The 144,179-nt window shown below is 37.9% G+C and overlaps 2 protein-coding genes across 4 annotated transcripts; one reads left to right on the forward strand and one right to left on the reverse strand.

The window, feature by feature from the left end:
• Nucleotides 1-1,499: 1,499 nt before the first annotated feature.
• TMEM144 (transmembrane protein 144) lies at nt 1,500-64,672 on the reverse strand. 2 transcript variants are annotated; one of them, XM_087816534.1, is made up of 14 exons: nt 64,006-64,672; nt 58,588-58,656; nt 38,544-39,049; nt 27,274-27,445; nt 25,049-25,171; nt 22,776-22,875; nt 20,900-20,980; nt 16,737-16,818; nt 14,625-14,701; nt 12,455-12,573; nt 9,473-9,592; nt 8,184-8,281; nt 6,815-6,868; nt 1,500-2,243 (listed from the first exon to the last, which is right to left on the reverse strand). In XM_087816534.1, exons 4-14 carry the CDS (start codon nt 27,380-27,382, stop codon nt 2,160-2,162), a joined length of 1,047 nt encoding a protein of 348 aa, XP_087672660.1. In that variant the 5' UTR covers nt 27,383-27,445; nt 38,544-39,049; nt 58,588-58,656; nt 64,006-64,672; the 3' UTR covers nt 1,500-2,159. The 2 variants fall into 2 exon arrangements, with proteins under 2 accessions (XP_087672660.1, XP_087672661.1); XM_087816535.1 differs by lacking the exons at nt 38,544-39,049; nt 58,588-58,656; nt 64,006-64,672 and having other exon boundaries at nt 27,274-27,513.
• Nucleotides 62,075-105,268, forward strand: GASK1B (golgi associated kinase 1B). 2 transcript variants are annotated; one of them, XM_016200329.2, is made up of 5 exons: nt 62,075-62,207; nt 63,438-64,586; nt 79,582-79,796; nt 98,745-98,971; nt 101,849-105,268. In XM_016200329.2, the coding sequence occupies exons 2-5, from the start codon at nt 63,677-63,679 to the stop codon at nt 102,054-102,056; spliced, it is 1,560 nt and encodes a 519-aa protein (XP_016055815.2). In that variant the 5' UTR covers nt 62,075-62,207; nt 63,438-63,676; the 3' UTR covers nt 102,057-105,268. The 2 variants fall into 2 exon arrangements, with proteins under 2 accessions (XP_016055815.2, XP_016055816.2); XM_016200330.2 differs by lacking the exon at nt 62,075-62,207 and adding an exon at nt 62,492-62,753.
• The last annotated feature ends 38,911 nt before the right edge of the window (nt 105,269-144,179 follow it).

Below are 144,179 nucleotides of genomic sequence, written 5' to 3' on the forward strand. Positions count from 1 at the left end.
TAACTCAGTACGGCAAAAATAAAAGGAGATATAATGGCTCAAGGAAAATGCTATACGACTAATTTCTTAAAACTCGTGAGGAATGAGAGATTCTGTTCTGGTGGAAAATCCTCGTCGTCGGACGCGGGCCTGGCCGGGCTGCTGCTCCCTCCCCTGAGGCGTTGCCGTCTGCGCCCGGAGGCAGAAAGCCAGGCCCCAGCAGTGAAGGCAGCCCCGAGAGCCTGACCACATTAAACAAGAAGAAAGAAGGCCGAGAACCTTCCAGAGAGAGGCATCGACTTCCTCAGGCGAGCAGAAAGGAGAGATCTGGCAACTGCCTGGTTAGGCAAACTATAGACAGTAAGTTGTGTATTTGGTAACCATCCTGAGAAAGCTCGCTTTCCCCACATCACTCTTATTACCGCCGTATCATTGTGTGGTAGCAGAATCTGTACAACGGTAATTAGATTTTTTTTCTTCATTATTCTTCTGCAGTCGCTTTACTTCACATTTAGAATTTTGGATATAATTTGGCAATCTCAACTAAATAATTAAATCCTATTGATACAAATTTTAAAATATAATTAAATTTAAAACGCCCTTGTATCATATCAATTTATTCAGTGATCAACATAATTAATAACATTTTAGGTTAAAATTAAAATGAGCTTTTGTAAGATGTTACAATTAAATATTTATATTAGGAATTTGACAATTAAAGGGGGACTCCAATATCATTTTTAAATTACACTCATACAGAGGAATGGTAAGTAGTTGTTTGGATGGGGTGGTGGTGAGGGCAGTCAATCTTCAAAAAATATTCTTCAATCTACATACATGTTTTTCTTTATCAAACAACACATACTAAGAGCTAAGAATTATAAAATATTTGCCAAGTGCCAGATGCCAATGAACATACTTTATAGATTTCCGTTAATTTGAACATCACAGCCACCGTGTGGGATGGACACTAGCATCATCCCCAGCTTACAGATGGGGAGTCTCATACAGGGGCTCAGACACTTAGCCGAGTGCATACAGTACAATGAAGCAGAGGGGGGACTTCAGCCCAGACAGGTGAGCCCCAGGTTCATGCACGGAAGCAGAATGCTCTTCCGTCTCTTCCGCAGAGCAGAGGGACGCACTGCAAGGAGGGATGGGTGAGACTTACGCTTCACAAGGGGTTGGATTATTTTGAGAGTTTGGGAACCATTGTGATGAACATTGTACTAACATTTCCATTTCAGTTTTCTTAGAGAAATAAAACCAGTATGTCTCTGATTTCCTGTTGCCTAATGGACACCACCAGTGAAAACCAGAAGGTTTCAGAAAAGTATATTTCAGAAAAAAAATACATATATATATACATATATATACACACACACATGTGTGTGTGTGTGTGTGTGTGTGTGTGTATGTCCAAAAGAGTGTTTGGTCTCTTTAAACTCTGATAAGCTAGAACCTCACTTCAGCAACTCTAGAATTACCCTCAAATTTGGAATAGTACATTCATATATTTATGTATTTATATGTGCTTGTATATTATGTGTAGGTATCATACACATACTTAATGATGGGAAATTTCTGTTCTCTGAAGATATATTTCATCTGGAGTAATGAAAAGCATTTTGAGCTAAGTAAGATGGGTGGGTAATGTAGAACTGGGCAATATTAATTTGAAGTAAAAATAAATTTCGGCTAAAAATAATGAAATGGCCTTTTTAACATTCAGCTACCAACTCTGACATTTACTTTTTGTAGCAAAGGGCCCAGGTCTGCCTCTCCTCATTAACGAGTATAATATACTGGAAATTTGGACATACACAAAATTCTTTGTATACGATCTCCACACTGTTTTCTAGATTATGCAACACGAAGGACATATTGTGGTAAAAGGAGCACCCTTAGACATAATGCTGTAACAATGTAGACATTTTAGTGACCCCCCCCCCCCAAAGTCCTACCTTCATAAATAGTTCATAAGAAGAATTTTTCATTTTTATACTTGACTGAAAATCAGTTTTCCTTCATTCTCACATTTGTGAAACAAATCATTTACTGACCCCGAGATGAGTTGGGATCCATTTGCTACATGAAAATGCTGTTCTCAGCAAAAGCTGTCTAGTGTCCGGTAGAGGCGTTCTCTTGACCACTGCTGCCACCTGCTGGTCGTGTGGTTGTTAGATTTTAGAAAAAGCCGTGCATAGAGCTCCAGTCAAGATGATGCAAAATGCAAGTATCATTAATAGGTAGTTTTGTTGACCCTGAATAATAAAAAATAATAACTGTAATTAAGAACACATGAATCAAACATTAGGAAAAGCACAGACTCTCAAGATTACTAGGGACCTTACTAACCATCTTCCTTAGCCACCCATATGCTTTTTTGCTATTTCTCTAAGTGGTCATTCAGATTCCCTTGAAAACCCACAAGATCTTTACTAATTCACCTGTTCAGTAAATATGGTGGGCTCCTACTGTGCATCACATGTGCTGGGGTTAAAATATGCAATAAATAAATAAAGTACAAGGGCAAAACATGCCCTTATTCAGACAAACATATAACATGGGAGACAGGAACTGATTAATCACAGGAAAGGATGTTACGAAGTGAGAGGGGTGTGAATAAGCAGGTAACCATGGTCGTTCCTGAGTGTGTTGTAAAAGAATCTTAACAAAGTGGTTTGGAGGGTGGGAAGTTGAGCTTCTAACTGTAAGAGTCAATGGATGGGGTTGGGAAAGAGGGCAGCAGGTAGGAATTCCAGGTAGAAAGAACGTTATGTGCAAAACTCTGTTGTAAGAGAAAGCATGGTACTTGCCAAGGGCTGAAAGGTCAGTGTGACTAGAGCAACGCGAGTTAGGTAGAGAAAGGTAAGGTCAGAAGGCTGTGGGCCCGAGCATACAGGGATCTAATAGGTCATGGTAAGCTTTTGAGTTTTATTTTTTGAAGCAATGGAAAGACATTAAAGGGATGGACACAGCTAGATGTGGTGAAAGATGGGATTTGCATTTGATAAAGCCTACACTTTTTTACAATGGGGAACAGACTGGAGGGGGCCAGATGGATGGAAGGAGGCCAAAAAGAAGACCAAAAGAAGGCAACTACAGCCCTCTCTGTCAGATAAGTAGACAGAGATCAATCTAAAAGGTGAGGAAGAGAGACTAAGTTTGGCTTGTCCAGCTATTTGTGGCCGCAAAGATGGGAAACACTGAGAATCACCTTCCAATGTAGACAGTCCATGTTTAGATTAACAAAGAAATACCTTCCTGTGTTAACTAGAAATATTTTATTTCCTGCAAGTTCTATCTCTAAGGATACAGATAGATTGATTTTAATCTCTTTCCCACAAGAAAACCCCTCAAACACTGAAAAATAACTGTCTAATATCCCTGAAGCATCTTATTTCCTAGTCAGTATTTTAGCTCCATTTACCATTTTCTCATATGGAATTGTTTCAAGCTCCCTCACTGTTCTGGCTGTTTCCCTCTGAATGATTGATCGCCAGGTTGTCTATATCCCTCTTTAAATATAGCCCTCAATACTCTAAGGGAAGGTTTGAACATCACAAAGTAAAACCGGATTAGCGCCTCTCTAATTTTAGATCTATGGTCTAAAATTACACTGAGATCTCCTGACAGTCAAATCTCATATAATACTATTAGGTCTTATCAATATTAATGCCAATTAATGCATAGCCCCAAAACAATACAGTGCATGTTCCCTTTTTCAGCTTAATAGAATATTAGGTGACAGTGAATTAATTTGTCTGATGACCAGGAGCGGTCTTTGTAAACTGGGTTGGAGCCAGCTGTATTGTCTGATTTACTGTGATCAGCACTCTCAGAAGTCACTGTAATACAAGTACTACAGGTGCAAGACAGTGCCCAAAACCTTGCCAAGTACAGATCAGTGCGCGCGCACACACACACACACACCCACTCTCTCTCTCTCTCTCTCTCCCTCTCATCCTGCATTAAGGCATTAAGGTTCCCTGACATCTTTTTCTTAGTTTTAAAGACAGTAACCAGTTCTGGTGCAGAATAGGCACTGAATAAATATTTGTTCAAAGAAGGAATACACTCAGGTGATTGCTAAATGTACTTTAAATTAGACAATGTGATTACTTAAATAAGAAAAAAACAATATATGGGGCTCAGTTGTCCAATTGTCAGCATTTTACAACCTAATTATATGAATATTTTGGTAAGCTCTCTATTTTATTGTCTGTGTAGACAGAAGGATAATGTTCTTAGGGAATAAAATATTTTTCCCCTTTAAGGTTAAGAATCTGTCTAAACTGCCTAGTCTCCTAGAGAGAGAAAAAAACTGATTATATTTGGGTGATAGTTCTCCTTGGTCAAAGGTAAATGTTAGCTCTTAGAAAGATCACACTAACATTCTCCCCAAAGCAAAACATTTTTAATTTGGACTTTTTGAAACAGCTATTAAGATAAAAAATCATCTCATTCTTTATCTGGGGGAGCTACTGACCTATAAATTGTTTTGGTAACAATCCCCTGCATTGGTATTACTGTAGACATACTGGCTAAAAAAGTGTGTTGCTAAAAACAATAGTGAATATCTATCTAGCTTAAAATAGCTAAATATAAAATTCTAAAACAAACTTTCCCCCAAAGGAACAGACATCAGATATAAAAGAACATCAGAATTGTGCAGCCTCCAACTGGAGCACTGATGGCATTAAAACTAAATAAAATCATTAAGTTCTTTCACACAAAAAGTGTTTGGGTCTCTTAAGTCCTTAGTGCTGTAGATTATATATAGGCTTTTAAGTGTGTGTCTTCAAGGACCGCCTTAAGACATATTGATAGAACCTAAAAGTCATAAAGATGAATGTTTTGCTTTTGTTTTACTCTAGGGTTTTGTGTTGTTTCTAAGAAAAATAATTTTAAAAAATTCTGGTAGGATTTGGGGTTCAGTGTTTTGTTGATAACTTTTCCTTATACTCATGGGCATGTAAAGTGTTTAAAACTTTCCTTTGACTTCACTGTCAACAGGCAGTTAGGCATCTGCATTGAATAAGTATCACTGGATGCCCTTTAAACTTTGTTTGTAGGCTGATTCGTAAGTTTTTTTAACTCTAAGAAGGTCAACAAAACTCCTTGCTTTCAGCTTGGCCCTCACTCTATTTTTATATACACACTTGGCTAAATTTTAACACTTACTCTCAAATTCCAGAAAGAATTCCGTTGGGATTTTATAGGAATCTCAATGAATGTAACTGGAGAGAATCGACTAGTAACCATAGTGAGCTGTTCTATCAGGAATATGGTGAGTCTCCCCATTTGTTCTGATTTTCTTTTATGTCCTTTTGTAGTAAAAGGAAAAGATTTTATAAATTTAGCATACTTCTTGTTCATTATTTTTGTATATTTTTATAATCTTTGTAGGTATTAATAGCATTTATTTCTACTTTTTAATTGATAATTAGTGGCACATTGGTGCCACTGATTTTATATTTATATATCAGTGGCATACTGATTTTATATTTATGCTATATTTCAGCACTTTACTAACTGATCTTATTGGATCAGAAGACTTCCAGCTGATATTTTTTAAAAACCCTCTTTGAATGTCTTTTAGTATCTTTTTAGAGGACTCTGAGGAATTAACACTAGGCTTCATGGTGAGAGATTCTCTCAAGGGAGTTCTTATGTAGGAAAAAAAGATTTTTAATTCAGTGTCATATCATTATTACTGTAGTAGTGAGCCAAATAATTTTCAAAAGCTTAGAATAAATCTATTCTTAGTTTGTGCTTCTTTCTACCTTAACTGCAAACAAGCTCTGGTCACTAACTTGTGATTTGCTAAGGCTTCAGCATGTTGTACTGAATAATAATCTTACATGGAAATCATCATCCTTTGTGAGGCAGATGAAATATTTGCAAAGCGATTTACAGAGTGTTACGGTCATAGAATTATTTTTGTGGAAAGCAACCCTAACTAAAATAAATGAGAAACATGTGCCTAGAAGTAACTTATGAGTCTACAAATGTTTTAAGATGTCCTGTGTATTTAAAAAAAATTAAGATCATGGTCCAAATATCTTCTAAACATGTTTATTTCATCTCAGAATCTTACTCGTATTATCAAATTATGGCTTTCTAAATCAAAACATTTCATTTCAAATGAATGAAATGATTTCTTAAATCTAAAATCGGATACTCGTTTTAAGGATCAGCCAGGGACACAGTTCACGTCATGGTTCCCAGAGATGAGCAACATCACACCCTAGAACCGGGAATTCCTTGCTACCCCAGCGGCACACAGAGACAGGAACTGCCAGGCCTCTGTCGCCTCGCGAGGGAGTGGCAGTGGGCACCTGTCGCCGCACTGTTTCCCAGGAAAGTTGCTGTTTTGATATGGGGACCTTTGGGAGGCCGGCGAGCCCACAGCAATACCTATTCCCAAATTCCATTTGCCTCAGGGATATTTTAATCTTTGGGCTAAAAAAATCTTTTATTTGTTAATCTACCATATTTTATACAAAATAAAATTTCCCTTTATCACATTTTATTGGATTATCTAACCAAACCTCTTATGGAAATATAAAGTCAACGAGAGCATTTTTCCACTAGGGATTGGGGTGGAAACACATTTTATAATAATTATCATATTTATTTATTTATTTTTTCCCTAGTTAGGGGTGAAAACACATTTTGAACATCTGACCTGTCAACTTGATTCATGTGTTTTCTGCACTGGGTTTAGTAGTTACATGCAGTTTTCAGAAAATAACACAAATGTAGTATTAAATACCCTTTGTACATGGATCTACACCTGTTTTAAAACTCTGTCCTTTCTTGTACATACCTGTATTTCTTTAAACATGAAGACACCCCACATTGCAGCTACAAATCCTGGACCCTTAAACAAAGAAGAGCTTTAATTATATCAGTTATTTTTCTGTCATTGTACTCTATATAAATATAATAAATTGGACAGCTGACCTGACACTTTAATCAAATAACTTTCTATTGTAAAAGCAATATAACAATATTGTCAGGGAAATAATCTCAAACCTAACTCAACATTAAGCTAAACTAAGTAACATTAGGTAAAAAACGAAGAACTTTTTGTGTTTTTGGATTTAGTTGTTTATTTTATGAACAATATAGAAATGTCAAAAACATACTGTTTGAAACCCAGGCTTTATATTAAAATTTAAGGATGTTTCTAACTTTAATGCAATGTGTTTTAGCCTAGAAAATATGTTTTTTAAAAATCAGTTTTCTAGGTTTGCACAGATGTGCTGATAAAATGTTTCAGGCAAATTTTGTTTATGATGATGATTTAAAAGCAGGGCATGCAGGTGAACAACTGGTCAGCAGACTCAAATATCTAGTGTAGCCCAACATGAAAGCAATTAATTCCTGTGTGTATATATGTCAGTCCTCTTACCATAATGAACCTGAAACAAACTCTGAATTGGACTCTCTACTGATGGCAAAAAGTAACACTGTGTACTGGAAACTGCACTTAGAAGCCTTGAGATTTCTACTTGCTTTCTCACTCCCACAATACTCGTAGCAATTGCCTCAATATTCTCATCTTCAAAATGGGGACAATCCTATTAATACTTGTCTGGTCTATGCCAAAGGAAGTATTCTGTTTTTTTGATACCTAACTATGTGCTACATAATTAGCACCTAAAAAACATCAGATGAGACAAATTGTATTATGTATGCCATCGTGGATGGCATTATCCAGAGACAATGCTTTGCTTTCTAAAGCACATTCTGAAAGCCTTCTCTAAAAATACTGAAGTTTCATATAAAGAGGAGTAGGAAATACTTTGTCTCACAAGGTTGTCATGTGATTCAAGCATGATAATATACAAAAAAGCATTTCTATGTTTATAAACTGTTATATAAAGATGAATGTTGTTATAAATAGCAAGTTATAATGTATCCAAAAAGACAGTAGGTAAAATGACCCAACAAACACTTTCAAGGATATCAAAGATTAACAAACCTGCTAAAATGAAGCTAGCAATGTTCCATTAGCTATGGGGGACATGAGATTAGAGGGTATCAGTTTATCTCCATGAATCTATTATACTAATTGTCCTCTTAAAAAATCAAATTCCATAGCAATCTTCAGTGATTCACTAAGAATGCTTCAGAGAAATTAGATTTACATTTGAGAAACAAAAATTTGGAGAAACACTTCAGGTACTCACAGCAGTGATTATTGGAAAACTGACCACAGCACTCAGAGAGTGGTTAGCGATGAACCAACAGCAGGTGCCCATTGACCAAAGTATCCCCGACAGAAATCCTGAAACACACACAAACATCTCACATGTACAAGCCACGCTCCCCTCCTGAAAAATTCACACTCTAGATGTAGCAGGAATATTAAACTACATATATCAAGGCATTCCTATCAACATTATTGGCCAATGTGGATTTTTGAGTATGCTAAATGATTGTTTTGGAAACCAACCGATTGCTCTTGACTGCCGTGGGTATCATTATCAATCCTTTCACTTTATCGACTTTAAATAAAGTACCCAAAGTAGTAACTGAGTAAAGACTGGGTAGTGGAGCGGGGCCTAGGGAAGACACTAGATCAGAACAAGCTCTGCAAACACCATTTACTCTAAACCATGGGCATAAAAATATGTGAAATTTCAGAATGATGCTTGTAGCTAAGGAAAAAAAACACCTCCTAGAATTTATATGAAAATACCAGCTAAAAATTTCATGATACTTTAACTAAGCCTTCAATAAATATTCTACCATTTTCTATAACATTATAGTGGTAGAGTTGCACATGTTGGCTTAAGTCAATTAGGCTCTTAAAAATGAGTCCCTGACATATGCTTTATTTTGTACTATAAAAATTTTACTTGTGGACTTTTATTCCAAATTGAATTGTAGCAAAACCAAAAATGAGAAATTTTATATATACATATATACATATATACATATACATATATGTATACACACACGTATAACATTTACCATCAATGCCTAATTGATTAAGTCCAAAAGTATGTGCATTTATCATATAGCTTTTTGAGCTCTAAAATAATTTCTACTTACATTTTAGAAAAAATTTTTGCTTTCCCACATGGCTACAGATTCCTATTTGTTGATACTTAAAAAAACCCCACAAAATCACAGGACTCTGACTTTTAATAGGAATCCTTAGATAGTAAAAAAGAAATGATAAAGTCTAATGGTCAATACATAAGATGTTTTGGCGTAGGAAATGATCTTAGATTTATTGTTCAAGTTTGAAGTTCTGTAATAATGACTAACATTTTATATTCAGTTTCATGGTTTTTAAATCCTTCATAGTTGGTGGTGAACTTGGCGAAAGCAATTAAGGGAATGAAAATACACACGCGCGCACACACACACACACACAGGATGGCTTGATTTCCAGGAGATGATTAAATTAAATGAGTAGAGAATGATAGTTTTATAGAGTAAGAAGATTTTCTATAGTAAATGTTCTTACCTGGCAAGACTGCTTCAGGATATAGTTTAGGATTATTTTTCATGGCTATACAGTAAGCCAGAAAGTAGATGGTACTTGTAAGAAAAATGCCACTGGCATGTGCAAAAGCATAGTCCAAATCTGAAAACAGATTATAAAGCTCTCAAGTGTATCATTTTAGTCATTTCAAATATAGAGTTCTAAAACAAACTCACTGAAATTAGCCTTAAACATAAAGGAACCATTAATTATATTTTATCACCCTCGTTTTCTACATGCTCCCTATATAGAATTGTAATTAACATATTAAAAGCCAAAAAATATGAAGTAGTAAATTAGTTATTATAATCAAAAGGCTTGTTTTTATGATCATCTTGGAAAACTAAACAAGAAACAAGCAGCACCATTTGAATACAATGTTAATATCATCCTTTTTAAGAATAGGTAATCAGCCCGGCCAGGCGTGGCTCAGCGGTTGAGTACCGGCCTTGGATCCAGAAGATCGCAGTTCGTTTCCCAGTCAGGGCACTTGCCGGGGTTGTGGGCTCCATCCCCAGTCGGGGGCATGCAGGAGGCAGCCGATCAATGACTCTCTCATCACTGATATTTCTCTCTCTCTCCCTCTTCCTTCCTCTCTCTGAAATCAATAAAAATATATTAAAAAAAAAAAAAGAACAGGTAATCAGGCCTAATTTCTCTAATGGTTAACAGCAATTGTAGCAAATTTCCAGTATGCTGTAGTGGGAGGGGGTATAAAAAATTGGGGGGACCACTAATTTTATATTGTCTGTTGATCAATCTGGAGTCCAGTACCTCTGTTGTAGATATGACATCTATATAGAAAAATATTTAGGAAGTTACCCCAAAGAGACATTTATTCGATTGCTTGCTATACCTAATTACAAGAGGGATTTAACACATGATGGTGACCCAAGGTCTGAGAAACCCCCTCTCTACTGACTGTTTAGGCAGATGGTACTTTGGCCATAAAGATGGGTACACTACAGGTTCCAGCTGGGAAGGCCATGTTGGACTCAGTGATTCTCTCAACTAAACTTCTGACTAAGATAAATGGCTATATTTAGGGAGGGAAGTTGGAAGATCAAAGTATTTATCTATTCTTCAGAAATATTAAGTCCTACTTCTGGATCATATAAGAACAACACCCCCATCCGTGCAATGCCACAAAAGGCAGCGTAACAGCAATGAAAAGCACAGACCAGCTGAGGGCTAATCCTGAACCCACGACTTGCTAACTTTGAGACTTGGGCAGATTATCTAATCTCTTCCTGTCTTAATTTTTTCGATTATAAAACAATAATCATAATGGTATTCAGCCAATAATGTTGTTATAATGGAGTTTGACCCATAATGTGGTTACACATGAATTATTATTGTAATGTGCTTAGAACAGTGCCTAAGAGAGCATGTACTACTCCTGTGTTTGTTAAATAAATGAAATAAAAAATTATGCCCCTCTAGAATTTTTACATAAACTGTGTTTCTTTCAGGCTATATTTGAGTTGTCATAAGAAAGATTCCCAAGAACTGATTGTACTATTTGTGTACAGAAATTGTCAAGGACATTGTTTATTAGGACAACTGTACTCCTAAATAATTAGTCGTTTTTATCTTGTGTTCGATAAATTGTGGGACTGATCTGATTTCTCTTGTGGCTATAAGACATCTTAGAGCCAGATTTATGGTTCATTTCTATCAAGTGTACGAGTGTGGTACATTTTTTAGACTCATTTCTGGATCCATTTTATTTTTTCACTCTTGATTTTCTTTCTCTTTTAATTTATCCCATGTGTTATTCTATTTTTATTAGTTTTTATCTTTTAAAAAATGAAAAGAATAAAAATATGAGAAGTATTTGTATAAAATCTAAAAGAAAAGAGAGACATTAATAACAGGTTTGAAAACTGTTCATGGAGCGGAATATAAAAAGGAAGAGAGCAGCTATGGTATCTAGTCAAAGCCTAGCTACTATTTAAAGTTGAGTTAAAATCCCAGCCTTTCCATCGATCTTTCTCCCATGACTTTGGCCCCCTAAACTTCTCCCTTACCTGAGCATAGATCACATTAATTTTCTGTACCATCCAATTTAGAACTTCATTATCCATGGTCTCATTCTTTTATCATGTCATGGGTGTAAACCATGTTTCAACATAATTGTAGGACCTCTGAAGTAGACACTTCTTCATCCCCTTTTGAATCTCTACAAGGCTATCGAACATCGTGTTGAATTTCCACCTAAGAAATTAATTCTATCACTAGAAACAGATTATAAGGGAGCATTACGTTGGGCCTTTCAATGTACCACCCTGTGTTTAAAAAGTAATATTTTCTGACTAAATAGGCTCTACTTCGCCCTTTAGGAAGCTTATACTTTAACCTTTACTTGATTTTAAAGTACTATGTCCTGAACTTTAGCTTTTTTTTTAAAGAGCAGAAGAATACATATTTTCCCACAAAATAATCTCCAAATCTTAGTGTAAAGCTGGAAGCCACGTGTTAAGATCCAAGGAGCTGAAGTGAATGCTGATAGAGTAAAGTTGGTTATATTTGTATGTTAAAGATCGCATGAAAATACACGAACAGTCCTTTATTACTGTTAGTCTTCAGTGCCTTTCTAATTCACCACTTCAATAAAAAGTAAGATCAAATCTATGTCCACTATATACTATGATCACATTATTTAATTGAATTAATTGGGGTGACACTGGTTAAAAAATTATGTAGGTTTCAGGTGTACAATTCTATAACACAGCATCTCAATATTGTCTTGTGTTCACTACTGTAAGTCAAGTCTCCTTGCATCACTGTTTAACCCCCTTTACCTTCCTTCACCTCCCCCACTCCCCTTTCCCCTCTGGTAACCACCATATTGTTGTCTGTGTCTATGAGTTTTTTGTGTTTTTTTTTTTCTTAATCCCTTCACCTTTCTTAAATAGAAAAACAGGCGTTCAGTTTATCAACAAAGTAACTTTTCACTCTTACCATACTGGCTTGCCCCTGCATATATACTATCATTTCTTTTGCTGTGGTCCTTGATGTAAATGATTGGCACAAATGTGGATCCATAGAGTATTCCAGATATCACTGCAAGACTGCAGCCCCTTAAGAAACAAATAAGTCACTATTAATCTTGGTTGAAAGAAATATTTCTGACAAACACACAAATGGAATCATAACGAAGGCATGCTTCAAAATGTAAATCACAAGCAGGCATGTAGAAGTCACCCATCTATCTCAAGCTCTAGGACTGAGAGGAAGTCAAAGGACCCTGCAGTGTCCAAGCCATTGGGACTAAGAGTGCAGCTTAGGTCCTCCACTGTCTAATTCTGGAAATACATGACTTATAAAAGTTATATACCGATTATCATTATAAACTGTCATTACATAGTTGGGAATATTGCTATCACATTATACAGTCTCCGTAGATAAATGTGGCTCTCTAATGAAATTATGAAGTATTTGTGGCCTGGCACTATGCCATAGGCTTTTTTTTTGAAACACAGGTTTGTTCAAAACAACTACGGAGATCCACTGATTTGCCTGTGTCTTACTGACTACGGCATGGTCAACAGGCAGTGATGATTTAATAAAATGATCTAGATGGTTAAGGTAAAACATCACCCTTTGTAGGAAGGAAATGTTTCATGTTAAGCACTGGAGTCATGCTGACTCCTCAGACTTGATATCTGCATGAAGCAAGCGTTTCCAATGATTTTCGGGGAAGGTGATTAGTATTTTTTAACAGTCCCTTTAACTTAATACAAAAGGAATATGGCATGAAACAGGAAAGAGTGTTAGGAAAAAACTGTTCCTTTTCAAACTTAAAAACAAATTCTTAATGTCTATTTTCATAGAGCTTTAAGGAATATAAAATTGTAGAAACTCACAGAGCCAACTCAGCAATGAGCTCTATTCACGCAGGAAATCCTACGTGGTGGTGAAGGCTGGACTTCACAGTCCAGGAGGAGGGCCCCCAACACAGACCAGGCTAATAAACCAGGTCTGGCTAATTGTGAGGCAACTAAAAATATTCTTCTGAACAAATATTTCCTTAACAAAAGAGATGCTTTGTGGAAAAAACCCCACAAAAACATTTTGTTTGGGAGATGTTTTATTCTGAAACACAAAGAGCAACATATTTGTTTCTTCAAAAGCTTGTTTACTAGTCTTTCATTTGTTCTATGTATTCAAATGTTTATCGAGCATTTATTATGCACCAGGCACTACCTCTTTCCCATTGTGAGGATATTGTATATGCGCACAGAAGAAATGCTTTATATTCTTGAGGCAAAAGAAGGTGTCATTGCATAAAGTCCAAAAGAGCCATCAGTTGTAAAATGCAAGCTGTATACTATTATATAGTTTCACAATTCTTTGCCAGCCCCTAAAACCCTAAAATATAGGGGCTTCTATTGAGCCTAATTCTTTCAGTCTTTATGAAGTCATTTGGGGGAGGGGGTAGTATCTACATAAAAACAAAATACTGTATCTGACAAAGAATATCTTGGGCCCAGCCGGGCGTGGCTCAGCGGTTGAGCGTTGACCTAGGATCCAGGCGATCAGGGTTCGATTCCCGGTCAGGGCACATGCCTGGGTTGCGGCTGCAGCCGATCAATGACTCTCTCATCATTGATGTTTCTATCTCTCTCTCTCCCTCTCCTTTCCTCTCTCTGAAATCAATAAAGAAATATTAAAAAAAGAAAGAAAAAAAAAGAACATCTTGGGATTATAAGGCTGTCTAACACAACAGTGGAGAGATTTCTCTTGGAAGGTGGACATCCTGGGGAGTGCAGCACTAGGAAGTGTATTGCCTAATTCAACTGGGATTTCTGAGAGCACGCTGGTCATTGTCTTCTGTGGCCTATACCACCTCTTTTACTTTAGGTGCAAAAGTCTTGCAAAATGAGATTGCTTTTGTCGGCTACTGATTAGCCAGGGATACCGCAGTGGCTTAGGATTTCCTTGAATCACTGAGACAAAGGACCTCTGCATCTAAAAATTCAGTGGCAGACAAGAAACTCTCTCCACCATGGAGCTAAAAAAGTCAGAGCTCATGTTGCCATTTTCTTCTTGAACTCAGATGAGTATCACTTAGCTCCAGTAATCTTTGCTTTTACCAAATACAAAAGAAAAGAACAGAACCTCTTCTTACACTATGCGGGACTGCACTGCAGAAAGCCTATCCACCCAGGAGGAACCAGGACAGGGATCTTGAGTTTTGTTGGTCACCTATTGAAAACATTGGCACAACCAAGACAAAAACAGCATTCAATTGATAATCACGTTGGCAACAAAGAGATTTTCAGTGTTTTTCTCTTCTCTCTCAAATGTACTTTAAAATGTGAAGTGTTATTCTGTGTTATTCTGTGGATATCTCTAGACTCAAATGCTTCTGATTCTGACCCTCTTTTAATTCACAGTGAGTCGGTACTTGGTAAGTTGTCTGTGTAAATTTTTTTACAGTTTTAACATATGGCTATTTTGATACACCTATCAAAATTAACAAAAGTGCCTGGCCAGGATGGCTCAGCAGTTGAGCATCAAACTACAATCCAGGAGGTTGAGGTTCGATTCCCGATCAGGGCACATGCCTGGGTTGGGGGGTCCATGCCCAGTAGGGGGCGTGCAGGAGGCAGCCGATCAATGACTCATCATTGATGTTTCTATTTCTCTCTCTCTGAAATCAATAAAGACATATTAAAAAAATTTAACAAAAGTTATTAATGCTTGTGTTTCATTTACATATTTTAATAATCTGTAAAGAAATGACAACCAAGGAAAACTCAAAGACTCCTTTACTATGGACTGCCTTAGGTCAATAGGCATATTTTTATTCAGAATTTTTTTTTTAACTGAAATTAGTTAATAAAACAATTCCAGCCATGTTTCAAGATTAGGCTAATATTCTAAATCAGGAAAAATTATGAGCAAATTCATAGTATTTCTATTATTGTATATAATGATCTTTGCCTCTTAGCTAGAGTTTCTTGATGTTATACTCCTACTGCTTTCATAAGAGATAAGAAACTAGATTTGAGTTCATTGCTAAATCAAATTTTCCTTTGGCAATAACTGAAGAGCTCGTGCTGTATGGTTGCATACTAACCAATCGCGCTGTTTATGCACCTTTAAACTTGGTTTACTTGTATCCTTCCATTTTGCCTAGAAAAATCTAGCCTACCATGTATATCTGTGTGTTACCAAGTTGCACTTCTGTGATTTCATTTTCTGTTCTTTTCTTTGAAGGGCGGTTGGTTAGGAGGTATATCTGGATCCCTAAAGTAGGCAAGGAACACCTGACACCTCCTCTCAACCCCCAAACATTTCCCTGATTAAGAGATGCTTCTGGATTAATAAATCACTTTTCTCTTACATGTAAGCTAAGTTTATTCAACTTTAGCGTCGATTTAACTGAGGTTTCAGTCACCTTAGCTGATAAGAGTTTTGACGGGAGAAGAAAGAAGGGAGAAGAAAGGATTGATTCTGAAGTAGAGGCGGCACCTCCCGGGAAGGCAATAGCTCCGTGCGGGTGTGAACCGCCAGACTCGGGGGGCCGGAGAGCACCACACGGGCCCTCTGCGGCAGAGGAGGTTCTGGAAATAGGAAGGACTAGAGTCTGGGCTCACGGCAATGGGGGTTTACCCTGAAATCACTTTTGCATGAATAGTCTTGGCACTGCTGTGTCAGGTCTCTTTTAAATGTTCCTATTTAATCTAGATTTGCTATTCCAGATTAATTTAGGTTCATCAAAGTCAAAACATAGTTCCTGTCTTCACCTTTGAGCAGAACAAGATATGACAGAAAAGAGAAACAGGATGCAAATAAAGTCCAAATCCTACTTTTGTATGACTTGACCTACATTTTCATTAGCTTCCTCTGACCTATTCCCCTTGCCCTCCCTGGGCCTCCTTTAAAACCTCCTTCCTCCCCCTTTTTAAATTACCTTTCATATTTCTCTACAATATTCAGGGCTCTCCTGTTGTAGAAATCCTTAAATCATTCTAAAATATAGGCTTGTATATACCTCTTCTAGTAGGAATCTACTGTTAATAAAAATAAACAGACGTCTGTGTTTGCTGAGAAGCTTTCCTTGGGAAATACTGATTGCTACATAGCCCTAGTTGTAACAAATATTTTTGAAAACCCTGACTAGAAAAAAACAAAACATAAAACACCACCTTCTCATCTTTGTTCCAAATCTATGCATTTTCCTTTTATCTTAATTTTATGTTTCACATCAAGTTGTCTCCCACACTATACTCACGTGGTCTGTCATTAATGGGGTGGTGTCCAGAAAACACGTGTTATTTGGTAATTCACTTTTGATGAACAAAAATATGAAAGTACTGTAAAGAAAATAAATATTAGTGGTATTTACCATGAATCCTGGTTCATATCAAGTTGCTTGAATTTTAAGAAAAAACACAGTTTAAGTGAAGTTCTACTGACATGATGATTACTTCCAAACTGCATCTTCAGTGGTTCTGCCATTTCTTGAGAACTGTTATTCTCTTTGGCGTCTCTCGTTGTCCTTAATTACAACAGGTTAAAAGCTAAGCTCTAAGGCCTTCCCCCTAAATCAGATCTTTCTCCTATTTTTTTTGTTTTGGTCAATGGCTCTTTCTTTTCATTCCTGCTTAAGCCTAGAATTACATGGTAAAATAATGCAAATAAAAACTACCTTGAAATAATATTTTTTTACCTATTATACCGGGGAAAAAACAAAACAACCTACCCAAATTTTAATAACATCTCAGTTGGAAACAGGTACTCCTGATGGGAGTGTAGAACTATGCAACTCCCATGGAGGAGACTCTAGGGTCATCTACCAAAGCCACAGACGTGTCCACTCCTGACTTTATGAACACATTGTATGCGGGAAACGTATTTATATGTTTTACGTTGACTGGTAGTAGAGCGCGCGATAAAAACTACCTGCAAACAATGTGTGAATATTGTTCCAGGACCTAAAATACAGGTATATCACACTCAGACAAGGTGACCTTCACAGACAACGCTGGAATACTATGCAGCCATGAAAAAGAAGTGAGAATGCCTTTTATGCTTTGATAAGCAAAGATCTCTAGAGTATATTTTAAGAGATAGAAGCACGTGCATAGCCTAATGACTTTTCTCCCTTTAACATTCCATAATGCACTGTCTCTTCATGTCCAATATCTTTGTAAAGAATGACTCACTTACTCTTGACTTTTGAACCATGCAATTGTGTTAAAATATTAAATCAATGTAAGAAAACTCACAACTTTGATATACTTTTGACATTCCTTTTTAATATGTTTGCATGGTTCAAAAGTTACAACAATATAAGTTTTCAAAGTACATATGTGGCTAAAATAGTATAACTAGCTAAGTGTTAAACAGTGCATATGATGTGCTATCTTTCATATAAAAATTAAATATTTCTTAGTTTCCTTAGTTCACTCTTCTACTTGCTTTAAAAACTTGAATGACTCCATAATCCCTTCCATTGGAAACTTAACTTTTCAATTTTTATTGCTGTCTGCATTGTGTTCCACCCAACCCATCTCAACACAATTCCCCACATGGACTTCTTTCTCTGACCATCCCTGCTCCAAAATCTCCTCCATTCCCAATCTTTCACAACTATCTGCTCTGGCTTATGTTTCTCACTTAGCTGAATACACTAGGCACTCTCTTATCAGACTTTTTATAACATTAGATATAAGGTGGTGTATAAAATTAAATAAAAATGGTGACTAAGGTTTTGATTTTGAAGGGTTGTGACTAATACCTTTTATGAAAAGAAGGAATGCGGGAAGAGGAACCAGCTTGGAGGGAAGGGTAAAATAAGAAAAGTAATTCTGGTTGGAAAATGTTGACAGCAAAGAGAAAGGAACTAGCAGTCTAGTATTTGTAGAGTGCTGACCATGTTTCTGAATTAGCAGGGTCCCCAGACATGAATTATTTTACTTCAGACTGAGGAGGAGAAGCTTGGGAGGCATCTATGTAGAGACGTGAAGCCTTGTCTGTAGTTAGATGTTAAGGACTGTGGCTCTGAATAAAAGTAATTGCTAGAAACAAAGATTTGGGTTTCCTCACAACACAATTCTCCTGAGAAGAACAGTTAAGTGAGAAAAGAATAAAGAGTAGACCCTGGAATAATCCAGAGCATTTCTTTTTTAATTGAAAAGAAAATCTGCCTTTTTATGAACTCCGACTCATAGATCTTTATTAAGGCATGTTTAAGAGAGTGCCCTGGACATTGTTTCTTCATGTTAGCTCCACTTCCACCCTTATCTATTCTCTCCTGAATATAATGCTTAGAAGACTCAAAACTACATTTTCTCAAACTATATTGGCGGCTAGGATTTGCCAACGGGAGGCATAGGCATGAGATTAAAAGGTAGGAGACACAATTTTGCTTTGGTGATGGCTCCAGAAATTTCAGCAGCAGCTGTCACCCAGGGCAGAGGCAACTGCTCAGCAGTGCTGGCCAGAGTGTGGGCTCCGGGGCTTCCAGGCTGCACCGCTTCCTCCCCTCACTCCACTGGGCCTTATAACACTCTTGTAAACAACCCCCTGTGTTATATCCTCTGCTGTTTAAAGTGCCTAAAGTGGTTTTGGGTGCAGAGACTGACTGATACTTACCTTAGGTATCATATTGGGAAAATACAAGGCTAGAAATAATCTACCCAATCCTTTAAAAACTGGACTGTACAGACAGGAGCAATAATTTCAATTTTAAAAAGAAAAGCAACATCCTAAACCAATGTAGCCATATTCCAAGTTTCCTTATACTGACCATGAAACCCCAAGCTTATTTTAAAAATGTCCTTCAGAACAAACTGATTTATCTGAGTTAAAACAATGAAATGAGAGGTTCTAGAAATTCTTCTCAGTAAAGAAGCATAGATGGGAGCCAGGATGCACCACAGAAAGGGATCATTGCATTTCCCTGCCAGAGATCAAGCTCCAAACCAAGCTGCATGGGTCCCTGGGTGCACTGATTACCTTACCGTAGACTTGGACAACACATGTCCAAAGGGAAACAGTAAATGAACATGACATAGTTATTAATAAAAATAAGGACTATTATGATAAAAATTACCCAACATATAGAGCAATAGCAATGTGTCTAGCACTATATAAAGCACCTAACATATTTTATTTCATTTAATCCTCAAAATATCTTATGAGGCTGGTGCAATTATTATCCTAAATCTATCCCCAGAGGAAGAAACCAAAGCTTCGAGAAAATAAGTGATTTGGCCAAGGTCGTACAGGTAGAGGTGGTAGAACATGAATAATTTGTAATTTTGGAGAATGTACACTTTCTATAGAAAGATAAATATGGAGAAAAACAATGCCTGATGGACTGGCTAAATTGGCCTTAAGTTACCATTAGGTGAAAACTAAAGCATGCTAACTTTACAACATTCGGGTGTAAAGAAATTGTTTCTGAGAGAGCTATTCAAAGCTAGAATGCTGCATGAATTGTACAAAATACATAAAATTGCCTCTAACCAAAAAATGTCAGGAATCCGCTATTTCAGAATAATCTATGTTATTTCTTCTCCAATTGGCCTGGAACCACTCTCTAAAGCAACATTTCAATGACAAAGAGATTGTTCCTGAGTGTGGCTGGCAAAGAGCTATCATTGCTGGAGGAGGGGAAATACAGTTTTCTTTCCCTGAAGAATAAAAAAGTACGAAAATCTTCCCAGGCAGCTCTATCCGTTATGTGAAGCACTGACAGGGAATATAGATGGAGCCGAGAGAGGAAAGGGGACTGACTTTAAGGTGACCTAATTTCTGTTTGAGTTTTATTGACTGAACACTGCCATATAGAGGTTCAAAGTCATTTTCACCCTCATTCATACAGAGTATGCAAAGAGACACAACACAGATACATCTAAAAATATTTAAATGGGTGTGTGTTTGCATAGGTGATAGAGTTGGTTATCTAACTGGGTTAAGAAGAGTCGAGTGAAGTGACAGGGACGTGGAAACTGGGGGGTACAGAGTAAGTGAGTAAGAGAATCAATGGCTATTTCTCGGGCCTCAGAAATCCAGCATATTTAGCTTCCATGGCATTTCTGAGTTTGCAAAACACTTTAATATGCTCTTTAATTCTAATTTTTAATCCATGTGTTATAATTTTCTAAATATTATAGAAAATGAGAGTGAGCTTAAAAGGAGCTAACTGAGTTTCCCAGGGTCTCGGAAACTCAGGGTCTTTGGAGAGCTAAAGCTTGACTCCTGGCCCCAGAGCTCTCGGCACTCTCAGTCTTCTCAAGCCAAGTCTGTCAGCGCAAATGAAGAACGCGAGGAAGATCATGCCAATTTATGAAATGTGGGTTTAAAACAATGGAAGCGCATCCGGATCTTTAACAAATACTCTAAATGTTTAGAAGAGCAGCCGAGTCATTAGAAACAGCGGGGTACCTTACTGCTGAGAGTCCAGCTCCAAAGGAATTTAGCAGCGGTTTGGCGACTTCTTCTGCGTCCATCCCAAACCAGCCGAACCTGGCAGGTGAGAAGGTGACACAGAAACCGCTGCTGTTGAAAATGTGTTCATGACCGCGCTGAGGGCAGGGGCTCAGGGCCAGTGTCCCGGGTTCAAACCACAGGTTCCTCACTTACGGTGGCCAGGGTAAGTGATCTTCGCCGTGCCTCAGTTTCCCAATTTAAACGGGGATAATTATACCTACCTTATAGGTTTCTCGGGAAGATTAAGTGCGTTAGTATACGTAAAAGGACCTGTGAGTGTCCCTTTCTTACTAAGACTAAGGCAGAAGGAAGACAAAACATAGGCGAAGTGGGTAACTGAACGCTAATTGGTTGGCTGCAATCTTGTATAGTATTTGACATGGACTCGTAAATAACGCTTGGTTACAGACTCCCACTCCTCGCCATCACCTTAAACTCCTTTTAGTTTCACGCCTTGACACTGTGGTGACCGTTACCAGCCATCACTGTGAAACGACCAGGGGCGAGAGAAAAAGAGGCAAGGAGAAAAAGGGAAAATCGTACATGTGAAAAGCAGGGTGGGCAACGGGGAAAGGACAGGAGAGAAGGCTTCGGAGGTTAGTTTGTTATTGTTGAAACTGCAGTGCTTAAGTGGGATGACAAAATCAGAAAGCAAGGTAAGAGTAATAGCCTCCCTTTTATTCATTTTCCCAAGCTCTGCTTGAACGTTAATCTCAGTGCTGACCCAGAGCAGGGCAGTGCAGGCCGCTGGGACTGTCTGTGCTTGGGGCTGCTCCACAGCCGCGGTGCACCACAGCGTGCTTTCTAGGCCGGTATGGCCGTTGAGCACTTGCAATGTGGCTAGTACAGCTGAGGAACTGAATGTTTAATTTGACCAAATTTGAATTAATTTAAATGTATATTTTTTGGCTTTTTATTTTTTTACTTATTTTTTAAATTTTGGGGGTGGCATCTGTGACGCATCATCTGTATATTGCATCGTGTTTACCACCCAAAGTCAAATCTTCTTCTGTCACCATATATTTAACTCTCTTTACCCTTTACTACCTCCTAACCCCTTCCCTTTGGTAACCACAGTACTGTTGTAAATTTAAATATAAATGGCCACATGTGGCAACTATATGGGGTAGCCTAGCCCTAGAACTGGTGCTGGCAAACTCTTCTTGAAAGGAGCAGAGAGTAAATATTTCAGGCTTTGTGGGCCAGACGATGTCTTGCGACTACTCAACTCTGTCATTGTAGCCTAATGGCAGCCACAGACAACACTTAAATGGACCAGTTTGGCTGTGTTCCAGTAACACTTTCTTTACAAAAACGTCTGGGAAGCTGGACCCTGGTTTGCTGTCCCTGGACCAGACTCTAGAGGGAAGAATATATGCTTTACAATGGGAAGATGTGGGCTTGAATCTGGCTTATTAGCTCTGTGACCTTCAGCAAGTTACTCAACCTCTTTGTGTATCAGCTCTCTTATAAGATAGTGCTTCCCTCATATATTTGTAAAAATTAGCTAAGAATGAATGGTGCATACAACATGCCCAACAAACTGTCACACAATAGAAAGGGAAGATAAATATCAATTCCATTTCTCTCTCCCTACATTTTTTCCCCTAGAGATAATTCTTTACAATATCTTGATCAAATATCTAGATAACTTCTTTAGAACTTAGGGTAAATAATAATTAAAGGCAGCATATTTTATGCATGTATTTTAGCAGTAATTTCTAAAAGGATAAGAACCGTATGCTATTCCTCTCAGGTAGACCAATCCTTAGCTGTAGCCTTACATATATTATGAGCTCAGAGAATCTTACTTGAAATAGCTTTGTGTTACCTTGAGCTTGCCCAACCAGTTAACGTATTAAATGATCCCCAGATTAAGAGTCCAAGACCTAAACCAATGGTTTTCATAATTGGAACAACAGCAATATTCCCTGTAGATGTAACATACAGAAGAAAGGTATTATTTTCAATGCAAAAAATACATTTATAAATTGATTAACTTTTATTTTAACTTCAATAAAAACTTATGGGATTTGGACAAATTTAGTATAGCACAATTCCTCATTTTTAAAATAAAATAACCATATTTTTGGCATTATACTCATGATTATGATTGCTAAAAGAACTATGCTTAGAGAAAAATCATACAAAAAAATGCAGAGTAACTCTGCGTAACTGCACCAATACTCTTCAACCTTAACGCAGGTCCCTGTTCCCTGACTTTTTGCAGTAACCATCATCAATTAACTTAGTAGTGACCATCCTCTTAGACTTGAACTAAAGCCAACAACTGGTAGAAGTCTTTGGCCTACTATGACCCCAGACTTTGCTCTCCCATCCTCACTGACTTATGTTCTGTATTCCTGCATTCATTGCTTTGTCCTCTTGAGGGTCACACAGGGCCAACACCATGATGTTTTTTAATAGTTCTTAGCCCTTCAGCAGTCTGGCTTCAGACTAGCAATCTTTTCTTAATAGCTTTCCTCTCTTGATTTTCAAGATGCCCTCATTTCCTGATTTCCTCCTGTTCTTCTCTTTAGCTCTTTCTCTCCAGATTTAGGTACCTACTAAATATTTTCCCTAAAACACATTCCTTCTCTTGCCATATTCTACTTTGGGTACTTGGCTAATTTTGTGATTTTAGCTATCAACTAGGGAGACATACTCCCAGCCATATAGATCTAGCTTCGATCTTGTGCCCGGTTTTATGCTTCAAACTGTCAATAAGAGATCTCCAACCAGATGTTCCCCACTGTGGAAACTTCAGGGACTTCAAACTCAAGTGGTACCAAGTTGAACTCATTATTTTCTCTTTCAAACATGTTTTTTCCCTATTATCCTCATTCTTGTCACTGATACCACCACCCTCTTAATCACCAACAATAAAATCCCCACGTCATCACAGACTCTTCCGTTTTGCCTACTATCCACATCAAATCAGTTACTATGACCTATAGCATCCACATCTTCAACACATCTAAAGTTAGACCCTTCCCCTATGGACTCCCAGCTGGGTGAATATAAATACTATGGGGTGGATATCAAGATTTGCAGGATGGCCCGGCCAGGCGTGGCTCAGTGGTTGAGCATTGACCTAGGATCCAGGAGATTGGGGTTCGATTCCCAGTCAGGGCACATGCCCGGGTTGCAGGCTAGGCAGCCAATCAATGATTCTCTCATCACTGATGTTTCTACCTCTCTCTCTCCCCCTCCTTTCCTCTCTCTGAAATCAATAAAGATATATTAAAAAAAAAAAAAAAAAAAGAAAAAAGATCTGCAGGATGAATGGATGTTTTCTCTGTTCCCCTGCCCCAATTATACCTGATAAACATAATCACACTAAGGTGTGAGAGATAATAATTTAAATTCTAGAGGAAATTTAAAAGTTAACTCTTTTGTCTTCCAACTCATGAACTTCATCAAATCACTTATTATGCAGATATTCAAACTGAGCACCCAATAAATTTTTAACATTTTAAAATTTATTTACTTTTAATAAAATTACCTCTAAAGACCCTTGATACTTGAAATTCTCCTTGCTAAAAAGAAGAAAGCTCTCCAGGGCTGTACTTATACATTGTTGATTGGCCAAGTGAAGGCATAAATTCTAGTTATAGAATTTCAGGTATTGATAAGGCAACAGAGGGAAGCTTTTGTTTGCTTCTATTTATTTTCTTCTGCCAGTGCTTTTGAAACGATAATGTATCTGTGCTCGTCCAATTTAAAATACAAGTCCTAAAAATGATACTGGTAGAGACTACTATTTAATAAATATTTTCTGGTAAACATGCTAGACACAGAAAGGCCAGAGCACTTAAATTCATATGTGAGTTATGCTTGAACAGATAGAGAACAATTGTAATATTTTTGCTATAATTTTCTTTCAGGGACTAAGAAAGAAATCATTAAGAGGATTCATGAAGTACACCAAAAATATTTATAGAGAATCTGAATGAAAGAAACTTTATTGTCAATTTCTAGTATCTATGACTAAGAATTAGTCAGACTTACTATTTGTGCTATTTCCTTCTATTATGAACCAGTTATCCTGAGCATAGTATAAATTGATTAAAGTATTAAATGATAAATTATATCATACTTTACCTGTTGCCCAAATGCAACCCCCAACCATTGCAAAAGGCCAAAACTTAGGGCAATGTAATATCAGATTGGCCACCAAGGCAACCAACCATATGGCAGTGCAAAGTACCCACTGGAGGAACATTCCTGGAAATAAAAGAAATTGGTGTCAGTGGTTCAAACTGATTTGAGTAAATTAATGCTTAGGAATATCAATGAGGTATTATTATAGGAATGGCCACAATTTACTGAACGCCTATATGCCAGGAACTTTGCACATTTAATATAATGCTTACAATTACTGTCCATAATAATTAACCTTAGTTCGAAGACAGAGAAAATTAATCTGAAATGAAGCAACTTGTACAAACAGCTAGAAGTTTGTAGAACTAGAATTTAAACCTAGGTGGTTTGACTCTAAAGCTTACTAAGCTGTGCATTTCTGCATAACACCTTTTTGCATCTATTAGACAAATAAAATATTTTCTACCAAAGAGTACTGGCAAGAGTTGAATCTCTGTTTTTATTCAGATGCCAGACCTAGTGCTGTCCATCACCAAAAACACGGCATTAAGAACTTCACAACAGCACAGCAGTGATTTAAACCTTTGGGGATCATTTATGTCACCTTTGGGATTAAAATAAAGTCATTTATGGTCACAGGTAGACCTTGTACAGTTAGAGTTCAATGCCTATGATGAGCCAGACATCACAAACCCAAGAATTAGCCTTCTAGGTCAGGGCTACTCTCCTTTCTATGCTCTGGTTGCCATTTGCCAGTTATCTGAACATCACATAGTGATATGAGGTAAATCTGTACCTTTCTGAGGCTTCTGCACCATCAAGGGTGGAGGGATTAAACGGATAAAGAAAAAGTCAACATTGGAAGAAATACTAAGGCAGTGATAATTCAGTGTAGCACTTCTGACTCTAACTTTGGAAGATTTTTGCCTATTTCTGTAGAGGAAAGAAAAAAATAGCTGTTAACCTCTAAGACAAAAAAAAAAAAGCAGGATCATAAAGATGAAAGGGAACATCATTTTACAAGTTCTTCATTTTATAAGTGAGAAACTGAGAACAAAAGAGCTGATGGGACTTGCCCAGGATCACACAGTTGGGAAACACCTAAAAGCTAGGTCCTCTACCCCTTAGTCTGCATTTTGTTCCTCTTTTAGTAGTTTCCATTCCTGTCTTAACTCCCAAGGAAAAGAAAGGCTCTGGAGGAAAACGATTTGTAATTTTATGGTCTAAGTTGTATCAAGACATAAGGAATTGGGGAGATAACACATCTGCTTCTTAACATGCGTTCACCATAACATCTCCAATTCCTTCTCCTGGCTTTAATATAAAGGGCAGGTAGATAAAAACAACTATTGTGTCTTCCCTAAAATTCACATTACAGTCAGTTCTACTGTAGTGTGAACTATAGTTACAGTCCTAAAAATCACTGCACTATGCAAAATCATGCAATAAAAACCACAGAGCTAATGGGAAAACTGGGGCTAGGGTCCAACACAAAAACATCAACAAGAGGTTAGAAAAAAAGACAGAAACCTAATAAATATGACAGTACAGTTTTACACTGGTTAAGTGGTTAAGATATTCACAAATGCTACAATAAATAGGGCCTTTTAACTTGAAAAAGATCTGAAGTTTGCTTATAGAAGTGGGCATTGAAGGTGTTGCAGCTCGTAAGTTAGTGGGAAGTTGGTGGATGAAGTGTTCTAACGCCAGATGGCGTGGCTGTGGTGCTGCAGGAACGGGTGGATGGTTGGCGGGGGGAGGGTGAGTGCATTTTGTGTATTACTGTGCATCTCTATCCATCTGGATTCAGTTTTCTGTATTCACCCAATGTTTTGTCAGTCAGATCTGCACGTAAGCAAACACAAAATTCGTGTTATGCTCAAATTGTTCTCTATCAATTGTTTTGGAAATTTGTGTTTTCAAAACAAGTGTTATTAGTATAATGGACTAACTTCCTTCTTTTGTAAATATAACAGATATGGCTAAAAAGCTTTCCTGAAAGTATCCATCCTAACTTTACCATTAAATACAATCTTAAGGTTGTGTTATACCGACTGACTCTCAGATAAACTGGCTTGCATTATCAAAAGAGTTCTCTTAAGCTCTATTAATTTGACACCAGATTCAAGAAAATTTACTTTTGTAGCCATCTTTTCAAAAGACCCAAATGGGGAACTTTGTATTTGAAAATAATTTAAGGTTAACAATGAAGGAAATATAATTACCATCACCAGTATCATATTTTTTAAGTGGTACATAGTTTGAGCCAAACAAAAGGATGGCTAGAGAGGATGAGATGAAACCAAGGGTTAGGTCTGTTCCATTGTTGCTCATGGTTCCAGTTCTGCCTGAGAGTGAGCTGGTTCACTTTAGACTTGATGCAATTTTCAAGAGCTTCTGAAATAAAAGATATAAAAATGAAACAATGAAAAAGTTGTAACTCTGTGAACAAATTGTGATCAATACATGATATTAATTGAGTTTTTCAAAAGAATGCTAAGATTCCTTTTTCCAGATAAAGAGTTAGGACATTATGAAATTAGGTATTATGTTCATAATCTATGTTCATTTATTCATTTTTTATAAAAAAAATTTTTGATCTCTAGTCTATAATTTAAAAAAACACACTTTATCTTTAAAGCTTGAAAGCTCACTTCTAAGATCTAGATACAGTTTTATTATATGACATAAAAAAATTCTCCTGCCCGGCTGGGCATGGCTCAGGGGTTGAGCATCGACCTAGGATCCAGGAGATCGGGGTTCGATTCCCGGTCAGGGCACATGCCTGGGTTGCGGGCTCGATCAATGACTCTCTCATCATTGATGTTTCTGTCACTGTCTCTCTCTCTCTCCTTTCCTCTCTGAAATCAATAAAGATGTATTTAAAAAAAAAAAAAATTCTCCTGTGTAGGTAGATGGGTATAATAAAAAATTTGTGGACTAGGGCTGTTTACCTCAACTGGTTGTTGTGCTAATCAAATGAGAGAGCATGTGTGAAGACTTTGAGAACTGCCAGTGCCCCCCCCCAGGTGAGCATGTCTCAGCGGTTGAGCATCAGCCTACAGATCTCAGTTCAATTCCCGGTCAGGGCACATGTACCGGTTGCAGACTCAGTCCCCAGCAGGGGCGAGCAGGAGGCAGCCGATCAATGACTCTCTCTCATTGATGTTTCTCTCTCTGTCCTTCCTTTCTCTCTCTGAAATCAATAAAAATATAGTTTTTTAAAAAAGAACTATCAGTGCCTTAACAAGCAAAAGCCTTGGTTATATTTCCAACATGAGCTTCTAGGCATATTTAAGTTGAATTGCTGCTGCATACTCAGGATCCCCCAGAAATAAATGCACTTTTTTTCATTAACAGTACCCTCACAGTGTGTATTAATTTAAATAGTTCAGAAAACCCTATATCTTTATGACTTTTTAAAAAACTGAACAAATAACAGAATCTCCTAAAGATCTCTTCAAGAATATCCTAAATCTCTTCAAGACTTAGAGTCTTGAAGAATCTTTTCAGGAATATCTGAAAGTACAAGTTCAGCAGTGGTGTGTTGCACAATACTACCAGCCAGCCCAGGAAATGCGAGGCAGCTATTCAGCTCTCTATGTAATCTGGTAGCCACTAGCCACATCTGGATAATTAAATTTCATTTAAATGAGTTAAAATTCAGTAAAAGAAAAAAATCAGTTCCTCAGACTTGCTAACCACGTATCCTGTGCTCAATAGACACATATAGTCAGTGGCCACTATACAGGACAGGGCAGGTATGGAACTAGGACTGTCCCTCATGGCAGAAAGTTCTATTGAACAACATTGCTAAGCTTATTAACAAGTTCTGGACCCAACACCACAAATAGCCAAGAAATCAGGCATTTTTCATAAGATAACATTTGGAAAAGGCTACTAAACATAATTCACCTTTTTAGTTGAATAAGCCAAATGAGAAAAACACACACAAAAGTGTCATTTTATCACAGGGGAGAAATCAGAATCTTCCCATAATACCATCTTGAATTTACATTTTGTACACTGACCTTTTGGTTCACTTCACCATGTAAGCTGTTTGAAATGGTATTGAGAATAATCCACTCTTTTATTTTTCCCTCCAAATTTAATATTATAGTGATAACTTCTTGTGGATATGTATTGAATAACTATATCTGGAATCACTTTTCCTTGTTATTTTACAATGATGCACATTCACTTTAAAGGTGTTTCACTTATCCAGATGTTGTTCCTTACATGTTCTTGTAGAGAATATTAAATATACAACTACCTACATATATGTTCTTTGGCATTATTATGAGTAATTTAACTGAAAGCAAGGATAACTTCAAAATTGCTGAATTAATTTTAATAAGAACAATATCTATTTGATATTGTGTGTGCTTTCTTAAAAAACAAAACAACAACAAAACACAGCCGATATGACAGCATCTTCCATGGGGATGAAGCTGAGGAAGATTTAAACACATACACAGTAATACTATTCCAATAAAAATAATAGTTTTAATGTTTGGTAAAAAGAAAGTCTTAGCCAAGCAATGGTTTAGCCCTGCTCAAGGTTCAAGCAGGTAGGTGTAATTTTGCTAAGATAAAACAGTTGGAATAGATCACAGGGATAGGAGGTGCCTGGGAGGAATATCATGGGACTAAAAATACTACATGATTAGGTGTTAGCTGAGAAATAATTTTTTTCCCATTTTAATTAAAATAAGCAAAGTGAAACAAAACCTTTGTAAGCACATTGGTAGAACGTCAAACCTTCAAAAGAGGCAAATCATTTTAGTAAAAAGGTGGCTCTACTAAAGAATATTGACAGCCCCAAACCTCCTAGATCTCACCCCATTGAAAGAGTCATTTGAAATGCTAAGCAGAGTGCAAGAACTGCATTTTGACTGCTGAATGAACATTAATCAATGTTACTTCAGTCAAAGTTGTTTCCTGCAGATAAATGAAGTTTATTGCATGCAGCTCTGGTACATCTCAGAAGCCATGTAATGTAATTTCAGTGTGGGTGGCAATACTCTCTTTAAGGAAGAGCCTACCTCTTTCTAAATCAATGAAATTTTTGTGCAAAAGAAAAGCAGTATCACTTTACCCAGCACATCACTCAGTTCTTTTTAGTGCAAACCCATTGAATTAACAAATCTCAAATTACTTTTAAATAAACTTTAATTTAATATACTTTAGATTAAAATAGTTTTTTAATGTTTACTTTTAAATGTCCACTGGTATTTTATTAAGCTATAATTCATTCATTTTTGTTCTAGTAGTTTTGTCTCATTTATTAATAAATACTTCCCCTCTAAGTTTCTCCTAGCAATTTAAACTTCTTTTTTTGTTGGTGTTTGCTATGTTCTGATCAATACTGCTTGCTGCACTTCAACTAACCTTTCCGTTTTAATTTCATGTTAATTTCCTCTAATCTCTGGGTAACCTCTGCGGGTGTCTTGGCTAAAATCAGCAGTGCTCGAATATACTTATTCTGAGCTTAGATTTATCTTTGTAATCACGAGCACATTTGGAAATAGCAGCAGACACTCCCTTGCAAAGGTCCTTGGGTTTCCTTTGTGCGGCTGTACTCACTGGCGCAGGCCAGCGGCTGAGCCTCCCACCCGCTCAGCACCCAGGGGATCCGCCTGCACAGCTCTGCCGGGGCGGCACCAGCTGGGCCTTGTTCCTCCTGTGCCCAGGCACCTCGCCGGCCTCTGCGTCCTCCCGGGACAATCCCCTTTGCACCGGTGAGAGGAAAGCAGGAGCTCGTGCATTCAGGACCCCGAGGCCTTGCTCCCTAGGCTCGTCCAGGAGGCCTGGCCAGCCTTTGCTTGCTGGGGGGACAATCACCTAGGCACCTGGCTGGAGGAGGGAGGGCTCTGTCAAAGGCGACCCTAAGGCTTGCCCGAGAGCAGCAGGCTGGAGAGCACCTTCCTTCAGCCTCTGTGCAGGAGGGCGTGGTCAGGTGACTCAGGTGACTCTGATGAGGACTCCTCAAGCCCTTTGTCAATGTACCAGCAAATCAGAAAGGCTTTTGTGTATTTGGGGAGGTGATTTTTCAGGAAACGCTGAGCTTGTCACTCTCTGTCAACATCACAGAACTAGGTATTCTTTGGACTATTTATGGATAAAACCAAAGGCCGAGGAATTTCACACAGTTGTGAAAGATTATCCGAAGCTGAATTTTTTTTTACACTGAGTATCAAGAAATTCACCCGATCCACTAATGTCACTGACGTCTCTTGTGACATCATAAGACTTCACTTGTAATCACCAATCCTTTTTATAAATGCACCAGGCCATTTACCCATATATTTATCTAATAATTACTGAGTGCCACAGTAGAATATATTCTAGGCTTCCCAAGCTTGACTGCACATTACAGTCGCTGGGGAGGTTTTTTGTTTTATTTATTTGTTTGTTTTTAAAATATTGATATCTGGACCGCACACCGGACCAACTGAATTAGAGTCTCTAGGTGTTTGTGCCCTAGCAGTTTGGGCTCAGTGGTTAGAGCATCAGCCCGTGGACTGAAGGGTACCAGGTTTGGTTCCGGCCAAGGTCACGTACCTCTGTTACAGGCTCGACGCTTGGCCCCAGTCAGAGCGGGTGCAGGAGGCAACCAGTCAATGTCTCTCCCCCCACCTTCCACTGAAGGGCAATGGGAAAAATATCCTCTAGTGAGGATTAAAAAAAAAAAAATCTCAAGGGGTGTGGCTCAAGAATCATTTTCTTTCAAAACCTCCTCTGTGAGAATCACATTCTAGATCAATAGTTGTCAAATTATATTGATAGTAAGAATCAATATAATTGAGGGGGAATGGGTTAAAAATGCAGATTCCTGATATCTTGGTTTAGACTTTAAGAAACATTGTTCTAGTTTCTCACTACCTGATATGTAGCCACAGACTCCATATGGCTATTTACATTTATATTAGAATTAAAAATTCAGTAGTTCGCTTGTCCTGGACACTTTTCAAGTGCTCAGTAGCACCACTCAGAGTTCTGTTGGACAGCACTGCTCTAGGTTGTTAGCTCTGTGAGTACAGCAGTGACCTACACAGGGTCCTACCCTTCATGCAGGTTCCAGAATAGCAAGAGACACACATATGAGCAAATAAGTTCACAAAAGGGAAGTGCTGGGTTCTGTCCTAGTTCAAGAGTTCAAAGAAGGTATCTCTGAGGAAGTGACATTTAACTGACAATCTGGTGGTTAGTAATGGTTGTGGAGCTACAAGGAGAAAACATAAGGACTGTCCAAAGATGAGGTGTCCTGGAAGGAAGTCCTGCTTTAAACATTATTCACATTTATAAACTACAGTGTATGATAAGCAGATGAAAAGGTATAGTACTATATCCTTTAAAGAAATAAAGAAGCTAAGGTTTTTCATTTAAGGGAAGGGATTAATTAAGCAGTTCAGAAAAAAATTGAAGTTCCCCTTTCCACACATACATACTCAGAGAGACACACATATACAACCTCTCTTCCAAAAACGCATAGGACCTAAATACAACTGTTTCATTCTGTGATTATGAGACCTCAGTGATCATGTTGTTTTGTTATAGTATAGTATGAAGCTAGGAAAATTCCAAGACAAGCAGAATGGGGAAACTGAGATATTGTTAAAAGCAGTTTTGTGGCCACCTAGTAAGTCCTATTTTCCCTAAGCCAAGGACACTTAAGGGTAAACGGTTTGCATTTCTCCTCCCCAGCCAGAGGGTAGACAGCTTAACTCACCCTACTCTGGGAGACAGATAACAGAAAGTCCAATTAGTGCCATTTGCTAGCCACACCCAAGGACAAATGAAGTTAAGAGAATAAACCTCACTTTGGTGCATCAGCAGAAAGCGGATGAATATTCTATTGATTTGCCCCTAAGACCCTTAAACGCCCAGCCTTTAAAACCCCTGACAATGAATGTCTCAGTGAGTTCTCCCCTTCCCCCCACCGCCGGGGGCACTCCAGCACCATCTCCTTCCCCCTTCTCCCCTCCAAGGGGACCCCACCAGACTTGCAACCAGAGGAGCAATGGGCAATGGCAGCTCATCTGGGGCTTACCCCCTAAACCTGTCACCAAGGTCCCCAACCTGTCTCCAAGGCCCCCTTTTCTCTTTCTCTCCTACTGCGTGAACCAAAGAGGCCCAGTCTAGGCTCTCCTGTTATTTCTACTATGCACCTTCCTTGTTTCACCATCCTAAGCATATTTTTGCTGTGGCCAAAAAATGCTTGCTTGCTTTTCTACACTTTGTCTCCTGATCAAAATCTTTCCCTCAAGAAGACAAGAACCTAGGTCTCCTCATTGTCTCCCTGGTAACAGTTTATTCTTGCTTCAGCTTCACATCGAGAAACTGAGACTCCCATTGTTGTGAATTCCAGTACTTTTCACATCACGCAACTTAAACTGAAATTTTTCTTTCATATGCATTAATGCCTAAACAAAAAGGTCTGAACTGGAAGATACTTAGCAGGCACTAGAAGATCAAAGTTAATTTCACCTCAGTTTTCTTATATGTAAAATGTCAATAATAAGACCTCACCCTTTTATGCATTCAAAAGATATAATGTATATAAAATATTATGAGGACTTCTGGGTTCTGATCTAACATCTGAAGATCTTGAAAGCTGTCACTTCTGTCATCACAATAAGAAAAAAATTAAACAAACTGAAAATCAACAATTCTTATTACTTCTACCAGAGAATTAAGGTCACAGGACACATCACTGCCCTGAACTCTGAATAGATAGGTCAATGCAGAGAATCACAGATTACTAGGTGCAGAAGCCCCTGGAGCCAGTAATGGGTGGAGGGCACTTGAACAGTAATTGGTGAATTGCTGGAGTCTGAATGTGGGCTAAATTAAGCATTGGAAACGAGGGGGAGAAGGACCCAGTCCTAGGGGAGCATCCACATTTTAATGGGTCTTACCTTCAGGAGCCACTTGAGGTTCTCCCAGTGAAGATCAGAGAAAAATGGCCTCTTGCTTCTGGCTAGGGCAGGGGAAGAGCAATCATTTTGAAATACATTCAGTGCCTTCAGTTCTCTGAAACAAAGGCTAGCCTTCAAGGGAAACGACTTTATGAAAGTGTTATTTGACCTAGAGGAAGAGCAATTAGACAATGTCTTGCCTTTCTATCTGGCATGGTTAAGAAATTCTTCTGAATATCACAGCCCACTAATTCTAGCTCATTAAAAATGGAGATTTAATCATAAACTTCCACAATACTTTATGACCATAGTAAAGGTGCTCCAGATTACAACTCAGAGATCTGCAAGACACACTATTTAAGGAGTTTCTAAGAAAAAGACATGAAAAGAAACTGAAGCCTGTGATGCCTACAGCTAGAGCAAATATTAGACACAGCCAAACTCCTTGCCAGATAACCACGAAACCTCACAGTAGAGGTCTATTTATCTTAGTTCCTATTATCTAATATATCATGTCTGGCTTTTAACAAAAAAATTACAAGATGCAATAAAAGGCAAGAAGAAAATGCAGTCTGAAAAGATAAAGTAAACATCAGAACAAGACTCAGATATGGTAGTGACTCGAATTATTAAACTGGGAATTTAAAATATCTATAATTAACTTGCTAAGAGCTCTATTGGAAAAAAGTGGATAACATGTAAGAACAGATGTGTAATATTAGCAGAGAGCTGAAAACTCTAAGAATCAAAAGAAAATACTAGAACATAAGAAACACTGCCCCAGAAATGAAAAATCCTTTTCACAGCTGAGAAATAATCAGTGAGCTTGAAGATATGTCAATAAAAACTTTCTAAATTTAAATGTTAGGAGAAAACAGAATTTAAAATAAAAGAAATAGAATATTCAAGAATTAGGGAAAAAATACAAAAAGTGTAACATATAGGTAATGGGAATATCAAGGGAAAAGAAAAGAGAAAGGAGAAGAAATATTTGAAGTAAGAATGGCTGACAATTTTAGAAAATTAATGACATACCAAACCACAGTTACAGGAAGCTCAGAGAACACCAAACAGGATAGAAAAAATCTACATGAAGGCCCATCATATTCAAATTTCAGAAAATCAAACAAAGAAAAAAATAATGAAATAAGCCAAAGGAAAAAAAGACACCTTACCTGTAGAACAGCAGAAAGAAGGAATTATATCAGGCTTCTCTTTGGGAACCATGTAAGCAAGAGAGAATGGAGAGAAATACTTAAAGTATTGAAAGAAAATCCGCCAAGTTAGAATTCTGCATCCAGTGTGATTATTATTCTAAAGGGAAGGGAAATAAAGACTTCTTAGGCAAACAAAACTGAAGAAATTATTCACCAGGAGATCTACCTTGGAAGAAATGTTAAAAGTCCTTCACAGAGAAGGAAAATGGTCAGACTTTGAATTAACTTGAAGGGAAGAAGAACACTAGAAAGGAATAAATGAAGGTAAAACAATTTTTTTATTCTTAATTGATCTAATAGATAACTTTAAAATAATTAGCGGCAGTGTATTAGGTGATTGTAGCTTACGGATAGTGAAATGAGTGACAGCAATGTTATAAAGGACAGGAGGAACGAATTGGGAATAGTCTATTATAAATTACCTGATCTAACTGTGAAAGGTATTGTGTTATTGAAAGTGGGTTTAAATGGATTCTGCAAACGCTAGGGTAATTTCTAAAAATATATAATTTAAAAGAATTATGATTGATATGCTAAGAGAAGAGGGAAAATATAATTATATAAGATATTAACTGAAACCCGAGAAAGCAGAAAAAGAAAAGCACCAAAAAGGGAACAAAGAACAAGGGTAACAAATAGAAATCAGTATGTGGTAGGTATTAATCCAACTCCCTCAATAATCACTTTAAATGTGAATGGTCTAAAGACACTGATTAAAAGAAAAAGACGGACAGAGTGAAAAAAATATAGAACCCAACTATGTGTTGTTTTCAAGAAATGTACTTTAATTTAAAGACAACTGAAAGGGATGAAGAAAGCTAGGCCATGCTAATACTAATCAAAAGAAAGCTGGAATAGCTATTTTAATTTCTGGGAAAGCTGACTCTTTCTCAGTCTCAGAACAGGAAATCCTCAGCATGAAGAGGGGCGTTACGTAATGATAAAGATGTCAACTCTCCAAGAAGACATTATAAGACTCACACAGAGTGTCAAAATACATGAGGGAAAACAGATAAAACTGCAAGGAGAAAGAGACACAAATCCACGATCATAGCTGGAGTCTTCGGTACTCTTCTGTTAGTAATTGGCAGATCCAGCAGACAGAAAATCAGTAGGGATCTAGCTAAACTGACTAGCACCATCATCATCTGGATCTAATTGGCAGTTATATAATATTTCATCCAACCACAGGTGACTAAACATTCTCCCCAAGCTCGCATAGAACATTAGCCAAGATAGACTACATTCTGGGCTATAAAACACATCTTTAAAAATTAAAAAAAATAGACATTATGCAAAGTATGCTCTCAAACTATAAAGAAATTAAACTAGAAATAACACAAAGATAGCTGAAAAATTCCAAAATATTGGAAATTTTAAAAACACACCACTAAATAACTCATGGATCAAAGAGAAGTTCTTAAAACAAAATATATTTCAAAGTGAAAATACTACTTAATCAAATTTATGAGACACAGTGAAATCAGTGCTTAAGAAAATTTATAGCATCCTATCCATATATTAGAAAAGAAAGCTCTAAAATCAGTAACCTAAGTTTCCATATAAGAAACTAGAAACAGAAAAGCAAATTAAATCCAAAGTAAGTAGAAGAACAAAATAACAAAAGTTAAGGTAGAAATCAAGGAAATTAAAAACAGAAAATCAATAGAGAAAATTAATGAAGCAAAAAGCTGCTTATCTGAAAAAATCAATAAAATTGACTAACCTCTAGTCAATCTAAGAAAATAAAAAGCATAACACAAATATTGTTATTAGAATCAAAGAGCTACTGACACCATGGATATTAGAAGAATAATAAAAGAATGTTACAAACAACTCTATGCCCACACATATTATAACCTAGGTAAAATGGACCAATCCCTTGAAAGAAATAGTGAGCCAAAACTCACCCAATGAGAAATAGACAATATGAAAAGTCCTATATCAAAAAAATTGAGTCAATAATTAATAGCTTCTAAAACAGAAAGCAGCAGGCCCAGATAAATTCACTGGTGAATTCTACCAAATATTTAAGGAAGAACTTATCTGTAATCGTTCCCCCCAAATGGAAATAGAAACACTTTCTAACTCATTATATGAGGCCAGCATAACCCTAATATTAAAACCAGATAAAGATATTACAGGAAAAAAGATGCAGACCAATATCTTCTCATGAACATTCATGCTGAAATCCTCAATAAAATATCAGCAAATAGAAACCAACTATATATAAAAAGAATTGTACACATTAACCAAGTGAGATTTATCTCTGGTATGCAAGATTGGTTCAACACTGAAAAAACAGTTATTCAATCCACAACATCAACAGGCTAAAAAAGAAAAACCACACAGTCATATCAATAGATGCAGAAAAAGCATTTGACAAAACACAACATCCATTCATAATAAAAAATATGTTCATCAAACTAGAATAGAGGGGAACTTCCTCAACTTGATAAAGAACATCTACAAAAAATCTACATCTAACGTCCTATCTAATGGCAAGAAACTAAGATCAGGAACATGACAAAGATGGCCCCTCTCACCACTGCTTTTCAAAAACATACTGGAAGTACTAGCTAATACAGTGAAACAATAAAAAGAATGTGTGTGGGGGTGGTTTTAGGTAGGGAAGCTGCATTTTTGGAAGGGTAATCAGGGAAGGCCTCACCAAGAGGGAGACATATGCATGAAGGCCTGAAAGAGGTGGGGGAAGGGAGAAGGAATGGTAAACACAGAGGCCCTGAGGCAGAGTTGAGGAATGGCAGAGGTCACTATAGCTGGAACTGGTGTGGTGAAAGGGAGGTTGGTAGAAGATGAAGCTATAGAAGTGATAGCTAATGAACATGATGTAAGGGGGCTTGTGAGCTAACAAGAGGACTTTGACTTTTCCTCTGAGGAAAATGGGAGGCAACTGAAGTATTTTGATCACACAAAATGTATTAGTTATCTATTGCTGTGTAACAAATGATCCCAAGATCTAGTGGCTTCAACATGATTAAATTTTTTAATATATCTTTACTGATTTCAGAGAGAGGAAAGGAGAGGGAGGGAGAGAGAGAGAGATAGAAACATCAATGATGAGAGAGTCATTGATCGAGCCCACAACCCGGGCATGTGCCCTGAACAGGAATTGAACCCTGATCACCTGGATCCCATGTCGACACTCAACCGCTGAGCCACGCCCGACAGGACTGTAGTGGCTTCAAGAACACTAAACGTTTATTCTCTCACAGTTTCTGTGTGTCAAGAATTTGGGAGCGACTGGGGTAGGGGTTCTCAGAGTCTCACAGAAAGTTGGCTGAGGCTCCAATCACCTGAAGGGAGGATGTGGCTGAGCCTAGGTGACTTACTCACATGGCTGGTGAGTTGGCTGTAGCTGCTGGTAGGAGACCTCAGTTCCTCTTCATAAGGGCCTCACGAGGGAACTACTTGAGTATTCTCAAGACATGGTGTGGCTTTCCCCAACAAGAGAAATCCAAAAAGGTGGAAGTGTTATTATCTTTTATGATGTACCATCTGAGGTCACACACCATCACTTCTGCAATATTCTATTGGTCACACAATTCATCCCTGATTCAGTGTAAGAAGAGATTACATAATGGCATGGATACCAGGAGCTGAGAATCCTTGTGGACTGTCTTGGATGCTGACTACCAGGAAGAAGAAAGAGAATTCCTGGAGTAATGTCCTTGTGTGGACACAAACAGATGGGATCTAGGGTTAGAGCAGAGAGAATAGGCCTTGTCAGATGCAGAGAGGTCATCAGTGGTAACAGTATATTGGTGCAGTTGCAGGAAGGTGGGAAGATGTGGTGATGGGAGCTTGTGCACTTTCTCTTCTGATTTTCTTTTCCTGCTTCTCTGTGAAACAGAAAACAAAGTCATAGGTCAAGAATGAGGTTTTGGAGCTTCATAAATATTTCAACTTTTTCAATATCTCTCAAGTGATGCAGCGGTCATTGTCATATTACTTGCTTGGTCGTATTACCAAGGAGAAATAAAAGCCCTCTTTTTGATCACTGTTGTATTAGAAGAGGTACAGCCTTAAGTCTTAGTAAAGTGAAAAAAACCAACTCTGTGTCATTTTTTCATTTTAAAGAGTGTTTTAGTCCTCTTTGGTCTCAAGAACTTTCTATATTTGTAGCATGGAAACTTTTACACTATAAACATCCTTTGGTTTGTAATTATATTAGTTTGTTACTTCTGCTTATGTAATAGAATATAATGCACATAATTAAGGGTGCTTAAACAGACATTTAAAATACTTTCACCCCGTCTCAGGGCACCCTTGTGTCATACATTATCTGTCTACCAGCTAGTCCCCCTTTCTACCAGGTCTGCCTCCACCTCCACGTCCCCCACTTTCAGTGGGGCCCTCAGTTGGGTTGGTGTTGACTAGATGGTGGAAGGAGGACAGTTGAATGCAGTGACTGAAAGAATACTCTAATCTCCAAATGCCCTCCAGCCAGTCCTCCAAGGGAAGGTGGGGGTGGGGGCATTCGGGTGGAGGAGGTCAATGGGGGAAAAAAGGTGACATCTGTAATACTTTCAACAATAAAGATACATTTTAAAAATAAATAAAAGTAATAATAATTATTTTAAATATATATATATATGATATTATTTTTTTCCTAGCCTAATCAGCCTAAGACCATGAGGGACAAACCTATAGACCAACTAAGTCAGGTTTACAGACTCATTAAACCATACAGAACTGCACATCAAAGGAATTGGGGTATTTCACCAAAAAAAAAGGAAAAGGGAGTTGTTACAGGACTTTGCAAAAGAGTAGAGTTTAGGTGTAATGTAAATAAAGTGGTGTTTTGATGGGCTCAAAGCAAAATAAGGTTGTGTGTAAAGGGGTCAACATTGGTTCCAGACTGTGAAATGGACATGTGGTTCTATTTCTTGGAAACAAAATTAAAATGTCAAATGTTATGTCCAGAAGCCCATTAAGTGAAGGTCTGCACATGGAGTATAAATCAAGGCTGCTTCTCTGTGTCACAAGACTTAACCTCTTCAGACAAGAGTGGGATGTTTTATTCTTACTGAAATAATTTAAAATAGATATTTTGATTGTTTGTAACTTTAGAGAAGATTTCTTAGTAAGAAATAAGTAGTCACTCCACGAAGTGGGCTATTATAGTATTTTACAGCAGCAATGTGTATTTGTGAGAAATAGTTTTCTGATAAATTTGTACCTGGCTTTATTTGAAGTTCTGATTCTGGATTGATGAATGGTAAGGAAGACATTTCTTTTCTTAGCCCAAGCAAATTTTTACTTTTCCAGTCTATATTATTATAACTTACGATATAGCTCAAAATATTGATGCATAAATCACTTTCCCTGAGTAATCTTGGTCAAGACACCTAAATAGTTTGTATCACATATTTTCAATTTGTAATATAAGGAGGTTGGAAGAAGTTCTCACTAGTCTATTTATACAAAACTAGAGCTCTTATATTAGAGCCTGAATTACAGTGACCCCTGCATATGTTTACACGATCTCAGCATCTAAGTATTCTGCAATTATGTCTGCTAGTTTCCAAAGGGAAGGCTTACATTCCCAGTGTGACATCTTCATATGCTTCCTTTCTTGTTGTAGCTTCCCTGGTTAACATCTACTACCATCAAAGTTGTCTGAGGAAGACCTCCTGTTGCTATGACTGGTGGGTATGTGGCATTAGACCCATGTTCCTATAACTGCAACTTCCAAAGTGGAGGCAGAACATTGCTGGGTTCTGTAAGAACCTCAGGGGAAGTCTCTCTTCACTCTGATGTCTTCTGGCCTTGAGTCCTGCTCATGCTAATTCTTTCAGTAAAGCTGCCTGTCTTCTGTGCTTCATCTTCTGCAAGCAACCCTCAAAACTTAAAACAAATAAAACAAAAACAAAGAAACAAATCAACCAATAATAATAAAAATGTCAGTATTCTCAGAGATCTAGCTCTGCTTCTACCTTACGATGATGATTAATCAAACCACAGTACTTCAGCCTATCATAATTTTGTCAAGAACAAAGAGCTTGCCTTAAGTGTGTGTAAAGGGCACCTCTGTTGATTTTCTAAAATCAAGGGAACAGCCTGCCCAGGTATTTTAAAGTCTCCATCATTAGAGACCAAAAAGTTCTCAGGGTGCCACATTTAGCTTAAAGTTTTTACTTGATTTTATTCATAAAAAAATTTAAATCTCTTGAGTCTGATCTTAGCCAGGTATCCTACTGCATAAGTAACCTTTAAAATGCCCTCCAATGATCACACACGGCCTCTCATACTTTACTCGTTGGTATGACCGTGTGATTTTTCTTCAACAGGATTTCTAGTCAATGAACTCACAGAATGAGAGTCAGAATAATAGCTCTGGTGGAGGGACAGAGGAGACAGGTCACATCACTGAGGGTGCTGATGAGAGTATCACTGATGAGATCTAGCTAGGGCTCTAAGTGGGGTGGTGAAATAACAGGAAAGAAAGACACCGATGGGGCTCTAAAGGGAAACCTGGCTGGTGTATGATAACCAGTAATAACTATTGAGATTTTGCTTCGGCAATTGCTGCACAGAGAGCCTTATTTGCATTGTCTTGTTCAATGCCTAGAACAATTTGGTAACTTACACACTATTCTTATCTTCATTTTATGTGTGAGGATACAAAGCAAGGTTCAAAGAGTGCCTGGCTCAGATTCACATGGTTGATAAGTGGTGGTGCTAGTTTTCAAGCCAAAATCTTTCTGGCTTCAGTGCTTGAGTTGTTAATACTTAATATACTTTCCAAAATATTGTGAGATATAAACCTCATTCTGTTCTCTTTAAATAGACTTTAATTGGACATGGAAGCAACTATTTGAAGCAGCTAAATAACTATAACTAAATTCTTAATTTTCTTCACCCACTGCCAATCAACTACATCTTGACTTTCTTATTTCTGACTACTGAGCCCTCCTATTTTGACTCTATTCCCATGATCTTTATGCTTTTGGGGTGGGTGTCTCATTTTCAAACTTAACATCTTGATTTCTCCATTAAGGATCTCACCTGGATGTTACTGAATTTCGTGCACCAAAATCCACGAAATAAGAGACAGCTTTACAGTTGCCAAATAATCACAAGAAAAAGACCATATATGTTTGAGAAAATTGTCGACAGTAGGCTATTGATCTGATATGGGAAGTTTATTAATGAAAATTTGTAATGGGTCCAGCAACCCGATTCCTGGGTATATATTCAAAGGAAATGAAATTAGTGTCTCAAAGAGACATCTGCATTCCCATGTTCATTGTAGAATAGCCAAGATAGGGATACAATCTAAGTATTTGTTGACAGATAAATGAATTAAAAAATGTGATATATAATGGGACATTATTATATATATTTTAATGGAATATTATTCATCCATAAAAAAAGAAGGAAATTCTGCCATTTGAGATAACATGGACAAACCTGAAGGACTTTATGCTAAAATAAGCCAGTCACAGAAAGAAAAAAACTGCATGATCTCACTTACATGTGGAATCTAAAAAAGTCAAACTAATAATAGCAGAGTATAGAACAGTGGTTGCCAAGGGTGAGGAATGGGGAGCACGGGAAGAAGTTGGTCAAAGGGTACAAACTTTCAGTTATAAGATGAGTAAGTTCTGGGGATCTAATAAGTTCTGGTGACTATAGTTAATAATACTGTATTGCATATTTGAATTTGCTGAAAGAGTAGATATTATGTGTTCCCATCACACACACAGACAAAAAGTAATGATGTGAGGTGATGTGTTAACTTGATTGTGGTAATCATTTCACAATGTATATGTACATCAAATCACCACATTGTACACCTTAAATATATACAATTTTTATTTGTCATTTATTCCTCAATAAAACTGAAAAAATTTGTAATTAATATTTGAAGGTAAAAAACTTATCACAGGCAACAACTCCAATATGAAGGTAAGTGTATTCCTTTAGTTTTGCATTTAGTAGATTTGGCCTTTCTCTTTCACCTGCTGGTAAGAAGGAAAAACATTGACTTTGATTTAGTTTAGTCTGATCTGTCCTTTTAAACAGAAGCTTTATTTAATACTCAGTGTCTCAATCCCTCAATCCCCAACCCTTGATTATCTGTCTCATTCAGATGGTGTCCCTGTGAATGGGGCATTGGGTGTCGCTTATGGGACATTATGAAGATGGACGATTTAGAGTCCTATGGTACTATGTTTTATGCATCCTCTAGTTTCTAGGACAGTGTCCCACTTAATTTCTGTCTTTCCTGTTGGCATTTATGGCTAAGGCATAACTCTTGTCTTTTGCTCCCATCACTCCACAGAAACTGTTAAGATTACCAATGGCAGCCACATTGCTAAATTCAATGGTTAATTCTCTCTCATTATTTATGGGACCCTTTAGCAGCATCCCTCTCTGTTGATTTTTCTCTTCTCTTTGGTGTTTTGCATTCAAATGACTTTCAGAATACCACGTTCTCTTCATTTTCCTCCTGTACTCCGAAGGCTCCTTCATCAGTCTGCTTGGATGGTGTTTTGTGCCTGTCTCAGCCTATTGATATCTATTGTTGTGGCTGAGCCAGCTCTTGTGCTTCATATTATGACTGCAAGCTAGCCTCAGCAATAACCATCAGGAAACTTTGGGAAAAAAGGGTTTATTATTTACAGGTTCTGGAAATTACGTGGCACACCTCCACACAATGAGGTCATAGGTAGAGAGAGAGAGAGGACTGAGACTGGGGTTCTGCTTTTATTGGGGTCAAGACTAGGACCTACAGTCTTGAGGCCTCACTCTGCATTGGTGAATTTAAAACATAAGAATGGGAAGTATTATGCTAAGTGAAATAAGCCAGTCAGAGAAAGACAAGTATCACATGATCTCACTCATATGTGGAATCTAATGAACAAATAAACTGATGAACAAAATAGATACAGAGACATAGAAGCATGGGACAGAAGAATCTCAGAGGGAGGATGGGTGGTGGGTGAGTGGGCGGGGAGAGATTAATCAAAGAACTTATACACATATATGCATAACCCAAGGACATAGACAATAATAAGAGGAAGGCCTGGGAGGGGGGCAAGAGGAGGGTGAGAGGAGTCAATGGTAGGGGGGAAGGGGACATCTGTAGTATTTTCAACAATAAAGAGAAAAATAAACAAATAAATAAGAGCGGGAATTTAAAATGCTAGAAGAGAAAAAAAGTGGCCCAAATTGTCAGCTATTGAAATCAAACCACAATCTCTGAAACCAAGAGCCTCAGGGTAGGGTGATAGCCTGGCTCTTTATCTAGTCATGTTTATTTTAGATAGCCATCATAGAAGTAGATGCCTCTTTGAAGTGCATGCCTAGGCAATCAAAGCTTAAGTCAGGCATTTGCTTTACAAAAAAGAAACACCACTATGAGGTCCTACACTACAGATGGTTCCTCCTTTATTCCTGGACCTCTTAATATGGGAATGCCAGATTGGTCTTTTGAGATCCAGTCCCACATTTCTAATAGCTTACTTGACATTTTCACTTAAATGTCTGAGAGAGAACTCAAATTTACACCAAACATGCCCAACTCACAATCTCTCCCTTCTTAGTCAGTGGCAATCCCATTATTTCAGTTGCTGAGACCAAAAATCTCGGCGTCCTTAGGCTGTTAGTTTATGACTTTGTTCCCTGCCCAGTCGGGGAAAAACTGTTGTAGGCGGCGGAAACAGCACTGGGTGTTAGTCCAGTGGGGTCAGATGGGGCCTGGGTTCAGCAACCTCGATACTTGGGTTCTGACTAGGAAAGAATTCAGAGCCAAGACCCAAACTGTAACATTTTTTGGGTACATTTATTTGGTAAAATTACAGAGATGGAAGAAGTAATTTCTAGAAGAAATGGGCTTAGGAGGCAAGTTACAGAGGCAATGGAAGGGCCTAGGACCTTGGGACTGAGGAAGCCAATGGTAACATGTGGCAAGGGTGGGGAGTGGTAGGGGGGTGGAAGGAAAGAAAATGAAAGGCACTGGCATGTTCCTGGGAGGGAGAGTGCTCTGGGTCCTCCCTCCTAATGGTTTTAACAGAGGAGATTTTAAGAGAGGTCCCAGGGGGGAGATCTTAATAGAACATTCAGCAGTTTTTCAGGTGTGTCCTTTAAGGGTTGCAGTCTCCATTGATTGATTGGTTGGCTCCAGGGCAGGGGTCAACATTCAATGCAGTTAGTCCTGAGGTCAGCTGTGGCTGCTTTTGTTGCTTTTCTAGGCCTGGAGCTGAAATACAACTGAGGCCTGAATATTATCTCTAGGGAGGAAAGGTCAGAAAGGCCACCCTGGGGGCAAGGTCCCACCCTACAATTGTCCTTTGCTAGGCATCCAGGGCTTTCCACCTTGATGACCTTCTGTATCTGACCTATCGTCCATGCTCTGCTTGAGTCTAACTGCTTATCACAAAACCAGAGATCAGGATTTTTGGTTCCTAAGGTCCTGCCTCTGTGATTCACAACACTTTCCCTTGTTTTACTTCACAATGTCCACTCTACTACAGAACATAAACATTTTAAAGTGTGCAAAATTGTTTGAAAAACTAGAGTTCTAGGTAATCTTGGGTAAAATTATATACAATTTACAGTTTAAATGTAAAGTTCATTGTCTGAGATGACGTGTTTCATCAGAATCAGTTATGTGCATAAATTGTCTCATACAGACAAGTAATAATTTTAACTGGCCACATTTTCTTGGCTTCTTTTAGGCCTGTCACAGGGTCTGACATTCAATATGCTTAAAACATTACCCTTGCCCAGCCGGGCGTGGCTCAGTGGTTGAGCATTGGCCTCAGATGCAGGAGACTGAGGTTCGATTCCTGGTCAGGGCACATGCCAGGGTTGCCTGCTGGATCCCCAGTTGGGGGCGTGCAGGAGGCAGCCAATCAATGACTCTCTCATCATTGATGTTTCTATCTCTCTCTCCCCCTCTCCCTTCCTCTCTCTGAAATCAATAAAGGTATATTTAAAAAACAAAAAACAAACAAAAAAAACATTACCCTTCCAGTAAGGGACAACTATAGTCACATTTGCCCTTCTTCTGGGAATAGTACTTCTATTCTTCCTGGAAATATTCCTCTCCCTCTCTAACTTTATGGTTTCCTTGAGCATTGCTATTTTCTTACATGAGTCCACCCCACTGGCCTTGTTTGATTGGTTCAGGGATGTCAACTTGGCCCAAGCTCAGTCAATCACAGTATTTCAAAACCCAACTCACAATGGATTGATCTATTATATGACACAAGGTAGGTTGATTAGAAGCCTTCCTTAGAATTTTGAACTTGAAAACACAAGGAGTAAAAAGCAAAGAGTTAATCTAATTGTGCTTCCAAATGAAAAATATAAAACCAAGTTCAAAATTAAAGATAGAACCTACAGAGAAATAAAACAAGGGGGTTGTTGGTAGACACTTTTCCAACTAAGTAAAAGAATGTCTGTGGTAAGTGGAGATAAATTCAGTATCAAGGGAGAGGCACAGATAAAAAGTGGAGGCCAGATTCTGGTGATATTCCAGTCCCTGGATTGAGTTTTTCCTGAGCTTATACTTTATATTACAGAGTCCTATTGCTAACTAGCCTAAGGGGGAAAATGGAACTTATTTTCTTATATGGTTAGGAAAGATATTGAAGAAGATAATATGATCAAAGAAATAGCTGTTTTAACCAGGCCTCTATTAATGTCTAAACTGACACTTCAGAACTGCTAGGTCATTCCTTTTATCTACCTTTCATCTCTGCTTGACTCAACATTTAACTTGGTCTCCATTGAGCTTTCGGTCCCAGCATTAGTTCTGACCTATGTATTTACTTGGCTGCTGTGTTAGCCTTGTCCTGTTCCTTTCAGGCAATACTGCTTTGGCCCTAAACTTTAATCTCATAATTAGGTGTCTTTTATTTGCTCTTGGGGGTCCTGGATATCCTGACTCCTTCTGCCTTTGATATTTACCAGGTACCCAAACCTGGTATCACATGTAAATCACTTATGGAGCTTTTAAGGGGCACATATTTCCTTGACCCAACCCAGGCACACTGAATCAGAAATATTTTTTTGAAATAATTCTGGAGATTCAGAAGCAGATGGTTTGTAGAAGCAGTCATTTAGTGAAATGCTATGCTTGAGCGCCTCTGCTATTGCCGGCTATTGGAGTTCACTGATACCTCTTTTCTGTACTGACTGGATTTCTTCCTCTACCTACTCCTAAGACTTGATTAGCTGACTTGACTTTGAAGTCTTTTCAGGTTTGTATCCTAGTCTTCTCAGCACTGGACCTTTATGCCATCCACCAAGAATCACAATTTCAACCATTTCGCTCTCCTATAGTTATATAGCTCCTTCATTAATCTATATCCTTGGACTTATTGTCTATTTTTGCTTTATCATCTATATTTCAATCTCTAGTTCCAGTCTAAATTATTTTTCCCAACTGATTTGGCTACATCTCCAGCCATAAATTCTCCTTTTTATTTGGGAGCCCTGAAGCACCCTCGTTAGATGCTCACTAGCATTTTAGAATGATTAGAAAGGTCCCAGTTAGTGGTATACTACAACCGAGGGCAGGTTGTGTGCCTCTCCTCCAAACTGCACGTCTAAGAAAATCATATTGTTTGAAACTGGCTATGGTGGGGATATTTGCACCACAGAAATCCTCAAATACTTAGCAAGTACTACTTTGTATTTTTGCCCTAAGGGACTGGTAAACATTTAACAGCATACCACTATTTACAGTAGAACACAAAGCTGAGGGAGTCCTGGTGCCAGCTTAGAGCTCTTGAAGGTAAGAAATTGTAGAGTTTCAGACAAGTCACCCCAAGATGTGCCTCTGTGGTATGCAGATTATTTTGAGCTATAAGCAATTGAGATTCTGCAGGCTCATGAGAAACTTTTACTTCTTCCTTTAAGAATTTCAATTGGGGTCTTGCCCATAATAAGAGTTATCACCAGAAATAACTTTTGATGACCTATATATAGGTCGGGGCAAACTCCCAATTACTAATCACATTCTCTTATTGTCCTGCAAATAACCTTCCTCCCCTCTGAAGCCCCAAGGCATCTTACTTCATCCTTAGCTCAGAATCCCATATATACTTCATTTTAACCTTCTGTCTCAGAACCTCGCATATACGTGGGGTCTCTGACTTTCCCATGTATGTGAGGTTCCCACACATATGTGTGTAATTAAATTTGGTTATGTTGTCTTGTTAATCTGTCTCATGTAGATTTAATTATTAGACCAGCAGAAAGAACCCTGAGGGTAAAGGAAAGTTTCTTCCCTCCTTTGCCCCTACAAAGTGTATACCATAGACTAATACCAGCTGAAAGGAAAGGACTGAGCCTGGACAGGTGGATAGTCAGTAGTTTCTAGACCTTAAAAAGTAGAAATGTAAGCTCCCAATCCTGCTCCAAATCAGTTCCACTCCTACACTGATCCATCTCAGTCAATGGCAACAACACTCACTGGGACCTTGCACGAGTCATTTAAGCAATCTGTGCAAGTGACTCATTTATAAAATGAGGATTCTAATAACATCTATATCATTTCATTGTTATAAGGATTCAATGAGTCATGATTGGTAAAGTACTTAGAATAATGCCTGGCACAATAATGGTTTCCTGAAATAGTATGTGTTTAAATAATTGCTCAGAACAAAACTCTTAGAATCAGCCTTGACTTCATTTTTTCTGTCATACACCATGTCCAATCTGTCAGGAAATCCTTTTTCCTCAGTTTAAAAAATGTATGTCTGAATCTGACCTCATCTTCCCATGTCTACTGCAACCTTCCTGGATGAAACCTCCATCATCTCAGTCTGAATCATTTTGGTGTCCTGCAGAGGGCTTTCCTGCTTTTCACTCTTTAGCCCCCTGTAGTCTGTTTTTAAAATAACAACTAGAGTGATCCTTTTCTATCATTTTTAGGCCATGTTTACTCTTCAGCTGAAAACCACCCAATGACTCTTCATTTTCCCAGAATTAAAAACCAAAGTCTTAACAATGGCTTACAAGGCCTTGGTCCTGCTACGAACATTACTCTGACATTTTCTCCTATGACACTCCCTAAATCCAGTCTAGCATTTCTAGCCATTCTATAATGGAGTGAGAGAGGGGAGTATGGTAGGATTGTGAAAACAAGAATGCGTGAGAAATCAAGAATGGACTCAGTGAATGCAATGGGCATGGAGGGAAGGGTTTAAGTAATACAGAGCAAGACATTAAGAGTCAGGTAGAGTAGGAGTAGGTCATGAATTTTATCCAGAGCAAGTCAAGTAAAAACAAGATCTGTTCCCGGTCATGGAAATGGGCCTAGTATGAAGAAGACAAGAAAACAGCCCCAATCACTACCCTGCAGGGAATCTGGCAACATCGAATGTGCCTGAGTCCTAGGTAGAGATGGTCCAAGTGTGGTCTGGCTTTGTTGCAGAGGTATTCAGTGTTAGGAAGCCTATGCATGTCTTGACAAAAAGTATTTCCAAACTTGCTGGTATGTGGAACAAACTCCATTAATAATAGTCACCTGCTTCTCTCCTAGAAAAATATTAATGGAACTTAATGTTCCCTGGAAACAGCTGGGATGGGGCTAGGATGAGGGCAAGGGTTAACACAGCAAAGAACAAAACTTTGGCGACTAGGGCACTTGGGCGAATCAGTCTTGATGTAGCTCACGGATAATCTTCCTTTTTCTTCAGGGACAGAGAGGGCATAGAACAAGAGCAGAGATACTGAGTGCCATTTTTAAAATATCATCTAGATAGATCCAGGCTTGTAAACCAGACAAGCAGATAGTAAAAAACAAGACAAATCCCAAAGCAAACCTTTTGCTTGTCCAGTTAAAACCATTGCACTAAGAAAAAGATCCCACAACAAAATCAGGGTGTCGTCTTCTAGTCCAGCCTCATCTCCAGGCTCTTCTTTTTTCTGGTACTGATCTTAGTCTACTGACCCTGTTCTAAGTCTGTACATGTACCTTTGGCTTTGTTTCTCCTCCACAAGCTCGTTGTTACCTGCTTGTTTCTAAAATTCAGTTCCTTTATGATTACTTGGCTATGACTTGTCTACTCATTCCAGGCTCTGCTTAGGTCCCTATGCTTTAGGTACCTGTTGATACAGTTGGCTCTAGTATTGTAATCTGTCCCCCACTGCCCCTTTTTCACCTGCACCTATCCCATCCTGGCTTCTTCAGATCATATCTTTGGTTTACCCAGATTACCCTCAGAGATATACCCACAGAGATTGACTCTGTGCAAACAGCTCATGACAAGTTGAAATTACATCACTGCACACTGAGCCACCAAATAAAAGATTCTGGAGTGCTAACAAGGTCAAAGTTTGGTTTTAAGCTATAAAAATTTGTTCCAGCTGAAAGTTTAGGACTTGGTGATGAATCATTTCTACTCATATGTAGTTGACGCCGTTGGTTCCTCACACAGTTCCCCACATAGCCTGTGTATCCTTCCCCCAGCTGCTGAGAGAATAGCAGCTAAGGCTTAGAACAATAACTTTGTACCGAGAATCACCCCTGGCTAATGGGAGCTGTGTCACCCGGAGTACAGGCTTGGGAACGTACTCCTTCCTGCTCCCATCAGTGTACCTGGATTAGATTTCAAATCTCACTCTTTGTGTAGATGGAGCTGGGGGAAAGGATGCTTTCCCCCACCTAATCACCATGCATGGTTCTCTGAAAAAGGCTACAAGGTTGTGTTTTTGTGCTGAATGAGTGGTAGCAATGAAAGCGATTCTTCCTCCCACCTTTAAATAAAATATACCTTGTGACTTGGAATTTTTAGTTAATTCGAGCATTCAGACTTTCTCTAACTCTGATTAGGGAATTATTTCCAGGTGTGAGCTCTGATACATTTTTCTTGGACAAGCTGTCAAACCTATATTTCATCAAGTGCGTCTTACCCCAGTAATGACATGCATCTTTTGAGGTAATAGATCCTCAGACTTATAAAATAGAGGTGGGAGGTAGTATGTTAGTCCCTCTCATCAAATTGCATTGATGTGGGGCTCTAGAGAGAGGTATTGAATTCCGTTTCCATGGCAACTGCTTCACTGCTCAAGGGGAAAACAGGATAGCAATTGAAGTCTGTGTTAATAGCAGCTCTAAAAATAACCATAATGTGTTGAAATCAAGTGAAAGACCCAGGAAGCAATAGGTAAATATTATAACCATGGAGGGTGGGATTGAACAATAAGGTATTGGTTAAATATTATAGTAACCATAGTATGCTTTAAGAATTAGTGACAAATATATTTTTGAGGAAAAGCAATTACTATTTTTGTTCATTTATTCATTCAGGTGACTGTTGACTACTGAGTATGTGTCAGCTTTGAGGTAGGACCTAAGATACAGAGATAAGTCAGTACTCTCTATCTCCCAGGCTTTCCAGGTTTTATGGGAGTAACAGGAAAAAAAAAAAATCTATCATAATTATAACAAATGTTTTGTCTACCTGACACTATTCTGTTTTCCCCTGTGTAGCAGCCAGGAGATTAAGGATTTGTATGGGATTGATTGATATCATATCCAGCTCCAGAGACAATTCAAAATCATTTACTACAGTTATTGTTTCAGCAAGGAGCATGTAACCAAGGAGTAAACCTATGTGACATTCTTTTATCTGCAGTGATTGGCATCTGCATGACGCTCAGAAAACCTGTTTAATGGTTGTGAGATGCTTACAGTTTTTTTAACCCAGACGTGAAAGAGGAATCTCACAGAGCCTGTGGCTTCAGGAAGCCACCTGTGAACAGGAGGAAAGTCAGCCTGAGGATGAAGTCAGCCATTAGAAAAGGTCGCAGCTGGGAGAACAGCAGAGAAACATGGCCTGATGTGACTGACAGGCACTGAAGCCAATGCTACCTCTGATGTTTGGGTGACATAGCCAATAAAATTTATTTTTGTGGAAGCTTGAATTGGGTTTTCAGGTTCTCTGTTGCCTGAAAACAAACAAACAAAAGCATTCAACTAATTAAGAAGAAGAATGCCTCAGAATAAGAGAAATATTGAAAATAAGTTGAAGGAATTATGACTGTACAGAAAAAGAATGAATCAGAGGGAAGGAAAGGAGGTAACAACTAACTCCATCTTGGAGTAAAGAGGGCAGAAAATATCAAGACGTTTCCTACATTGTGAGGCAGAGAATTCAGCTTTACTGTCTGGGCAGCTCTTGTTTATCCAGCTCTCAACATGGGGAAGTCTTAACACAGGCTCGATGCAGAGATGGGTGCATCATGAATCGTAAGAAGCTTAAGCTCAAGTGCCCTTCACTTACGCTGACCCTTTGGGCTGGGATGAAAGTAGCAGCCCCAGTACATTAGGCCTGTGCTGCTGCAGCTCGAAGGTCACTCTCTAAAGCGGGTGGTGTTTGTGGGCTGAGGGCAGGGTGAGGGTGGGCTCTCTCCATGATTTCTCTATTTTCCTGACCCCAGTTAATAACTCCAGTGGGCCCTATGAAGTGCCTGGACCTTATCTTTGACCCCAGTGATAAGGGTATGAACTTCTCCCTGCTCTCAGCTCTGCCTTGGGCACTAAGCACAGGCTTCGTGGTTATCTAGCATCTCACGGCCTCAGACTGAAAGGGTGAAGGAAACAGGTGAACTAGACTAGCTGCCGCAGAAGCTGTGTGTGTGTGGTTTTAATCGTTTCACAATGTATACGCAGATAAAATCATCACATTGTATACTCTCTCTCTCTCTCTCTATATATATATATATAAATTTTATTCTACTTTAATACAGGTGGGGAAAAAAGACACTAAAAAAAGAAATTGTATGAATCACAAAATAATAATTGATAAGAATAAAGGTAAAGGTGAAAGGCCAGGGGTTTTGTGGTCTTAGTTGCAGTGCTCAAGTGGCATTTAAAAAAAACCAAAATACACAATTGGATATGTAAAACAGCCTGCAATTGAAAGTTCAGTGAACTAAATTGTAGACTCTGCTTGACCACGAACGTTAAGCAATACTGGTCACTTGATTGACCTAGCATTACTTTTTTTACACTCTCAACCTGTTTAGCAATATGGAATTCAGCAAGAAAGGTTTAGAAATAGTTTAATTAAGAAACTATATCTTTAAAATGATAGACTGATCCATACCATGTGATAGTGTTGCTGACATATAAAATTAAGTAAGAAAGAAAGTCTTATATAACAAGAAGAGCACTTAACTTGAACTCAAGAATTCTGATTCTGGCTGTGCCTTGTCTGACTTTCCTTAAGTCACTTACTTGTACAGCCCTCAAGCTGCTTCCTCTATAAAATCAGTGTTTTAGTTTATCTCTCAGACCTATTTCAGTTCTAAGATTCCATACTAAAATACAACTTTAATTATCTAAACTTTGTATTGTTTCCTTTATATAAAATGCTTGTATTAGTTCTTCTTGGGTTGTAGCATTTCTTTTTTCTTTTTTTTAATTTGTTTTTATTTATTGATTTTAGGGAGAGAAAGGGAGAGAGGGAGAGAGACAGAGAAACATCAACTTTATTTATGCATTAATTGGTTGCTTCTTGTACGTGCCCTGACCGGAGACTCAACCCGCAATCTTGGCATATCAGGATGACGCTCTAACCAACAGCTACCCAGCTAGGGCCGTTTGTAGCTTTTCTTGAATCTGAGAAATTCTTGGCCATTTTTTTCTTCAAACATTGCTTTTGTCATATTCTCCTTTCTTTCGGCACCTCAAATTATACTTGTTTTAAACCTTTCACTATGTCTGATTAGTCTCTTATGCTCTTTTCTGTATGTTCCATCCTCTTAACTGTCTGTGTTTCTGTTTGGATGTTTTCTTCTAAACTACCTTTTCAGGTTATAAATTCTCTTCACTTGTATCTATTTTGTTTTCTTGTAAATTGGCTCTAAGGTGTTTATTGATAAGGTGTTTATTTTATATATCCTTCCTTAATTTTTGAATCCTTAGATTTATGGTTTTCACCAGTTTGACCTACAACATAGTCTTAGGATAAACATTTGTACTTTTAACAGTCATATGGATACTACAAAGACTATATAAATTTCTTACCCACCTTCAAGATTTCTTTAACCTTTTTTTTTTTTTTACACTGAACCAATAATTTTCTAAAATGTCTGAATCTTATAAGTACAGGCCATCTCCTGGTAAAGCTGGAGAGCCTCATCAGCAGTTAATAACGTGATGGCTAGCCATCTTTCCCCTGCCTACTAATGTACGATCTAAACAAAATTTATGCAAGTCAGAGAGAAAGGCAACGTTTTCAAATCTCATTTTATAGAACTGTGGGAATGCCAGGCAAATTTATTCTGACACAAAGTTTTCAGTTGCCTTTATGGGAAATGACCACTGGCAGCTCACCACATGGTTCATTTTAGTGGGCAGAGGGCAGTGGCTTGTGCTGGTGCCCAGAGAAAAGACTGGCAGAGGCCACTGGGGTGTGGCAACCACGAGATCAGGAGCTGCATCTGCACAGCACCCAGGAGTCGGGCGTGCAGTCACGGTGCATGTGCAGGCCCAGGGAGTGGCCAGGTAGCGTAGGTTGGGGCCTTTCGAGGTGGCGAGGGCCAGCACATTCTTGACTCCTTGATGGCCCTGTGGATAGCTCCTGGGTCTCTTCATTTCTTGCCTTTTCTCTTTATAGTGGTCATTTGCTTTTATTATTTTTAGCATATTTTATCATTTTCAGTTTATGGATGGTAAACTGTAAAGGTTCTATATGATATTCTTCCAAAAAATGTTAAGATTTTTAGTCATAAAGCGTTTCAGTCAATGACCTCGATCCAGTCATAACTTGGTTTTAAGCTTAGTTGTCCCTGGCCTATTTTGGTTCTGACTTTACTCATAGGGGTGACCATCAACCCTAGGGAATGCCCCTTCCCAGGTCTCAGGCCTACGTTTAGCAAGTTTCCTCTGTCTTGAATAATAATCTTTAACACTCCAGTGCTGTTCCTCTGCTGAAATCCAGCTCCACTCTCGCGCTTCCTGACTGCTGCTCACTGCACTGCTTCAGGCTTGCTTTGCACCTTCACAGCTCGAGGGAAATTTAATGCAGATTTTTGGGTATTTCCTCTGAGGTTCCTTTCTCTCCAATTTTTGTTCCTCAAATCCCATCTCCTTTGGCATCACTGAACTCTTTGTCCTTAGAGCTATGAGGCTGCTGCTTTCTTTTTTGGCCTTTATCACCCTCTCCATAATTTGGAAATGCCCTTAGGAAAATTCTGAGGTGAGTAGGGAGTGTATCTCTGTGCTTCCCTTTCTCAAGGGTTCTAGCTGCCCAATGTTACTTGTGTTGGCTCTCCAGTGCCTTCAAAGGATGGTTTATATGTTTTCCCAACTTTTAAAGTTATTTTTGATAGACTTAGTTCAACATAAGATACACTGTTGTGTCCCGGGCCAAAAATTTTATCCCTTGAATTTTAATTTCAACAATTTTAAAAAATCATTTCTGAATGTTGTTTTTTCATTTCTTTTTAATATGTACTCAATCATTGTGAATTGCTTCTTGTTGCATGCTCACTTTGCCTTCTCTTAAACACTTTAAAAAATGTTTTTATTGATTTTAGAGAAAGAGGAAGGGAGAGGGAGAGAGAAACATCAATTGGTTGTCTCCTGCATGTACCCCGACTGGGTCACCTAACCCGCGACCTAGGCATGTGTCCTGACTGGGAATTGAACGGGTGACCTTTCGGTGTGTAGATGACAGTCAACCAACTGAGCCACACCAGCCAGGGCTGAAACACTTTTTTATGTATACTACATTTATATTTGGATTCTGATAATTCTAAAATTTCTCCTCCCTTGGTGTTTGTTTATTTTCTTCTTTGTATGCTTGGTGATTTATTATATTCTCCTCATATAAACTGATGTTAATTTGTGGATGTTTTAAATTTGGAAATCCTTTCTTTTTAGAGAACCTGTAAACAGTGGATGATGCATGTTTTTCTGAATTTATCCTGCATCTAGTTTTAAAGTAAGAAGGCCTTTGAGAGTATCTAGCCTGACATGCTGCTGAAGAAGTTATACATTTTAATATGCAATTATGCTCTCTGTGGAAAACGTAGAAAAGTAATAAGAATGTTTAGTGATAAACTTAGATTCACTAAGCTTCTTAGACATTTAAAACCTTTGGCTGCAGAAGTTCCAAGCCCATCTTATTAAATTTTTTCTCATTTATTTTAAATACTTATATATTTTAGAGGAAATGTTACCCATTAGCTGAAATTGAACTAATTTCCTTTAATCCTTTAGGTTTTTTTCTTACTTCAAAAAAGAAAAATGCCCCCCCCCAAGATTCAATAAGTGAATAGGTAAAAATAAGCTTTGGTTCAGCTTGAAATATATGACAGATTGGTAGGTGAATTATTCACCAAACTAAAGTGAATAACCTATAAAACTAATCAAACCAGTCTGGTACCATCGCTTGGCAGGTGACAAATTTGCCTGATTAGAATCGTTGTATTTGAGGCTGTGTGTAGGTACGATCTACTTAACTATATTGAGGCAAGACAGGATGGGAAGACTTGAAATCTGAAACTAGGCATGTCTGTTAGGTTTGGGCAGGTTCTAAGGGTGGCAGATGAGGAGGAAGGTGGAGGCTGATAGAGCTGAAGGTTTTAGAAGGAAGTCCAGTCTAGAAGGTAGGATCCTATCGCTCTTTGACCGTTAGACCATTCAATGTCTTTTTCACTCCTACATCCAAAGTAACTTGATAGTACGTGGCACATAGTAGTTGCTCCAAAAATATTTTAAATAAAAACTAAAAGAATAATATAGACATCCAAAGATACAGCAATATGCACCTCCATCTCTGATACCATATTACAAGCTTCTCCATAATAGGGAGATGCTTGCTAGAACTGGCTAGCTAAATTGATCCAGTAATTGGGTGACCTCTCCACTGATCAATATGTAAATAGGCATGATCAACACTGAATATCTCTTTGTCCATAAGAAGTGAATATTTCTAAGATCTATTTTTCCCCACCACGGTGTCCTGGTAATGACAAAGTTAACTTTTCTTTTTGGTATGATAAGTGGTTTTATTAATTCATTTAATCCTCACACCAACCCTATGACATGCTTCAGGAATAGTAAAAAAACATTAAACTATTATATTACTATTGTCTTCAGTCATTATTGTTCTGGTACTATTTCCAGAGGCTTGGGGAAAGGGTGTTTAAGGAGCCTGAAGGCATCGAATCACCTAAAGGAAAATTCTTCAATGTGTGATCTACACTTAATTCCTTGTATGACAAATGCTCCCTGACTTTAATCACAGTAAGTACTCACTTAAGGTCATGGATAGGTGCTGGGCCTTTAGTGAAACAAGGAATAAGGAAATTAGTTTATCATAAGCTAACTGATAACAAGAGTTAAGTTCCTATTGTGTCTCATCAATGTTGTGGCAAAAAGTCGTTGAATGAAATGACATTATTCAAGGACCCTTTGATGTACAGAGCCTCACAGTGGTTACTGTAGACTAATTCTAAATATCAAAGAAAAATTTATCAAAGAACAGAATCCAAAGTAGCATGCAGAATATACTCTAGATTATCTTTTAAGTCCTTTGTTAAGTAAAGGAGATAGTGAGCAAACGTTGAATAATTTGCTGTATTTAGTAGCTTAGTACAACTGACAACTATTTCTTGAACTTGGAATTATGTGTTTATCACAGTTTATTCATCAGTGTTTTCTTACGGTCTCTCTAGAGTGCTTAGTCATTAGCATCATCCTTGCAAGAAAAAGAGAGCAAGTGAATGAGCCATTACTTCTTATTGTGTATCAAGCTAGCATTGTGTTAAGTGCTTCCCATATAACATATAATTTAGTTCTTAGAACAACCCTGGGAACTAGATATAACACTGTTTTTTTTCAGATGGGAAAACTCAACTAAATGAAATATCTTGGTGTCTTAGTTTGAGCTGCCACAACAAATTACCATACACTGGGAGGTATACACAACAGAAATTTATTTCTCACAGTCTGAAGGCTGAAAGGTCTGAGAGGGGACGTGGGGGAGTTCTGGTGAGGGCCCTCTCCCTGGCTTGTAGGTGGCTGTCTCCCCACTATGTCCTCATAGGGCAGAGAGCAGAGAGAGAGGAAGCAAGCTCTTTTTGTTTCTTTTTACAAAGCCACTGATTCCATCATGAGGGCTCCAACTCTATGACCTGATTACTTCCCAAAGGCCTCATCTCCAAATAAATATATTGGCCATTAGAGTTTCAACATACGAATTTTGAAGGGACGCAAGCATTCAGTCTGTAGCACTTGCTAAAAGCAGCTAGCTGAGAAATTTATTTACAAATTTCTCAACTCAATGGAATTAAATGCAGATCTATTATCGTAAACTATATTGCCTGGCTATTTCTATATTGTAAGCAATTGCTGCAAAAATAAAACAAAGATTATTGCCTTTGAGCTAGTGATTACCTCAAGGTTGTCTTCATTCTCCAGAGAACTGCAAAACAATGCATTCTTAACCAAAGCATTGGTTATTTCCTGTGGAAAAAAGAATTGAAGTGTGTTATATTTAGAGACACAACACGTTCATTCTTATCAAGCATTTTTTTTTTTTAATGTATAGTTATAGTGCTTTATATCTGCTCATCTTTTAAATTTCAAAACCCATGCCAGGCTTCTCAACACGGCATTCTGGCTTATAATTTTTGCCTGTGATACCCATTATGTGGACATGGGCACCCTCTGACTGCCTTTTACAAAACAGTGCGATTTTCCTGTAAAATGTGTCTTTATGGGTGCAGAACTGGGAATGGCCTGTCGAGGATTTGATTTCTTCCTGCAATTTTCCTTAAACAGTCCCTTCATACCCAGCTACCAGTGTTCCTGTTTTTTGTTCCATGGGTTGTGAATTGTAATCTCTCTCAAAAGTCTCCCTTTCCCAGTATTTACATGCCACGACTTGCTTTGAGAAAGAGACTAGAATCTGCAGGGCTGGGTAGGTGAGGGTGGCTGACTCTGCAGAGCATGGATATTAACATACTCTCTCTTTTCCAGCCAATGAGTGAAATGCTGAGAAGGAAAGAGAATGCTCATAAAGAAGAAAAAGGTACAGAAAAGTCTTATGCAAATGGAAAATGTTGTTTTGAGCCTTCCTACAACTGTTTATTTTATTCTATCCTTCCTGGCCTGCCCCATCCTTCTTGGGATTCCTTACCTAGGGCAATGGTTCTCCCCCTTCAGCATGCATCAGACTACCTGGAGGGCTTGTTGCCAAACAGAACACAATGCGTCTCCTCCAAGAGTTTCTAATCCAGGAGGCCTGGGGTGGGGGTTCATGGATTTGCATTTTAAACAAATTCCCAGGTGAAGCTGGTACTGCTGTTCCAGGACCACACTTTGAGGACCATTGGTCTAGGGATTGCGCTTTATCATCTTCATATGTCATTCGTTTGTTGATTTGTTCATTCATTCATTCATTTATTTAATATTTATTGAGACATTACCGAGCGAAGCAGTGCCTCAGGCGCTGCATACCCCACACAGAACCCAGCTTTAGTGACTGGCATTTAGGGGGTCTTTCATAAATGTTAAGTGGCTATGCAACCTACACTTTTCCTGAGTCTCACCAGCCTATGGGCTCCAAACACTTTTTAGTGGGAGTGACTCATAGTGACTCTTTCTCCTGCATAAAAACAAGACCTCCAGCACCTCTCAAAAGCACTCAGTTGTGTCACAGGGATGCCAGGGCTTGTCATTCATATTCATATGCCACGAGTCTAGTTACCACACACTAGCTTCTCTATGGATATTTTCTGTCTGTGCAGCTACTTAAAGGTAAGTCTCTGCTGAGCCCACCGCGGCTGCTGCTTCCATGGGAACCATGAGATCCACGCCAAGGGTGCTGCCCACCAGTGCTTCCAAAATTGCCAACACTGGGAAGTGATGGGGAGGATGGGATGCTCCCTGGCCCCGCATCACATTTCCTTGTCTGGAAACCAAAGTATGCTGCTGGTGCTTCAGTATCTCACAGAATAATACATGTAAATATGTCCATCGGTGTTTGACTACAGTTATTTCCTGGGGCTTGAATCTATAGGGATGGGGAGGTGAGAATGGGTAGATAGGCAAGGTGTGTGATGTAAACACAGTCTGTTTTTTCTAACCCAGTTTCTCTATCAATTCATAAAACATGCATGTGCAGTTTCTATAACCCAACAACTTGTCAGGTATCCCACCCATGTCTGAATCACAGTGGGGGACAGAACTGAGTCTCAAAACTACTAAATATGAATGAAATACGGCCCCCAAGTTTCTCTCTACCTTCTCTTGGCTTTTGAAGGTGTTTATTTATAACCCCAATGCATTTCTAACGTGCCAGACTTAATCTAGTGTAACCAGGGGCCTTCCTTCCTTTAAATGTACTCTGTAGCCTATTTCTTTTACACAAATTATGCCTTAGGTGAGGAGAGAAGAGAGAATTTGTAGCTCTGCACTAGTTTCCTGCAAGGAGGCTGAGAATCAAGACAGCTTTTTCCAATCTTTACTCCTCTCCACAGGCTGAAAACCACGGATGCCTGGGTTATTCTATCCTAAGCCAAGAAGGGCTTGGGCCAGGTGTCTGTCCTGGCTTCTGTGTGTGTGGTCAGGGAGCGGGGGTGAGAGGTGGAGTACTGAGCCCTTCAGATTCCACAGCTGAAATAGAGAAGTTTTGGTGTCTAGACTGTCCAGAGGCTTTTAGAATAAAAACCCAATGCTTGATTTTCATTCCGTCACCACCAACTCATTTAATCATCAGGAGAAATTGATGGGGTAAGTGGTATTCTTCTTCTGCTCTTGGAGATGGAAATTGAGGATTAGAAAGGTCAGATTACTTGCCACCAGGGACCAGAGTTAGGCAGTGAAGAAGAAAAACTTCAAACCAAGGCTTTTTCCTCTGGAGCCCCTTCTCTAAACATTACAGCCTTTAGTCTGCACTAATCCCTCTCCTGGCCATAAGGGGAGGCCAAGTATTGGTCTTCTGCTAATAGAGGCAAGTTTTGGGTGTGTGTGTGTGTGTGTGTGTGTGTGTGAAGAGGCAGTTAACCAAATTTACTGAGTCATACAATTCTTATCTACTTCCTAAGCATTTCTCCACTTAAAACAATTGCTTTACAAACAGCTAGCAGAGGTCGCTGCTTTTTATAACCTGGTTTCTGCCAAAGACTGACTTTTAATTTTTAAAGAGTCAGGTCATTTATTCTACTCACTATGTGAAAACAATAAGATAGTTATAATCAAACAGCTCTGCCATGGTTTCCTTGCAAGAAGTTAACGTTTACTTTCTAGAAAATAAGTCCGTGCTTAGGAAAGTGTGCCTCAAGAGTTTTGGAGCACAAAGAAAATTGCTTTGATGCTCAAATTCTTAGGAAGTTTATCACAAATCAACAGGTACTTCTAGGCCTCATTCAATATTGGAATTGCTCCCTCTCTTTCCTCCATGTGGCAGAACGTTTACAGAGGAAGAGAGGTCTCAGTTTAAGACTGCTAGAGTAACAGTTTTATTATAATTTTTGACACTTTATCACTTAAACGTTTATTCCTTCCTTCTCTATATATTCCAACTCCTGAATCCCTTTTGCTTTGCAAAACAGATTTTTAGGATTGTACACTGTACTCTGATCTCTTACTCACACTTCACTATCACAAACTTCTTTTCCAGTGGGGAAAACAACCCCGTGCCCTTCCTGCCTTCTGATTCTATTTGCCATAGAAGCCAAAAAAAAAAAAAAAAAAAAAAAATAAGCCTAAGTGAGGCCTGGAGATTCATCAACCCCTGCCTTTGTGCCAGGACAAGCAAACTACCTAAGCCAATTACTAACCAGTTTTTTAAAAAACCTCCAATCAGAGAGAATCCTTGACTTCTTTTTGTGAACTGTTGCTCCATGCAACTGCACACTCCAAAAGTCTTTCCCTATCAATGTGGACCCTTATCTCGCTGTTCTATTTTTTTCCTCATTTGCCTTAACCCTTTCTCACCTTTTTTGAACCTCCAGGACTTCTCAGAAGTGGTGGGAGACAAACGTTCCTCTGTAAAGGGCCGAGCTAGTAAGGTGAGTGGTAGTCCCGGGGAACCCTGGTGCTATAATCCCCAGCTAAGTGGGATGGACTGCGGGGTGGGGTGATAGCATTCCTCATTTTATAAGGTATTTATCCTGCTGTTAAGCAAACACTCTCAATGCTTTTAAACTCCCCGAGACTGACACTTCTGAGTCTGTTTCCAAACAGGACACTAGAGGGCTCCCAGGGGTTAAAAATAAGTAGAAAATAATTTGAATGAATGCTTCTGTACGGCATTTGCTTTTCCGGAATTTAAAATTAGTTTATTTTCTAAACAATTAAAAAATTTTGTTTTTACCTGTCTTAAAATTGGGTTATAAGCAGCCAGTTTACAAGCAACTGGGTTTTTGTTTTGTTTTGTTTTTGCCTTGCAATCAGTAGTTTTTCAGGGGAGCTTTTAAAGCCGAGCTGAAATACTTGAAATGTGGAACACTCTTGACCATGAAATATGTTCTACTTACATGCCTCAGCCTTTCAAAGTTCTTTGCATTAGAGTCAGAGATTGCATTGTTCCTGGAGCCAAGCATGGGGCCAGCTGTGTAAGTAAGGCTGCTCACAGTTTCTTCTCTTTAATAATCTGAACAAATAGATCTAGGAATCCTTTTATTTTCTTTCAGCTGACTTTGGTGGAAAGAAAAGGCATAAAAAGCAGTCAGATTTGTCTGTTGTGTTTCTCTCTGTGTGTGCGACAATAAATGTAACTGCTTTCAAGATATATGGGCATGTATGACTTTATATTATATTAACTGTTAATGTAAGATAATGGAACACATTATGAAGAAAACATTGTACTGTTAGATTAAGAGAATGTATTTTTGAGTGTGAGTGTTAGTTATTTAGTTAACTAATTAGTGCAGGATTTAAAAAATAAATATGGAGTAGCTATAGATTTTTAAAAACCACCTATTATTTATTTTTAATTATTTCTGAATTTCAAAAAGGAAAAGCCGGGATTTATCAAATTTTAATGCTTTTCCTTCAGAATTAAATGACTCCAGCTACATGTTATAAAATATTCTTGGATTTCTGTGGTTTGTTCTCACTAGTTTAAACTGAATACCAAATCTATACATCTATCTTGTTTCTGTTTTTTAAACTTCATTAAAAAACACTCAGGGGGGATAGTAATGAAAGGAAAGAGTTACTTTTTTCGTTCTTCTTGTGGAGGAACTGAACTAGTAAGAGCCTGTGACTCAGTTAACTCTGTGTCCATTCATTCCCAGAAACAAGCCGCACTTCTCCTTGGGGAGGCTGATAGGAGTTTAAGACGCTTGTCGTGGCGAGTGTCACAAACACTGCCAACTCCACTCCCAGCCCTTCGCTTCCATCTCTGCCCTACCCACTGGAGGCCACTTGGACACCTAAGCGGGGGCGACAGCTGAATTCAGGAAACTATGCACCATGTCATCAGGAGACAACCACAGACTTTAAACCCTGTTCAACATGTGGATGCGGCCGAGAAATGACCTGTCCAGGCAAGCCAGGGCAGCTCATGAGCTGGTTCGTCTGCTCCCTGTGCGTCCCGCGGGTGCGTAACCTCTGGAGCAGCCGGCGGCCCAGGACGCGGAGGAACCTGCTGCTGGGCACGGCCTGCGCCATCTACCTGGGCTTCCTGGTGAGCCAGGTGGGGCGCGCGTCGCCCCCGCACCGGCAGGCGCGGGAGAAGGGGGCGCGCCAGAGCCGAGACAGCGCCGAGGGCCCCTACCCTGACTTACCCTTGGACGGTACCCTGGCCCCTCCCGAGCCCCAGGACAATGGAGCCACCCTGCTGCCCAATGTGGTGTACATTACCCTGCGCTCCAAGCGAAGCAAGCCCGCCAATATCCGTGGCACGGTGAGGCCGAAGCGCAGGAAGAAGTTTGCAGGGGCATCCCCGGCCCCGGAGCAGGAGGCCCTGCGCGGACCATCTCTTCAGCCGCGGGGAGCTGCCAGGGCAGCTGATGCCGAAGAGCCTGAGGACATCCAGAGAGGACACCTGGCCAAGGGTGGGGAAAGACCCTGGAGATGGATACCCGGTCCGGGAGCGCAAGTTGGGGGCTCAGATTTCCAGCTGCCCCAGGCGGGGGAGAGCAACATCAGGATCTACAGCGAGCGCGCCCCCTCGTGGCTGAGCAAAGAAGACATCCGCAGGATGCGCCTGCTGGCCGACGGTGCGGTGGCGGGCTTTCAGCCAGTGTCCTCTAAGAACCAAGCGCGCTTGCTGCTGCTGGAGGGGAGCACCGCTGGCCCCGGGCCTGCCTGTGACCGTAGCCCCTGTGGGCTGCTCAAGCAGCCTTTGGACATGAGCGAGGTATTTGCCTTCCACTTGGACAGGATCCTGGGGCTCAACAGGACCCTGCCTTCTGTGAGCAGGCAATCAGAGTTCATCCAAGGTAACAGCTTCACATGCTTCATTTTCTGCAGCTGTTGGGGATTGGGGCTGATTTTCTCTTTTCCCTCACTCTCTTTTTCTAAATGATTTTCTCCACCCACGTTTCACATTTGGACAGCAGCAGCAACAGCAGCAGCGTGTCTTTCCATACGCTTGGCAGTCTTCGTTTTCCCAGCTCTGGGATATGAGCGTTCCAGGGAAATGCTGTACTCAACATGCAGGAGTAAGCCTACACTGTGTCAACTTTGCTCCCCGTTTCCTTTACTGCACTTCCCAGTGGCTTATTAAATCTAATTAAAGCCAATGGCAATTTGCAGGATGAGGAGAGGGAGCCAGGTGGAGGCAAAGAGCTTGCTGTCAGCCATATTATTAGATAGGTTACCATGGAAGTAAGTAAAACTTTGTTCATTTGTTTTTTAAAAGTAAGGGGGAGCCCGGCCGGGCGTGGCTCAGTGGTTGAGCGTCGACCTAGGACCCAGGCGATCGGGGTTCGATTCCCGGTCAGGGCCCATGCCCGGGTTGCGGGCTAGGCAGCCAATCAATGACTCTCTCATCATTGATGTTTCTAGCTCTCTCTCTCTCTCTTCCTCCTTTCCTCTCTCTGAAATCAATAAAGATATGTTTAAAAAAAAAAAGTAAGGGGAAAGTGGGTTATCTTTCTTTAGCAGATAGAATCTTTTTAAGAAGCCCAGAGATAGACCATATTAAATTCAACCCCTTGATTTTTCACAATAGACTTAACCCCTTTGTTTAACAAAGAAAATGAGACAAAAATAGGTGATTTGCTCTATATATATGCTAGTTAGCCGTATAGTTTTTTCAAGTTCATGACTGTGGTTTATTGAGCCTCATTTCCAAGAACCCCTCAGGTGACAAACATTTTGGCAGGTTCTGAGTATGTAGCCAGTCACTTCCATTGCAGGCAAAGGGGCTGCTCTGTGGCCATGCTCTGGCCATATAAAGGATATTCTCTGAGTCCTGAGGCTCTTCCAAGGTTTGAATGCAGAGTTGGATGGTCAGTGGCTTGTGTTTAAAAGTGGAAGAATCCCAGAAGTTGCCACTGTGAATCCATGCTGGCCCAAGAGGCTAAAAAGGACTCTAAAGAGATGGCGATAAACTCAGAGGATTTCCCCTTATTCCCTGTCACCATGAAATTTACTGTTTTAGTGAGATTCCTATGGAGTCTGGACTGGATTGGATTAAAACTCTTGGGAGTGGCAGAGAACTGAACTGATTTCAATGGCTTTAGGATTATAATTTAATTTTAGAACCAGTACTAGTACCAGTGATTTACTTAGAAAGATATGGCATTCCTTACTTATCCTGGTTCATGTCTAAGTGCTTCAGATTCATAGGTATGTTGTAATGTCTCAAGTTCACAAAGCAGTCCACCATGATTATGCTGATGTGAGATAGCCTCTCAAACTTTTAATTGAGTATTGGTAAATGCTAATTCACATTGGGTGTTCACTCTTTAGTAAGCACTATGCTAACTGACCGATATAGCTCATACATGCATTGGCTCATATGGCTCTCACCACAATGCTGTAAGGTGGATACTATTATTATTTCTGTTTAGTCGATGAGAAAATTGAGACTTATTTTGACAAAGTAGTTGACTCCCAAAGCTAATGTTAATTGCTAAGCTAGGTTTCAAGTCTGGGCCCAGCAAACTTTAGAACATAAGCTCTTTTTAAAATATATCTTTATTGATTTCAGAGAGAGGAAAGGAGAGGGAGAGAGAGAGCTAGAAACATCAATGATGAGAGAGTCATTGATCGGCTGCCTAGCCCGCAACCCGGGCATGTGCCCTGACCAGGAATCGAACCCCGATCGCCTGGGTCCTAGGTCGATGCTCAACCGCTGAGCCACGCCCGGCCGGGCTAGAACATAAGCTCTTAATCACTGGGCTTAGGTGACTGTATTACGTATTATTCAAACTGGAACACCTCGGAGTAAGAGAAGGTTTGGGTGGGCACTGAGACAACAGGCGTACACTGAGGCTGTCCTGGGCAAAGCAGGACCTAGGGTCATCCCTGTTATGTTATAATGCCCTTCATTTTTATGTCATCGTAGGAGCCCGAGAAGGTGAACTCTGGAATATATCCTGAGGCACAGCACTCTGATATGTCCTTTGAGCTTCCCTGGGATGTTCCTGGATGGACGTTGAGGGAATAAAGTAGTGGGAGGGACTTGGGCTCTGGAACTGGACTGCTTGTGTTTGAATTTACAAGCCATGTGACCTGGAAATGTTATGGCACCTCAGCCTCCTCAGCTGTAAATGACAATACCTACCTCATGATGTTATTGTTAGCTAATACATAGAAAACACGTGGGACCAGTGCTTGCCACACAGTGAACTTCCAATAAATATTGGCTGTTTCTATTACTACACTAAGTACATGAGGTGCCAGGTTCATCGAGTTACTCACACAGCCTCCAAGCCTCACATAGCACTTCTTTATGTGACAGACTAGGACTAAAACCCAGGTCTCCTGACAACCTAGTTAAACTTTTTGATACCAGAATTTCACTTACATATTTAATTCTCTGTCTGAATATCCAGCATCTTTAGGGATAAAGAAGGCAATTGCATTCAGTTTGAAGGAAGGGTTTATAATCCCAACATAGCCTGGTCCTCTCTCCTTTCAGAAGTAAGTGATGATGGAAAGAAACCAACAAGGTTATATGGATGTGACTCTCGGTGTGATGCATTAAATATCTAAGGTTATATCTCAAACAGGACCCAATCTTTCTTTGTTTTTTCTTTGATACCTTCTCTGATTTAGTTATTTGGAGTTATAAAATAAGGCCAATTTCTTCAAGAGTTTATAAAATTATTTAAATATAGCTATGAGCACTCTGCACAATATAATTCTACTTATGTACACTATTAGACTGATGTAAGTTATATAAATAGATTGGTTCTGGTCATGGTAGGAGATACATAGAGAGTCTTATGTTCTTGTTATCTTTATCCATCCGCCTATTTCTACTCTTTTCCTGACTTGTGTGTTTTTTTTTGTCCTGATTTCCCCAGAAGTGTGTATTTTCCTTCTAGGGACTTCAGTTCTTCTCCTGGTCCAAGCTTTGCCTTATTTTCACCTCCATGTCCACCCAGGGAGGTGGTAGCTCTTATCTAGTTACCCAGCACTTATTTCTGGCTCATTCTATGTCATTGCTTTGTATTATAATTGTTTGATAATCTGTTCCTTTCCACTAGTTTACAGGTTTGTGAAGAGATATTACCTGTCTATCACTGCATTTGTAAATCCTAGTGGAGAGTCTAGCACATAGTAGGTGCTCAATAAATGGTTTTGAATAATGTAGAAATGCATTCTTGGCCTGTTTCACGGACTCTAAACAGTAAATCTATAATTTGCCTTCAGCTTCCAATACACAGGACAAGTGCTACCGATTTTAGTCCTAAGTCCAAGTAGGGATTTCTCCTGGAGGATTTTATTAAGAGCTCATTGTAGAGGTAATAAAAAATGTCTTTGGCAGCCTCTGTATAATGCAAATAACAAGGTTTATAGAGCTTTTTCTTCTAAGGTCCATCAGTATGGTCGGCTGCCCTCACACTATCATGTAATTTGATAATGAGCTTTCTGTGGGCAGAACAATAAGATTTAGTTTAGGTATGTATTTCTCTGGTGATCTAGCTTGGTTGGGAGTAAATCTTTTAATATCTGGGAGAGTGGGTAGCCAGCAAACCCTATAAGTTATCTTCTCTAACTGTTGTTTCTGTACTCTGACTTTTGATTAATGTTTGTGGAAATAAATTCATGCCTAGTACCAAGAACAGAGCTAGTCTGTATTGTTAGTTGAATATAGATATTTGGCTTATCTCAGTTAACCTTTCCAAGAAATCTATGCGGTAGACATTTTTTTTTTTTTTATTATCTGAATTTTAAGATGAAGGAAAATTAATAAGACAGCTGAAGGTCATACAATGAGTTAGTAGTCTAGAAAAAATTCAAACCCTTGTCTGGTAACTTCCAAGGTTTCTTCTTTTCATCAGTCTTCTTTCCTCAACAAATCCTTTAAGGACCTTAAGGTATGTCTTCTTTCGTCATCATCACAAGCTATTACTATATCTAGTTATTTAGTATGCTAGAAACAGATGATTAACTCTCTGTTACACAGATACAGGCATGGGGACCTATTTTTTTCTCAAGAAGACAACAGCCTTGACCATAGCAAGAGTAATATTGATGTTACTATATACCAGGTACTGTTTTAAGTTCTGTGCATTCATTATCTCATAAAAATTTCACAAGGTGGGGCCCTAGCCAGTTTTGCTCGGTGGTTAGAGCGTTGGCCCTCGGATTGAAGGTTCCTGGGTTTGATTTTGGTCTGGGGCACATGCCTCAGTTGTAGGTTTGATCCCTGGCCCTGGTAGGGGTGCATGCGTGCAGGAGGCACCAGTCGATGTCTCTCTCACATCAATGTTCTTTTTCTCTCTCTTTCTCTCCCTTCCACTCTCTCTGAAAAGCAATGGAAAAAATTTCCTCAGGTGAGGATTAAAAAAAAATTCACAAGGTGAGTACACTATGAGAGACATTTTATGGATGTGGAAATTGAGGCCCAGAATAATTGAGTACCTTGATCAAAGTCATATAAATTTTTTGGATTTAAATGGATACATGATATGCAAAGGGAGATGTAAGAAAACCAAATACCATGATTTGAATGTTGTTCCTGCCCCCAGGCTCTCAGATGAAGGTTTCTGTTGATTCATTCCAAAGACAAAAAGTCCCAATTATAAAGCTCATCTTCAGGTTTTTGTTTTTTTTAATTAGTAAAATTGATATGGGCCATCCATTCAGCACAAAGCCATGAGCCCAGGTTAGTCTGGGACAGGTTCTTGATTGTACAACTTCATGAATTTTAGGCGATTCTCCTTGAATATATGTGAAATTAGTGGACTTGCTGGCTTTGTATTATTATACCAGGCCGTTTTCTGACAGGTGTTAGTTACCCCAAAGACAACCCAGAAAATGAGAAGGGCGTGCTTGGGGGAGGGAAGGACATGACGATGTAGGAGCGCCTGCAGTGTCCGCACTACAAATGCAGCAACCATCGGAGCCGCTCTGATCTCTGCGTGTCTGTGCCGGAAACGCAAAGTGATTTGAAATGTAGCATCAAAAAAAATCCATGTTTACACTAATGAAATCAATTGGGAATTTACAAAGACTCCAGTGCCTATACTACATTTGGTGATTTTTATCTGTTAAATCACTTAACACTCCTACACAGCAGATGTTAGTGGTGCTTTAAATATGGGAATCCCTAGGCTCAGCGAGGTTATGAGATTTGCCCAAGGGGACATAACTAGTGGCAGTGGAATGGGAATTTGTACCCAGTTCCGTATGACACTGAAACCTCCTCATGTTTCTTTTCTTCACCATGCCAACATCTCTATTTAATTTCCTTTTTCAGTCCAACAATTTAACATTGATAATATTTGTTAGTGAAGGGAAGTATTGACATACCACTCTGAACATTGCTATAAGGTTTTGTGTTTTGTTTTTAATGCAAGCCAGTGATTTTCTTTGTTTTAACTAGAATAATCACATGCATGCAAATGTAACTGAATATATCAGCATGTTTTCTGCCAAACTATTTTTGCAAAAAAACCATAAATTATTAGAAAGGTCACTGGATACTGTGTGGTGCTGAGACATTCAGATAATTATTTTAACAAAATATTTTAAAATGTTTGTCTAAGACAAGACAAAGCGGATATGTCTATGTGAAAGTCAAGCGCATAAGAAAACCCAGCCACCCTCTGTGATCTTCAATTTAGCAGCTTTGCCAAAGCTGTCCCTAGCAGTTCGCACTGTAATGTGAATGCATCCCAAGGGACACCATTTTGGTAGCATTTAAGCATTGTACTATTTTTCATGCCCAGCATGGAAGATGCATTATGTATGCTTTATTTTTAGGATGCTGCTTTATTGCCACAGAGCTGTCATACTGAATTAAGGCAACCTAGTTCCAGGAATTCTGTATGTCAAGGCTGCTTAGATGACAAACTGCAGGCATCCTACTAACTTCCATTTAAATTCATTGTAGATCCCAAGTTGCTCACTGTTGTCCAACTTGTGTTGCCTCCTCTTATTATAGAGCAGGAGAAATACATTGGGCATTTTCTACTCTCTTTTCGAGTCCATGCGAGGAGCAGTGTGAGTGCTGGCGATGGTATAGTTTCCAGAGCAGAGGCAGGGCAGCTGTGCATTGCATGTTGTTTCAGGCTCTCAGTACTTGGGAGTGCGGGAATCATCTCTTATTTTTAAAAATATGGATTGAAAGCATATTGAGGTTTTTAATCAAAAAAGCCTTAAGGAGATTTCTTTGGCAATCGAACTGAGCTGATCAGCTTAATATTTTCATTCCTCAGCAAACAAAAGTTGTCTGAGCATCTGCTCCAAGCAGCTCTGCTCCAGTGTCTACTTGTTAGCTCACTACATGCTTTCGTAGGCAAAGTAGGGCACCAGGTAACTTTCTCTGCTGTGCCTCTGCAACATGTCCCCTGATCTCACACATGGCTGAGATAGAAGGGACAATGAAACAGGGCTCACAACATAAAAGATGCATGGACCTCAGCCACATGCAAGCTAGTCCCTTCTATAGTGTCACCTTTAGCTTTTCTTCTTTTAAGAAATATTTATTGAGCACCTGCTGTGTGCTAGCCACTCTTTTAGTAAAAAACAAAACAGTCAGGAATCCCTGGTCTATGGATTGACATTTGTGGGCCATGTGAAAATTCAGTGGCCTGGAGGAAATCTCTTTTTGCCACTGATTTCAAGATGCACTCAACACCACACTGATCTCAAGATCATGACCTTTCCATTAGGACTGAATCTGCTGCTGTCTCTGTCCCTGAGGACAACATAGGTGCGGAAGGACTAGACAGCACCCCCCCGACGCACGCAACACCTCAGTTAATGGGCAAATATTGGCGTTTCCCTTGAATTCAGTCGTAATCGATACCATTTCATTTCAGTGCGTGAGGCACTGTTTAAGCATGCGGAAGAAGCTGTATAGTTTTATTCAAATAGCTTGTCGTTAAGAGCATGGACAGGTGTACTAGTTTCCTAGGCCTGCCATTACAAATACCACAGATTGAGTAGCTTAAACAACAGGAATTTATTTTCTCATGGTTCTGGAAGATGGAAGTTCAAGATCAAGGTGTCAATATGTTGGATTTCTCTTGAGGCCTCTCTCCTTGGCTTGTAGATGGCCACCTGGTTGCTGTGTCCTCACATGGCCTTTCCTCTGTGTCTGGATGTTCTAATCTCCTCTTCTTATAAGGGTAACAGTCAATTTGGATGAAGGCCTACCATAATGGCTTAATTTTTAACTTAATTACCCCTTTAAAGGACCTATCTCCAAATACAATCACATTCTGAGGTACTGTGGGTTAGAGCTTCAACATGTAAATTTTGAGGGGACACAATTCAGGCCATAAAAACTGGCAATCTAGACTTCTTGAGTTTGAATCCTGGTCCTAGCACTTGATAGCTATGTGACCTAGGACAATTAACTTAATTTCCTTGTACCTTGTTTCTTCATTAGGATAATAGGGCTGATGATAACGAAAATAATGATGATGATAACAGTGCTTATCTCATGGAGGGGTTGTGAAAATCAAGTGAGCTGTTAGGTATAAAATATTTATAACAGTACCTAGTACATAGTAACACTCAGCAGATGTTACCTTTTACTTTCATCCAGTTTCTAAGCTGATTCAGCTCTTTGTGACGTGTTTCCTTAGATTTTCTTAGTTTGTTTATCTAGATTGATGTTTACTTGAACTAAATAAACAGACGCCTGAAATGGTCACTTACAGAAAGTGCTTGGAGTTGATAGTGGATAATGGCAAGATCTCATCTGTGGAGTGCCAGGCACTTTACATTCATTATCTCGCTAAATTGTACAGCAGCCCCTTAATCAGATTTTCTTGGACAGATTTTCTGTGGGGAAAATAAAGCTCAGAGAATAACATATGTCCTCTAAAGGCCCACAGGTTGTGTGTAGTGGGGCTGGGATGTGTATGGACTGGAAGGACCCCATAGCCTTGTCCTCACCACTGGGTGCACTGTCTGCCATTAACCCTTCACTTGCCTGGAAGCTTCCCGTGCCCGTGGCCTGGGGCTTTCCCAGTTCATCACACATCAGATTGTAACCTGCTTTCCCCACTGCCTTTTGGTCTTATTTTGAATGTGGCAGTGATGCCTTAACTGTTTCCCTTCTCGTGACAGTGTTCTCGTCATGCATCGTTCCAGTGTCTCATGGAATATAGAGACATGGGAGTGGACTGTTGAGCACAAGCTGGGTAGAATGAGGGCGTGGAAACCTCCGCACCCCCCACCTCCATGTCTCAAGTTTCTCTCTAACCCTTCTCAATTCGTTTAGAGTAAGGACAGTGAAATCCCTGCTTACTAGGATGTCACACCAACCAAACTTTTATTCAGGGCGCATCGACTATTCCTTAGAAACCAAGGGCTATAGATGAAAATCAGGGGATTCTGAAAAATCCATTCATTCATTAATCACAGCTTCGGTTTAGTCGTTAAGTTAGGAGTTGGAGATCCAAAGATGATTAAAAAAACGGCCTGTGTTTTCACAGAGCTCTCAGCTTGGAGGGCAGGAGACAGCTGAGCAAACCCAGTGTGCAGAAGGGTATGATAGGGACCCCTGTGCAGATATCTTTAGGGGGCCCGCAGGCACAGAGAGGGGGAATTTAGCCGTGTGTGTGTGTGTGTGTGTGTGTGTGCAGGGGGGTAGGTGGAGGAATGTAAAAACTTCTAGAAGAGGTAATGTCAGAACTGGTTCTTAAAAACAGTCACTGTGGGTGGAGTGAGATGGAATGGGTGTAGAAGGGATAAAAAAATAGATGCGTAAAAAATTTGTGAAAAGGCAGAGTGTGCTTAGGAAACTGCAAATAGTTCTGTGAAAAGGAGATTAGGTTTGTGGGGCTTTGTGGGCAAGGATGGGGTAAGATAAAGCTGTGGAGAGTGGGTGGGTTTTCTGTCACATAAGGACATAGACATTATCTTGCTGATGTTGGGGAGTTATTGAAGGGTTTTTAAGACGAGTATTGATGTAATGAGCTTTGCACTGTATGAAGGTCACTCTGGTCAGGAATTCACGGTTCCTTTATCTACATTAATAAACACTGAATTGCCCCGGACAGGGTCACCCTGATGTGACCAACGCTTCATTCCCAAAAATATGTTTGTTTGTGGAGCCTGGCGTAATGACCACATCATCACCACCCTCTGAAGTCAAGTTTGATTCCTGTTTTTTAAAGTGGAATATTGAGACAGGAAGCGTCTGGGAGTTTCCATTTACAGAGGAGAAGTCCAGGGCAGACCTAGAAAGCAGAAGTTCCTGTCATTGGTCAAAAGTCCAGAGCAAAGAAGGACACTGCTTTTATGTTAGAACTGATGATTTAGATTCTTTAAGTACTGTGTGATGGAGGAAGTCACAAGACATTCTCCTTGCCCACTTCCTTAGCTAACTCTTGAGGAAATGTGGAGATTATTTTAACTCAGTCCAACCTAGAGAAAACAAGTTATGAAGTGAAAAACAATTAGATAAGTAAATATAGTTATATATTTTTTTGTTTGAACAAAGGTATTCTAAATCACTCAGGAATGTATTTCTAAGACAAGTCCCTGTATCCAGAACTTGGCTGGCTGTATAGAATCTACCCATGTAAAATCTGTGGAATTCTGCCTCTTTGCCACCTATTGCCTTTTTTAAGTCATAAAATTTGAACATAGGTTTGGCTCTTGTCAATATTGGACAGTGCTGTATTTTCAGTATTCCACTGGATTGTCACACAGCCCTGCCAGACAGGCTTCTTTGCATCTCAGGGAACTCAGAGCCTCAGTCAGGGTGGCTGAAGAACTTGGCTCAAGGCCTTTGGAGACCAGTGATGGAGTCAAGAAGAGAGTCAGCACCCTGACTGCTTTTTCTACCCCATACTCTCAGCTCCTTTTCAGCAATGGTCCTCCTTAGTAACTGTGGCATTTCAATACATTGCTATTCTGGGGCACAGCATTTCTTCATTTCTTGGCTTTACACTGAGAGCTCAGTCTTTATTTTAGTCCTTCACTTGTTCCCTTCAAAACACTCATTAAACTGTCAAACAGTTCATTTGATCATGATATGCATGTGCTCTTATCTGTTTCTACTAAACTCTAAACTCTCAAAGGCCCAGGCTTCCATTCTTGGTATGCCTCACCCTGAATTCTTTTTATCTGAAACATAGGAGCCAGTAGGTCCATATGAGGACAATTAAGGGACAATTGTAAATACTTTTTTTTAAAATAAGTGAGTTAGCTATATTGAAAACCCTGACCAGAAGTAAAATTTCACCTAATCTTTCAAATTCCCACCTCCCTCCAGGCTGTTATAGAATCTTGAATTCCTATTTTGCCAGGGCTCACATTGACCAATTTGTTTACATTCAACAACTCTACGCCAAGAGATCTGACCTTCTTTTTCCCTTCAGTTCAATACTTCTAATTGCCAAAACTCTATTGCTGAAAAATAGAGCAGATAGTATTTAAGGGATGGCTAACAACTAGACACCTGCTGTGCTATCATTTGAGTTGCATCAACATCAACAATTGCCTCTATCAGTTAGAGACCTGCAGTGTTGAGGTTTTCCTGCAATGCGCTGGACAGTCGCAATGGAACCCGACAGAATTTATTCCCTGTAACAAAGATGAGCCTCACATTTGACTGGACCTTGTTTCCTTTAGTGGCTTTTGTAGAGTTGTTTTTAATGAAGGGCTCTGAGCTGGACTGTGCACAAGGAGTCTTGGAGCTTGGCCCATGTGATAGAAAAGACTTTTTGATTTCAGTGCTCAGGCCATTTTTTACTTATTTTTGCTCAGTGACAAACACAGACAGACATTCACAAGTCTTTCCAACATGCTTAGCATCCACATACAGTTCAACAAAGCCAGTCAGCCAATGTTCAAAGTGAAGCACATTTCATAGAAGGCAAAGATTGTGTATAGCGTTCATTCTCAGTGAATTTTCACATTTATCTTCTCAAAAGAATGTCTTCTTTGTGCTTTTGAGTAAAGAACAACTTGAGAGAACATTAGAATTCAGGGAAAATATTCAGATTTTGGAAGGGGAAAAAAGCTTTACTGGCAGTCTCATTTTTAACAACAGTTGTATCACCTTTAATTCACTTGAATACCCGCATATCTTTTAAAACCTGCTTTCTCACCACGCTGACAGTTAGATTTTTATCTCTTCACTGTTAATATTTCTCTAGAGAGTACATTACTGCATCATTTTGACAAACTTGAATGCGAAGAGATGAATGTTCCTCATCTCTGAAAAATTTCAGGGCAAGTTGCTTTAACCAGCTTCCTGTTTTCAGAGGCTATTTTTCTGCCATCCCTTCAGATCTATCAAAGCTCAGTTAATTCTTTGAGCAGCCACATTTTATAAAAAGTGGAATGCTCACAGTAGTACTCATAGCTCTGAGGTCTGGAGCCATGCTGACTACTGTTATGATCTCGAGGACCATCTGTGCTGATGCAGAGCAAGACCTGTTGTCACAAGGCCCCACAGCCACCCACTGCTCGGCATGCAGAGTGATGCTCACCTGCTATTCTCTTGCTTTCTGGAAATCCCCTTTTCCTGAGGCCTCTGGTTTCCAGCTGAGCGGGATGGAATGTCTTCATGTGATAGCATTCAAAATATTTTGCTGAGGGAACATGGACGGGTGTAGAGGAAAACAGATTAATGGGAAATCAAATATTCCTATCAGCTGAAAGCTCCCTTTGGCAGTTAGAGAGCAACTTTTAAATGATAGTATAGAAAATGTACCATCCAAAAAAATCTGATGATCTGAAGTAGAGAAGTGGTAAACAAAATACGATGTACTCGTAGACTAGGTCATGGGGTTGATACACTACACTCTGCAGGACAAAGAGGCCTCACTGCCTATTTTTGTGCAGCCTGTAAACTATAAGTGGTTTCTACAATTTTAAATGGTTGGAAAAAAAAGAATAATAATATTACTATGACACTTGAAATAAAGTTTTATTGGAGCAGAGTCAAGACAATTTATTGATATAGCATCTTCGTTTGTTTTCATGCTAAAACAGTTGAGCACTTGCATAGTTCAGTAATTTCAATGGAGACCATGTGGCCCTAAAAGACTCAAATATTTACTATTTGCCCTTAACCAAGTTTGTTGACCATTGGGTTAGATTACTACTGTACCATCGTTAAAGTGACTCATTTAAAAGTATTTCATTATAAGAGAAATGATTGTGATATAATATTTAGTGAATTAATTACATAAACTGTATATAAAAGATGATCCCAGATAGTTTATTTTCTTAGCATAATTTTCGTCTCTTTCCTCCAGTGGAAATTTTGTAAGCTTTATGAAACAAAAAAAGCGTGAATTAATTCAAGTCTAGAATAGTGCTTGCTACATAGTAGATGCTCGATAAACAAATAAAGGCCGGTTGAAGACTGATGAATTATGTAATTGTACAATATATGTATGTAATAATAATCATAGAGAAACCTTTCTGAGATGTGCAAATATGTTACGTGCCAGGTTGAGAATTTTAAGTATGTGAACCCCTTTAGTCCAACAAAGTCCTTTTGGAAGGTACATTATCACCCTCATTTTACAGAAGAAAAGCACAAGGAGAGGTTGCATGACTTGTCTAATGTTACAAAGCTAAGACGTAATGTGACCAAAATTGAAAAGGTCTGTTGGATTCCAGAGTCTGTGCTCAAACCATAAGCCATACTACTTAAATTTCTAAAAACAAATTTAATTTTCTTACCTGTCTTTCAGGTGAGAAAGGGGTGGGAAAATATCAGAGGTAAATATCCAAATCATAAAACCAATGACTAGGATAGGAGATTATAGATGATTTTTGTTTTCTTAGCTATACATTTTAATGTTTTTCCATGTTTCTTAAAATGAGTGGATTTACTTTTAATTGCTTTTAAAATAAGAAACAAATGTTTCTAAAGGAAAGGAAAGACAGCTCAGAAGGTTGTTAACCATTTCCATTGTTTATGTAGATCCTTTCCTTGTTTCTCTGAGGAATCCGGGCTGGCCTGTCTGTCTTGAGTTGATTTGTGGTGTGAAGCTTCAGTATTAGGTTTCAACTCCCTTTGAACACTTCCTAGCACTGGGAATGCAAAGTGCTATCTGTGTATCACTTTGGTCCAAAGACGACGACCCATAGAACTTCTTGGTGTTTATCTTTAGAAGTCTGAAGTACCCATGTCTTTGAAAGCTGTGTTGTGTCTTCTGCTCGCGTTTGGTTACGTTGGTCTATATGTATCTCCCATTGCATAATGGATGGCTTTTGCCTGGAATATATTACTATTATTTTAAAAATTGGCAAAATATTCAGAGTACACACATTTAAAATTATATTTATATTATATCTAAGAAGATAATTAGGTCCCAGTTGCCCCCATATCATTTAACAAAGTAAAAAGAAATAAAAAGGAGAGTGATAATGTTAAAAATGAAGTTCTTTACTTATGGTTCATGTTTTTTCTCTCTGCTGTTCTCTTAATTGTATGCCAATGACTGTGGCATATTTTCCACAATCTAAAGGACTTTTCACATGCCTTGGCCTAAATTTCAAGGCTAAGAAGAGAAAGACTTTTTTTAAAAAACAAAACAAAACTGGAATATAGGTGATTAGAATGATTAAGCGAATACTGTTAAAATTATTGAGGTCACTGTAACCCCAAATTCAAGGGTGGTTAGAGAAGATGACTGTTTCCTGTATTTAAGACCAGAGATAAAAACTCTACAAGAAGCAGGCAGGCAAGGTGGGAAAACGAAAGTCTTTAACAAAAAGGAAAACAGTTATATTTTGAGAACTACATAGGTTGTTTAAAAGGGCTTTTAAAAATTCCTGTGATGTGTCTAGACATTCCAGTCATAATTTCAGAGGCTTCTGTTGTCCAGGCCTGTTAAGAGTGAGTTAAGGGATTGTTGTTTTTTCCAGATCTTGGTGACTTTTTTTTGTTTTTTGTTTTCCAAGAGCGTCATTCTGATTTCTGAATTATAAGCAAAGCTGCTCAATGTCATCTCTTAGTGACTTTATTTAGCAGAAATGGGGCCTTGGGAGTGATGTCATTGGTTTTAAGCCTGAAGTGTCATTCAGTGGATGCCATCGTGGTCTTCTCTGTTTATGGTGGCTTCAGTCAGGCTTGTCATTTTTATGCAGTTTAACAATGACATTTCTAAACTACTAAGAGTGAGACAAAAACAATTCGAGTGACAGGTATTTTGAAAAATCATCTGTACACATCACATGCAGTTGAAGAAATGACATTTGCTTAAATACACTTTGTGAGGTTATATGTGAGTAAATGACCTATTACCAAGAGCGCTGATGTTTCTATCAACAAACAAAAAACCACACTCTTGCTTATTTCTCTTTGGAGATTGTAGTGACTGGTGTGAACCATACAATTTCACTTTTAAATTTGCGACTTCTAAAGATTCTTTTTCTTCCTGACATCAAAATGCAGCCTCAGAAAATCAGACAGTATTACAAATAGAGAGCTGCTCCACTCAGACATTGAATAGACAATTATAAGTGTCTGGATTCTTTCCTTTTTTGTGGCGGCTACTTTTAGATGTGGAATAAAACCACATTAACCAGAGAACGTTGTTATTGGTGGTTAGTGGCCAATTGTTGCCACATCTATAAAATATCTTGCTAAAATTTTTTTTATTGTCTAACAATACCTTTCTATTTTATAAGACTTCTCTCAGGAAGTACTCTTGAGGTATAAAATATTAAAACCTCAGAAGACAAAAGGATGATAACATATTACCTAATCAAGCTCTTACATTTGACAGGTGAGAGCATGAAGCTGTGAAAGTGGGTGACCACCCAAGGGTACACACTGAGCAGCAGGATGCTAAAAGCATGTTTGTTTTTCGAATTCCCTAGATGGCCGCCCATGTCCTGTCATACTCTGGGATTCATCTTTATCTCCAACAAGTAATGAGACCCACTCTTCTGTTAAGCTCACCTGGGGAAACTACCAGCAGTTGCTAAAGCAGAAGTGCTGGCAGAATGGCCGAGCACCCAGACCTGAATGGGGCTGTACTGAAGTACATCACCATGAGTGGTCCAAGATGGCCCTCTTTGATTTTCTGTTACAGGTAAGTTCATCAAATCAAGTAAGTGGTTTTCTAAGATGAACCCTGAGTTATATAAGTCTGACACTAGGAATTTGCTGCACCTTGAGTTTTTATGAAGCCAGACTTTAAGTTCTACAATGCTATATTTGGCAAGTATAGTACCACATGACACAATCTTATGTCCTTTAGGGAAATATTTAGAAATATCCCTCAGCTCTTTTACTAATTTCTGAGGAAGCAATTCTTCAGTATTTCAATCTTGCAATAGATGTACTCACCGTAGATACATTTTGTTGAGAGAACCCATCAACAGTTCTTCAAGGTGGATAGTCTTACCCCATATAGGAAGTGAGTAAATTGATAAGGTGAAGTAACTAATGCAAGTTCTTAAAACTACTGAAAGCTGGAGCTGAGATTCCCTGGTATCTGTCAAAGGTAAAAGTTTGTCTTCTTTCCCTCATTCCTCACTGTGTTTCAGTGGTCACATGGCCACACAGCTTACAACCACCACTTCCCTTGTTTTCCTTCCAGTGATTTTTTGCAAGTGTCTTATTAAGAGTAGACACTGGAGAATAATAAATATTGATCATCTACGTAATTGAGTGCCTCGACATTTTATAGGTTTCTTATAACTCTTAACTCCTTTTGATAAAGATCCCATGACTTGGTCCACCCCCTCATTCCGATTTCTGCTTTTTCCTGTCTCCATTAAAAAACAACAACACTGATTTTCTGTTGTGTTGTTAATTAGTATTTCGTGGAAATTTAAGACTATCTTAGACATTTGCAAAACATTCTCCTTTTGTGTGTGTGACATTTCAGGAAGGAACTAAAGAGAGAGAAAAACGTAGGAAGAAAACAAATTTAGTTCAGAGTCACAGTCTAGGGATTCGAAACTTTCAAGGAGAGAATGACTTATGGTGTCAGTGCCGCAGAGCCACCAGAGAGAGCGGAGCTGGAAAGCATGACATTTGGTTTGGCAAGGAGGCAGTCAAGTCACCAGATACTGCTGAAGGGTCCAGCTGCAAGGCTCAGGCTGGCTCTAAGCACCCTCTCCATTTTACAGGTAGGGAAGCCGAGGCATAAAGGGGTTAAAGAACTGTGACAGGCCTGAGATCTTACCCGTCTTGCAGGCTAACAAGTCAGCCGGCCCCATGTTCATGGATGCTAGCAGAAACAAAAGACTCCCGAGCCAAACCCAAGTGACCTCATTACTCACGGCATGAGCTTCATGGTCCGTTGCCCCTCAAGTGCCGTTGGGGTGATACAAAGTGGCCCTGGTGAATGCTGCATATAGTGGGGCTGTGTCACTGCTGAGAGCTCTAAGTTTAGGAAACCCCCAATCTTATAGGAGGCCGCTAGCAAACCTGCTTAAAACCTGCCCCAGTGGGAGACAGTATCTTTATTGTCTTGGTCAGGAAACAAACCTGTTTCCCATCCTAGGGGAGATACTCTTTGTGTTTTCCAAGGCTGTTTGCTATACTAACATACTTGTAGAGATAGTGCAGAGTAAAACCTGGTATAAGGTGTACAGAAATACCATGGAGAATTTTCTCTCAACAGTTACCTAACTTGCTTGGTGTTAAATAGTAAGTAAGTTCCCAAATAGAGATTTCAGCAGGTTTGACTAGCTCTAGGTTTTGTATTTTTAACCACTATTGTAATAACAACTGCCAAATTATTCTTTGGTTAACAGAAGAAGTCAGTGTGATAAAAATGTATTAGCAATAAAGAATGAATGAAGAGTTCTAGGGTTAAGTTGGAAAAGGCAGTCACGATGTGGCCAGATGTTTGGGGAGTGGGCAGTATGGATGTTAAAGTTCTAAAGATGACGACTAGGGAGGGGAAAGCTATGCACCTGGTGGTGACGTCCATGAGAAAGGGATGACCTTGAGGTTTGTAGCTGTTGAACGTAAGAGCTAACCTATGCTGAATAGAAGGCAAACCCTTTTAGAAGTTGTCTCTAGTGATATTTGTTTTAATTCTGGGATCTTCAACTAAATCTCCTCCTACCCTTTGTCTTTATCATTGAGGAAAGCTACAAATATCATTCAGCCAATGAATATGTATTTATTCATATTCAACAGCTACTGTGCATTATACTACAGAAAACAACCACGGGGGCAGCAAAGCAGTATAAGACTGTATCCCCACTGCCCCACTCCAAGTTTGATTTAAAAAAAATATATTTAGTTTGAAAAATATGGTGCATAAAACAAAAATATAGATTCATGTAAGAATGGCTGGCTGAAATAATATGTTCTTACTGTTATGCGGTCAAAAGAAGGAGAGCATTTGCCATAAGATAGTGAAGGAGGGAGAGTTTGAGTGGCACTGTAGACTGCAAAGGAAGAGAGGGCAGGCAGAACGTGAGGAGGGACACGGGAATGGCAATATTCATATGATTTTTAGGGCATCCTAAATATACCATTTGCCTTAAGCAGTTATTTAGGGGAACAGTGATGCATTCTGCCTGAAAGAGATATAATAGCTCATGGATATAAGAGAGCTGTTTTCACAAGATGCGTGTTCATTTTGTAACTCTCCGTTCATTACCCTGGCTGAGCAGGAACAGGTTCCAGGTGAGCCAGTCTCCTTCTGAGCACATCTGCAGCTTCTATCATCATTGTGGGCTTGAGGACACATATGGGCACATGAGTTATTATTATAAATTTTCAACAAAGATAGATGCATATTTCAAATTCTTCAACTGATACTATTAATAATCTAACAATCATATAACACTTACTATGTTCCTGGCACTGCCCTAAGCACTTGATACTAAGCACTAAGATATTAACTTATTTAATCTGCATGTCAACCCCATGAAGTAGACACTATTATTAGTCTTATTTTAGATTCGAGGAAATGTAGGCAAAGAGAAATGAAGTAACTTGGGCAGAGTCACATCGCTGGTATGCAGTAGAACTTAGAGTCAAACGCAGGAGTTCTGGCTTGAGAGACAAACTTCTGAACATCTCTCTATTCATTTTATGGGGGAGGTACCCTTATCATCTACTTTTCCAAGTCAAAAATTTGGAAGTTACCTAGGTGCTTTGTGATCTATACTCACACATCCATTTAGTGGTATCCTTGGTGTCACCCAAATCTACCTTTTAGGCATAGTTTATGTTTTATCTTAGGCCAGGCTTTGTCATTTGTTGCTTGGATGACCCTCCAATCCGTGCACACTCTATGAGCCAAGGTCACCTTTGGCTTGAGATATTGGACGTCAGGCTGTTGCTACCTCTGTAGGAACTGATTCTGTTGCGAGGCCAGTTCTTTTTGTAGTCGACCCTCTTGTCCCTTCTACCCGGAGAAGGGTTGGGGGTGGGAGTGAAAACTTTCTCGATCTTGATCATCTATGAGGATGAGATCTCTGCAAGACTTTACTGAACCTGTTGAAGTTATGATACCAAGATTAGAGTTCCTAATTTTGGCTCTGGTTAAAAAACACTGAATCTAATTGCCAGAAATTAATTTGATTATTAAGACTTAATTTGCTTACTATTTACAAAAGTATATCAAATGATATGTATGAGGATGGTATCTCTGAGAATGGACTTACATTTATTCATTTATCTAACATTTATTTGCTTCCCACTGTGCAATGGAAAAAAGGCTAATTTCCTTTAGCTGTTGCAGCATTTTATAATTTCTCCAGTAAAGTATAAGGGTGCCTGTATCCCTCTTTCTTACCAATTTTGGGAAGTGGAAAACTAATTAAAGTTTTGACTAATTTTATGGAGAGTAGTGAGGTCTTGTTTATATTTCCAGTTCTTTCATTATGAGTGAGATTGAGGATATGCATATTTTCAAATATCGATTATTTGTATTTCTTTTTTTGTGAATTGTGTATGCAAATCATCACCCTTTTATAACATTATTGATTTATAAAAACATTTTGTATATTATGAAAATTTGTATTTATCAATCCTATATGTCTCAAATAACTTTTCTCACATTGTTGTTTTTCTTTTGACTACTCATAGTAGATTTTACTCCAGAGAAATTTTACATTTTTAATAAATCATATCTTAATTGATCTTTTTAATGATTATATTTACTATCGTATACTGTTTATAGAGATGTAGAACTGAGCAAATAAATGAATAAATAAACTTAGTTCCTTTTTCATGAGTACCATAACAAGTAGTTATCTTTTATATAATAATCCTTTTCATTAATTTCACTGACATTTTTATTTTAAAGTCAATATATGCCTTATTTAAATGGTGTTTGGGAATGTACTGGAGTATATTGAATGATTTTGTGAAAAATCTTAGAAAAGCTATGCCTGAAGCTAACTAAAATTACTTGTTCTATGATGCTTCAGCAAGGGCGAGAGAATACAGAATCCAGTTGTTGACTTTTCTGTACACAACATTCTTTTTGTTTTACCCAATTAACAAATCTACATTCACAAAGGCTATGCCATTTTACTGGGTCTGTAAAATGTAATGGAGGCACAAGTAACCTTTTATTCATCAAGTGTGGGGGTGCGAACTTCGTACATAATGTTCACCTCCATTAGGATGACAAAGAGTAGTATTTAGAGAGCATTTGAGTTTCCAAGGTTTGGTCAAATTTCTTTCAAAAGCTCATATAAAATAACAGGAAAAGATTTAAGATGTAGAAATCTTGCCTTTTGATCTCGGAGATAGTCTATATAATGGTTAGAAACTAAGGTTCTGGAGCCAGCCGGCTAAATTTGAATCCCAACTGCCAATAAGAATTTAAAAAAATATATATTTTCTTTTTTGTTTTTAAAAAAAATATATCTGTATTGATTTCAGAGAGAGGAAGGGAGAGGGAGAGAGAGTTATAGAAACATTGATGAGAGAGTCATTGATCGGCTGCCTCCTGCAATTCCCCTACTGGGGATCTAGCCCCGAAGCTGGGCATGTGCCCTGACCAGAAATCGAACTGTGATCTCCTGGATCCTAGGTCAATGCTCAACCACTGAGCCACACCTGCCGGGCAAATACAAAATTTTTAACGTTGAGAAGTTACTTAACACCTCTCTACCTCAGTTTCCTTATCTGTAAAATTAGGAATAATAATATTGTTTGTGTAGAGGACAATTGAGAGGATTAAATTTTATACACATAAAGGATTTAGAACATGCCTAGTACATAGTAGGTGCTTAGTGAACATTAGATATTAATTAGGAAATTGATCATCTAGAAATAATAGTAGAGGTAAATATCAATATAAGAATCCAATAAGGTACTTAATCATTATTTTTATTCATTAAATTGTGTCATTCCCAAATCATTTTTATTTTTTTCTACTCTTAGTATTTCTTACTTATATTGTAGATCTTAGCATATTAAGTATTAATTATTTTTGACTAGTCTGTTTTCTTTATTAAGCCATGAATCTCTCAAAGGCAGTCCCTGTCTTATTCAACTTTGAAAACTTTCAATTAGCATCAGAATGTCTGAAAATGTCACAGTTTCTTGGGGCATGCTTTTTTTTTTTTTTAAATCAAAGAAAACTACCTAGTTATGTTAAATACAAAATGTTAAGTTAAAAACATTAGCCCGGCTGGCGTGATTCAGTGCTCGAGCATCAGCCTAGGATCCAGGAGATTGCGTGCGGTTCGATTCCCAGCCAGGACACATGCCCAGGTTGAGGGCTTGATCCCCAGCAGGGGGCGTGCAGGAGGCAGCCGATCAATGACTTTCTCATTGATGTTTCTATCTCTCTCCCTCTCTCCCTTCCTCTCTCTGAAATCAATAAAGATGTATTTAAAAAAAAAATTATCCTAAAAAAAAAAAATTTAAAAACATTAAAGGTGAAAGACATGAAAGTGTACTTGTAGTAAGAAATAAAAAAAGATAAGTAGAAATTTAGAAATGAAAAATCCAATGAATAAAAACTATTTAAAATTTTTATTATTTAACTGAGTTCTTACTGCACTTATATTTTCTAAGAATAACTGTTTATTTAATGAGAAATTAAGGGGTTTTTACAGAGAAGGGGACCAACAGAGATGTATCGTGGGAGATGTTTGCTTCCACCGTCAGCAAGCTAAGTTACCTCTTTTCACTTAGACTTGGCAGATGTGTTTTGAGCTCTTTCGTTCTAGACAATTAGGGTTTAGTGTTGGTGATAAAAAGATGGATGAGACCGTATCCCTGTCCTCAAGAGTGGTGCAATCTAATTGAAAAGATAGATCATCACAGCAGAATGTAACAGATGTCATAGCGAGCTAAGTTTAGCTTCCTATACACACACATAGGATGATATTTGTTCTTGTGGAATGGGAGGTAAGAAAATGTGGACTTCGAATGTGACATTTGGTATAGAAATCAGGTGAATACCAGAGACAGAGAGTTTCAGAGAGAGGGATTCTAAGCAAGGGCCGAAAGTGTGAACATGTTCAGATTGGGAAAGATGATTCTCATGGAAACTTCCTGTCCCATGAAGGAAGTCTTTTTCTCAGATGACTGTGAGTAATAAACTTATGTTCATAAACTCAACAAGCAAATATGAATTGGTATGGCTTTCCCCCTACAGTTGTCTCTGTTCGGTTAACTCTTCTCACTCTAGCCTGGCTTCTAATGATTTAATTACTGAATATAATGAATTAGATTAATAGGTGTTAATCTTTGACCTGTCCTCACCCCCTTTTTATTCTGTGTGTCATTTTTCCATTTAATGTATAATAGTTAAAGTAAAAATTCCAACTAACTATAATCAAAACAAGAGGAAATATTACTTTTCAATAAAGGACATTTGTTTCTGCAGGAATATTCTACATACTAGGCAAAGAAAGATTCCAACTGTGGCCACCATGAGAGATTATGAGGGTCTTCTACGTATTCCCTCCTCTTATACCTACTGCTTAGTGATCTCCCCTCCAACTGTGAAGGAGGCATATCAATGCCAGATAGGAGGTGGGCCTTTGGGAGGTGATTAGGTCACGAGGACGGAGCCTTCATGAGTGGGCTAAGTGCCTTTATGAAAGAAGCCCAGCAAAGCTCTCTAGTCTCTTCCTTATGTGAGGACACAGTGGGAATCCTACAACCCAGGAGAGGGACGTCACCAGAACAGGCCCGTGCTGGCACCCTGATCTCAGACTTCCAGCCTCCAGAGCTGTGAGGAATATATGTTTGTTGTTCATAAGCTGGCCAGTATGTGGTATTTGTTATAGCAGCCAAATGGACTAAGACACTGACAGATAGCAATACTCAATAGATAGCCCAGTTATCATCTAGAACCACCCCATTTATAAGAATTTGAATTCATTGTATTTATATGTGTACACTCCTGTGATTTTTTTTTACATCTCTAGATACTTCAGGTCTTTAGTGGTAGGGATCATGGAGATCTTTTGTGAATTTTCTGTATTGCAGAGCTGCTCATTGTAGCATTAGGAATACATGAGATCATGTGAGGCAGTTTCGATGGCCATGCTGTTTAGGTCAGGTTGAGGTGAGTGGCTGTCATTTTTGCATAGATAGATGGAGGAGCTCTTTGTTAACTGCAGGGTTCTCAGCCTACAGAATTTGGGAAGCTGGTTGGGATTTTATTTTCAGATTCTGTTCCTCAAGGTTTTCATACCCTTTGTTGAGACGCTAAAAACAAAATTCCACAGAACAAAGACTAACATAACAAATATCATGTTTCTACATTCTAGAATTATCCTGTCCTTGTTCCTTTTGCATACTTGCTTTCAGTATTTACTTTAAAAATATAAATACATTAAAAATAAGTTCAAGTCCCTTTTGACCCTCTCTTCATGTTGCTCTTGCTGCATTTTCTCCCTAGAGGCTATCATTCTCATGAGATTAGTATGCATCCTTTCAGCCAATTTAAAAGTCATTTTACATGCATAATAAGCAGATGTCTGTGTTTTTTTAGGACATATATTCTAAATACAATTGATCATATACCTTTTTTATGTAACTTGTTATCCTTATTTTAAACAATTACTCATATTTTACCAGTTAGGAAGGGCCAAGTTCTAGCCAGGCTGTGGTTTTGTGATACCAGTAATAGGGGTGTAGTGGGAGGTGGATATTATGGGGGTCTATTCCTGAGAACATAGGTCTACAAGGGAGCAGCCAAGAAGTTTCCCTTAGATTGGAACCAGAATCTTAATGTGACAAATATCACAGAGCATTTATTCATTGCTTTTGACCACTTCAGCATCATGTGAAAGGCTTTTCTTGGTTGCATAGGTGCTTTATTTAAATAGCTTGCTTTATAATCATTTGTTCTACTTTTCCTGTTAGCATAGCTTAGTACTTTTCATTTTACTTTATAAACAAAATTAGGAATTATAAACATACAGGATACTGCTTAGGGGATTTAGTTAAATTCAACAAACTTGAATTGAGGGATTTCTGTGTTCTATCTAGACAATTCCCAGTCAATCTGTGGACCTCAGTCATTGTTTGACATTTTGTGACTTGGCTCTTGAATCTGACACGATGTCATTTTCATGCCTGGGAACTATTGTCCTCTTATTTCTCAGAGCAGTTCCTTCCCAGATGTCCTCTTGGCTGATCCACAGAATCAGTTCCACTTTGACTGTTCATAAAGTGCATCCCATTTACATATGCTGGCTCCTTCAGAATCCTCCCTTCCAAAGAGAGTCTGATCTAAGAAGTCTGTAAAATCTCTCCTGCAGAAATTGACCTGCCAGACTGTACCTTCTTTCTGAGAAGTTAAACCTTCTCAAAATCTTGGGGAGATTAAGAAACCAACAGTAGAATTATACTGGCCTATACTTCAAAAGACAAATAGTTTCACTTTTTATGGCCCTTAATGGAATGTATTTCTGCTGCTAAAAATTCTCTGCAAGAATATGACAGGATGGAGAAAGTAAATACAAAGGCATTAACCTATGAGTCTCTCTTTTGAGCTTTGACACCATTTCTCTAGTGGAGACCTGACTTTTAGAGGCCACATTTTCTCACTTCACAGAATTTCAGTTATTTATTTGATTTTTCAAGGATGCAGCTTTGAAGAGAAAAAGTTGTCTAGCCACACTGACCCTGGTTTGTCACAAAGGCATAGCTTGTTAGCTACCTGGCCTCTACAAGACCATATTTCTCTGGATCCTGGTCCAATTCAAAAGTTCTCTATGTTTCAAAACATATCCTTCCTGTTAAGAAGCATATAGGCTCCTCATATGTCTGCTTCCAAATTAAAAGCCTTTAGAATTTTATACAGGGTGGAGGAAAAGTAGGTTTATAGTTGTTTGTATGGAAAATGCAATAATTAATAAATAATAATACAAGAATAAACTTTGTGTTTTGTGTACTTACAACTGTAAACCTACTTTCCCCCCCACCCTGTATATTCTTTATACTTACTGTCTAGTATTAATTCCCATTTATTCTGGCATTGATTATGCTAAGGCCTCATTAGTATAAAACATGGGCTAGGAAATTTATTGACAATAGGTTGTCTTGTACCAGTCTGAATCGGGGGGGGGGGAAATGTCTGGTCAAATAACTTATATTCATAAACCTCATATTGCCAAGTGACAATCAACTGAACATTTCTGGGTCAATTCTAATTTAATAATTAATCAAAATTACAGCATATGTTATTTAATTCTCTGTCATTTTTGCTTATTTCAATTCTTCTCATGAATTTTTTATCCTGTGCTAAAATCGATCATACGTATGCTTCAATCCTAAATTTTATTCTATACATAGCTGGGCTAGAGAGATCAGAGATTTGAGGAAGTCTGTGTGATTTCATAAATAACATTTAGATATTTAAAAATTGTTTAATGCATTGTTTGAGCTAGCTTTTGGGATTGACTTTCCCCCTAATTCTATGCCATTGAACCACAGACAATTTAAAAGTAATCTTCACTGAGGTTGGCTGAGGTTTGACTGAGGTTTAAACAGGAGGCCTAAGATTTGACCTGATAAATCTGCCAGGAACCAAATAAGAAAACCATGGAAAAGTTAACCCAATAGTATTTCTATAGGAACACCTGAGAGTGCAGGCTGATATTCATCTGACTCAATATATATTTTGTATGTAATTATTTTTAAAAGATGTATGGTTCATTTTGCCCAATGAAGTAGATTCAGAGATGGTTAAGTAAGAGCTGGTTCATAAGGGTTCTAGTAATTCCATGCTCTTCCCAACTATGTTCAAGCTGTTGTTTAGGGACACAGACGAATGACTAAGAGTATATGGAATTTCAAAAGAATTATTACTATTTATGGTCAAATTGAATGGGACTGTTTGGGACAATGGCTTTTCTGTGACCCTTTCAGGGGTTAATGTATTCAAAACTATTTCTGTAATAATGTTGAAACAGGGCTTTATTTTGTAGCTATTTGCTAACCTAGGGAGCATAGCAAGAAATCTATTTCAAATGGGAAGTTCTATATGTACATATAAAAATAATCTTTGAAAAAGTTTAATTTAGTAAAGCAGAATTTATTTTCTTTTTCCCACCTTTATTGAGGTATAATTGACAAATACAATTGTATATATTTAAAGTGTACAATGTGATGATTTAATGTACATATACCTTGTGAAATATTTACCACAATCAAGCTAATTAGCACGTCGGTTACCTCACATAGTCACCTTCTGTGTGTGTGTGCACGCACGCGGGTGGGTGTGCATGTGCATGTGCATGAGCATGCCTAAGACCTACTCTATTAGCAAATTTCAAATATATGGTGCAGTATTATTAACTACTGCCTGGTCCTCAGAACTTGCTTATCTTGTAACTGGAAGTTTCTACCCTTTCCCCAACATTGCCCATTTCCCCCACTCCCCAGTCCATGGCACCATCATTCTGCTCTCAAGCAGTATTTATTTTTAAATAACCAGAGAATTGATAGAATTAATTACATTTTTATAAAGAGAACTGATTTCCATAAAAAAATTATGCGTTCAAATAGCTTTTGGATAGGTGCAGTAGATTGTGTTAAGTACTGCTAAAGAAAAAAGATTGAATGACACTTGTTAAAGATGGTAAGGCAGACTTTATTCAGGACCATGGAGATGGGTATGGGAACCACTGCAATGGGATTTTACAGAGGTTGAGAGAGATTGGGCTCAACCCTGAATACAGCATATGCAAGAGGGAATTTATAGCAAGGAGCAGAGTAGGGGGGTCAGTGGATAGAAAATTTCTAAGAGGAAACATCAAGGGTAAGGGAATGTCTGGGTAAACTGGCCGAACAAGATTTTTGCTGAAGACAGGTCAGGGTCACTGGGGGTTAGGTGGGGGGTGGGATGGAAGATGAGGAACCCGATCGGATTTTGACAGTGATCAGATATCAAGGACAGGGGGTGGAGAGGGTGGGGGGTGGGGAGCACTTTCTGGTTAAACTGATAGTGGGGTTCTTGCTAAAGCTAGCTTTTATAAGGAAGCTTACAGATAGGCCTAGAAGGCTGCAGGAGCCTGACTGAATTTTGATCAAGCCAAGAATCTTTGTCACCACAATTAGAATTGTGTTTCAGTATAATCATTTAGTTTATCTTTACTTATTTTTGTCAATTTCCTTGTAATAAAATACTATATTATAGGGGAAGATAAATTTGATAGAAATTCTATAAGAATTCTAAAACTTAATATAAGTCAAGTTAAGCAAGAGAAATGATTTCAATGACAGTGTTCCCTTGGATGTAAGCTTATTTACAACCCTATCTAATGTTAAATCATTACAAATTGTGTTTCATTTCATTGAAAGAAATAATTTAAAAATTTTACTTATATTAGGTTACTTTATACCTGTTTTAAATTTATTTGCTTAATATAAATCCATTCTATAGGTCAGAATTTCATAAAATATATAAATTATTGTTTTTCTTAGTCTGAGTGCTTTTTATAAATCTTTATAGGAAGGTGGGTGTGCATTTGGCAGAGGCTGTTTTCATGCAGCTCTGCTTGTGCAAATTATAGAACATGAATTTCTTTCTCTAAAAATAGATTGTCACTTGCCTGGCAACTCAAGAATCTCTCTGTGGAAGAATGATGCTTGACTTCTGATACTTATTCAGAGGTGCAGTATATGGATTCTAAACACTGCATCTATAGAAATGGATTTAAATATATTGTAACATTAAAATGTTTTTACTTATGCATAAAGAAGCAGTTATGTTTTTACTTATGAGTCAGTGATGTGGAAGAAACTAGACATTCTGCATTGAATTGGTGCACATTGATAGTTATTTTTAGAGGTGGAATTCGAGAGTATCCGTGCTATAGGGCAATGACTGCTTTGTACAGAGGCAGAGGCCCAAGGGAGCCTATTTATTTAACATTAAATAGCCTATTGGAAGCTATTTTTACTTTTCTCATCATTCATCAACTGCTCTGCTAGTCACATTTGCCTGCATACTAATTCAACAGGGACCTGTTACCATGGCAGCACAGAACAAAAATGAAATATATTATTTTATGTGGTGAGAGTTCCCAAGTGACACAGGTGCAGGCTGGTGAGACACTTGTTTTGTATAGCTCCCAAAGTAAGAGGCTAGGTCTGCATTAACAAGGCCCATGGAGATTGTGGGATTTGTCTGAAAGTTGCCCTTCTCTGTGATCTGGTCTACCTTCACACATTCCCTAGACTACAGGGATGCAGCCCCAGGGCCACTGATACCATGGCAACCATACACAGTCAAGGCAAATTCATGCAGAAGAATTTTCCATTGTGAGTTATTAGCAGATAAATAAATAAGTCCATATGTTTTTGTGTTACTCTGTACCTAGGGTGGTGCTGATAATGGTAGTGAGTCTCACTGTTTATTTGCCTTTTTGAAATAAGGTAACTGCTGGAAATACAACATTTTTTTCCTCCATGCATTTTCTAAAAACAAATGAGATGTTCCATGAGATAACTGGTTTTCAGAGGAAAATTCCAGAAGAAAGTCTAATTATAGAGAAAATGTCCTATTATTTTTTCTGTCATATCTGCTTATTGTGTATTTATCAAAGCCTATTACATGCAAGGTGTTATGGTGGACTCACTGTGGGATATGAGTTCATGGTTCATGGTTACTGAAATTAAACCCACATAAAGAAGCCAACCAAGAGCAAATGACAAGCACAGGCTGTTCCATTGTTTGCTCCCTTCCTATTTATTTTCCAACTCCATTCACTAGATGCTACTTTAAAAAGACCCATGTCTTAATATGCCACCATTACTCAGTTTATTTAATTTGTTCCAATAAAAGACAGTATTTTGGAGGAGCTTTGTAAAGATCCAAACACAAAGTGAATATCAACTTTCAGCAGAGTTCTTTCAATAATAAACATTTATTAAGTACCTACTGTGTAACAGGCACTGGATGAATTACTATGGTGAATTTTTAAATTCCACTCATTACATGTTTTATCGCATACTTTAAACTTTCTCTGTACAAATGCAAACAATTTTTGCAAAGATGAAGTTTTTAAATGGCAAAAAGAAATAGCTTGAAAATAGATGGTGAGAATCCTAAAATACTGTTTTACCAGACAGGAAACACACACACACACACACACACACACACACACACACACACACAGATTCATTCTTGCTCAGGCCCTTAAAGAAGTGTAGAAAAACAGAGGTTGAAAATTATGCAGTTTCAGTTTAACTAAAATAATTGAATGAGAAAAATATTTGGATAAGTGCAATTTAAAATCTATGTTAAGAAGAACACCTTCATTTAACTCCCTCTTCATCTTCCAACTACGTTTGGCCTTGGTTCCCTTCAGTTTTCACTCCTTGAACTTTTTCACCTGATATCCTGCTCCCTTGCCTATTCCCTTTCTTCCAGCTCTACATGAGATGAGAGTGAAGCCTGTGGACACGCCAGCTGTTTATCTTTCTGTTATAGGCAAATATTCTTATGCACATTTTGCTCTGATGACCTGCCTCCACGGTCCCCTTACCCTCATTGGCGGTCTTGTACTGTGTTAACTCAAAGTGTGATTCAGGGACCTGTGCCAGTTCCTACCAGTCCACGATTAGCTCAGAAATCTAACAAAATATTGGTATTTTGTATTTTATTTCTCTAGTAATTTTTATTCATTCATTCATTCATTCATTCATTCATTCATTCATTCATTCGACAAAGCAATAGTCCATATAGATTGTGGAGCTGGGGGAGAGAAAAACAAAATAATGCCCGATCTTTCACGAAAGTTTGAGAAGGACTAGTTTTTCTAAACATGTCTTTAGATTACTTACCTTTGCCTGTTTTTTTTAGTTAATACTGCCTGTCTCTTAAAACCCAACTGTAATATCTTCGCCTTCATGAGTCTTTCTTTTATACTGAAGTCCTTTCTATTTCTGCTGAAACCTTATAACCAGTATTTATTTAATGTATCATTTAACATTCTATGCAAATACACTTGCCTTTTTGCAGAACTACCTTGGAGGCCACATGTGAGGGATACAATCAGGATGGATAAGAGCATGGACTTTGAAGCCATAGGCATTTGGGTTAGAATCCTGAGTTCTGTCACTTATGAGCTCAGGTACCTGGGGTCAGTCACCTAGTCTTTTTTGCCTCAGTTTTCTCATTTGTCAAATGGCACTATTGGTAGTACCTGTAAGGTAGCACCTTAAGCTTTCTATGAGGATTAAGTGAAATAGTACACATAAAGCATTAAGTGTACAGTTCCCGGCATATACTAAACAGTGAATAAATGACTGCTATTATGTTTTTCATTATTAATATTAGCAACACTTTTAGAATTTTGTATTGCCTTTGTTCAGGCATTGCCTGAAGCTAATCATTTAATTACATTGTTTTGAGGAAAAAAAGAACATATGAAGAAACTACCACAATTGCTTTGATAGACCCACTTTTTGAAGACACACTAGAATGGGTGGTGTGCAAAAGGGTGGAAAGTCATTGGGTAGCTGTAGATTTATGAGGGGCTGTGGAGAGCTAGTCAGTGCAGTAGAGGCATCCGTGTTTAGGCACTGTAAGCATAATATAAGTCACTCAGAAGATACTTTCTCCTATGAGCAAAACTAACACTACCAAAGGAAAATGGAATTTAAATAGAAACTTTAGAAAAAGGCAATATATCTAAAAATACCTGACCAACAAAAAATTTGGCTGGAACACCTGGATTTTTCTGAGTATAATTTTAGTTAGGTAAACATTGAAAAGATATATTTTCCTAAAAGAGCAGAGAGTAATTTTATGGAAAATGATGGTTGGCAGTAATTTTCAGATTCAGTAGATCAATTTTGCAAAAGATTATCCTTGTTTTAGAGAGTGAGTACATGTAACTCTCTAAACTGCAGTAATGATGCTCAGCACTCACAATTGTTTCACAGACAAAAGTTACTCTCAAATAATCTTTGTAGGATAATTAACTAAGAACATAGACCCTTAGGTGTGAACTACAGTGCTAATCATGCTATAGTTAAACGAAGTAGTAGTTTTAATGTGTTCACTAAACAAGTGTATTAAAAACATATTATAGATGCATAGCTATCTGGAGTATGCTTTATTAGGCTTTAAAAAATAGGTAAGCTCTCTTAAAAGTAAGCAGAAATATATTCAGTATGTAACTAAGTTAAATACTAAGGAAAATGGTGCTGAATTTTATGGAATGGGGTATGGTCTTGTGGTTAAATTATTTTGGGGAAATTAATGTGAATTCAAAAGGAAAACTGTAAACAAAATACTGAAAGTACTGGGGAACAAGATTTAAGAGCTATTTAAGCCCTTGCTAGACAAGGTCAATAATACAAAGACATAATTCACTATAGCTGGTTGATGAGAAAACAAATAAATCCCAGATTTGAATTCAGTGCTGTATCTGTAGGTGCACACACACACACACACACACACACACACACACACACACGATCAGTACTTGTGAACATACCCACCAGGTACATGCGTAGACATGATTAAAGGAGTGGTCAACATTTTCTGAAAGAGAAGCTAAGTTGAACACACACGTCCTTTTTCAATAATAAGGTTGCTTAGATTTAAATGGCCCAACGGTCTGTCAAGGAAGTGGTGAAATCATCACAGACTGTTGAGTGATTCAGAATTAGATCAGATGAAGCCCTTTAAAAACACTCTGTAGGAAACAATGTAATGTTGGGAAGGCAATAAAAAGATGACCTAAGTCGGTCTTTCCACCTCTAATTTTTAATGCTTTTTATGTAGTTTAAAAATAGAAAAGTATAATATTTATAGAAGCACTGAAAGTTAGGGCCTCAACTCTAATGTGCTTGTTATTTAACATTAATATATATGACTCACATGGCTGTGTTGTAGAAACAGCAGAACTGCAGCTGTATATGTGTTAGTCGTTTCCCCACTACTATGAAATCAATAATGAAGAAAGAGCTTAGGGTTCAGAGCAGTGTTTAGGAAGGGGTTGGTAGATTTGTCCTTAAGGGTTAAGTTCTAAGCGCGTATATCCAACATAACAGACCTTGACGGTATAGTCAAAATGAAGCAGGATTGCCCTGGCCAGTGTTGCTCAGTGGTTAGAGCACCGGCCTGTACACTGAAGGGTCTCGGGTTTGATTCCTAGTCAAGGGCACATACCTGGCTTGCATGTTTGATCCCTGGCCCTGGTTAGGGTGCATGTGGGAGGCAACTGATTGATGTATCTCTCTCACATCAATGTTTCTCTCGCTCCCTTTCTCTCCACCCCCTTTCACTCTCTCTAAAAACCAATGGAAAAATATCCTCAGGTGAGGGTTAACAACACCAACAAAACTAACTAAGATTTATTCCCCCCCCCACACATGCAATGTCATTATAACTGGATATAAACATGAAAATGAGGGAAAATGGTATAGAAATTCTTTGAGAATTATTAACTATTATGTATATTTTAAAAGGGAGAATGGATGGGAAGCAGATTCTAGAGGAGTTGTTGTTCATGTTCTCCCTGACCCTCTTATCTCAAGTAATTTGCAAACTCTGTATATGTTTGGTTTTTCTTATATTCAAAGGCAGTCAAGGTACTACATAAAATGAATGAAATGGGATAGAAATGGCTCAATAAATTTTTCTAATAGTTTCTAATCTATTCTTTTTCTGTTTAACTAGAACGATTTGCTTGGGGCACTCTTGCTCATTTTTAGGAAACTTTCCTGTCTTCACGTCAAACGAATGCACCTTAACCAGTGGGAACTTCCTGTTTTCCAGAGTCAGCCTTGTGACCTTTTGGATAAACCATTGGTTAGACATATGGCCCTGAGAGATCAGCTGCCTGGAACCAATACTGGCAGAGGCCTCCCTTATCTATAGGTTGTTTCTGTCTGCCCTCTGAACAGCCCAAAATCTTTGAGGCTCACTGACCACCCTTACCCCACGTAACTGGTTTTACATAAACTTCACAGAAAATTTCCTTAGGCTAACTTCTCTTATATCTGCTTCTGAAAATATGCTATTTGATACAAAATCCACTTACATGCAGAAAATAGAGAGGAAGACCATTTGCTCAGTTCCTAAAGTATGCTGTAGTAGGGGTGGTGGCAGGTACTGGCCATGGCTAGCATTTGCCTTGGTGCCTAGCCCACTGATCCGTGGTAGAAGATATTTAATAAGCTTTTGTTGGATGAATTAATGAATGATCATTTCAAAGTAGGCTCAATTTTAGTACTATTGCTGCATTCGTTTCTTAGCAACTGGGCTCCTATAGTGGCCAGCCCTACAGGATATGCAAAAACACAGGAGAGGAAGAAAGGATGGGAACTTAGTGCCAAAAGATAAAAGTGACTGTCTTTGTCTAGTCAGGTTTTGAATCATGAATATATGTGCAATCTTCGACTAGCCTTAAACTATTCAGCAAGACAGACTGGAGGAAAATCATGGAGTTTTAGAGACAAACACAACTGTGGCTAAATCTTAACTTTGCTACTAACTAATATTTTACCCAGAGCAGATTATTTAACCCCTCTGAGGCTTGGGTTTCCTTCATTAAATTGGAGAAATTATCTTTAGCCTTGGAAGCCTTTTGCCTTGTTTTGAGCTAAATCACTTCATAGTGTGTACCTGTGTATGTCAACAATAGTAATAACCGTTTTCATTTCTTGAGTATCTTCTAGATGCCTGGGTCAGGGCTAGAGGGTGTACAGACATGTCCACTAATTTTCCCACTAACTGTGCAAGTTGAATAGTATCATTTCTACTATACAGGTAATTAAATTGAGAGTCAGTGATATAAAGGAGTTTATACAAGGTCATAGCGCTAACAAGTGTGAGAGCAGAGATTTGACTTTATGTTTATCTAATACCTGAGTCCAGGCTTTAATTTACCCTGATTAATAAACATTATTTCCTTCCTTGCTCCAAAGAAAGGGAAATTACACAACTCTCCCTTTTCTAATTAATATCTCTATTTACCCTCTTCTATATGGCAGTAGTCCTATTCCCCATAATAAACCCCAGTAAGTCCAATGTTCACTTATTTAGAATCTAGCTGTGTGTTCCTTACAGGTAGTGCTTTTAGTTATTATTATTGGATGTCACATCTTTTCCATAGATTTTTTTCTATGTTATTTCAAGTTAGCTACAGTAATACTGAAGCCCAGAGAGGTCAGGGGATGCTGTAAACTTTAAGAGCCACTGAGATAACTCAGGTTTTCTATAACCTAACTTGAGGGAGAAAACAAGATATAGTCTTCTGAATATGTACAAGCACAACAGATTCTATGTTCTGTCCAGAGTAGAGTCAGAGATTCTTCTGGCTGTGCATCAACATGTGATGTCAGTGGGAACTTTGAATATTAAGGGTGGAGACGCCTAACTTGGATGATCTGCCTATGGAGCTGTTAGCAGAAGCTGGAAATGTTTATAACCATGGCCGAGTCAGAAGGATATGAACCTTGGACTTATTCTGACAGTTGCCTTTAATTAAATGAGCCTGGTCCTGTTTGATTCTGGGAAGTCAGCTATTTAGAGAGCACCAGTTCTTTGGAAACCTTCTAACTTTCCCAAGTTTTGTTTTTACTCAGCCTCTTGGATTTTGTTTTCGTTTTCCATTTTCAGATTCATAATCGCCTAGATACAAATTGCTGTGGATTCAGACCTCGAAAGGAAGATACCTGCGTACAGAATGGACTGATGCCGAAATGTGACAACCAAGATTCTGTGTCTCTCGCACACATTATCCAGCGAAAGCACGACCCAAGGCATTTGGTCTTTATAGACAACAAGGGTTTCTTTGACCGAAGTGAAGACAATTTAAACTTCAAATTGTTAAAAGGCATCAAAGAGTAAGTTTGAGAATGTAGTAACATCAGATTTATATTAAATAAGTAGTACAGATTGGAGAAAACTTATATCCTGGTCTGATTGATTGTTACTCTTGAAGTGAATTATGGTTGTGGCATCTGGGAATAGAGGCCCAGAAAAGGGAAACAAACCCAAGTAGAACAGAACAAGAGTGCAGCCAGGGTGTCACCATCACCAACCAATGCAATCTACAAAGCTCCCGCTGTTTCACATCCATCATGTTGCTTGGCCCTCACTGTGCAAATCCATGTGGATTAGGTTGGAAGCATGTAGGAATCTCTAGAATAGGAACTGGCAGAGCAGGGACAAGCAGGTGGCAGAGGCTCTGTTATTAGGGCCTGGAGCAGGGGAGCTGACAGACATGCGGATATTGACAAGCAGGATGTCCAAAGGCATAACAAACTCAAGTTCCTTTTATGCATGTGGTGAAGAATTAGAGCCAATCTGGTGAGTAGAACACAGTATAAAAGGACAGAGGCTATTTAATGAGATAGGCGGGATTTTGAGCATTTGGAAATCCTTCTAGTAGACATAGATAATGGAAAAAATATCTTGAACCGACCTCTAATTGGAAATAAAGGAAACCAAGACACTTAATAGTGGCAGAAACCCTGCTGTAGTGTCTGAGCTCTTCCACCCACTATGGAGACTGAGACTAGATTGCAGGCTCCACTTATAGCCACTCTTCATTGTCTTCCCACCTTAGTCAGAAATTAGAGTGACTGAGAAATTGGGGTATGTTTGAGACTTGAAAATAAAGGGGTACACTAGTAAAATAATTAACAGTTAAATGAAGCTAAGGACTGCTGGAAAAGACATAAGCAAGTCTAAAATTGAGGGTAGAACCCAGGTTTTCCAAATCCAAGTGCAATAATTCTCTGAAATAGCTTGTCATGTGCATGCTGTTACTACTCTTGTAAATAATACTCTGAAGCACATCTCAGTAGTTCTTCCCAGCACTGACGGTTAGATAATGTGAACTCTGTGTCTTTCAATGCTAGAGACAGTACTTTTCCTGTGAGAGTTCCATGAGCCCCAGTTTTGTGAGTTTTTGCCATATCTTGCTCTGTTAATGCTTGTTCTTCACATCTCTTTGTGGATATGGCATGTTCTCTCTTTTAAGTATCTAAACTAAGGGCATTTTATGTGTAGAAAATTTGCAAACCTAAGGCACCACTTACTGAGTTGATATTATGGGTCTTCTTAAATCCCTATCTCTAAATTTTCTCTTAGAATTAAGAGTGCATGGAGAATACAACCCATCCATTTATATATGGATGAATACTGTTTTGTTTATGCTTTTAAAGAAGATTGAATTTTAAACACATTATGAAGAGCTATGAGTTCAAAGTTAAATCTTTTTTGAATATGTAATTCACACATTGAAAAGCAAAAATGAAAACTTTGCTAACCAAGATTTAGGCATAGAATATTCTACTATTAATTAATGTAATGCAAAAACAGGTAATTTGTTTTCCTCTGCAAAAAGGATTTATCACTGAAAAGAACTATGATTTTAAACAATTTTATCTTATACATTCTGCCACAGCTAGATTAGTTGAAGGGCCATAGAATTTCTAAATCATGGGTTGTTAATACTTCATAGAGCAAAAATGCTTAATTAATACTATGGCCACTAAATTACATAGTGCATGTCTTCAAGGAGCTCAGAGCATTTTATCAGCATTATTTAAATCCACACTCACTTGGACTCATTAGGCACATCCAGCTCTGCTGCCTTTGGTCTTTCTGCAAATCTGAAGGGCAGGAGCACCTGAATCCCTTGTATTCCTGCCCCGAGTGCCATCCTCAACTTGTTCCATTGACATTTGGAAAAGGTGCTTAGAAGTCCTGAAACTTCTGGCATACTATACTCTTCAAACAAGTATATGTTCTTGTTTTAGTTTTTAAGGAACAGCTAAGTTTACTTGAGAATTATTATCAAACCCCAACATTCGTACTGTGCTTTCAAAAGTATTTTAATAAAAGCCAAGAGAGGCCAAATTGGTGATTCACCCATACATTACTTATGATTTTGAACCAGAAATTTTACCAAGTCCTTTAGATAATGCATGTGCTAGACCCCTGGCTTTATACTTTCTGAATGAAGAGCACAGTGCAGTCTCTTAAGGTAATTCAGTAAAGACCCTTCTAAATTGGCCATGGGTTTTCCAGAGAGATGGTTCTTTGTGGAATGCCCTGGCTCTAAAATGTGAGTTTCACTACATTGATTTGAAAACAATTTAGTATTTCAGTTTCATAAAATGCTCCCAGATCCTCAGAATTCCTCAGGTAGAATCTGAATCAAGGGCACTTCTTGTTTCATTGAGCATTTTGGAATGATTCCTTTCTCTTCTTGCTACATATATTTTGGTTTATTTTACATTAAATTTAGTCATGCAACTTCTACTCAGGAAGAGAACTTTACTGAAGTTGTTGGCATTTTGATGCTTGTATTTTCTTGCATGTTGACACTTATGAGAAAACTATTCTACTTGACAGATTCAAGTGGTGTCTGTGGGTGAAACAGAGTTTAAGATTGAGGAAAGTATTTTTGCCAGGCTAACAGAGCCCTTTTAAATTCTGTGCCTCTCTTTGCCTTCATATAATGACCTTCAGTCAAATGTTGGTATGTTAAGTTCTCAATGGCATAGAAAATTCAGTTCTCTTGAAAAATATTATTCTAATATATTATTATTAGGAGAAGTATCTGCTTGAAAGTGACAGAAAAGTTTTGATTCTCAAGGTACTGTTTGATAGTGTGATTTATGCCAGAGTAATGAAAGGCAGAGCAGTTGGGTAAGGCATAATATTTCCAAACAATTATTAAGAATGAAATATTATTTTATTTTTTGCAGGTTTCCTGAATCTGCAGTGTCTGTTTTGAAGAGCCAGCACTTACGGCAGAAACTCCTTCAATCTCTGTTTCTCGATAAAGTTTATTGGGAGAGTCAGGGGGGTAGACAAGGAATTGAAAAGCTTATCGATGTAATAGAACAAAGAGCCAAAATCCTTCTCACCTACATCAATGCCCATGGGGCCAAAGTACTGCCTATGAATGAATAACAAAAGGATCTTCTGGCTACATTTATGCGTTTTGTTTCTAAATCAAGTACACAAACCTCAACTCCTTTTCAGAATGAGACAGGGAAACGAATACATAAAATAAATGAATTTAACCAAGTATATATGATGGGCCTGAGCACTAGAAGTAGACTTATAAAACTTAAAAAAACATACTCCTCAAAAAATGTTTCTTTATATTTTTTACTACCATTGTCACGTGAGTCTCAACATCTGACTACAGAATGGTTGCAATGATTATTCCAGCAAGCTTTGTTAAAACACTTGTCATGTGGTTTAATAGAACAGTACAAATTGACTCCTTTAAGAAATTATATTTTATGCCGTTTTCACTGGTCTGACCAAATACTAATGGGAATGGATCTTGAGGGGCTTTTTGTTGCTGATTGTTAAAACAGAGCAGTCCCGGCACTTACCCAGAGGCACCTCTTAACTGGAAAACTGAGGCACATGATCTGTAGATACATCAGTGCCTACAATAATTCTAACTAGAAATGGTGAGTTATTTGCACAACTACCAGTTTATATCCTATTGTATCTGTAAGTAATTAGCCATTTCTGTGATTCTGAGCAGCAAGAATCACATTTTCCATTCCGTTTTAGAAATTTATTTTGTTTTCAGTGTAGAAACCATCTAGATCTGATAATTTATACATTAAGTAGTTTTGCCCTCTCAATTTTGGTCCAATTTATGTCTAGTGGCTTAGAAATTCTACAATTTTAAGGTTTGAAGTTACCTATTTGAAACTGTACCTATAAAGTCCCCTTTTTGTTAAAAAAAATAGATGTTCTTTTTAAAATTTTTTTCATTTTTACAAGGGTTGGACTATAATTTATATTTCATTAATAATACTGGGTTTATTCAAATTTGTTATATGTAATTACATTTAAACTGATTTGATTGATATTGCCTAGATATTGACAATAGGATCAGATGTTGACTCTGTTTAAATATGTTGTTTGGCTTATTCCAGCATGAGAAATATGAACAAAATAAATTAAAACTTGATTTTGATAATTTCTCTTCAAAGAAAGCACATGACTAGAAATAGAATAGCACATTTGGATATTATTAAGCCTTAACTAATTCTCCCCAAACTCCCTCTACCAACTTTTTAACTAGGTAGAAGGATGTAAACATAGAGTATTCATGTGTTGGGTATTTTTTTTTTTTTTTTTTTTAGAATATCTTTATTGATTTCAGAGAGAGGAAGGGAGAGGGAGAGAGAGAGAGAAACACCAGTGATGAGAGAGTCAGTGATCGGCTGCCTCCTGCACGCCCCCCACTGGGGATCAAACCCGAAACCCAGGCATGTGCCCTGACAGGGGAATCGAACTGCCATCTCCTGGATCATAGGTCGATGCTCAACCGCTGAGCCACCCCAGCTGGGCACACGTGTTAGGTCTTTATATCCTTTGAAGAGACCCATGTCATCATGTACAACAGGTGTTCAAACAGGGGTTTCAAATCTTGAACAAATTATCATTACCCTCGTATCCCCATATAACCCACCCCTTATTTAAAAGCTGATATACTGACTTTTCCTTTCCCTGAAAGTTTAAAAACAGAATTTAAGAATGTTTTTTAATAATAGTAAAACAATTTAAGAATGTTTTTAACAATAACGAGAACATATCTATACAGTCTAATTTATACAAAAGTTTAGGGGCAAAATGTTAAAATAACATGTTAAGTACAGGAGAAGATAGGCCAAGGAGAAGGAAATCATTTTATCATCTAATTATAACTTTTTTAGGCTTGTATTCAAGTACTATTCAGTAGCCTTACTTACTGGGCGAACCTTTGGAGAGATGGCCTTCAGACCATTCTCCTCAGTGATTTTCGCTCTCCAGCCCTGAAAGCCTCCCTGTGGTCTCACGCATTCAGTGTACTCTTTGGCTCTCCGAGTCTTCCCTTTTATCTGTTGTATTTGGGCTTTTTCAGATGGCCTTTTCTTCTTCTTCTGATTATTATATTAATGAAAAAATTGGCCTAACAAAAGTTTGAGGACCCAGGTTCTACTCTGAGCCACTGGCTTGAAATAACTCTTTGTCAAGTTGCCTTACGCCTTATCAAGGTGGTATATTTGCATTTTAATATGATCTTTAATAAATTATATCATCTTCATCAAAGTTGTGATATTGGTGGTGGGAATTCCAGGCTTCTTAGAAGTGGGCATTAATTTTATGTCTCGAGCTACCTGCTTTTGGGCACCTTGGTCCTCCCATATGGGCCTGGCTTTGTTTATTTGCCTTCAGTTATTCCAAAATGCTTAATATTAAATGAAAGTTCCAGGGACACATGTTAGTTTTAGTCACCTTTGCTTTTTTAACAGTGTCTTTTGTTTTATAATCAGTGAATAATTCATGCTGTATTATTTTTGAATAATGGATAGCTGAAGGCTAGGCTTTTAATTCTAATAAGTAATGCTCTTCATTTCTCTTACTGAAACAATAAAAATATCCTGTGCCTTTCAAATATACTCTGATTATGCTGTGGTTTGTTTCATATAAGCATGTTATGTGGTTTATTTATAACTTGATAAATTTAAAGTAGAACAATTTACCTTGGCAGACATACAAAAGCTGTTCTCAAGTGGTTTTTCTTTAAGCTGATGATATGAAAATAAATGGTGTCTTAAAAATCTGTAATAAAATTTTAGAAATTAAAAATGCAGGCTTTTTCTTTTGTAGATGGGTTCATTTTCTTTTGTAGATGGGTTACTTTTTAGAAGTTAGAGGAAGTTAAGTATAGAGGAATGTTTGCTACCTTGAACCATGATAAAAGAAAGATTGAGTAGTCAAGAATTTTATTGGATTGTATTTGTGTAGACATAGATTTGATTTTATTATTATTCTTGGTGATATTATACTTTCTCTGGTGTACATAAAGCATTGTTTTAGGAAGTATGGGAATTAATGATCAGATATCATAAACTATAAGAGAATAATTTTGGCTTTCTTTGCTTTGGGTGAATCTTATAATTATGTTTACAGTTTTCTTTATAGCATACATATTTATTAAGTTTATTAGGCACCTGTGGAATTTCTGGAAATTTAAAATGTCTTAGACTTAGGCTCAAAATATTTATCATCTCTGAACTTGTGTAATAGCTTGCTTTTTCTATTGTAACTGTCAATATACATTACATTATATCAATAAATAAAATATCCTAGATGTAGAGTCACCTAAACACTGTCTTATGAAATTTTAATGCTTGAGCCAGCACAGAACAAAGTAAAGCACATTTAGAGCACTCGTCTGAAAATACGTTTTGGAAACTATACATGGGTCAAATAAGATGATCGAGAACTTTCTCTAAAAACTAAATGATATCATCAAGAATTAAGAACTTTCATTCATGAAAGATAATTCAACTTGTCAGAAAGTTATCTGACACCTGGCAATAGCCAGAAGAGATTCTTGAGTGTTTTTGTTTTTTTTTAGTGCAATACTGGGTTTAATTTTGTGTTGAATGGGCTATTTAACAATGTTGTAGGGCAGAGGTTAATTTATAGATTTTTATTCCATGGAGATGCAGATAATTTCTGTCTGGTGAAAATGATAACCCTACTGGCTTTACAGTTTATTACCCTGTTGGACATTAACCAGTTTTATATGTAGTTAAGCAATCTTATCCTAACATTGACTATAAATATTAGTTTTTGAAATACTCATTGAAATGATTTTACCACTTTATTGATTCCCTCATTAATTAATTATTTGAATAAAATCTTTGACATAGGTTCATTTTACGTTTGCCTAGAAGTCAGTTTTACCTTTTTGAAAGTTTTGCCTTAATACACTTTTGACTGGCGAGTCATATAATTTTATTTGCTTGGGAGTCATGATTTTAAATTTTTGAAAATTTTACTTCATCAAATTTCAAAACATAGTTACATAATTTAAGATCTGAATGATACCATGCAATCAGCATCTTGCCCAACACCCTTGTCTTCTGGATGAAGAAACTGAGGCTTAAAGAGGCAGTTATTTGCCTGAATTTAGCCATATGATTGATTTAGAATCTTTAGTGTTGGAACCGATTAGAAAGTTAGAGAACCAAAACTTTCTCTGAGATTTCATTATCGACAAAAATAAAATAAGAAACACTAGTTTAATAAATCCCGAAGGTCTAACGTAGACACATTTATGTGTATTAATAATTGTAGGGCATCTTTTTTGTGAACTGGCAGGGAGTGAAATAAACAAGGAAGCTTCTCATACTATGAAACTTTTATAATCACATTGCACAGTTGATTGAGAATCTACTATGTGTCATGCTGTGTGCTGGGCAATGTGAATGTATAAATTAATAAGTAACTTTTAATGTGTTAATCATCAATTGAGACCTATAATTAGACTTTAACTTATAGCATTTGTGGAAAAAGTTGAGGAAAGAAATTCTTTGAGGACTGTCTAGAAATAAATTCTAACTTAGGATTTTTTACTCACAGTGAATTTTACTGTATCTCTAATCTATTGTTGACACTACTGCTTAAAATGACAATTAGAGTCATTTTTGTGGCTGGACAAATAGACCTATTTATTTTAATATGTCCTGAGGACATCTCTGTGTTCTAGTATCATGGTCCAATAGTAGATATTCATAATAAATATCCTGATTAATCAAAAATATGCTGGCTATCTAAGTTCTGAACCACTTCAAAGAGCTGATTAAAAGTACAACCAGGTTACATAATTCTGCATATAATTTCAGAGGGTTTTTGGATCCCTGGACAATCATTCATGGAACTCTTTCCTCTCAGGTCTATGATCTTCCAGGTTAAGAACTTTTGATTTACAGCATATTTAAGAAGGTGGGAAATAATATTATACACTTTAGAAAGACTTCACCTAATGTGTTTAAATGTTTTGCTTTTATACAAAGGTGAAAACTTACATTCTGGAAAAATTAGTTAAATAATTAAAAAACTATTTCAACTTAATTTACAATTATTTAAATTTTATTTAAATAAAATATTGAATGAGATACCAATGAAAATGGAGAAGATTTAATGAGATGCCAATGAAAGTTGAGGAATCATTTACTTGCTAATACTTTAATATTTTTAGCCCATCAATTCCAAATTCACTACCATTCACTTAGCGAACTAGAGAATGAAATGCTTTGAGTTTATTTTCATTTAACCCTTTCTTAAAGATTATCAGTTACCAGGTTTTTTTGTGTTTGTTTTTTTTTCTTCTCTCTGATATACAAATGATTCCAGATAGTCACTTATTTTATAGTGTCTTAAAGTATGAGGAAAGTTAAGTTAATGTATACAATTAAATGAAGTTATTTGATTTACCACCAATGGTTTTCTGGGCATGAGCATACAGCTCCTGCTTTTTATAAAACAATTTCCAAAAAAAAAATGAATGAATTTTCCCCAATGGAATTATTTTCTTGACATTTATGGAAAGAACCGTAACCCTTTCTTACTGTTCCTTTGGCTAGAAAGTTCAGTGTCTAGACTAGACTCACTTCACCTTCTATCATTCTCACTCAGGCACAGCTGTTTTAAGTCAAAATATGGCACCTTCCCTAATTTTTAATCTCTTTACTTCCCTGGGATAGGGCTCTGCTGTTACAAAGGTCTGCCTCTAACGGGTTGTTGGCAGACTGTTTAGCAACCTAAAAATGCACATGGTAAGCGAATGAAGTCACAGAAATCCTTTCTTATAACAGCATTGTGTATAGTTAAATTAGTTTATTTATTTATTTTTTCATCTTGGAAAGGTATCATTTTCCCCTCATGATTGCATTTAGTTTGTTGATAAAAATATGCACAATTATGTGCCCATTAAGAAATCTCTATGCATCTTCTTTCTAAAAAAGGAATCTGTATTTCTTAGCAGCACTTGTCAAGATTTCTAAAGCTTATAGACAAAGAGCTAAAATATAAAGAAAACCTCCCTTGCCGGTGGCTTTAATCACATGCTGCAGAATCGCTAGCTGTGTTGTATTTCCACAAGAAAACTGGGCCGCAGGGAGTGAGACCGGTCACTAAATGAAACTGAAACAGCTGTGATTTAGCACAAGGTGCCAACGTTTTCTTTAGCTCCAGGACACCAGACATTGTTTGGCTCAGACCCTATGGTATTGGCTCAACTTCTGTTTAGGAGAACAAGAGATCTTGTTCTGTATCCTCAATTCGGGCCCTCAGGAGTATTGAAAATTGAGGTCAACTTTTCTTTCTTCTTACTTCATAGTACTTAAAAAAAATAAACTATAATTTAGATATCCTATCTAACTTTGTGAGAATAAATTGCAATTAAGCATAAGATTCAGATATTTCATAAGAGGACGATGAACTAATTTATAGCATCTCCTAGGAGAGAGTCCATCACCTTCCTTTTCAATCAGGTAACAAGTGACAGTTACAATGGGGACTTTCTAAGAGTTTTGGTGACCGTTGTGACAATGCTATTTGTTGCTAGTATTGTGTCACTTCCTTTGTCTTATTGTTGGTTGCAAGTAGAGATGATATGTTGTGTTTAAAGAGGAGTGGCATGGCAGCATTCAGAGTAGCAAATTCCTAGCTGAAAACACAAATTCCTAATTAAATCTTGACTTTCACCCAGGCTACCTACTAGGTGCCATTAGTAACACCCCTTCAAGTTGTGACAACCAAAAATGTCTCCAGAAATTGCAAAATATCCCTTGGGGAAGAAAATCAGCCCCTGGTTGAGAACCACTGCTTTTGTCCATTGATAGAAAATCTTCCATAAAAGGTAAACCTTTAAAATATATTTATTTTTAGCCTTCTTGCATTCAGTTTATGAAGATTTTCTCTGTATAATTCCTTGTATTAGAATGTTTTGGCATGTTGTATGACATCGATCAGAGCACAAAGAGATCTGATGGCTTGGGGAAAGGGACCATAGAAAGAAGCTACATGAGAGTCAGGGGGAAGAGACATGTTGGGGCTCCAAGAAAAAATTTTAATTTTTATTTTTTTGTTAATCCTTACCTGACAATAGTTTCCCATTGATTTTAGATAGAGTGGAAGGGAAGGAGGGAGGGAGGGAGAGAAGGAGGGAGGGACAGAGAGAAAGAGAGAAACATCAATGTGAGAGAGACACATCTATTGGTTGTCTCCCACACACACCCTGACTGGGGCCGGGGATCCAACTTACAACCGAGGTATGTGCCCTTGACTGGGAATCGAACCTGTGACCTTTTGGTGCTCAGGCCAATGCTCTAACCACTGGACAACACTGAGCAGGAATCCAAGAAAAACATTTTTAGGTGAAAAATAAATCTAGGACTTATGACAAAGTAAATATGCCAAAAATTTTGTAATGGGGGGGGGGTAGTTGGAGGTAAAAGTGCTTGAAAATCTGTACCTTACCTTTCTCTGTCCCAGAGTCCAGTATCTGTATTCTTTGAGAAGGTGCCTGGAATATAAAGAAGCCATACTCTCATCAGGACCCCAACAGCCCTGTGGGAACCTCCTCTGGTAGAGGGTCACAAAATGAAGGGTGTTTTTTATGAGCAGAAGGGGAAGAAGAGTAGAAAAGTGCATTAGAGTGGGTTTGTTCAGCCAGGATGCAATTAGCAGCCAATGGGCGGTGCAGAATCAGAGTGGGAAATAGAACAGGGTAGAATATCAGGAAGGCAGGCTAAATAACACTGCAATGACAAAGTGCCATCAAATCTCGGTGGCTTAACACAACAAAGGTAGATTTCTCATAGCATATGTCCATCCGAGCTTGGGGGGGCTTTGCTTTTCCTAGACACCTGGAGACCCATGCTGATGAGGCAGCCTGGATGTTTCAATTTCCTTGCTTCAGTGAAAGTTCTGAAAAGCTTGCACTTCCAGCCACAGCTCACCGAACAAGAGCAGACAGGAAAGTAGGGAAACTTGAACTACCTGATGACTATCACTGGTAACTACAGCACATGGTGAAAGCTACAGGTGCTGACTCTGATAATATTTGAGGCAAATATAACCTAAAACTGTTATTGTCTACCCAGTAACCCCCATTTTTTTTCTGGGGACCACCCACCTCATTATTTCACCCCTGCCTGTGCTTCCAGGCCACAGTTGATAGGTTCAATGGGTTAATCGGAAAACTTGCCTCAGGATTTTAGAACTGAAAACAGACACCAGGACCCAGGACAAAGTAAGAATGTCTAATATTTTGGAGACCTTAGTTAAGACTTTCCTCTATGTGAGCTGGAGAAAGTCAATGTCAGAGAAAGACAGGAGAGACTGACGGGAAACGCACAGAGAAGCTGATAGGCAAGAGGCAGAGGGCTGGTGCCTTTTGAGTCTTTTGCAGTAGTTTCTCTAGAGGTTTCTTCCAGTTCTTGGTTCCCTTTAAATGGCTCAGTATCCTCTTTTTAAACTCATCTTTTTCCTTCAACTTAGTCTAGGTTGATTGTTTTTCTGATACCTGCAACGAATGGAACATCAATAATTTGTTTCTAAGGCAATTAGGTCTTTTTCTAATTTATCGCTTTTAGAAAGTATATTATGACTTCTTTCTATGACAGATAAAGATGTTGATGCTCTTAAATTGTCTTCTCCTACTTCTTGCCTTCACAAACCAACTTCGAAAACATTTGTCATCATGCTTACATTGTTAATCTTCCTAATGTTTACCTCTTGGCTTCTACTTTGCCATAGGTGTGTTATTTTATATTTGAATCTATTTGTTGCCCACCATCAATTTTATTTTCCTCATTCCTGAGGTTTTTGTTGTTTATTTTTCCTCATTTGTCTCTTTGCCAGCTGGCTTAATCATCAAATAGTTTTTCAGACTTAAGTGTTTGTTAAGAGTGGATTGGAGTGTGCATTGGTGGAGAGAATGGGGGAGGCATGGACAAGTACTTTAGGAAGCTCTAGAAATTAGTTAGGCATAAGAAAATCAAGGAATGTGGTAGGATGGGTCTCATTTTAAAGTATTTTTCATACATAATTGTGGACCATTACGTATGTTAAGATTCAAAGGGAATTAACTAATCACTCTGAGAAAAATATTGCTATGGGAGACAACTTGAAAAGATATTCTAGACACACTATGTAAAACAGGCTGCTGTGAGCTTTAGATATATTTTCTTCAGCTAGAGTCATCACTCCAGTCGTATTCTCTAAAGAGACCTGTCTAAACCAGAGAAAGTCATCTGAGTTTGTGTCACCGAGAAAGATTTAGAAGGATGGACACAGACCCACACATGGGCACGCACACATGGAACAAGAAATTCAGATAATGAGCTAGATTGTTTTTCTTTTTTTCTTAATGAACTGATTTCTTTTTACAGTTGTCTATAAACCAAGTTACTTACTGTTATCTAGATTGAGGCTCTGGACTCAGTCTGTGGTGCTCAAAACCATGTGATTAAATCATATCTCAGGATTGTCTGACCTAATTTGCTCTCAGCTGGTAATGATTAAAGAATTTATTTGTTGCCCAGCTGGATGTGGCTCAGCGGTTGAGCGTTGACTTAGGATCCAAGAGATCATGGGTTGATTCCCGGTCAGGGCACATGCCCGGGTTGTGGGCTCGATCCCTAGTTGGGGGCGTGCAGAAGGCCGCCCATCGATGACTCTCTCATCACTGATGTTTCTAGCTCTCTCTCTCTCCCTTTCCCTTCCACTCTCTAAAATTAATAAAGATATATATATATTTTAAAAGAATTTGTTAATTTAATTGCCCTATGGCTTTATTTATTCGTTCACATAACCAGTATTTGTTGACTGCCGATTATGTGTCAAGCAGTGCTTTAGGTCTTGGGATACAGCAGACAAAAGAAAAAAAAAAGAGTGTATTCATCTTTAGCAGCTTCCTTTCTTCAAATCCTTGATCATTAAACTGTAAAAGTTAATATCTGCATATATGTGATATAAGAGATAGCAGCGGCATTAGCCAAATTTTTTTATACTTAAGAAAAACTTTTAGAGTTCCCTTAACCTTCCCTCCTGTTCTTCAAATGTTCCTGTTAAAAAAAGAAATATTCCTTTTCAGGCATCTTTGTGTACATAATCAGAATCTCTTGAGTAATAGCTCAAAAATGCTTCATAATAGCTCCAGCCAATGCATTTTATTATCAGGAATTGTATGTTTTATGCAGTTTGCATTCTGGTCTTCTTCCATTTTATCTTTGGTAGAAAAAAACTGCCCCTATAAATCATGACAGAGTACAGGAAGAAATAGTTTGGAGTTTTGCCAATCTTGGTAGTATGCTTTCAAATCAAGGAAATGTTCTAAAATCAATATTTAAATAGCATATTTCCCAAAATGTTCTGCCCTGAAACAAATGGATGACATTTTTTGAAGAGGAAGAGTAATGGGAACCAGATATCCAAGTTCAAGAAGCCATCCTCCCTAAGACTGCTCCCCTTTATTGCAACACAGTCCCTTTCAAGGGCCTTCAACATCCCAGATCTCTTTCTTCATTACTAGCAGTCTTCTTTTCTTCTCTTTACATTTTGTTTTTCAGTGCATTGGAGAATTGCTACCTCTTTTATTTTTTTCTAGAACCCTCTTCAACATAATTTCTGACTATTAGAATAACTTCTCTGCAATATAAAGCTGTTTCATCTTTGTAAAGTCTCCAGTGGTCTTTTCCAGTTTTCACTAATGCTGAGTTCCTCCCCACCCCCCTTCTTCTGGGACACAGAGGTACAGACTTTAATCACCTGTCCTGTTCTCATGCTTCCCTTACTTCCCCTAAGGCTCTGTCCACTCCCTGCTCCACTCCCTCCTCCTACCATATTGTGGCTCTCAAGAAATTCAAAGTTTTGTTTATATTCTCTTGGCAAATGACAGCTAAATTAGCCTGGCCCTTTCTGAATACCTTCACTAACCTCTTGCTTGTCTCACCTTTCAACTTTTAAAAAGTTTCTTATATAAGAATTGGGCACTATTTAAATCAACTGAAAGAGCATGAGATAACGCCAGAGGCAATTAATGACTAGAATGGCACAGTTGGAGAGCTGGTCATTTTTGAGGCTCATTTGGTATAAATTGTTTTACATTTTGAAAATGATTACACATGACTTCTAGAGAGCTGTGATATACAATAATATGGCAGATGTTCTAATATAGTAATAACACCATATCAGGTTCTTACTATGAAGCTGGCATGGTGCGATGTACTTCAAAAATATTATCTACTTTAGTCCTTACGACTATCTGACAAATGAGAAAATGGAAGCATGGAGAAGTTAATAATTTGTTCAAGAACCAACAGCCAGGAAGTGACCATACTGAGATTCATATCCAAATCTACTTGATATCACAATTTGTGCTTATCACCATTATTATCTAATAGTAATTAATTTATTGCCATTAGGCCAAGGAGCCTTCCCAACTCCATTCAGTGCTGTCTCCACTCTGTCACAGTGATTACTTCTCTGAGAGAATCTGTATTGCTCATACGCACTGAGAAAAATCACAGAAACCACGGCTAGGTGTTTAAGTGGAAAAATTGGATAACAGACATCTGATAGAGATAAGCTTAAGTCACTCAAAATTACAATATCTCTCACATGTCTGGTTCTACTCATATTATGTGAGATAGTAATCTTTAATGTTCCCCAGTATCAGTTCTTAATATTTAAAAGTGTTATCACGTTGGGCTTCATGGTTCATAAGAGACAAAGAGAATTTAAACTCTCGATTGCAATCTCAATCCATTTGTCATGCTGCTGAGTTACACAGAACTAGGGCACATGTAAAATAAATATCTCTTTCTGTTCCAAGCCTCGATGAGCATTTTTCTTGATGCATTTGGATTCCTCGGGTAAGAAAATCACAATGTAAAGCCATTCTTTACATTCGAGTTGTGAGTCTGAACAAAGAGCTGTGAGACTGCTGTGGTGTGAAAGCTGGTCAAGTTCATAGAACAAAACAGGGCAAAGCTCCCTTAAAATCACAGCATTCCACTTCATTTTACTTTGTGCTGTTATGTCCAAAATTGAATTTGCTAGTTTGCAAATAGATATAATAGCCAGTAGAGCTTTGGTTAACTCATTAGTTAGTATGTTTTAAAGGAAGAGATTGAAAAAATAAAGAACAGATTCGAACTCATATAAGATCAGCTCTGTGCTGGGAAAAGCTTCCTACTTTCACTTAGTGTAATATAAAAAAGCTTATTTTTATGACCAAACAGTGATACTTAACAAATTTTTATATCACTGATTTGATTGAAATCTTTATTTTTTTTGCCAGTTATGTGAACAACAACACCCTTAACATTTTTAGTAAGTCCCCAAAATATACTCAACAATCTAGTAACTATGTGGTTGGTTTATATAAAGTTTTGAAACTTATGTATTGAGGATTGTGGAAGATTTATAGATAAGCATGCACAGGTTTTTGTTTGTTTGTTTGTTTTTTAACATATCTTTATTGATTTCAGAGAGAGGAAGGGAGAGGGAGAGAGAGAGAGACAAAGAGAATTTAAACTCTCGATTGCGATCTATGATAGAAACATCAATGATGAGAGAGTCGTCATTGATCAGCTGCCTCCTGCATGCTCCTGGCTAGGGATCGAGCCCACAACCTGAGCATGTGCCCTGACCAGGAATCGAACTGTGATTTCCTGGATCCCAGGTCGATGCTCAACCGCTGAACCATGCTTGGTCAGGCTGCACAGTTGTTGTTTTTTAAAGGACACTGGGACTCTCCATGCAGCTATCTCATCATGAGTGTGAAGCAGATTCAGGGTTCATAGCCAATGGAATATCTGAGAGCATTACACACAAAGCAATATGAAATGCCTGGCTTCAGTTCAGATTCTTGAGGGGGATAAGGTGCTCTTTAGAATATAATGTTCTTTCTTATAAAGCCAAGATAGTCTATCAAATTCATTCCACTGCCATAATGCAGAAGTCAGAGAGAGAAACCATTTCCAAAGAATTGGTTAGTACCAAAACCATTTTATAGGAGGCTATTATTAGAAAACAGAGCTCCATAAATTCTATATATCAAAGCATACATTTGTATAGCAATTGATTTATTTTTATTAATATATTTACCTATAAAATTCCAAAAAGGACTTGAAGCCCTTAGTTTCCAGATAGACATGGCAAAATACTTAGAGATATAAAACTAGAAATAAATTATGAACATGTAGAACCTGAATTTTGGAAACTAGACAAGTAACTAAGGAATAAAGTGATTATTCTGAAGAAGTTTGGTATTAAATACATGACCTCATGAAATAGGAAAAAAATCATTGAAGACCATAACAATGAAATGTAAGAAGATTTGATGACTATGTGGGAGAGATATGTTTCCAATGTCATAGCTACATACAAATTTTACCAATTCCAATACTAGTTTTCAAGATTGGAACCAAATTACAATATATATAATATATTTGCATTATATAGTATATATATATTAAATAGGAATTTAATGTATTGAATTAGATATGTTGTCATATATATGTGTCTACTTAATACATATATACCCATAAAATATATTCTATACATATATGCATATATGTATATTCATAAATATACATATAATATATACACACATGCATTTGTAATATGTCTATATTGTGTGCATATGTGTATCTATAATATATAACTTACTTTTATAAAAATGTCTTTCATAAAGTCTGACCATAAGAAGCTAAAGGCTTCACTTTCTGATCCAACATTTGACAGGGAAACTTATATTTGTCTGTCTGGGAAAAAGGCTACTCTAAGCAATCAAAAACCTGACCCTATGTCCTACTTTGGTTTGGGGTCTAACTTTGCGGTACCTGAGAAAACCAGAATCACCCTGCTGAGATATCAATATAAAAGCTGGTCTTTGTGATACCCTTGGGATGCACAGATGCCCGCGCAGGAGACCCCAGCAGAAAACAAGCCCCTTTGGAAGAAGTGTAAAATTAGAAATTAAAATATAAAGAACTTTTTTACCATTAAACCTGGTTTACAGACACAACAAATAGAATCATTTGAAACAATAAATAAATTAAAGCAGACTATAAATTGGTAATGGGCAATTGTAAGTTTTAATTGTTTAGTAATTTGTAAAGAAACTGCAAAGTGTAGTAGATAAGAATCCAATATTGGAGCATCCAGGCTATTTCCTTGCTCTGTGTCCTTGGACAAGTTCCCAAACTCTGCTGAACCCTGGGATCTTCACCTGTAAAGTGAGAAAGAAAGTAGTAGTACCTGCCTGATTAAATGATTGTGAGAATTAAATGAGATAATGCATTTGATATGCCTACTAATATAGTGCCTGAGTGTTATAGTTTGCTCTAGAATAAATTTCTTGTTTTAAAATTTTTAACCATTTAATAGGAAAAGTGATGCTATTTTGAAAAGAAGTGAAGACTTTGGAAGCAAAAGAAAAATATTTTTATAGTCAAATATCTAAAGTGATTTCATGCCAAAGGGGGAAAACATTCACGGCCTACTCAAAAGCAAAAACAACCTGTGGTTGAAAGTTATAAGAAGCATAATTTCATTTCAATTTAAGAAACTTTCCCACAATCAGAGCTATTCATAAACTCTCTCCTTCTGAGGAAGTTTGAGTAGAAGCAGTTGAATCTCTTGTTGGGTGGGGTGGATTTGACTCTAGAATTTTAGATCAGTTCCCAAACTTTGCAGATGCATGAACTTCCAGACACTCATTGGGGAGAAAACAATTGAGACAAGAGAAAAATTGGGGAGAATGAAAGAAAAAATAAAGAGCCCAGCCGGGCGTGGCTCAGCTGTTGAGCGTCAGCCTAGGATCCAGGAGATCACAGTTCGATTCCCGGTCGGGGCACATGCTGGGTTGCAGGCTCGATCCCCAGTCGGGGCGTGCAGGGGGCAGCCGATCCATGACTCTCTCATCCTTGATGTTTCTCTCTCTCTCCCTCTTCCTTCCTCTCTCTGAAATCAATAAATATATATTTAAAAGAGAGAGAGAGAGTGATCAAGGTACTATTTCTCATGAATAAGCAGTGTGTTATTTTTACATATTAATTATTTATTAATTAAAATATTTACCGAGTGGCTAATTTATAACTAACAGTTTACAAATTCCTGCCCTCCTAGAGTTTCTATTCTAGGGGGAAGACAGATGATAACCCAAACAAAGAATTACATAGAATGTTAAAAGTGTGTAAGTGGAATGGGGGCAAAACTGGAGCAAGTTAAAGGAGACCAGGAGTGCCAACGCACAGATTGTAATTTTAAATTGAGTCATTTGGAAGACCTCCATGAGAGGGTGACATTTAGGAAATGGTTGAACACACGGAGGGACTGACTCACACAAGTATTTGGGAGAACATTTCAACATTTCAAACTGAGGCCACATCTATCACGAAGGTCCTGAGGTGCTAGCTGGCTGGTGTTCTGTGAAGATCTGAAAGGCCAGCAGATTGGAGCCAAGGGAGTCAAGGATGAGTTGCAAGGGATGGCATCAGAAAAGTAACAAAGGGCTGGGAGGTGTACAGACTTGTTTGTCATTGTAAGTGCTTTGGCTTTTATCAGATTGAAAGATTTCAGAGGGACTCCCTCTAATTTCCCTGTTCATAGGCTCCCTCCGGTTGAGTGTGGAGAATACACCGTAGGAGACGGAGCAGAAGCAGGGAGACCCACTGGAGGCTGGGCCGTGAGCCAGGTGCACTGCAATGGTTTGGGTCACAGGGAAGCAGCGGCAGTGAGAGAGGGGTCAGGTGCCCGACACATTTTGAAGGTGGAACTAATTGCACGTGGGTATGAGAAAAACAGGAGAATCGATGATGCCCAAGATCGGGGAGGCTATAGGTTTGGGGTGGGAGGAGAAGCTCACTTTTGAGCATTTTAATATCGACATGTTCATTAGCATGGCATGTTTGGAAAGGAAATGGCTAACAATATAGGTAGAAAACCAAGCATTTTAGTGCCCTGGAATCCAAGAAAAAGAAAAAAACTAAACAAAATATAGCCGAGAGAAGGATGTGAAAAATTGTGTCTGAGGATTGAGACTTGACCGTTAATTAGTGACCTTAAAAAAAAGCTTTATTGGAGTAGTGGGGTGAAAGTCCAATTGGAGTGGTTTTTGGAAAATGTGAAGAAATTGGGGATGTCAAGCATATACTGAAATATTGTCTAATATAATAAGAAATTAATTTAAAAATTTACGTTACTTGGAAAACCTAATTTCCTTACATTATCTTTTGGATTTTTTAATATTCCATGACTTTCCCCCCTCTATCTCTCCCTACTCCATAGGTCATCCTAAGGTAAGCACTATACATGATAAAGGAAAATAATTAATACATTAAAGACTTCTTTGCACAGTATATGACCAATCAATAGGAAAGTCAAGAGTACCTTGAATTCATCTCCTGTCGTATTTTATAGAATGATCCATTATTAAGTTATACATGCTCAGATATGATACCTATCACCATAGTACAGACACTTAATATTATAAAGTTATATTTACTGAAATATAAACAACATTGATTTGTAATTTTCCTGATGAGATTCTTAACCTGGTGTTTGATTCTGAACATTTATTTTTTGCATATTATAGACATTAATATAATTTTTTTGAATATGTATACATGGCATCGAAAGAAATATCACATTAAAGTAAATCAAAAGTTTCAATGATAAACATCTATGAACATTAAACTTTGTTTTCCAACTAATGCAGAAAATTCGAGAAGCCCCAATCATTATATATTTTTCATGAAATTCAGTGTTGTTTTAAAGCTACTCTTGAGGATATTGCGATAGTAGCTCTAGATAAAATACCAGTGGATATTCAAACAAGTTAGACTTAACAATGGTCACATCAATCACATTGAATGAAAAAGTAGCTTGCTTGGTTATATTTGTTAGCAAATGAATGACCATTAATTCTCTCACATTTCTCAATGACCTTGTCATGCCAACCTTCTAGTTTACTTTATGAAAAAATATTTTTATCTGGCAAAGATAAGAGTCAAACTTGAAAAACAATTCTTTTTTATATCTGGCCTTAAGAACAGAAACTCCTAGGACTTTAATGAGAAAGCTCCTCTCATTCTGGTGGGTATATTTTAGTGAAAAAAATCCCATCAGAAAGCCTCAGGCTGTGTTCTTCTCACTAACTAGTGTCTGTCAACATCACGAATGATAGTAAGTTGCTGACTGTCAGAACATAGAGACCAAATTGTACAGTAAATTTTAGGTTATTGTGTTTTATATCAAGAACTCTTGTTCTATGTTTAGAACATCCCTGGGGCACCACTTTGGTTTATGTTCTATATACTTTTTACTTCCTGCCATACCTTCCTTGACTTTCCTTGTTCTGCCTTCCCTGAGGACTTTCAACCAAGTAAATGGCATGTGTTTATTGATGACCTTTCATGCCTGCATCTTCACCATTACATGTCTTGTCACCAAACAGCAGTAGGGTTGACAAACCACCAACTAACCAACCCCTGGAAAAAATGGTTGAAGGTGGGGGCTGAAAGAAAAGAAGTGAATCCTGGACGTGAAGCCCATGGAATGAACTGTGTACACTTAACGGATATAGGATCTGGTTTCCACATCTATAGAGGTGAGGGAATATTGAGATACGGTGCTGAGATCTGAGGGCAATAATAAGCTTTTGTTTGTGGCCTAAATTTGTGTCAAAAATTTTGCTTTATGAAATGACTCCTTGTTGAAGATTGAGTTATCTTTAATTTTTTAAAGAATATCCCCAATTATTTCTCAGCCAATTTGGAGAAAATGAGCTTCCCCTTTAGACTGGGTAAGTATGAAGTGAAGCAATAACTACTTCCTATCTCTGCCCCTGGGCCTGTGTGCTCCTAACACCGTCCAATCCCCAAGCCCCTGGAGGAGAGAGGTAATGGGACTGGGCCAGCTGGGAAAACTAGAACTTCTTGCCTGGGGGACCAGTGGTAACAGCCAGCTCCTGGACCTCTTGAATCTGGGTCAGGAAGTTTGCCTCCCTGAACTTACTAGCTGGAAATAAAAAGTGTGCTTCTTTCCTGACTAATAGGCCCGTTCACTTGATCCCCATCTCTGAGCACAGAGACTGGGTCTGAAACCTGGAAATTAGCCTGGGTATTTATTACCAAGCTGACATACACAATATTAGATAAGCATTAGAAAGCAGTAGTAAGTGCTCGAATCACTGTGAAATCACATGCAACAGTTGGTTTAAGAAACATTTATGTGATATTTTTATAGACCATTAGATTTCCAAAGCTTCTGCAGAATTACTTTTAATTAGAGAAAATTAATCACTTAGTAGATTTTAGCTTAGCTCCTTGATAACCTTGACACTGTGTTCATTTTTTTCTTTTGCTGATAACCCATTCCCTAAATCCAGGTACAAGGAAGCAATATCTAAACAGACCTATAAAAGAGCAGCATCTGTGTGGCATTTCCTTCACATGTGTTTGCTTTGTCCAGATGAAACAGACTTCACTCTTCCTTTCAGTGATATCGTTTGTGACAGCAAAGGTATCCCAATTTGTTCCAGCAAGTTAACATTGGATACATTTCTGTTGTTACTTGTTTCTCAGGGTGAATATTCTGTTTTGCAGGATGGAGTTTGGATTTAATCATATTTTTAAAAATTATTTTATCTCAACAAAGAGAAGGGAAAATTCTGCAACATTTCGCAAAGCTGGCATTAAGTGCACTGACTTTTACCTAATTGCAAAGCTGTTTGCTAAAATGTTATCCTTCCAGATGAGGCACTATAATGAATGCTGCTGGGCTCAGGGCTCTCCCCCTCCCCTCAATCTGCACTATTGAATTCAATGTAAGTCAGTGACAGAATCATTGGCTCCTGCTCTTTTTGTTCATCCCTCATTTCCTGTAATTTTCTGCGCCTGCCATTTACTGAATTTTTTCAGATAGCTCTGACCTTGGAATATTTTTTTATTCTTTCTGGATAACAGTGTGGACAAGCATCTGCTTCTACAGTTGCTAATGTCAAAGTTATTTGCCAAGAACAGAACACAGATTTCTCAACATTTTGCAAATAAGTAACTCTTTTTAAAAAGGATTTCATGGGAATGACACTATTTTGCAGTTAAAAAATAACATAAAACATGTTTGCTATTTGGGGAGATAAAAAATATTTATAAATCGTACATTTGCTTCTTGGATGGTCATAAAAATCTCTTACTGTCTCACCTTCCCTACTAGAGGTGTCTGCACTTGATCTTCAGTCTAGTGCTGACTTGTCTGCATCTGATCTTGTAAAAATTGCAGAATGATGGCTGAAATGGTAATATCTCAATAGTGCTTTCTCATTTAGGCTAGTATTACAAATCTCTGTAGGAAGTAAATAGCACTTTATTTGTTCACACTTCTTCATGTTAATGTACCTCTCACGTACCTGCGCCTCCAGGGTTACTCATACTCTGTACTGATGTGCGAGCTATTGAGGGTGAGGTGTTTCAGGGAGACAGATAGAGGTGGTCCCCATTTGCAGGTATAAGAAGACATTGTGTGTAGCCTGTACTTAAAATTCCATTTATCAACTGCAAGAGGTGTCTATGGTTACCCTTTCTTCTCATACATCGTGAAAGATTGAAGGAGCTTGGGGTAAGAGACAAGAAGTCCAAGCAGATTGTTTTGTTTCTTTTATGACTTCCTGTCACTTTATGACACCTTTCATGCACATTTTCTCCTCATTTCACCTATAGAAAATGTCTTTAGGGGTCACCCTTTGTGTTGGCTAGTATTTGCTGTATCTTTTTTGTTTACCTATCTCCAGAGAAGGTGATGCAAACAATATGCTTTTAAAATTTTATACTTTTAAATTCATGGGGAGCATATGAGCCACTTTTTTAGAAATGTTACCAGGAAAAAAAAAGAATTTAACCCAAATTAAATTTCACTGGTCATGGCCAAACTCTCATCTTTTGCAGCCTTATTAGAAAATTTAATGGAAAATGAAAAGCCTCTTACCTACCTTTATGCATAACTCACCCCCCTCCTTTTTTTTTACAAAATATTGTTTCAAATTTATATAAAAATAAATCAAATAACTAACTTTAACATGATAATTATATATGGCTTTTGCATATTTTCAAAATGGGTTATTCATAAATGACTGATTGTAAAACATAGATCAGCTTTCCAACGAAGTTTCTCTTATGTATACATAGTTTTTAACTATATGCATTTATGTAAGTTGCCTTAAATCATTTCTAAATTTCTTACTGTTGACAAATAAACAAGTAGTTTTTGCCTCTTTCTGCCACCTAGAATCATTGCATTCTTTTAGTTAGATTTCAAGATATTGAAGTAGCCATGAATAATCTTGATGTTGAAAAAATCATCCCCAAAATTTAATGAATATCTATTTTTCCCAATTTCTTAATGCAATATTCAATCAATGCCAGTTAATTTTAATAAAATCACATTTGGGTAATATATTACAAGAAAGTGCTTAATGCAAATCCAGCATTTTGATATAAAAAAACCAACCCATACCTCATACAAATGAATCAACTCTGTTTTTCTTGAGTTCTGCAGAACACAAATTTCTAATTCTAGAGATGTTTTAAAACAGGACTTAACTGTAAATGGCTAGCTGAATCAATGCTGTGCAATGAATTCTCTGCACGTGCCCTGTGGGGTATAAACTTTGGTAAAGCCTCATTTTGGAGTGAAAAGTGGGTATGTTGTGGGGAAGATGCTAGTTCCTAGAAATTGAAGGTTTTTACAGAGAGAATATTAAGAACAATGTAAAGTTTCCTATTGCAACACACTCACCCTAATGACTTTCATAAAAATCATATTTTGCTTTAAATATAATTGTATTTAGAATTTTTTTGAAAATGGAAAAAATCAGTCATAATTATTCTACACTGATTAACATTTTGTAGCATTTTCTTTCCGTTAGCTTTAGTTTTCCATATTTTACACTCCAAAATGCCTTACTTAACATATCATTTTAAGGCAGATAATAATAGATAACCTATGGAGCACTTACTTTAAGTAGTTTACATGCATTATATCATTGTATCTGCAGAAACATACCTGTGGGGCAGGTACTACTTATTATCTCTTTTACAGACAATTGAGGAAGGTTTATAAAGTTTAATTAATTTTCCCACTGTCATTTGGCTAGTAAATTGCAATTTCTGGCCTGGAATCCAGGAAACTTAACTTTAGAGCTCTTGATTTGAATGTTATGCTATATTGTGTCTCTGCAAGGTTATTTTTGGTGGAATTTATGTAGATTAAAAATAAATTATCTGGCTATTTCCAGAAAAAGAAATCTACCATGTTTCTTTGTTAAAGATATGAGTTATGGGCTCCAAGCTACTTTATGTAGATTGATTCTATTGTTCAATTTTTTTGGTCTAATTCTTATCAAAATTATGGTTAGCAATATCCTTAAGGAATACTTGGCTTAGTAACTGAGCTAAAATATGTTTAGTTGGATTGTTTTACATTTAACTTTGACTAATTTTTTCCTCCTTCTGCATAGTTTCTCAATCTTTCCTTTTTCTATGATGTTGGATTCCTAACTTAATAAATGAGCATATTTCATGCTGCAAAGATACTTGCATATTTTGAAATATTTCTTCTGATTTTTAAAGAAAGATTGAGGCAAAATTAATCATGCTTCCTTTTAAATTTTATTTCTGCAAGTACAAAGCCACAGTAGTGCCTGCGATTTCTGATTGCGCAGAAAATGAAAGTTGGAGAAAGGATGAGTGAGTTGCAGTGAAGAAGGCATAACTTACAAAAAAGTCCATCTGATTTTTATTGCCAGTGTCAAGAGCATAAATCATTATTTGATTAAGAATGTGGTTTTTCTATGTGCAGTATCTTTTTCATACGCAGAGCCAGACAAGAGCAGTTGCCCAAGCAAACCCTTTAGTGCTTTTCGAGCAAATTGAAATGTTGAGAATTAGGACAGTTGTGTGAAGAAACCTGACTTTGAGATGGTTAAGCAGCTGCATAGAACCTGAAGGAGATTTTGGCTTTTTATGCAGGTTTATTAATTAGATAGAGAGTACTAATAGCTAACATTTGTCATATTGTCATATTACAATACATCGTAGCTCTTCAGAGTGAAATGCAGAGGGAAGAATTTATCTCCTGGAGACAAAATTGGGAGCCCTCTCCTCCACATTGGCTACAGTCAAGGTTAGAGAGCAAAGGGAAGAAAAACGTGAAATTATTAATGTCTGAATTACATTGTTTTTTCTATCAGAGTTTCATAATTGTCAATTTGATTTTGCACAGTTAGAACCTTTCTTTCATGAGTTTTTTTGTTTGCTTTTATTTGTTTTATTTCTCTTTTTACGCTTCTCCTAACAATGCCACCCTATGCTATGGAAACCTACTTCTTGCGCTACCACTAGATATCTTCGTTAGTGAAAGCAATGGATAGTGTAATAGTCTTTGCATTAAAATGTGAGCCCAGTAAGTATCTTTTAGGTGACAAAGTTCATCACAAACATTAAAAGAATGTGCCTGCTTCCATCAAACTCTATTAAAGATCTTTTGCATAATTGACCAGTTTTTATATTAAGAAATCCAACATTTAATGCGTACAAAGTAATAATTTACAGATCCTAACTCACTGTCCTTTTATTTAATAAATATAATTAAGGATAAAGAGAAGCCTGATATTTAGCATTATAGAGCAATGATGGGGAAAAAGTAAGCTATTTTATAGTGCTCGTGCACGGGTTTTATTCACTGCGGGGCTAATGCAAGAAAGAGTGAAGTAACTACTAGCTCCTATCTAGTCACAGATAGTAAAACTGGGACTCCTTCCTACAAGGAAATCTAAAAAGTATTTTAGTTCTCAATTTAAGCAGGGGTGTAAGAGGTGAGACAGGGAATAAAGGGAGTTGCACAGTGTGTCAACCCGAATAATCCATTCTTTTATATTCTGCCTTTTCTGTATAGTACAGAAAGGGGATACAGGCTAGAGAAATCCAAAGATGAAGCAAACTAATTATAGCAAATCTCCCCTCTAGGAAGGGCTATGTTGGTGGCACAAAACAGCACAGCAATTTTCTTTCCACTAAATGAAAGAGGAGGGAAGTCTAAAGAGCAGCAGTGATTATTTAATACAGGTCAAGAGTAACTGGAGTCAAATACCATTTCACCCGTGCCCTGTAATAATCCCTTTAATTCCTTGTGTGTATAACCAAACATGTAAATAAAAATGTCTTTATAAATTTAGTTTCATAAACTATTTTGTAGGGAATGTGTACTGAATATATAAATACCATAGCAACAGCTTACATTGGTTTTTTCCAACCACAGTGGGTCATATTAAATATATAAAAGGAAAGGAACAGAATCAACGATTTTATAAAAATAGGCTTATGAAATATGAAAATGTTATTTTGTATAGCAACTCACAAATGTTTTGGTATTTGTGGTCTCTTGCATTAGAATACTGCGATTTATTATTTCTTTATTTTTAATAAAATTACTTTTCTATGGAATTGCTAATGGCCATTATATCTTGAGAGTAACCATTATTCCAGACAGCTTTGGCCATTATATGGGTTAAGAACCTGTAAAAATTGTTTCCATTTTGGGCCTTCTGTGTCGCCATGGAAACATCCATGAGTTAAGTGTTTGTGAATGATTTGTGGTCCTTGACGAAGCAAACTTTTAATGAAATAAATCCCTTCATGACCCATTTTTTTTGTGTGTAAAAATTTCAGAATTTTTCCCTAAGATTCAGTGCCCAGTTTAGTTTCACTAGTTTTAGTTTCTTTAATTTAGTTGCTAAAGTGCTTCTAACTTTTGTTTTGTCTGTTGCAGTTGTTTTTTGCAATTCCACTGCTCACTCTTTTTTATATGGTTGTAGTGAGTGGCTGTTGTGGCCTGTATCTGAGGTGACCATTCTCTGCCTGACATTGCATTCAGTGCAGAGCTGGAAATAGACAAATGTACTTTCAAAATCACATCTGCTAAGAAACTTTCCTATTTCTTAAATAATTTTTGGAATGAAATTAATTTTCCTTTCCTTTTCTTTATAGCAAACTCAAGATAAGTTGGCAGACATTCTTATTTATGAGGCATAACCAAAATATTTCAATCAAGTATTTAAAAATATTATCTTCTCTAATTCACACTACTTATTTTTATTAAAATACTTTTAACATATATTATTACTGGTATAGATATTTAGAATTTTATCTAGGAATATAAGGTATTTTAATATTTTTGATAATAGTGTTCTTTTTTTAAAAATTTTATCTTTATTGTTGAAAGTATTATAGGTGTCCCATTCCGCCCCCCAAATTGACTCCCTCCACCTCGCTCCCACCCCCTCCCCAGGCCTTCACCCTGTTATTGACTGTGTCCATGGGTTATGCATATAAGCATATAACTTCTTTGGTTAATCTCTTCCCACCCTCCACCACCCTTTCCTCTTCCCTCTGAAATATGATCGTCTGTTACATGTGTCAATGTCTCTGGATCTATTTAGTTCGTCAGATTCTTTTGTTCATTAGCTTCTTCTTAAAGAAGACCCTTCAACATTTCCTGTAGTGCTGGTCTGGTGGTGATGAACTCCTTTACCTTTTCCTTGTCTGAGAAGCTCTCTATTTGGCCTTCAATTCTAAATGATAGCTTTGCTGGGTAGAGTAATCTTGGTTGTAGGTACTTGCTGTTCATCACTTTGAATATTTCTTGCCACTCCCTTCTGGCCTGCAAAGTTTCTGTTGAGAAATCAGCTGACAGTCATATGGGGGCTCCTTTGTAGATAACTAATTGCTTTTCTCTTGGTGCTTTTAAGATTCTCTCTTTGTCTTTAACCTTTGGCATTTTAATTATGATGAATCTTGCTGTGGGCCTCTTTGGGCTCCTTTTGTTTGGGACCCTCTGTGCTTCTTGGACTTGTAAGTCTATTTCTTTCCCCAGGTAGGGGAATTTTTCTGTAATTATTTTTTCAAATAGGTTTTCAATTTCTTGCCTTCTTTCCTCTCCTGGCGTCCCAATAATACAAATGTTGGGCCTCTTGAAGTTGTCCCAGAGGCTCTTTACGCTATCTTCATATGTCTGGATTCTTTTTTCTTTTTGCTCTTCTGGTTGGGTGTTTTTGGTTTCTTCATGTTCCAAATTGCTGATTTGATTCTCCGCATCCTCTGCCAGTGCCTTGCCCAGGGCCACTCAGCATGAGCTACACAGCAAACCGTAGTTGGCTGCTACTTGTGCTGGGCTTGGAGGTGCCCAGGAGAGGCCAAGCTATGAGCCAATGCAGCTGCCGCTAGTGCCAGGCCTGGGGCCGCTTATCAAGCCCTATGGGGCCCGCTGCTGCTTGTTTGAGAGGTTTTAGGAAAGTCCTAAGCATGGGGCTCGAGAGGCCACTTGCACAGAAAAGCCCCTGGAAATGGCCTGGGTGAGCTGCAGGTGGGGAGGGGCGGGGCCTCGGGAATCACGGGGCGGGGCCAAAGGCGTGAGTCAGGTGCTGGCGATTCAAATATGGCGCCTGCCTGCCCTCTGTGTGCGGGGAGGACTCGCCAAAGGAGCCATGGCCTCCGCCAGCCCTTCTGCCTGGGAGGAAGCCGCCCTCCAGCTCTCGCCCGGATCTCAGGCAGGTTAGTTCCCCCCGAGTGTCCCGGGTCCTTTCAGGCTGCTGCCCGGCGCTGGGCTCAGAGGGAGCGTCCGAGTGAGTCCGTGCCGGGCCCTTTGAGAGGAAAGCCTGGGGCTCCCGCAGCCTCCGAGACCCTCAGAAACAGTCCCCGCTGGTTTCACAGCCCCAGAGTTGTGGGGACGTCTCTTCTCAGCCCTGGAGCCCTGGGCTGGGGGCCCAATGTGGGTCTGGGACCCCTCTTTTCTCCAGTAAACCTCCTCCGCTAAGATTCCCTCCCGGGTTTAAACCGCGGCACTGGGTGTGGGCCCGCGGCCGCGTCTCCCTGATTCAGCCCCGATCCACCCGCGTCTCCGCCCCTCCTCCCGCTCTCGGTGCTCCTTCAGCTCCCTGGTTGTGGGGCTTCTGTTCAGCTAGATCTCAGGAGGCTCTGAGTGACGGTGGTTCTGTATTTTAGTTGTAATTCTGATGTGGTTGCAGGAGGCGGCTGGTACAGCTGTTACCTACGTTGCCCTCTTGTTTCCTCCTATAACATTAATTTTTAAAATAAAAGTATCAACATACTTTTATACTATATTTAAAAAATCAGTTATAACAAAATGATTTCATTAAGCAATACTTTTAAAATAATGCTAACTTCTCTTTCAAAGATAACATTACTTGGGAAGAAACAGAACGTTTTAGAAAGCAAGAACAGCTTGCCCTGGCCGGTTTTCTCAGTGGTTAGAGCTTCGGGTGTGGACTGAAGGGCCCCAGGTCCAATTCTGGCCAAGGACATGCACCTCGGTTGCAGGCTTGATCCCCGGGCCCTGGTCTGGGCACATGGGGGAGGCAGCCAATCGATGTGTCTCTCTCACATCGTTTCTCTCTCTCTCTCCCCCTTCCACTCTCTCTGAAAAGCAATGGAAAAAATATCCTTAGTGAGGATAAAAAAAAGAAAGAAACGAAGTATCATTACTCCATTTAAAATTTAAAAAGAGAAAGAAAAAAAAACAGCTTATCGGTTCACAAACAGGAGGGCTCGCTATCTTGAAAACTTTTACTGTTCCAAGAAGACCTTGGCATTTAGACAATAACAATATTGTTTGAGTAGAAGTCATTTTTTAATGACGTTAACTTTTTCCTACCCTGTCTGGGTAATTTTCCCCTGAATGTCTGTGTAGGAAGATTAACAATATTGTCAGCACCAACCACATGTCTGAATCTTAACAACTTAAAGTTGGCTGGATGGCATAGCAGGATATAAAAATATTTTCTGCAAAACAGCAATATTCTAACATATTGATCCTGAGGATCCCTGGAATTATGTGTTTGATTTTAACATGGAAGCTCTTTGTAGAGCAGCACAGTAAATTATATGTATATGAAATACTGAAAAAGCTTTTAGAAGGAAGCAGAATTATTAATATATTTTTGAGACTATTCTCAAAGGCTGTCTAAGAATAATATCACTTACTTTCTGTAAAAAATGTTTAAAATTATATTCTTGGCAGTTTCACCATTTATACATATCTCTCACAGTAAAACATTAAAATTTTTCAACCACCATAGATTAATATCTCTTTTTATTTTAAAAAAATCATACTTGGGTAAAATTTTTCTTAAATTTTTTACCTGTAAGTTTTTTGAAAGCAGAAACTTGTCTTGTGGACCACAGAACCTAATATATAAGAAGTACTTAAAACATGTTTATTGAATGTGGGAATTAAAAATACTTTTAATTGGTGAGTTTTAAATGACTTTAAAAAATGATTTCTACTGTAGTGTAGAGCCTGTTCAACTTAAGCCTAATATGTAACATTGATTTTATTTAAAATTTATCAGTATAATTTTATACTTTATAAAATACAGCCTCCACCTCCCAACTGGAATGCCTGGGGGGAACTTGGTCTACTTCAACTCAAGAAGAATCAGAAGATTAAAAGCCCTTTGGGAGGCCAGAACCTTGGGAATGGAGGGAGGTGAAAGGTCCAGGTGGAGGGGGGATTATTTGGAGCCTGGGGAAGAGGGACTGACTTTCCCCTGCTGGGATCCTCCCAGCCCCTTGGTCTGGCAAGAGGGGCAGCCTGCAACCCCACCTGTCACCACCCCCACCCCACCCCACCCCTTCTGTGGCTGCCAGATGCTTCAGGCAGCCCTCTGGAGAGGGGCTTACGAAGGCTTGCCCTCCAGGGAGATGCTGGCACTGCCCAGCTTCTAGACTAGGGCGCAGCAGTCCTTAACCACCACATAACATTTTGCTTGTAATTCACATTTGATCCCTTGTCAGCTTCTTTTGGATGCTGTTTTTGGAGCTCATATAGATCATTTTGGCTGATAAAGTGTGCAGACTCAGGGACCCAGAAGATAAACACCAGATCCTCGTTCATGCTTTCCTTATTAAAATTTGATAAATTGTTTTCTAAGGTAGGCTCTTTGCTATGGCAGAGGGTACCTGTGAGAGTTACTGATGCAAAGAGGAGTCAAATTCTTTTACCTATGGATTTTGCAGGCAGGGTTGCAGGTATTGGAGTAGTGGTCTCCTAGCCATTTGACATCTAACCTCTGAGAGCCTGTAAATTCCAACTCCACCCAGTGTCTGTCAAAGGTCACAGCCTACCACTTGTGCAACTTCTCATTTGCATTTGTGTTTGCATTTGCATTCAGATCCTTTCACTGTCTCCTTGGGAGGAAAAAAAAAAAGAAGAGGAAATATATTTGCTTTTTACATTATTTAGCCATTGCTTTACAAAGCAAATGAACATTGGTTACTGTTGGAAAGATCGTAGCAAAATATAAAGCATTTGTCCTACACATCATTCCTTTGTGCTACTGAGTATTTTTAGCAAATGCCAAATTAGCACTGCAGGAAAGCTGGGTAACAATGACTATATAAGCCAGTGCTGAGAAATAATTAAAATTGAAAGCATTCGACTGGCAACAAATCAATTATTTCAACAATTTTCTTTTACTTGTAAGAATGCAAGCAATCTTAGGCATGAGCTAGTATTTTTAGAGTCCTGGTTATAATAAGCTTTTTTCAATTCCAGTCTCAATTAAGAAATTAAAATTACGTAGAAAGGAATGAGCATTGACAACAAGCCTCACTTCATCTCAGTCATGAACACAAATGCATTGCCTTTTCTTCCCTAGTTAATATCGCAATGCAGTGGGTGACATTTAAATTTCTTCTGCTCTAAAGAAAGTTGAGTTCAGGGTGGGGAGAAAGGCCCTTAGAGATGTTATCTAATGATTACTCAACTGTTCTTATTCTGCAGATGAGGAAATTTAACCCCAGCAATGTTTATTTCACAAGAAAGTACGTGAGAAACCAGGCAATAGATCTGAAAATAGATTACAGTAACAATGAACTATCTGCAACACATCTACCAAATAGAAAATACGCAAAATTAGCCCTTGCTAAACATATGCCGCATATGGTCAGAGCTGAAGAGCCAGCACATTATCAGGGTTCCAACTCTGTCAGTGATGAGAAATAGGGATTAGGGTGGGAAAGTTTTAGGGCTCAGCAGCAAGAAGTAATAGATGTTCTGTCAGGAAAAAAGGGACTGTTCGGCCTTAATTGGCCATTTCTTCAACATCTTGCAAAACTGGCTATATCACATTCTTTCTGTCTCTGTCTCTCTGTCTCTTGTCCCTGTCTCACACAGGTACACCTATGCACATACACTATTATAATTTGTTTTATTTGAGCCATTTGACAGTAGGCTGCGAATCTGTTACTATTACAGTATGTATTTCCTAAGAGCAGGGATATTACATACTCTTACATAAACACAGTACAGTTGGCAAATTTGGGAAAGTTAAGATTTTGATCTACATTTCCCCCTTGTAAATAACTAATTATATTAGTTTTTTTATTTATTCTTTTTCTGCTTTTGCAAAAATAAGCATATATTTTTATTTTCTTATTTCCCTAAATACAGTTGTTTTGTACAATAAGTCCGTTAAACATAAGTAAAATATAAAGCACCAAATTTGAAGTAAAAATATTTTAGTAGATTATGAAATATTTTTACTTTTTCCTATGTCTTCCTCTTTCCCTCTCTCTCTCCCCTCCCTCCCTCCCTCCCTCCCTCCCTCCCTCCCTCCCTCCCTCCCTCCCTCCCTCCCTCCCTCCCTCCCTCCCTCCCTCCCTCCCCCCTTCCCTCCCTCCCTTCCTCCCTTCCTTTCCTTCTTCCTTCCTATTTCCTTCCTCTCCCATTGTTTGAAAGCCTTCTAGCACATGCCAAACCTAATTTCCCAATGGTGCTGTAAGTAGTGAGAAATCAATAAGGGCTTCTTCCAAACAGAGAAGTAATGTTATCAAATCTAAAGTTTTGGAAGCCAGTTGTGGCTACTGAGTGAAGAAGGTAATAAAATGGAGAGACGGTAGGTTGGGAGGGTAAGGTAGGAGGCTACTGTGATTTTTCCAGGTAAGAGATGTTGAACTTCTGAATTAGGGTCAGGACCAAGAGACTAGGAAGTGGTGAAAAACTGCCATCCCCTGAATTTGGGTAATGAACAAGAGGAAGAAGGCAACAATGCCACTGAGCTTTATAGCCTTGGAGGATATTGCTGTCATTATCTGAGCTAGGAAACAGAGAAGTATAGATTTGAGGGTGAAAAGATGGTTTGGTTGTGAGCCTGATGAATTTGAAGTACTGGGGTGATAGTCACGCTGAGAGGTTCATGGAGCCATGTGATGACATAAAACCATGTAGAGAAAACACAGGGAGCTGAATAGAGAGGGTGTAGAGATAATGAATGGCTCTACAGTTTCTTTTATTGTTTTCGTGCAGAGCTGTTTCTCTCCTTTGGGCCTTCAGTGAACAAGCGCTGATGCTAATAGGCTTCTTCATGGTTAACAGGTAAACGAGGCTGAGCATCATGGTCTTGATTTTAAATTCCACATAGTTGCACAGATCTACTTAAGAGTGTAGTCTTTCTAAAGGCAGCGATCTACCAAAGGCATTTTGTAATAATGCGTGGTGGTGTCTGTAGAGATCTCTATTGAATTTTTTCATCTTCTCCTTATAGGATCTGAATGATATCTGAGAATATAATACGTGAAAGTGAGCACACTCAGTGTCTAGCTCCCATCCCTATTCACAGCAAAACACATGTTTTTCTGGAAACAAGTCACACCTCTATTGTTGCTAAAATTCTTTCCATGGAAAACAGATTTTGTTTTTCTCTGCATATAGTTTCCTGTTGTACATGGAGAGGAAATGCCTTCTCTTGTTTCTTGCAGTCAGACATGCATGGACAATGAAAAACCTTGTTCGAAAGAGAAATGAGAATTATTCTGTACTCACTGGGAGAGAGGATAACTTTTATAAGAATTCTCAGTGCCCTAACTCTGCTCTCCCTTGCCCCTGCTAAAGCCACTTTTAGTTATGTGCAATGTTGTATCCGTGCCTCATTCGTATGGAGACAGGTCACAAATACATGGAAGAATCCCAACAGGATGCTTCAGAGGGAAGGATACTGAGTTAGGAATGGTGATGATAATCTCCCTTTGGAGGTGTAGTGATGAAGATAAGCACATTTCTGTGAGAGCCCTACTGTCTTTCCTCTGGCCAACCCTAAGAGTGGAGTTGCTAAGAACCCAGAGGCCCCAGAAGAGCCTGCGCCCATCCAGGCAATCTGACTCCAGGCCTGACCTTGCCTTCACCACCTCTTTGCCATGTTAAACTTCTAACTTACAGCTAACAGGGCTCTACTGATGATATAAGCTGTGCTGCACCAGAATAGTTCATCGTGATTGTAATATTTGTTTAAATTCTTATACTGTCCTATATTCAACCTTTACATTAGAATGGTGCCTGTTCATTCTTGTCTCTGTTTTTATTATTTTCTGGACTCTCCTAGGAGAAACAGATGCTGTATAAGTAGTAAGGCACAGCATTTTCACTGTGACATGGAAACCTTGGTTATAATCGTTCATATGGATTTTAACATTGTATGTGTACGCGTGTGGCTGTACATTTTTATTATTTTCATGGACTGGCCTAGTTGCTATTCTTGAACATGCTTCGAGTCTCCCTACTTGTTGGTCTTCTTTTGCATCTTCACCCTCCCTCCTTTGCACATTTCCCCATGGCAGGTGCCCCTACTCTCCCGCCTACTTGTATGTTTCTTAACCTTCAAGATTGAACAAGGTAAAATTTCCATAATCCCCCTCACTCCTTTTTCTTAATCACAGTCATCTTTTCTTATTCAGAAATTATGTACTGTCTGTGCTATTTATTTGACAACTGTACTGTTAGTTTCGTTTTTTTGTGCCTAAGCCTTGACTTTCTAAATAAATGTCATCCGTAGAATAATGACCAAACCCTTGGGTTCTGGAGTTCAACAGACTTGGGCTTGAATCCTTGCTCTTCTGCTGAACAGCTGTAAAAATTTGAAGTTACTTAATCTCTTTTAAGCTTCAGTTTTCACATTTGTGAAATTAGCACAATCGTAACAACCGTAAGTTGTCACAAGGATTAAATGAGGTTATATATTTAAATATTTAGAACGGTGATTAAGAATTGGGCCAAAGGTTTGCTCAAAACTATTTTTTGACTGATCTTTTAAAAAAGTTGGGAATTCCATAAATTATTCAAGTGGGGCTATGATGTTTGGTGAAGGACCATACACTAAGATATTAACTTGGCTGAAAAGTACTGGAGTATATGCTAGATATGACTACTTCAAAGTAGCAATCCTTCTCATGGAAGACTACTAATGGCATCAGTAAACACCATTCTCTTTTTAGTGCTATTCTAGCTCCCTCCTAATTGTTAGGAATAAATCCCCAAACAGTGGCAAATCACCTTGCCTTTTCTCTGGACTAAACAAATCAGGCTGGGTGGCATGTATACATTGATGTAATTGGCCCTTTGCCCAAGAGGCAGTAGGAGTTGAAAATAAATTAACTTTTCTCCCACTAGAGGATTGAAGCCCCATATTTTTCAGAAGGAACAGATAGGACAACCTCATCAAATACCTTTATGGAGGAGCCAGGGTGCTATCTCCAACTGTCCCCAGGGTACTTAAAGCAGAGGACACAGATCAATGCTTGTCCCAACCTACTGCCTGGGGCCAGTCTCATTCTAGACAGCCTTACTTTTAAAAACATTTCTTCTGTCCCTAAAATTGTTATTAGATAAATTAGTTTAGAAGACCTCTTTTTAACTATGTTTCCACCATTTCTGCTCCTGGCTTTTAATGCTGTGCCCCAATCTAGCTTTTTGAATTGACCCCCCCCCCCAAAGATACCTCAATTTTCTGTGTTTACCTTCACATATATAGTGTATATTACGGTGTGCACGTCTCAAGACTTATTAATTGCAGTGGAGTTTAGTAGACTATACATCCAATAAGAAAAAATGACATTTGGGTTCTAATTTAGGTTCTGTCATTAACTAATTTTCTGATTTTGTATGCATCATTTAGCCCCTGAGATTCTATCTCTGTATCTGCAAAATGAAAATATTACTACCTACTCTAACTGCTTCAGAGAGTTTTAAAGGATAAAGCATGTGAATAATGGTATAGGCATTTGGAAATATGTTATAGAAATATTACTAAAATTTCCACTGCTAATCAGTTATTTTACAGTAGTCTAGGACAGACAGAGTCTGAGTACAGTGCACTGGGTCATATAATTATTCTTATATTTAAAAGATCTTTCCCCACAAAATGTTAATCAATAAAATGAGTTGCCTATAATTCTCTGTGTATCTCTTAACTATCTAGACATGTTCATTAGCCATGCTGGGCACAGAGAAAACTTTTTTAACTGTATAATTATCACAAAGAAATTATTATTTGTTATAGACAGGGAAAGTACCAGGGTGGAAAAAAATAGGAAGAATAGAACAGCACTAACTTATATTTATATCCCACTCACAGCCTTATTACCTAGACAATTTCTATGTATCACATATAATCTCAAAAGAGAGAATAGAATTAAAAGCGTTTAAGAAGAAAAAGAGCTTAAGAATATGGAAATTGAGATTTGTTCATTTATTTGATTTTTTTGTTGGTTCTTTTTCTTAACTTGGGCAATGAAAAATGAAATAAAGATAGAATTAAGGTTCTTTTTCTACTTATGACATTTAATGGCTCAATTTTTCCCTGAAAAACTGAAATAGAGAAGTTGAAGAGAGGGGGGAAAAACACATAATTTTGTACAGCTATCACTAGTTCTTTTAATTTAAGCAAGCTATCTTTAAACATTCATTCACTCATACAAGCATGGAGCATTTTGGAATTATATTTGATTTTATTTACTCAAATCCAATTCAGTGATTTATTTAACACACATCTCTTTAACAATATTGAAAGAATTTCCTTCCCTCAAATTTTCTTCAGCTCTTTTATGATATATTTACATTATAATATTCTAATAGCAGAATTGGAATTCTGTAGAATATTTTCTAAAACAATATTGTTTTCTTTGTGAAATATTTACGATAGATTAGAAAATAAATTGTGAAATAAAAATGAAATTAATCTACAAATTCCATCACTTATAACCAATGTGTAACCTGAGAGGAGAGGAAGGTTAATGTATATTAGCAGTAAATGATGTCAAACTATATTAGATGGGTGTATTCACAGATTCCTAGCATCTCAGTCGCAAAAGGCACACAGCTGCTGAGATTTAGGACTTTAAATTATTATTTGCTTTTCACTATACCTTTATGAATCATTTATTTCTCTCAAATAGTTCAGGGATAGATAAACATACAGTGCAGGGCAAATCTGTCCTGCCGTCTGTTTTTGTCCGTAACATTTTGATGGAACATGGTGACATCTGTTCATTTACCTGTTGTCTGTGGCTGCTTTAGCACTACAGTGGCAGAGCTGGGCACTTGTGACAGAGATCATGTGACCTACAAAGCCTAAAATATTTACCACCTGGCCCTTTACAGAAAAAGCTTGCTGATGCCTGAAATAAATCACACAGTTAAAAATCAAACAACCAACAGAACTCAACTCATCTTCTTTCTATGTGGAGAAAAATCAATACTGACCTGTTCCTGTTTATCTGAAGGTTTTATTTTTTACTGTTTTTATTATGTGTGAAAGTTGGGAATAACATTGTGTTTCCAACTTATCTATCCAACATATGGGAGTATTTCCTTTAGAAAATATTTCCGAAGTTAATGTTGCTGGGTGTCTCCTGAAATTCTGCAAATGCCACACAAATCCCATGACTAGTTACTATCCATGTTAGCAATTGCTGTCTCAATTATTAAGCAAAGAAATATCTGAATATCTCTACTAACATTTTAAAAATAAATAAAATGTTCATTTCTTTTAGCTGGATATTTATTAATCTGTAATTTCTTTAATTCTCTGGAGTCAGCTGGGGAAGTATATATCTGCAATAAAGTTGTTCTCATTTTTTTTTTTTTTTTACTTATTTCCTTCCACTCCTGTATAATTTCTTAAGCCCACAAGGTGGAATATTATTGTTCTTGACAAGATCATGGTATGATCATATGTCCAATTCCTGAATAAAGACAATCTTTGATGGCTCCAATAATTATAGATTCTGCTCTAGAAACACAGACTATGCTGATGAAGTTTTTGTCGGATTGTTGTAAGATGAAATTGTCCCTATCAGTTAAGTGAGGCATGGAGAGAGATTTAGGAAAGAAATTGTCCTCAATTTAACGATTCAGAGCGTTTTGAATGCAAGTAGATGGAAGTCTGAGAGTGTGGCAGAGAGCTGTGAAAAGGGCATATCAAAGACAACGGAAGTGAATGGCTTCTGAGATTAAATTGAATATCTGAACAAAAGTACTCGAGGGAGAGAGAAGAACTGGAATTGGTTCTCATACTGGTAAGGTACTATCATATGAAGGCTTCTTAGCACATCGCAGTGTGATGCATTTCCCACTGTCATGGGGAATTTTTTGAGCCTCTTAGCATATAGAAATCCTTGGGTATTTAAAATAGAAAATGCTGGTGTATGTTCTAAAAGGGGTTATTACCATCCTACTAATTATTATGAGTTGTAAATGAAATCCTAACTCATCAAAGGCATTACTTACAATGTTTTACTTCCCAGGACTGTAATATAGTAAATATTACAAAAGCACAGAATTACAGGCATGAATAAAGATTTCTGTCTTTGAATATAAAATAAATTTGAAATAAAGCATTCACATTTTTTAGACTTTGGACTTCACAGCCATACTGCTTCAATTATTGCCATTTGTCACCTTAATAAAAATATCACAAATATTTAAATTTTTTTATTTTTTAAATTTTTATTTATTGATTGATTGCTGACAATATTACAGATGTCTCCCATTCCCCCCACCCCACCCTCTTTGCCCCCTCCACTCAGCCCCACCCCACCCTAGGCCTTCATCACACTATTGTTTGTGTCTATGGGCTATGCGTATAAGCATATATGTTCCTTTGTCATTCTCTTCCTGTCCCCCTAACCCCCACAAATATTTGAATTTTTTACTTTTGCCAATTATTTAGCCTAGGATAAACTCATTGTCAATTTCAGTTATTTTTTAAAAAATTATTTTATTAGTGTAAGTTTTCTCTAACAACCCATTTCATTTATTTGTTTGAGTTGCTAATGCAAAGAGAGTACAAAATGTAAAAGAAATAATATGCAGTAAAATGTAAATCTCCCCTCCCACTCCCGTCTGCCAGCAATCTAGTTTCCTTTCCCTAGAGCAATTGGTCTGGCAATACTGTAGTGTTTCTGGGTTTAATTTAAATTTATAGGTCCCCAGAAAATAATTTATTTCATACAAGTTCTTATTCTCATTGAGCGGAATAATGAGAGGAACATTCTCTCGTGATTCTGTGTCTTCTCTGCCTATAGTTTTTCACACAAAAACATTTCAATATTTTGTATTTATACTTTTTACTCTCTTTCTTGATTGAATTATTAAAAGTTTACCTATTTTGTTGTATTTTAGAGAAAACAACTCTTAGATTTATTTTAATTCTATTAATTAAATAATTTTAATGAATGAAGTCTGTTTTTATACTTATTAATTCCTTCCATTTGCTTGCCGTAAGTTTATTTAGTTTTTATAACTTCTCCAGACAAATGCTTTACTCATTCATTTAGCTATTTTATTCATTTGACTATTTTATGTGTTAATGTGACATTTAAAACTACAGATTTTCTTCTGAGCAGTGCTTCAGATGTATTATACAAATTTGTTCACATTTTGCTACCCTAGTGTAAACTTGCATTTCTTTCACAAGTCATTTCCTTATGCCAACTACATTTCTAATGCTTGACTTTACTAAGCTAAATTAGCCTTAAAGCACTTTAGTTACTTTAGAGTGGCTCTGTATAATTTCTAAATAAAAATATATTTACCTAACATGATAGGGTACCAAATAAAAACATGGGAAATAATATTTTTTCCATCTGAAAGAATAAAGTCTCTTTATTGAACAGAACAGCAATCATATAGAAATGAATAAACAAAGGTTCTAGGTTTGAATCATTAATGTTCTCTTCTGCTTACATGGTCTGCATACCCACAGACTGAGAATAATGATTCCCCTTCTAACCAACCCCTTAGAAATTTGAAAAATACAGCTGGGTTGCTCCATTTCCAGTCTACATGCAGCCACAAGCTTGGGAATGACGTACCCTGCTGTGGTATAATAAAGAACTCCACAGTGCCCGGGGCTGTGTATGTCTACAGATTCATAAAAAGTAGTTAAACTGAGTTTTATGGGAATTCTGAGAATAAGCCCATTTTTCATGATACACAGTCACTTCATTCACCTGGGAGATGGCCTGAGCATCAGGATATTAGATAGGATTTACAAGTTGGTCTCCCTCAGGTGGTCAGTTGGCTAACTTGTGTTGTAATTTGGTGATGTATAGGTTTGACATTAGGACAGAAAGACAGAGGGATACAGGGCTTAATGACAACTTGTCTTTGGGTAACATTATTATACAGACATTTCCACATTCAGTTTCATTGGGAGTGTGGCAGGACTCTGCTGATCTATGCATCACCATCGCTTTTTCCACTCCTTGCTTACACCACTCCTCACCCTGATATAAGGAACTGGGTAGCAATAATGATAATAATGATAGAGCTAATGCAGTCTTTGTTATGTGCCAATATTGTTCTAGGTTTTTTGCATTTATAACTCAATCTTCATAACTCATGAGATAGGTACTATTGTGCTAGGCATCCCAAAGTTGTCCAGTTCCTAATCCCCAGAATCTGTGAATGTATTATGTTATATATTATATTAGATGGCAAAGGGAATGGTTTCAGATGGAACTAAAGATATTAATGAGCTCTTACAATGTGGACATTATCCTAGAATATACAGGTGGACCCAGTGTAATCAACAAGTGTTCTTTAAATGTGAAAGAAGGAGGCAGAATGTCAGAGAGAGATTCAAAGATTTTCTGCTGCATACTTTGCAGATACAAGAGGGGTGCAAGCCAAGGAATGCAAGTAGCCTCTAAGCTAGGAAACAGATTTTTCTCTAGAGCCCCAGAGAAGACACAGCCCTGCCCACACTTTAATTTTAGCCTGGTGAGATCTATTTTGGGCTTTTGAATGGATAATAAGTAATATGATAATAAATTTGTGTTTTTATAAGCCACTAAGTCTGTGGTAATTTGTTCTGGCAGCAACAGGAAACTGATGCAATTATTATACTTATTTGGTAATGTTGGGACAAGAAACAGAGGTTAAGTAACTTGTCCCAGGTTACAAAGATATTCATAGGCAGAATTGGGAATGGAACTTGAGTAGCCTTACTCCACAGAGTATATATTGTTATTGTAAAGCCAGGTTGTGTAAGGTATCAATTACCTACAGTAAAATTCACCCTTTTTTAGTGTACAATTTTATGAGTTTTGACAAATACATATAGTCATGTAACCAAAACCAAAATGAAACTATGGAAAATTTCCATCACCCCAGTAAGTTTCCTTGTACCTCCTTATACTTCTCTCCACCCTAAGTGCCTGGAAACCACTGACATATTTTTTGTTTTTATGATTTTGCATTTTGCAGAATGACGTACCAATGGAATAATAGTTGTGTGAATAGCTTGGCACTTTATCTTTATAAAAAAATGTATAAAACTGGACAAAAGTGTCAAAAACAATAATTTAAGGCACTGAAAAATGACCAAAAGCCTATAATTATTTGAGAAGCATTAATTTCTAAAAACTTGTAAGAGTTTTGAGTCAGGACAGCAGGAGTCTCTGGTCCCCTCCCTGGAACTGCTCACATCCCCAGTCTGTGCTTGGGTGGAAAGAGCTCTACTTGTACAAGTTGTGGCTCGGCACAAACACCTGTGGCTTTGCTGGCTGACTCAATTTGGGGTAGGAGGCAAAAACCTCTTCTTTGCTAGTTAATAGTGGTAATGGGCTCATTTGGGAATGGGCAGGAAAACCTTCTGGCCAGACATTTCATGGGGAGATTCTGGAAATAAGGAAGCTGTAGGAGTGCTGAGATAAGCTCTCCATGTGCCCACTGGCTTACTGGGAGCTCATGCATGTCTAGGAGAGACATAACAGAGCCCAGCAAAACCAAGCAAAACCCAAAGAGAAAGCCTAGGGAAACTTGAGAACAGGCTGCAACTTCAAATGCATTTCTCAAACCACGTAAGATAAATTGGCAGAGGGTGGAAACCTTCCATATTCAAGGTGTTGGAGCAAAACCTCTGTCCAAAGCATTAGTTAACCTCATAGTCAGGCAGATACAGGAAGCAACACCTAGGAAGCCAAGCTAAAACAATAACCATAAGAATGAAAAACTACAGCAGAGACATTAGTAACTACACACTATGGAACAGATAGATTCTGCAGTTTAAATCCAGACAAGGACTTTAAAAAAAAGTCCAATGACCATGAAAGAAAGAAAAGAAAGAAAGAAGGAAGGAAGGAAGGAAGGAAGGAAGGAAGGAAGGAAGGAAGGAAGGAAGGAAGGGAGGGAGGGAGGGAGGGAGGGAGGGAGGGAGGGAGGGAGGGAGGGAGGGAGGGAGGGAGGGAGGAAGGAAGGAAGGAAGGAAAGAAAGAAAGTGAGTCCGAAGTTACTACAATAGATAATGTAAAATGTGCATTTTCAAATAAAAATCATAAGATGTACAAAGAAATGGAAAAGTGTGGCTCATGCTCAGCTACAGGAGCAGAATGTCAATAGGAAGTGAATCTGAATGAGTTTCTTTATTGGATTTAATAAATACTTAAAAGCAACTATTATAATTCTGTTCAAAGAAATGAAGGAAACATTTTTCAAAGAATTAAAGTAAAGCAGGATGACAATTAGATAAGCTAGAATGTCAGTAGAGAAATATAAACTATAGGAAATAAATTCTAAAGTTGAAAATCACAATAACTGTAATAAAGGGCTCCACAATAGTTTCAAGCTGGCAGAAGAATCACCATGAATGTGAGTTAACATCATAGAAAATAGCAATTTAAAGAACAGAAAAAAGATTGAAGAACAATGAAGAGGGTCTCAGAGACCTGTTTCCTTGAGCCACGTATTCCAACTATAAATTCCAGCCATCTCCTGTCTTTAACTAGGAGACAGAAAAATAAAAATCATTTGAAGAATATTGTTAAAAGCTTGACAAACTTGATGAAAAATATAAATCCAACCTTAACAATAATGATTTTAAATGTAAATAGACTAAACACTCAAATCAAAAGGCAGAGATTGCAGGACTGAATAACAAAGTGAGATCTAACCCTATATTTTCTATAAAAGAAATACTTCATATCCAAAGGAAGAAATAGTTTAAAGTAAAAGATGGAAAATGATATATTATTCAAACAATAACAATAAGTAACCTGAAGAAGCTATGTTAATATCAAAGTAGACTTTAAGATAAGGCGTGTTACTAGAGACAGAAAAGGACTTTTCCAATACATCAAGAAGATGTAACATCTGTGAGTGCACTTAAACAAAGTTCCTAAATAAATTAAGCAAAATCTTACATAATTATAAGAGAAATAGGCAACTCAACAATTACCGTTGGAGATTTCAATACACCTTTTGCAGTAATTGACAAGGCAACTAGAAAAAATAAGCATTAAGAATACAGAAGACTTGAATGACCCTGTCACCCAGCTTGGCCTGACAAATAGAGAGCTTTTCACCCAACAACAACAGAATCCACGTTCTTTTCAGTGCACATGACTCATTCTCCAGAATAGACCTTATGGTAGGACATAAAACAAGTTTCAATAGCTTCAAATGGATTAAAATCATGCTAAGTATATTCTCCAACCACAACAGAATTAAATTGAAAATAACAGGAAGAAGTCTGTGGTTAGAGAAAAACATAACTTTAAGCACTTATATTAGAAAGGAAGAAAGATCTAAAATCAATAATCTCAGCTTCCACATTAAGAAGCTAGGAAAACAAGAGCAGTAAAGCCAATGCCAATAGGAGGAAGATGGAAATAATAAAATCAGTGTGGAAATCAATGAAAGAGAAATGAGAAAAAATTAGAGAAAATCAATAAAACTGAGTTTTTTGTAAAAATCAACACAGTTAATAGATATTTTACTAGACTGATAAAAATAAAAGAGGTACAGATAGAAGCTTGAGTAGAAAAGAGGAGAGTAAAAACATTAAATATTGACCTTGGTCTCATCTTGGCCAGATATAGATTGCAAATAATGGAACTCCCAAGATAAACCTGAAAATCCAAGGTTGGAGGCCACTCGTGTCTTAATTTTATTTGGAACAGTAGGTGATGTTAGTCAAACAGATCTCCCTATGCCATAATCACATGGGAAGAGTAGAGAGGGCCTGACACAATCTCCAGCTTCCTGCAATGCCAATGAGTTTCAGAAGAGCATCCAAACATTCTCCATGCCACATAGAAAGGTTTGGATCCTACTAAAGAAGCAATTAGCAAGAGGATCCTGAAGGGTTTGATGAGAGACCCAGGAAGAATGTTTTCCCTTTGAGAAAGACATTGCTCATATATTTTAATTGTTAGGTTGCAAAGACAGGAATTGTGGGTTAATTAATCAACTTTTATTTATTTTTCAGGGAATGCTGTGATTTAGTAAGTGGACCATTTAACATTAGGCAAACAGATTCAAGTATAGACTCTTGAGTCCTGGTGATGGGACTTGCTGAAGCCACCTAATCTCTTTGAGTTTCCTCCTCTGTAAAATGTTAATCACTGCTGACTTACATCTAATTCTAAAGAACAGTAGGATTGTTCTGATGCTTAAATGACATGGTATATGTAGAAGGTGGTTTGTAAATACTGTAAAACATTGTATTGCTTTGTAAATACTGTAAGTACTGCAAAATGTTATTTATCTCTCTATATTAATTATTGTTCATTTGTGGGTAAGGAACCTTTCTCTAATTTTTCAACATGACTTATTTTTCCTCTGGTTTGTAAATTTTTGAAAGTCTTTCAAACTATTACAGAAATTGACTGTTTTATAGTTACTTGGTAAAATTAAAATAAGCTGAGGGCTTCTCACTTTAAGTCCTATAAAATTTTATTTTCTCCTAAGTTTCTGTTGGATTTAAGACATGAGATGAATTCTACCCTTTTCTGAAATTGTACTTTAGTCTTTCCACAGTTATGCTGATGGACTATTCTTTACTTCCTCAAAACCTGCTTTCAG

Source organism: Miniopterus natalensis, chromosome 4 (genome assembly GCF_054644295.1).
Source record: "Miniopterus natalensis isolate mMinNat1 chromosome 4, mMinNat1.hap1, whole genome shotgun sequence".
NCBI lineage: Eukaryota > Metazoa > Chordata > Mammalia > Chiroptera > Miniopteridae > Miniopterus > Miniopterus natalensis.

Excerpts from the sequence above, each read along its gene's own strand:
- GASK1B (XM_016200329.2), top strand. The coding sequence starts at position 63,677 with ATGACCTGTCCAGGCAAGCCAGGGCAGCTCATGAGCTGGTTCGTCTGC. Across the intron at positions 64,587-79,581 it reads GCAATCAGAGTTCATCCAAG|ATGGCCGCCCATGTCCTGTC; the intron begins GTAACAGCTTCA and ends CGAATTCCCTAG. Across the intron at positions 98,972-101,848 it reads TTGTTAAAAGGCATCAAAGA|GTTTCCTGAATCTGCAGTGT; the intron begins GTAAGTTTGAGA and ends TATTTTTTGCAG.
- TMEM144 (XM_087816534.1), bottom strand. The coding sequence starts at position 27,382 with ATGAGCAACAATGGAACAGACCTAACCCTTGGTTTCATCTCATCCTCT. Across the intron at positions 12,574-14,624 it reads GCAGTGCAGTCCCGCATAGT|GGGCTGCAGTCTTGCAGTGA; the intron begins GTAAGAAGAGGT and ends TTGTTTCTTAAG. Across the intron at positions 8,282-9,472 it reads TCCTGAAGCAGTCTTGCCAG|GATTTCTGTCGGGGATACTT; the intron begins GTAAGAACATTT and ends TGTGTGTTTCAG.